This window comes from Rattus rattus, chromosome 7 (genome assembly GCF_011064425.1).
Source record: "Rattus rattus isolate New Zealand chromosome 7, Rrattus_CSIRO_v1, whole genome shotgun sequence".
Taxonomy (NCBI): Eukaryota; Metazoa; Chordata; class Mammalia; order Rodentia; family Muridae; genus Rattus; species Rattus rattus.
This window is the reverse complement of record NC_046160.1, coordinates 122,954,720-123,098,898: the sequence shown is the minus strand read 5'-3', so window position 1 is coordinate 123,098,898 and position 144,179 is coordinate 122,954,720. Positions and strand designations below refer to the sequence as shown.

The window sequence follows — 144,179 nt, the reverse complement described above, 5'->3', positions numbered from 1 at the left end:
TGGTCTGCTCTGGAAGACTGTCTGTGTGCATTGAATTGGGCTGACGGGATGGATGTTCCTCAGGGGCTCGGCCTCCTCAGTGACAGTCACCTTGTGGGAGGAAGGTCCAATATTCTGATGCTGTGATTTGACACAATGTATTGGTTCCATTCACAGCCATCCTGGGATGCACACATGGGTTGGGCACATTTTCTATTTCCTTATTTATTTGTCTTCAGTGTGTCTATTACAAATGGGGAGGAACTTACTTACAAACAGACACATGTAATGTAAAGGGAGAAAAGGTTTATATCCAATCATAGTTCATGGTCACAGTAGCAGGATCTTAAGGGAGCTGGTCACACTATGTCCACAGTCAAGAAGCAGAGAGCTGAATGCTGGTTTGCAGCTCTACTGCTTTGTTTTATGTTGTCCTTCAGACCCCAGCCTAGGGAATGGTGCTGCCCACAGTGGGCACAATCAAGATAACTCCCTACAGGCATGCTTAGGTCATTCTAGACCTCCTCAAGGTAACAGTTAAGATGAATTTTCTTCAGTTGTATCATATGGAAAGCACACAGTTAATATCAAGCTGTAATGTGGCTGTGCTGTTCTGTATTCCCCCTGCAAGAGAACCATAGGGCTTTTTATTCTTACTTGAACTCCCTATTGTTGGGTTTGCTTCTTAAGAAATGTTGTTCAACATCTATGTCATGTAATTTCAAAATGGTTCAGATTTTTCTTTCCCTAGTATTGAAGACATTAACTACCTTTTGGAATGCATAGTTCACATGTAGGTCTCCTCACTGACACAATGTCAATTGAAGTCTTTTGTCTATTTTCATGTTTTTTTAACTGTTCTTTTAGGTTATAAACTAGTTCTTTATGTGACATTTGAGACACAGATACACTTCATGGGTCTTTAGAAGAGCCTGTGTTCCTACAATAATGAGATCTGATTTATACTTTCTCCCACGAGTTGTTTTTTGCTATTATAGCTAAGAAGTCTTTGTTCAGACTGGGGAGATGGTAAAGCATTTGTTTTGCGAGCATGAGGACCCAAGTTCAATCCCTAGTACCCACATAAAAATTCTGGGCATGGTGGGGACAAGTGGATCCTTGGAATTTCTGACCTGCCTAGCCTCGCCTCATTGGTGAATTTTAGGCTGGTGAGAGATGTCTCAACTAAGAAAGGTGGATATCACCTGCTGAATGACAGCTGACAGCCAAGGCTGACCTCTGGCCTCCACATGCATGTGCACAGAAGTGCACATGTACACACACACACACACACACACACACACACACACAAACCTCATAAGAATTTTATCCTGTCTGTTTTCTAACATTACCATGAATTTTTAGTTTATATTATGAACATATATCATAAAGCTTAATATTTATACTAAAATATAAATTTATGAGATGTAAATTGTAAATTTATCATATAGATATATTTATATCTATCATTGGCTTATAGCATGTAAATGTATGATACGTCAGACTTTGATCTATTTGCGTTATTTTCATAGCATGTGGTGTGTGGTTCAGTGCTGATTTATTTATTTTGCGTTATCTATCCAGTTATTTGGTTTGTTGAAAAGACTTTAATTTTTCCATTAAGCTGCTTATCCTGTTTCTCTTTCATCTAGACCTACTGTCCCCTGCATACAACGTATTTGTTCCTGTTGTCAAGACACACACGCTACATGATTTTCACACCGTAAGTGGAAATAAAAGTCTTCTCAAGTGGAAATAAAAGTCTTCTCACTTAAACATTTTTTGAAAATCTCGAAGTTTCTGTAGCAGAGCATCAAGCCAAGCTGAGGGTGCAGTCACAAGACCTGGACAAGGCGCAGGCCATTCTCATGGATTTCATCCCCGCAGTGGCCAGGGATGACGTGGGCTGAGGCTGGATCCCTGTTCTTAGAGATGGCTCCTTCTCAGTGACATTGCCTCCTATAGCTGTAAGTCTGTCTGGTTAGGTGACAACGATGTCTGATATCCTGCACCTTCTGTGCCAACAGGGACGGTTTGCTTTGTTTTGAGCCCTTCCCCAGAGAGCATGGGTTTTCAGTATGTCTGAATGGCGACTCCCTTACATAGCGTTTCCTGGCATGTGTTCTGCCATTCACATAGAGGAAAGGGTCTGGGGAGTGGGGCGGGGGAGGGTCCCTTGGTGGCCGCCTTTCTCCTGGTTCTCTGTCAAAGGCATCCATGGCTCTATCCTCCTCACATCCCCATTTGCAATTTGTCACACATCTCGGCTGAGTTAGCCTGGTGCCACGCGCTCACTTCTCGGAGGTGTCTGACTTTCCTTACAGTTTAGGTTGGCTGGCAGCCCATAACCCAAGCTCTTTCTGATGGACTCAGAGCGTGTACAAAGTCTGGTTGTTTTGTTGTGAGAGGAGAAGTGATGCTCTGGCAAGAATGTTTCCCTCTTAATGAGGCTTGGAAATCTATCGAAAAATCTAAATTTTCATCATGACGAATGTAGAGTAGCAAATTGCTCATCTGGGTCCAAAGGTGAATCCAAGGTCCCCTTTGTTTCATCTATTCTTATGCACAGGAATAAATTCTTTCAGCGTATCCTATGCTCCAGTCAGTGTCAACTGTCATATGTCACTTAACAGTGTGTGTTAAGTCAATAGAGAGATTCAACCACCCAGCCTTCAAATTAGTATCCGAGAGCTTGCTAATGCCTGAGAAAGCCAGGGACTGGACACATCCAAGAGAGACGATCATTTGCATCAGAGGGAGATTGGTAGGGCTCAGGGGGACTATGGGTCATTCTTTTGTGTCATTTAAAAAGTGGGAAAAGGAAGAAATGTGAGAGAAATAAGAGCATACCAATGTCCTCCCCGTCCTCCGTGAATCCCAGCTCCACTGCTGTCTTCTCAGGAGACCTGAGCTTTGAAGCATCAGACCCTGGATTCAAGGAGAAGATGAGAATCTCTTCTGAGATCAGCTGCAGCAGTGGAGTGACAGGCTCTCCCCTGCCTCTGTGCGCGCACGCATGCACACGCGTGCACACACACACACACACACACACACACACACACACACACCATCACTCACCTGTCTCATCTCTGCAATGAAACATCTGACAGAGAGAGCCTAAGGAAAGGGAGTTTATTTGGTTCACAGCCCAAGAGGAAGCAGTCCCAGCATGGTGGAGAAGAGTTGGTTTGGTGGAAGGGACAGCTCGTGACTGGAGCAGCAGGAGAGTATCTGGTCACTTAGCACTGGCAGCCAGGAAGCAGAGCACGCAGGCTGGGGCCCACACCAAGCTCCAGCCCATGAGGGCTATCCTCTCTACCCACAGTGACACTGACCTTTCCCCACCTAGGTTCCATCTCCTAAAGTTTCTATAGCTTCCCTAAACAACTCCACCACCTGAGGACCAAGTGTTAAAACACGTGACTGTGAGCTCTGTGTGTGTGTGTGTGTGTGTGTGTGTGTGTGTGTGTGTGTTGGGTTACTTCATATTCAAACCATACAAAATGCTTGCTCTATACATTCGTTAGCACGCAGTAAGAACTCAGCAAATGTAAGAGTGTCTATTTCCTTGTCTCTACCAGAAGCAGGTTGGGGTGCCTACTCAATGCAGGATAATCAGTCCTTGCACGAGTGAGCCTCTCCTGCCCCTGTGTGGCGTGTTTAGTAATTGCCAGGCTTCCTCATACACAGAAAGCCAAATGATTGTTATTTATTTCACCCTTATGTTGTAGATCACCTTTTACTTCCGGCTCCAAACTCGACTCTACAGTTTCTTATTTAGGTTTCTTAGGTATTTAGGTTAGGTGTTTGGATCTCTCTGTTTCCCTCAGAGGCTGGGAAGCCCCTTTGTGGTCACAGACTCATCTCAGGCCATCTATGATACGTCACATAATGAGAACAACATACGTAACAGTTCTCCTCCAAACACTTCCATGACACTGGCATATGAAGTATGTGCCACCGTCAAGAAGAGTCCCACGCACCAGCAATGTGATGCGTACTCAGGTGTCCATCTTAAGATGTGACTTTGTTCATAGGCCTGGATTTGCAAAAGATTTCCGGTGAAATGAAGCTGGTCAGAATGAAGCTGGTCAGAATGAATTCGGATGGGAATCTGTCATGTTTCTAAGGACACATTTTCAAGTTTATAAGTGTGGAGAAGAACCAGTCTTCGGCTCATAATATACCTGAAAGTTACCCGCTCAGTTAGCTTCTGCATTTGTCCAATGTCTATGACTGATAACACAGCACCACAGCCTGGGTACACTAAAAATAAGAAAGGTCTCTTCTGGCTTATGGTCTTGAGCCAGAGTCAAAGAGCCACAGCTAGTGGTAGCTTCTTTGTTGACGACAGGGTCACAAGGTGTCTCTGGGCAGCACATGCAAGAGACCAGGAATGCACATGCATGGATGGCTCCCATGGTCTCTCTGTCTTCTTAGAGCACCGCTTATCATCATGGGGATCTCTCCTGATACCCTCCCCTAATCAGAATATTCACCCCCTATGCTGCTGTTATGTAGCAATTTTTTCTGAGTGAAAGCATTTCATCCTGGTGAAGACCCTGTAAGGTTCTATTGGAGCTCATTAAGACTCTGGAAGTAACCAACTCAAAAGGCTCAAAAAAGTCCCTAAAACTTAACAGATACACACAGCTCTTCTTTCCTCAGCAGTAAGGATGGCTGAAGAGGGGGGCACTCTCGGACCTGTCAGGCTGCCTGCAAGTCATGTGGAGACCTCCCAGGTTCCAGCTTTCATGAGTTCTCACTGATACTGGGGTGAACCTCGGTGATTCAATCGCCTTCAGCGGTCCATGCTGCTGTGAGTAACCCCAATAAATTCATTGGTTCACCAAATTGGACTTTGGTGGCATGTCTGTACTTAGGTCTCTTAGTGTTTCTTAATCTCTGAGGTGAGCATATGTTTGTTCTTATCTCCTCAGGAATAGCACCTTGTCTAAACCCTACAGTCAGATCAATGTCTCCTCCTTTGAGTAGCTCAGAGCGGGAGTTTAATTCCAGCCTGTATTTGATTTGGGAGACTCACCAAACGTTCAAACCAGAGCAGGTTATTATTCAAACTCATACTTTCAAAAATATTTCAGTAGGATATGTTTAATTATACATAAAATGATTTCCATGACATTTTCACACTAGAAAAGCAAGCAAGGAATTTGAGTGGATGTATTGCAAAATATGGGGCCAGGCAAATGAACCCGTGAGTAAAAGATGACTTCCCAAATTCAAATGATCTTCAATTTTCCACCCACGACACTGGGAAAGACTTAAAAGCATCAACTGTGTTGCCAAGGGTGGGGATCAAGTGGGGACAGCCTGACACTGGCGTGCTGGATGATGTAATGTGCCACCAGATTCCCAGGAAAACGAACAAGTACCCATTGCCCTAGGTCCCAGGGGCGCTGGCTTCTGATGGCTCTTAGCAGAGTCCGTCCCTGTGAACTGTCATTAACTAGAGAAAGTCACCCCAGTATCATTTACTTTTCTTGTCACTGTAACCAAATACCTGACTAGAATTAGCTTAAGGGAGGAAGGGCTTATGTTGGCCCATAGTCTGAGGGGAAGTGTCGCATGCACTTTACAAAGCTTTGACGTAGTCACGTCCGATGTGCATTTGGCTTACTTTCTTCCTCAAAGAGATTAGGTTAGGTCTGTTATTTGTGCACACCGGATCGAGTTAATCATCACAATAGTTGTCACCAGACTGGGCTGTGCTTAAGTATGGCTAAAATAACTCGGCATCAGACTCCCAAAGTTTGAACTGATGCCAGCTACTGAGTCAATGCTGCACCTCTGTCTTCCACAGTCCATCTCTCTGCTGCCCATGAAGGGTCACAGAAATCCCCTCAGGGACTATTGTACAGTCCAATCGAAAGTTCTTCCAAGCTGTCATATCCAATGGCTGTCGCACGTGGTAGCAGAAAGGTCCAAACCCTTGACCTTACCTCTGACCAGCCGAAGGAGCCAACCTCAGCCCTCCTCCAGGCCCATTGCATGCTTCTGTGAACTGAAGTCCCCACTGGGGCGGGGTGGGACCTCGCTTGTCTTAGAGATTTGGTGAAGCCAAGTGATGAATTTCAGAACTATGGAGAGTTAACGCTACAGACCAGAAGCCAAAATATCATGGGCCATTTTCCGCCCCCAGGGCAAGTCATTTACTCACAGCAAGCCTGCTGTGCCATCTGTCTGACCTAACACAGTAAGACTACTTGAAAAGAAAAACTCAAAACTTTAAAGCCACTTGCCTTCACCAATGCACAGGCTCCAACTGTCAGCCGGTGGTAGCTGAGGCTATCACGAGACTTCGCTCCCCGTTTGCTTACCCAATGTCTCCAACCAGGCATCTATCAAACGAGTGATTCATGACTTCGTTTGCTCCTTTACCCTAAAAACCCACATCAGACCATGGTGTCTGAGTTATCCGAATCTGTGTTCTCAAGACCATAGCCATTCACTGTTGGCTCCAGAGTAAGGGATCCCTTATTCCTGTGGAGGCGAGAGCCATGTTTTTGTATTGATGCTACGTTTGCTCACTCTCCCATGTCACCCCAAGAGCCCATCCCTATATATCACACACACATTGCCCTGCTTCCCTGATCCAGTGTGACAGTCATGAAGGAGGGTGGGGAATCTTCCCTCTTGTTGAATCTACATGTATGTTTCAATGTGAAGTCTCCACGTTCCACAGTGTATCACGTTTAAACGGTAGCATCTCCGTGACTCTCTTATACCCAGTTGCTGGACTCCACGGGAACACAAAGATCCCCTGACCCTAACTCCTTTCTCAGGACTGAGCTACAGTGCAGCTACGGCTGATTTTCTCTTGCTTTTTTCAACGTTCTGTGTTTCCATGTAACTCTCGGGCTCTCTTGCGATTTGTGTCTGATAAAGCAGGATTCTAATTAACCAGTTCCCTTCACCTTTATGACCAAATGGCTTTAGCTAGGAGCGCCATAGCATTTTTTTTCTTTTTTTCGGACTGGGGACCGAACCCAGGGCCTTGTGCTTGCTAGGCAAGTGCTCTACCGCTGAGCTAAATCCCCAACCCCGCCTGGCTTTAGAAATGGCATGTGCTTTGAGGTAGAAGTGCCTTATGCTGGAGTGTCCCATTTCCTGAGTGTCTGGCTTTTTGACTCTGTGACACAAGACTGTCACATGCTAGGAATGTACAACTGAGTCGCTCCCCAAATATCTCATCAGGTCGTAAAGGATGCTGATGACTTTGTATCGGGCTGCATTGGTAGCCTTCCTTGGTTGCATGGCCAGGGTTGGACAAGCAAGAACGGATCCCTTCTGTAAGCTTGGCGAGACTTTATTTATCCAGCAGGGGGCTCTAGAGCCTAACAGATAACTCTCGCTGGTTGGCTGAGTTCCCCAGTTTGAAGGAGCTGAGCTTTGTGGTTGGAAGAGCTCCAGGCTGCCTGGGGAGGGGTGGTAGTGTGTGAGCAGGGTGAGGAGGGTGTCCTTTTGCTGAGGACAGTGGAGAGAGACTTAGGTTGTCTACAGGGTCCGCTCTGAGAGGAGATGGAATTTCACCCCAGGGCAAACCCAAACTAAATAAATGTTAAGAAATGATGAGTTTCCTGCCCCAGATGAAGCCCCAGAATGTTCCTATTAGTTTTCTATAGACACAACCGTCTGGGCAGCAGGGCCACCCAAGGTCTCTTTCTAGAAGCTACTGTGGTTGAAAACCCTTTTTAAATTAGTAGTTACTTAGTGCTTGCACTATTGTGATGGCCCCAGCCTCATGATAGAGGTATTCTTCGGTGCTACGATTTGAGACTCGTGTGTGTGTGTGTGTGTGTGTGTGTGTGTGTGTGTGTGTGTGTGTGTGTGTGGTCTTAGCTGTCCCCAGCTCTCTCTGGCCACAGGGACTGCATTGCCATGCCTACAGATTCGTCCCACTGCCTCCCAAGAGTGCTTTATCCGCTGGAGGTGCTCTATCAGCTAGAAGATGTTGGTCCTGACAGCCCCAAGTGACAGTCCTGTGGGGGCGACAAGAGGAAGAGCCAGGCAGTGAGCTCTCCCCATGACGGCCCTGCCTGTGAAAGGAGACAGGGTGCGGGCTGAGTTCTTGATTTCCCAGGAGCCCTGACTCATGGTGCCGGAGACGAGATGATGGTGGCCAGGTCTTCACTGAGCACAACTTGCTTCTGTCTTATGAGCCAGCGTGGGTTGAGTCACACGCAGCATCTGCCTCTGCAGAACCTACTGTGCCGGGAGCTCTGTGAGGACTCAACCTGACTCAGGTCACAGAGCCCAGGGAGTCTAATGCCTAGCTCCTCTCCAGAGCTTCTCATGAGTCTAAGCACAATGTGCCCTCCCTGACACCTCCTGATGGACCCCTTTCTCTGACAGTGCTGCCAGCATTGAAAACAAACATCACCAGTATTACCACCACCTCCATCACATCATCACCACTACCACCATCATCATCATCACCACCATCACCATCATCACCACCACCATTATCACCACCACCACCATCATCACCACCACCACCATCATTATCATGATCACTACCACCACCACCATCATCATGATCACCACCACCACCACCATCACCATCATCACCATCGTAGTACTCAGTGATATTTGACTGCACAGCTTCAGCATATAGTGGTTTGGGCTCTGTGGAGGGGCACCTGGAGCAGCCTTGCTTTTACAATCAAAGCATGAACCAGAGCCAAGGAGTTGCTTGGCTGGTCTGTGTGAACTCTCCCTCTTTGTGGACCACCTGGTTAGGAAGGACAAAACACGGATCCAGTTCTCATCTGGCTATGAGTTCAGTTTCCCTCTAAGGCCTGAGTGAGGTCTGAGTTTGGCTAGATGAGGGCCCTGGATGTCGTATCTCCATCTGCCTGTGGATGCCTGATTAGTGAAGGCTGGACCATTGCCTGCCTTGGAGTGCTCACATGGTGCCTCCTCTTGCCGGGCCTCTGCCTGTGTGCCTTCCTTCTCCCAAGTGCTGTTTGCCGCACCGGACACAACCAACCTTCTCTTCAGAAAACCCAGGACTTCCCGCTTTGTGTTGAATTTGAGCTGTCGCCTTCTCCTGGAAGCCTCTCTGGGCTTAGCTGTCTTCAGGATACACTGAAGGTCCTTTGCTCCAAGTGTAGCCTTCAACCACATCATCCACTGCTCACAGGGGTCTTTTGTGCCTAGGCCTTTCAGCCTGCGGTTCTGAAAGTACCACTGTTGTGTTTGCAAGCGTGTCCTTAGGGTGTAACCCAGGGAGAACAGGACTTTTCAAGGGCTTTCTAGATGAAGCTGTTGTCTGCAGAGTTCCTGAGAAGAAATGGCATGGCATACAGCAACAGAAGCAGGAGAACAGGCGACGGACGGCTAGTTCTGATGGGGATGAAAGACGTTCTTCCTGGATGCTGGCAGATCCTGCAGGACATCTCGGGAATCCTGGTGTTAGAGGCTAGGTCAGGGAAGACCACACGGCAGGAGAATGAGAAGAAAAAGCAGGGGTGGGACCTGGCCATCGGATGTTTGTATGCCTTACGTTTGCCAGGGTTGAGCCATGGCCATTCGGATGGTGCCATACTTCGTGCCATTCGCTTGTTTGATCCCTAGAGCCCAGATGAAAGTTCTGCTCATGGTGGGGTGCATCTGTATTCCCAGTGCTAGGGAAGCAGAGACAGGAGGCTCTCTGGAGCTTGCTGGCTCCCCAGTCTAGATGAATTGGTGAGTTCTAGGTCAATGAGAGACCCTAGTCAACAAACAGACAAAAGCAGTGGATAATGTCTCATGAATGTCACCAGAATTTGTCTTCTGGCCTACACACATACATAAACACAAACACATACACACACTCACACACACATACACACACCCACACATGCACACATACACACATATACATAAACACACACACATACACACATACACGCACACATACACACATACACACATACACACATACACACATACACACATACACACATACACACACACACACATATACACACACACATACACACACGCACATATACGCACACATGCACACATACACACACATACATAAACACATACACACATACACACATACACACATATATGCATGCACATATACTCACATACATACACACATATACACACACTCAAACACATATACACACATGCACACATATACACATATACGTACACACATACATACACACACATACACACACGCACACATGCACACATACACACACATACATAAACACATACACACATACACACATACACACATATATGCATCACATATACTCACATACATACACACATTCACACACACACACACGTGCACACACACACATACACACACTCACGCACACATATACACATGCACACATACTCACACACATACACACATACTTACATACCCACACACTCACACACATATACATACACATACACACACATACATACACATACACACATATACACACATATACCCATGCACACATACTCACACACATACACAGACATACACATTCACACACACACACACACATAGACACACACACACATACACATATACACATACACACATAGACATACACATACACACATATACACACATATACCCATGCACACATACTCACACACATACACAGACATACACATTCACACACACATACACACTCACGCACACTCTCTATCTCACTCACACACATACACACATACATACACATATACACATACACACATACATACACATATACACATACACACATACATACACACAAACACACATACACATACACATTCACACATACATACACATACACACATATACACATATATAAACATGCACACATATTCACACACATACACACATACTCACACACACTCACACATACACACATAGACACACATACACACATACATACACATACACACATATACACACACATATACCCATGCACACATACTCACACATACATAATACAAGTACACGCACACACTCACACATATACATACACACGCTCACGCACATGTACATACATATACACATATACACACATGAATGCACACAGACACATATATATACATATACATACATGCACGCACGCACACACTTGCACACACACACACACACGAGTGACACTCAACACCAATAGGTTTCCAAGTCCTACCCTAGACCTGCTGTTTCCACAAGAATGCAGTCCATCTCCTGAGTAGTCATGACAACAGTTACACCACGTGCTGCCGGTTCACGACAACATGGACTGACATATCTCTATCTGAAGTTATAACGTCTCTCAATGCTTTCCACCTGGCCACAAGGAGAGCATCGCGTATTTTATGTTTATGGCTCCACCACGAGTCAGGTTGTCTGTTTCAGTAAGATAATTAGTACATGCTGTCACAACAAACTCAGCCTGGAAATGTGTGGTTCGTGTGACTTATGTGCAGGCGCGCACAGCCGAGATTTGTGCTTGATTGAGTTCAGTGGAGGCACGCGGGGAAGGATGGATGGCTGTACACGGAAGCCTTATTGAAGACTGCGTGGAGGAGACACCTGTAAGGAATTGAGGGGGAAGGCGTGGTCACTTGAGCATTCGATGCTTGGTCTCCCGTTAGTGACACCGTTTGGGTAAATTCAGGAAGTGTGGCTTACTGGTGGAAGTATGTCACGTGGGGGCGGGACGTGTTGAGGTTTCATGCATCTTTTCCAGTGTGGGCTCTCTACTTCCTGTTTGTGCTCTGAGGAGTGAACGTTCCGCTGCTTCACCAGTCCCCATCTGTCTGCCATCCCTGCTCCGCCATCATGGCCCATTATCCCTCTGGGACCGACCATCAGCCTTTCTCGTCTAAGTTGACTTAATCATGGAATCTTATCATGGTAACTGAAGAGTAAGGAAGACAGCGGCAGGCAGGGGAGAGGCCAACTTCAGCGTGTTTGCTGTGAGGTGAGTTACTCAATCCATGAGCCAAGCAGTCACTGGCTTCATGTTACTATCTAAACAGAAGGTGACCAAGTATGAGGCCATTCCTTGCCTGAAGGACAGGCCTAGTGAGGGTACAGATTTGAGCCATCCGCAGCCAGGAGGTGAGGTTATCCCTTCTGCAGATGGTGTCCACCCTGTGGAGGACCAAAGTTCAGGCGCTGTAGCGAAGGCTTTGTCAGGGACTAAGGCAACAAGAAGGCTCCAGTGGGTGGTGGGAAGCAAAGAGTACCCAGAACTCAGCACTCCTGCCTGCCCACAGCACGGACTTCCCCTCTTTCCCTTTCCGTGTCTCAAAAAGGATTTCCTCATCTGCACATAAAACAGGGCCAGTGTTATAGAAGGACATTCTGGGAAAGGTGCTGATAGCTGTTTCCCCGGGATGTTGCAGAGAATAGAGAGTGGGCGGGGTGTCACCAATCTGAAAACGGACAGCCCAACAGTGGGAGGAGGTTCTCCATAAACAGTTCAAGATATTAATGGTTCAAAAGCTGGGAAAACTCATGTGCTAGGGTTTGAATATGTCCCTCTAAAGTTCACGTCCCCAGCACGTTGGTTTATGGCATCTGGGGGTGGACCACTGGCATGTTACTTGGATTAAATGGTGATGAGGGTGAGTTCCTCAGCTTGGCTTTATGACAAGAGAGCAGAAGTAGGCTGTTGTGTTTGTCATGTTTCCCAGGTGCAGGAGCCCTGTCCTTCAGGCAAGGAATGGCTGCATATAAGGTCTCCTTCTATGTAGGGTAGTAACCTGAAGCCAGTGACCGCACTTTGTGAAACTTGTGTTGTGTTCTGAGGTGGCTGGAAGGCCCTCGCCAGGTTATGGTGTGTTCATGCTGCAAGCTGAATAAGCCTCTCTCTCTCTCTCTCTCTCTCTCTCTCTCTCTCTCTCTCTCTCTCTCTCTCTCTCTCTCTCTCTCTCTCTCTCTCTCTCTCTCTCTCTCTCTCTCTCTCTCCCTATTACCCTACTCCTCACTTCTATTAACAGAAAACCAACCAAGGAAGATGTTATCCCTAGAATCGCTCACCAAGCGGGAAAGGTGAATGAACCCTGAACAGCTGTTAACTAGGAATCCTTGAGTAAGTGCCAGCATGCAACGTACAGCCAGGCTAGAACTCAGAAGGCAAGATCGACCCAGTACAGGCCCAGTTCTGCCCCTGATGATGTGACAGTTGAATGGTACATTCAAACATGACATAGAGCCCATAAGGCTAGACGTACAAGTGGACCTCTAAATTCCAGATCAGTCTATAATGTGTAGTTTGCATGAGGGTGAGCCAAGGCAGGAGAAGTTAGGAGACATGCCAAGTGCGTAGAACCAGGCTGGGGCAATGCCTTTGCAAGCTGGGGGCTCTGCCCTGAGGAGTGGTTGGAGGTGGCCTCTTGGAGTGAGATGAGGCTGGGGAGCGGCCGGGAGCAGAGCCTCAACCCAGGTCAGTACCCTCCCAACCCAAGCTCCTCCAAGGCAGTTTATCTCAGGAGGGACCATGACTGATGTGAATGCATGCACCTGTCTTCTGCATGGATCCCAAAGCAACTGTCTCAGTGAGTCACGAGGCTCCTTTCCTGTTCTGTTTTCTGTGCCTAAGTTCCTGTTAGCGACCTAACAGATGTGCCAGCCAGGCGGGAGTTAACAGAGAGGATTTCTTGGCTCCTGGGTAGTTCAGACTCAGGAAGTTCAAGCTTCTAAGCAGTGGTCTGAGGTGGACGTTCACATCCCGTTTCACGTGCTCACGTTCTCTTCCCTGTACATCGCAGCTCTGTCCCACCTAGACTGGGTGCTGCTGGGTGACATCTGTGGGCCACTCATGTGACAAGCTCGACATGGTGATGAGTCATGGCAAGCAAACTATCTGCACGGCAGAGTCTATGCGTTAAGACACTGGGGGGGGTGGTTAGCTGTCAGCCAACTGGTAGACCTGTGCCCTTGTGGAGTCAAGGAGGGAGGGGCAGCAAACACAGCAAGTGGAATAAGGCAGCAGCAACCTAAAGGGATAGAGGACCATGGAAGGTCTGTTGGGGACAGCCAGGAAAGTAGCATCCCCAGATGGTACTCATATGATATCTAGTGAACTAGAGCAGGGGGAACATTCTCAGGAACAGGGAAGGGACTAGGGCAGCAGTGCTGATGGGTTAGAGCAGATGCTCCTGACCATAGAGGCTTCAGGAAGGGGTGGGAATACAAGCTTGATAGAGTTTGACTACAGGAGAGAAACATAAGGCTCAACATCGAGCTGTTTCTGAATGTTTGCCCCTGCTAAGCCTCCTGCCAGTGTTACTTCCTTTAACTCTCTCTAGTCACGGAGGTGAATAACCCCGGATGTCTGCATTGACAGGCAAGGACACTGTCAGCACTAAGAGTCAGTGCATGGGAGTTGGGCTCTCTGCTCTAAAGCATGACTTGGAATACAAGAAGGGGAGTTTCCTGTCACGTGTTTCATTGGGGATGGGTCATTGCTGCTTCCCTGGTATTGCTAGGGAATAATATGCCCCTGACACGGAAAGCTTTCAGAGACCTCCCAGGTCACCAGGGATGGTGTGGTTAGTTCTAGATGTCAGCTTGGCAGGGCCCCAGGTCTCCGTTACTTGGTCCACTCTGATCTAGGTGTCGGCTGTTCCGGGTGTACCTCATACAGTGTTCTATCTATTTTTAATGGATGACTTAGCCGGCAGCATTCAGTTCCATGAATAGAGGATGCATCAGGGCAGATGTTAACCTTGGAATTACTTGCAAAATGGGAGTGTGAACGAACCCCAAACACCTGGTAACTGGGAATCCTTGAGTTAAGTCCAGGCGTGAAGCCACAAGGTCAGGCTCCAGCTACTTGGAGCCAAGACAGACCTGGTATGGTCTAAATCCATCCCAAAGGTGTAACGGATGATGTAACAGGCTGCACTGAAGCATTCCATAGAGGCCATGATGTCAAGTGTGGAATTGGAGATCAAGCTGATGCAGCTCAGGTTGGGGAGTGCATGAAGCCCTGGGTTCTGTTTCCTGCACAACATAACTGGAGTGCGGCTCTCTCAGCGCTAGGGAAGTAGAGTGGGAGGCTCAGGAGGCCCAGGGCTGCTCCAGGCCCAGGTCAGGTGTGAGGTCAGCTCGAAAACAAAAGTTCAAGATCCCAGCTTGGGCAAAGGCCACAGTCAGTGACTCCAAATGGAGGCAACCACCCTCCCCAACAGGGCTCAATCACTTCCTGACAGCCAAGGGCCCCAAGGCACAGAACTGAAGTCCTGACTCAAGGCATCTTGAACTCTTGGAGCGTTCAGTCTGCAGCTCATCTTAGAGGCTTCATACTCGTCGGCCCTCACAACCGTGACAGCCAGATGTCAGACCCTTAAAATAAACTTCTCTCCTCTCTCTTCCTCCTGTATCATTTCTTCTCTCCTCTCTGCCTCTCTCAGCACACACACAGGATACATATGTATATATGTGTATATGGCAGGGGAGGAGAGAGAAAGAGGGAGCAGAGAGAGAGAGAGAAAGAGAGAGAGAGAGAGGAGAGAATACACCCAAAATATACACATCTAAAAAATACAGCCAACCCTATATAGCTAAACATTCAAAGATGCAATCAGTCATGAGTAAAAAAAAATTTAGAAAACTTACTGTAGCTGTATTGAATGGGTGCAAACATTTTCTTGTCCCCGTTCCCAAACACTGTCTGGTGCCTGGGATTTACACTGCATTGTGTACTCTGAATAATCCAGAGATGGACTGAAGGATGTGTGAGGATGTGTGCAGGTTACATGGAACCACCGTGCAAGGGTTTTAACATGGGAAGATGTGAGTAGCTGCCCGGGTCCTGGAACCAAGAATCCAGAGAACCTGGGGAGGGGGGCTGGTTGTACAGAGACTTCTGCATCTCAGTGTCTCTGTGGATGTAAAGCACTACTGAAGGACCGTAGTTCTCACTGAAGTGTAAGAGCTATTAAGAGGCTTGGCTTGGTAGAAGGTAGGTAGTTATGAAGTTCCTCGAAGGACCCTAGGGGCTGTCACCAGCCTTATACCCACTGCCTCAGGTCAAGAATAGGTCAAGTACCAGCTTCCTGCCTTGGGTCAAGGCTAGGCCAAGTTCCATTCTCCACCACACTTCTCAAGAGGAACAGGGACATTCTTGAAAAACCACAGAATGTGCTGACAGTCACTTGACCCTCCGGTCCCAGATAGAGTTCAAATGCATGTCATATGCTTGCTAGCCAATAGATTCAAAGGTCAATATGCTTAGCCAATAAGTTTAAACTCTAACCTTGCTAATGTAGTCTGTACCCCTAAAAAGTATAAAAACTGCTTGTTATAGCCATGTGGGGTCGCCTTCTAGTCACTCACCATGAGGGGCTGATTGAGGGTCGATCCTGACGCGCCGGAAAATAAACCTCTTGCGTTTGCATCAAACTCCATTCTCATGTCTCACTTGGGGGGTCTCCCAGTAGTTAAGACTCATTTCGAGCCTTACACCTCCAGGTGTGTATGGCTAGATGTGTTGCACAGATATGAGGGGTGAGCATGCAGTAGCTCCCATTAGCTTGGTTGCCCTGAAGAATCCTGGTTGAGGCACACACAAACTAACATTTTCATCAGATCCATGCAGAGAGATTAAGAGCAGGAAGGATGGGCCCAAGGTCACTTCGAGCCAGGACTCTTTCCTGTCCCTCTAAATGCTGCCTCCTGTCAGAGTGTGCCACAGAGCTGCGTCGATTCTTGGTCATGAGGAGGGGCTCCTGTGTGGACATGGCTCCGAGTCCATACCTCAGAACTCCAGCCCCTCAGGGAAGGGATTGCAGGAACTCGCCCCTGATTCCCCCTAACTTAAAATGTTGCCTAATTTTGGTCATTAGCTTTAAGGTACATTCTTAGACCTCGCTCCCCTGTGGGCAGTAAGGCTTCTGTGGTGCGTGAAATGCATTCCAGGTAGAAAACGCCAGAGAAAGAGGGTTCTCGGTTAGGAAGCTGACCCAGTTTCTCAAAGCTCACAAAGAGGATTTTCTGAGTTCCCAAACCCTGTGTTTTCATGGCCACTTGCCATGGAAATCCTATGTCTCTCTCTGCAACATGGTGGTCTTTGTTGTCCTTGCTCTGAAGGGCATATCCTATCTCAGGATCCCCCACAGTCTCCCAGGGTGCCCTGGAGCTCAGGTTAGCTCCCTACCCCCGTTGATACAGCCATAACAAGCAATAGACAGTGGGTCTGGGAACACAGGGCCAGGCTCACCTCTCTCCTGACTTAGCTGGGAATTTTGCTGGAGTCACCTTTCCTCCCTGGGTCTCCATGACTTTCCAGCCATCTTGGAATTCACATAATTCATACTTCATTCAGCATAGCAGCTGACATGTGTTTGGACAAGTCACTTCTGCAATAAATGCAGGGAGGCCTGGGGAGATGCCTCAGTTGGTGAAGAGTTTGTATCTCCATTTGCTGACTAGTTCTATGTCAATGTGACATACTCTAAAGTCACCTGAGAGGAAGGAGCATTGATTGAGACAATGACTCCATAAGATCAGGCTGTAGGCATGAGAGACCTTGTCTTAAATGAAAAAGGCAGAAGGTGTCAGAGGAACAACACCTGAGGTCATCTTCTGACTTCTATGTACCTGTGCACACAGGTACACACACATGTTCACACATACATATTCACACACACATATACACAGGCATGCATATACACATACTTATACATATACACAGACATGCACACACACCTATGCATGTACACAGATGTACACAGTACAACATATATATAGACATGCATACACACACATACACAGACATGCATATACATTCACCCACACATATACACAGACATGCATACACACATACCCACGCATATACACAGACATGAATATACACATACTCATACATATACACAGATGTGCATATACATACATATATATAGACATGAATACACACATATATACAGACATGCATACACATACACCCACACATATATTCAAACATGCATACACACACACCCACACATATACACAGACATGCATACACACATACCCACACAAATACAGTCATGCATGCACATACCCACACATATACACAGACATGAATATACACATACCCATACATATACACAGATGTGCATATACATACATATATATAGACATGAATACACACATATATACAGACATACATACACATTCACCCACACATATACAGAGATATGCATAGACACACATATACACAGACATGCTTACACACACACATATGCACAGACATGCACACTCATGCACCTAGTTACATCCACACCTCCCACAAAGGAAAGAAGTCCAAAGAGAGCAGAGGTTGGGTTGATTCCAGCATGGCTGGGTTGTTACCCATCCTCGCCTGTACAACAGCTGGTCCACAGGAATACCTCCACGGGCTTTAGTGGGAGCTGAATGGGATCACGTCAATCATGTCTTGGGATCTGACTAATCTGAACTGTACTCACTATGGTCACTGTATATCTTTTTTCTACCAAACCATGCTTCTAAAAATCAGGATTTGCTTCCTATTTCTACCTTGGGCATCTAGTCTAGCATGTAAGACTCTGAGAAAGGTATCCAGTAAGTGAATAGACAGATGAGCATGCCCACTTTTATTTTTTTTTTCAGAGCTGAGGATCGAACCCAGGGCCTTGTGCTTGCTAGGCAAGTGCTCTACCACTGAGCTAAATCCCCAACCCTGCATGCCCACTTTTGAATGGAAGTGGGCATCATCAGACAGATAAAGGCTGGGCTGGTGTAATTTAGGGTAATTCAGGCAGTCTCGTGTGGGTTTGGTCATGCCATGAGGGCCTAGAGGCTGGCCGGCCTCTCTTTAAGTAGACTGTACGAGATCAGTTTCTCCAGGGTCCCACAAAGATCAGGTTTCCAAAACCCAACCTCTTCAAGCATCCCAAGACTGGTTTGCGAGGCCTAAGGAGACACTGTCCAAACAGAAGCTGCCCGCTCACGGTCGTGTTGGCTCAGCTCTGTCTGAGGGACAAGCACTTGCACACAGCAGCAGCGGGGACACTCCCACAGTCAACTAGGAGCCTGACACAGGTCTAGGGAATATCTTTGCTGCTGGGGAGCAGATCTGAACTTGGGGGATGCCTGTCATCTGTGTGGGAGGCAGGGAGGGGGAAGTTAGCCGGAGCAGGTGGGGCTCTGAGCCAGGGTTTCCCTGTCTTTTCCACTATTGCCGCCATGAAGCCACCCGTGCAAAGCGGAAAGCCGTCAGTGACAGAAGCTGTGGCTTTTAAACCCGAGACCTGTGACTTGGAAGTCTGTGGCGTTTCCCCTATGCTAATACTGTTTTACAAGTTTCAGTTTACATTCCAAATGGAGAAGGCATTAAACTCTATCACGTGTCCCTTGTGTGTTGCGTATCTCTGTGTACATGCGTGTAGCATGTATGTGGGCTATATGTACATGTGCATTTCTGAATGTTGTATGTGGTTGAGTGCATAGTGCATATGTAATATATGTTGTATATCCGTATTTGAACATATTGCATACATGTATTTGTGTGTGTTGTGTGTACATGTGATGTATATAAATGTATGCAGAGCATGTCTGATGTGTGTATGTTTTGTGCGTGATTGGCATATTTGTGCATGTGTGTGGATACTGCAGTGTGTGAGTTTGTGCTGTGTGTGTAGTGTGTGTTTGTGTATGACTATATATAATGTGCATTGTGGTGTATGTTCATGTATGTGCCTATGTGTTGCATGTGTGTGCTGAGTGTGGTATGTGTGTATGATATGCATCTGGTGTATTTTCATATGTAATATGTATTTTGTATATGTTGAACATATGAATGTATATTGTGGTATGCATGTGTGATGTGTGCCCAGTGTGTGTCATGCATTCATGTATGTGTCTATGTGTTTGTGTATGTATATATTATACGTGTATGTGTGTTTGGTCTATTGTGTATCTGCTGTGTTTTATATGTATGTGTATGTATATATACATATACACACACATATGTGTATGTGGAGCATATATGCTCATGTGTGAGCCTACATGTTATATGTATGTGTGTGATACAGGTCTGATATATAGGCATGCTTATTTATGTGGCATGTGTGATTCATGAGTTGTGTATGGTGGTGTTTTGTATGTGGTGGGCATGTGCATGAAAACTGTAGTATGAGCTGAGATGTGGTATATGTATAGTGCCTGTTTGTATATGGTATATGTATGCATTCTGTGTGTGTGTAGCACATGTTCATGTGTGCATCTATGTGTCTATGTGTGTAGTATTTTTAGTGTAGAGTGTGTCTGTGAATAGTATGTATGCCTATTTTGTGTCCATGTGTGTTATGTAAAGTGTGTATATAGGTATGCTTATATGTGATAGGAATTTGTGTACATGTGTGCATATGATGGCATGTGTTGTATGTGATTGAGTGTGGTGTATGTGTGCATGTGTATGGTGTGTGGATACATGAGTATGTGTGTGCATGTATGCATCTCATTTCCCTGGGAAGCAAACCCAGCGCTCCTCAGGCCTGCCTGCATGGCAGCCACAGCTCTTTCTTTGTCTCCCCCCAAGCCACGATCCATTAGCCAAGGTGATGCTTCGCCAGGCTGGTGCTCTGGGCTTGGAGCGTTATTAAATACACAGATCGTCCCCGGCCTATTCTTAGTTCTGGCAGCTTCTAGGGGAGGAAAATGAATTCTGCCCCGGCTCAGGAACAGCACGTTCACTCCAAGCAGTCACCACAGGGAGGTGCGAATGTCATCAAGTCTTATAAAACGGCCAAGCGCTCCACACGGAGCTTCTTTCTACCATTCACTGGTCTGAGAGAGAGAGAGAGAGAGAGAGAGAGAGAGAGAGAGAGAGAGAGAGAGAGAGAGAGAGAGAGCTCAGTATAGCATAAACGCCATGACCTTGGAACAGGGAGGCCCAGATTTCAATCTCATCCTGGCTGCTTCTAGCTGTTGGTTGTGGAGGATGGGCTCAATCCGCCTAAGTGAGCCCCTCAGTCCTGCCTTCTTATCTGTGACTTGGATAAAGTCATTCCCTCTCGGAGTTAGCTAGAGATGCTGAGAAGCGGTGGTGTCTGCCAGGCACACAGGAGATGCTCAGTAAAGATTCATCCCCAGTCCCCGAGCGTCCTGACAACTCTTCTCCCAGGACTGTCTGTCCTTGTAGTTAACACTGAGAACATGCGGCTGGCTGGCCATCCCCCTCTTCACAGTCTGCCCGGTCCAACTGTGGAGCTAGTGACCCGGGGCACTAACAGGTATGAGACATTTTCCCCTGGGGAGCCGAGCAAGGACCTGGACAGAGGTCACCGCCGGGGTTAGATAAGCAGTAACGGTTGCTGGGAACGGATGCTCTCTCACCAGCTTAGCCTCCTGAAGGTCCTGCAGGGAGCTCCGTGCGTGCAGCTTTCGTGAGTGGCCACCCATGCTGTGGAGTTGGACTTTTGGTAATAAATCTGCTTTGCAGTCATTCACGCTCTGTAGCAGCCCCTTCCCATGCGCCCGTAAAGAACTCTAATAAACCTGCTCATTCACCAAGATACACACGGGTGGAATCGCTCCTCCGGCCAGCTGCTGCTGCACTGCCTGAGCTGAATAGATATCGGCTCTGCTCACGTCTCCCATGCCTCACACAGCAGCGCCTGTCTCTAGAGACGTGGGGGGAAATATGTAGTGTACATCTTGATGGTTACCAGCTAGATTGGAAAAAAAAAAAAAACAAACCAAACACCAGACAGTGGAGCAGAAACCACATGGCCTGAATTATTCCCCATACTGTGAGTGATGCATACACAGCCCACAAATAGAATACTAGCTATATACAGGCCCGTCTGTCCCCCAAATGACACATTTTCCCCACACACGAATACATTGATGTCTGGAACAGTGTAGCACAGATGAGGACGGAAGCGTCTGGAAAGACAGGACCATGGGAAGTAAACAGAGTAAAGACCAGGAGTCCCCGGGGAACTCTGCTTCCAGTGGTTTCTAGAACCTTCCTGGGTAGGCTCAGAGGATGTCTGCAGAGAGCGGACTCGTCTCACTGGACTAGGTGCTAAGGAGTCCATGGACAATATGGTGTCTCGGACTCTGCCCTTTCCACTGCTCTCTTTGAGAGTCTTCTAAAAGTGTCGCCTCAAATCTTCTGGTGCTTGCTTCTGGGTCACTCTCCTCGGTATCCCCACCCACATTCAGTTTACCATGCTTGGGTATTTCCACCAAATAGTGCCTTGCAGAGGCTGGAGGGCCAGTCTGTGACTCACGGGAGCTCAGCAGATCCAATCCTTCCTGTTGAGGCTTTACTTAGCAGTGCGTTCCCCCACCCCCGGGCCAGTGACAGCCAGTGATTAATGTGTGGATACAAAGGTTTTGCCCAGAGCACGCACTGGGGGCGGGGGTGGGGAATTAATACAACCGATGCCGGTCCTGTGCTTCGGGTTTGAAGATGGAGGGGCTGAGTCCTAGTCAGCAATGAATCATAACGTTTTCTTCCCTCCCTTAGACTAAATTGAAATGCACCGTGAGCAGCGGGACCTCCATGCTCAGAGGGATCCCCTTGCCTTATGGAGCGAGCGTTGGGCAATTGTAGTAACTCAGGAGTGTCGTTTTCTTTCCTCTTCTTCTGAAGGGCTCTGCCCCTCTAGTTCTCTTCCTGTTTCCCTCTTTCTTGAGGCAGTGTTTCGCATAGAGGCCTTACAAATGCCTCATAGACTGTGGGCTCATAATTCCGCCTTATCGAGGGGACAAATTATACAGCTGAGAAAAAGACTCTGCTAGTATAAGTGGCGGTGGGCTCTCTCAACTGCAGGCACCACAGGGAGGCATTCTTCCCAGGAGAGGTGGGAAGTCTCTCACAGTCTAGGCAGGACAGTAGCATCCAGAAGCAGCATGCAGAATAAGCCACCAGATCTTTCTCGTCCTGAAGTGTTTGGTTTGGTTTGATGTTGGGCAGTTCCTTCTAACCTCTGGACCCCAGAGTCTGGGCCTTTAAGGGAACAGAGTGGGATTTCTGCCTTCAGTTTTCAGGCACCATAAACGAGGTTGTTGTCTACGGTGCTGACTGGTAACTACTGCCATTAGGACAGGAGTTAGGCCTCTGGGAATTATTTTAGATGCCCCTCGATGCTACTTACCCCATAGAAGAATTGTCTCCTTTAGCAACCAATGACTGAGTTAGGCCAGCAGTAGAGACAGCAGGGTCACAGAGAGGCCATGGAAGCAGGTTCTATTTGAGCTCAGAAGCCCGTAGTCTATCAACTGTGTGATATGGGGTGCAGTGATTTGAATATATTTGGAGCCATGGAGTGGGTGTGTCACTGTGGGCGTGGGCTTTAAGACCCCTTTCCTATCTGACTAGAAGCCAGTCTTTCCCTGTTTGCCTTTGGATGAAGATGTAGAACTCTCAGCTCCTCCTGTACCATACCTGCCTGGATGCTGCCATGTTCCTACCTTGATCATAACGGACTGGCCCTCTGAACCTGTAAGCCAGTGCCCATTAAATGTTGTTTTCATGAGCTGCCTTGGTCACGGTGTCTGTTCACAGTAGTAAAGCCCTAAGACATGGGGTTTTGTCCTAGTTAGGTTTCAATTGCTGTGATAAAACACCATGAGCAAAAAAATTTGGGGGAGGAAAGGGTTTATTTCAGGCTACAGTGGTAGCTTATCATGGGCAGGAAGTCAAGGCAGGAAGCCAGAGGCAGGAACTAAAGCATCGGCCATGAAGAAACATCACTTAATGGATTGGTCTCCATGACTTGTAAGATGTGCTTTCTTATACCAGGATCGCCTGCTAGGGGTGGCGCCCCCCACAGTGGGCTGGACGCTCTCATATCAGTCATTAAACAAGAAATCGGTCCGCAGACTTACTTGCCTATGGGCCCATCTGATGGAGGCATTTTCTCAGTTGAAATTCCCTCTCTCCAGATGACCCTAGGTTTTGTAAGACTGACCAACACAGAGATGGATAAGGGCAGCTAGCTTAGGAATCCCACAGTGTTTTAGTCTGACTCTTCCTCAAGTTCCCCCGCTGGCCCGAATCCAACATTCCAATGCCAAGTGGAGAACTGTGTCTCCTGTGGCAGTCCCAGTGGTCCCAGCCTCATCCTAATACCACACGCCCACATCTTAAGCTGGGAATTAACCCTCTAAAGTGTTGTACCGTGAAACAGCTCTGCTCCAAAGCCCTGTGTGAGCCACTGTCCAGGCAGATCTACAGAATACGGCAATACACAAAACCACAGCTTTGGACGGGTGAGTCACATGCGGGATGTCTTTCTTCTACAACGTACTGGAGTGCCTTCCACCAACACTGTTCGTGCTTTAGGAATTAAGTTCCATGCCCATGTTATGTGAATCTTTTTATTTTTTTCATCTTTATTAACTTGAGTATTTCTTATTTACATTTTGATTGTTATTCCCCTTCCCGGTTTCCGGGCCAACATCCCCCTAACCCCTCTCCCTCCTCTTCTATATAGGAGTTCCCCTCCCGATCCTCCCCCATTACTACTCTCCCCCCCAACAATCACGTTCACTGGGGGCTCAGTCTTGGCAGGACCAAGGGCTTCCTCTTCCACTGGTGCTCTTACTAGGCTATTCATTGCTACCTATGAGGTCAGAGTCCAGGGTCAGTCCATGTATAGTCTTTGGGTAGTGGCTTAGTCCCTGGAAGCTCTGGTTGCTTGGCATTGTTGTTCATATGGGGTCTCAAGCCCCTTCAAGCTCTTTCAGTCCTTTCTAAGATTCCTTCAACAGGGGTCCCGTTCTCAGATCAGTGGTTTGCTGCTGGCATTCGCCTATGTATTTGCTGTATTCTGGCTGTGTCTCTCAGGAGAGATCTATATCTGGTTCCTGCACTTCTTTGCTTCATCCATCTTATCTAATTGGGTGGCTGTATATGTATGGGCCACATGTGGGGCAGGCTCTGAATGGGTGTTCCTTCTGTCTCTGTTCTAAACTTTGCCTCCCTATTCCCTCCCAAGGGTATTCTTGTTCGCCTTTTAAAGAAGGAGTGAAGCATTCGCATTTTGGTCATCCTTCTTGAGAATCTTATCTGTGGGGCATTGAGATGTTGAGATGATGACAAGACATTCAGCAGACAACCAGGACCCCCAGAGCAAAATGGACCACTGTTTTCTAAAGCCCTCTTTAATCACTGAACTTCCACAGAACCCAGGGCAAACATTAAGATAATTAATCACAGCAAACCTGTCAGTCATAAGGACTTTATCTCCAATTAATTATATGACGTTGCTGATTGGTCCAGAAGCAGACTGACTTATTCAACTCAGTCTTGGAGTCCTGGACTCCTTCTCTGTAGGGAACGACTCAGGTAAGTGCTGGAATTACCATCTCTGGTCAGGTCAGGCTGTCTCCACTCTGTTCATAGCAGCTTTATTTGTAGTAGCCAGAAGCTGGAAACAACCCAGATGTCCCTCAACTGAAGAGTGGATACAGAAAATGTGGTTCGTTTACACAATGGAATACCATTAAGCTGTTAAAAACAAGGACATCATGAATTTCTCAGGCAAATGGATGGAACTAGAAAATATCGTCCTGAGTGAGGTAACCCAGACCCAAAAGGACATGCATGGTATGTACTCACTGACAAGTGGATGTTAGTCATAAAGTACAAGCTACCCATGCTACACTCCACAGACCCTAAGAAGTTAAACAAGAAGAAAGGCCCGGAATCACACTTAGAATTGGAAACAAAGTAGTCATAGGAGGCACACAGGGAAAGAGGGAAGTGGGTAAGAGAGGGGAGGAGGAGGGAAACGGGGGGGGGGCAGGATCAGGTGTAGGGAGAGACAGGAGATAAACCCAGAGGGCCAGGAGAATGAACGTCTGCAGTTACTGGGCGGTCAGAGCCTGGGGCGGATCTCTAGGAGGTCCCTGAGACCTGGGATGAGGGAGATTCCCAGGAGTCAGTGCGGGTGGTCTTCTCTGAGATGCCTAACAGTGGGAACATGGAAGAGGCTACCCCCTGTAGCCAGGCAGGACTCCAGTAGAGGGATAAGGACACCAACCCATCCACAAAACTTTTGACCCAAAGATTTGTTCTGTCTAAAAAAATATGCAGGGACAAAGATGGAGCATAGATGGGAGGAATGGCCATTCATAGCAACTTGAGACCCACCGTGGGCAAGCACCAATCCCTGACACTATTAATGATACTTTGTAATGCTTGCAAACAGGGGATTAGCATAACTGCCCTCTGAGAGGCTCTGCCAAGAAGCTGACTGAAACAGATGCAGATACCTACAGTCAAACTTTGGACAAAGGGCAGGGACTCTTATGGAAGAGTTGGGGGAAGGACTGAAGGCCCTGAAGCAGATGAGAACCCCAGAGGAAGGCCAACAGAGTCAACTAACCAGGACCTCTGGGAGCTCTCGGAAATCCTGTCACCAACCAAAGAGAGCACATCGGCTGGATGGAGGCCCTGCCTCATATGCAGTCCAGTCTCCACGGCTGTCTTGTCTGGCCTCGGTGGGAGAGGATGTGCCAATTGGCAGAGATTTGATGGGCCAGAGTAGGGGGATACCCAGGGGGGACCCACCCTCTCAGAGGAGAAGGGGAGGGATGATGGGAAGAGTGACTATGTGATAGGGGGAAGGGGAGCAGCTTTTGGGACGTAGATAAATAAATAGAATGTGTCTTTCCCAATCCCACTACTTCATCAGAATATATTCCACGTGGCTTCCATGTAGCCTGGAAGGATTGTCTGATGCTTTTACAGAAGTCAGACAGAGGGAGTTTTGCTACACCCCACTGCTGGAATCGTGAGTAGGAAGGGAATTCATGAGTATTGGCAGCAGGTGGAGTGATTCCAGATATCAGAAAGCATATGGCTTCTGGGTTGGTCAGTTTTTGAGAGCTCAGAGCAGAAGAGGAGACCCCAGGCCTAGCTTGAGAGCCACAAGCGTTCACATGGGGGAGCCACTCAATGGTGGGCAGTAGCAGAAGCCAACAGTTACGTCTCCATTCTCAGCACGGAACAGCGCGAGGACAGTCAGACTCCTACACCCGCCTTCATGGCTTGGTCCCGTGTTATCTTTCACTATGTCGAGGGGCTCAGCCCAGAAGCCATATTGCCATTTCCACCGCCATCCCTCTCAGAACCTCATCTTTAACCAAGAAGTTTAAATCTGTGAATAAAAACTATTAGGATTTAGAAGGGAGAGGTGCTTGGCCACATGTTTTCCTTTGCTCCCTCCAGGAAGCCCAACAAGAACAAGAATGGTGGTTTGTTTTGTTTTGTTGTTTTGTTTTAGAATATTTAGATCCTTAAGGCCAGAGACAGAAGGGAAGAAGCCAGCCACAGATTTGGGGTCCAACTGCAGGCTGGAAAGCAGGCAAGATGACAGATAGGAACAGGTAAGAGACTCTAAACCCTGGGCCAAAGTGGGCTTAAGACACAACGGACACCTGTCACAGGGCCCTCAGGGCTCTGGAAGATGACAGTGTCCTTCAGAATACGAGGGATGGGGCAGTGGTTATGGTGACTCCCCACACATCAAACAGACTCTCATATAGATTATGGTCATTGCAATTCTGGATGTGCACCCAAAGACCCAGAACACAGAGCTTTAAAGGAGACATTTGCATACCCGTGGCTACACCAGCCCCACTGGCTGAGCCGTAGTGCCATCCCCAGGAACTCACTTTCAAGAGCACCGTAGTGAGAGCCCCAGGTCCAGTTAGACCATGTCGGTTGCCCCTGATATCTGAGTGCCACCACTGCACCTTCAGGGACATTTTGTCACGATGGTCATTGTGGTTCACAGGCAGCACAGCTTCTGTCCCTTGGCAGCTTGCATGGCCCCCTCTGGTTCTATAAATCCTAGGTCACGGGAAGGAGGCTTTCTGGTTATTTCCTGTTTGAGTTGTCCACTCGACAGGAGGGAAATAGAGCCTGGGACTAGAAATCTAGCCAACTCCCTAGGGCTTGTGAGGTCACGAATCCTAGAGAAGAACTTACTATTGCCACTTTATCAGACCGGTGTGATTCCTAACTGCACTGTGAAACGTGTCCTTCTATCAATAGATAAGTATAGCTCTCACCCCTCATCAAAGACTTCTTTTTGCTGCAGACCATCACAGAAACCCACAGCCGGCCATACTGCAGAGGTCAAGTGACCTTGGGGTGGTACCCAGCCCCAGTGGATGCATCTGCAACATAACGTCTGTGCATAAGGTTCCGGGAACGCCAAGGAAGAGGAGGCAGAAAGATTGCAAGAGCCAGGGTGAGCGAGACTGTGTCTCCTAGAAACGACAGGGTGCCACACCCATGACACCACAACAACACCATTGCCTAAACAAGACCTGAACCAATAGGCGTGATAATGTGAAATGTCATGCACGCTCGCTCCTCGACAAAGAACTATGGGCAACCAGCAACCATCAAGTGAGGGGGAATTAGTCTCACTGGTTATCCAACACGAAGTGCGCAGTCCCGAAGCCATATACACACAAGCAGGTTCGGCATGCTGTATATATATATTATGCATTTATACATATATGTAGCAGTAACAAAGAAAAAGGCCATCGATTTGAGAGGGAGTGATGGGGTGGCACCAGGGGTCAGAGCGAGGAAAGGAAAGAGGGAAGTGGAATAATTATATATAATTTTTAAAGATTTTATTTATTTATTATATGTAAGTACACTGTAGCTGTTTTCAGACACACCAGAAGAGGGCATCAGACCTCATTACAGATGGTTGGGAGCCACCATGGTGTTGCTGGGATTTGAACTCAGGACCTCTGGAAGAGCAGACAGTGCTCTTAACTGCACTGGCTGAACTGAGGCAGGGAGAGACAGGAAAGTGAAGAGCGTGGGCTTCAGTTCGTCTTTCAAACAGGAGCAGCTGTGTGCCTCAGGAACTATCCAACCAAAGATGCCCAGGCAAGAGCTCCTTCCACATCTTGCAGGGCTAGGCCTGTGTTCAGTCATGGGCGGAGGAATGTGGCCTTGCAGTGAACATGGAGCAGACCTGAGGGCCAGCAGCTGAAGCTCCCAGGTAGTTACCCCCTCCCTGCAGCAGAACCTCTGAGTGGAAAGCGTTTGTGGCTGTCCCATCAAGGCAAAGAAGCACATGCATACTGCAATGCTCTCCCAGATGTGGCCTTGCAACGTAGCCATGGCTCCAACTCAAAGCTCTCACAGCCAAGATGGGAATGTGAAGATGGGGTGTGTGTAGGTATTGGACACAGGGACTGGGACAAGAGACTTAAACCCCACAGCAAAATGCACAAAAGCTTCCAAGCCAGGCACTACAAATACCTTTTCTCTAAACTTGGGGTGGCTCCAAACAGAGCCAGCCCCACCAAGAACTGAAAGGAATAGCCCCTAAGGAACAGGACTCGAGTTAGCTCTTGGTGGGGGCTGAGGTGGTGGCTCAGTCGGAGACTGCTTGCTGGGTCAGTATGAGGACCCGAGTTTGAAGCCCAGAACCCACGTGGAAAAGCTAGCCGTGCAAATGCTTACACTCTCAGCACTAGAGAGGCAGAGACGGGAGGATCCCAGACTCACTAACCAGCCAGTGCAGCCCTACTCACTCGCTGATATCAGTGAACCAATAAGAAAGCCCAGGGGAAAGCGGACAGCCCAAAGACTGATGCATGAGCTTGCTTCACACACGAGAGCACACATGTGCAACCCCCACGCGTATTCAAGAAGCAGAATAAATGGACGGTTGGATGAACGAATGAATGGATGAATTAATGAATTAATTAATTAATGAGTGAAAAGAGAACACCAGAAATGGATGGATGAATGAATGAGTGAATGAATGAATGAATGAATGAATGAATGAATGAATGAATGAAAGAGAACACCGGAATACAGCTAGTGAGTCTGGTCCAAATGCCTGGCATGAAGTAAGTGTGGGCTCACTCTGTGTCTGTGACGGCACTGGGGGAGTCCACTGGGCAGTGTTCGCCCACAGCCTAGCATTCACCCCATCCTTTAACAGTATCACTGCGTGATCATCGTTAAGAGCCCTTGCTTGCACAATGAGAGTCTTTCAGGATCCATCTGCCTTGGACACTGGTCCGGTGCTCCCCTGCCCATCATTTCCACAGTGCGCTAACCCCTTTCCTCCCTCTCTCTCTTGCCTCCCTCTCTCTCTTGCCTAAGCAGGTGGAGTCCGGCTGCTGAGCAAACCTCTTAATGCAGAGGAGGATGTGCGTGAATTTTAATGAGCTGAGAAGCCACGGGGGAAGAACAGAAGCTTAGATGTGACATCAGCTCAAGGATGAAGCTGGCAGGTAAGCCGGAACAGAGGTGGCTGCAGCTGTGCCAGTGGGCGGGAGGCAGTTGGGTGGAGGAGTGGGGCGTTCCACGCATGCCCGGAAGTCTGCTGCAGTGGAAGGGGTCGCTAGGGAAAACACGCCAGCTTTGCTTACTCCAGAGGCTCTGAAGATCTGTGGGTTTTGTAGAAGGAAATCTAGAGGCTGTGTGTGGCCGGGAGTGGGGCTGGGGAGGTGGGTGGATGTGGGTGGATGTGTAAGGGGGAGGGAGACTAAGGCTGAGAGACGGAGACAAGTGACAGCAGACTTAGCTCTCGCCTAGACAGGTGATGCCCCAGCATCGCCAGGATAGAGATGCTAAAGTGGCCTTTGCTGCCTCTTGCAGAGCCCGGACAGTGTCTTTCCTACTCTGGCCTCGGTTTGAGGCCTCTTCATCCGTTATGGCGGGCCGCTGACAATTCTCACACACAGTAGGGCTGCCACGAAGACTGCAAGAGAGCAGCTGCTGAAAAAAGTCATGTTTGCCTTTTTAGAACGGAGGCAGCTGGGAAGTCTAAAAGCAAGCGGAGGAAGCCCAAACACGGCTTTCTTAGAGCCCGGGGAAGCCAACCACACAGGCCTGGGGTAGGAGGAGAAGGCATAGCTGAGAGAGGAAGGCAAATGGTTTTGGGTTACCATGGAAACGCGAGCTGATAGAAAAGGGACAAAGAAGGTGCCAAGGGTGGCATTTTTTTCTCCTTCTTTTTTTAGACTGGTTATCTCACAGGGAACGAGAAGGAGAGAGTGGAAAGGAAGGGCTGAACAGAGGACTCAGCCTTAAAGCTACCGGGGAATTTTCCCTCCATAAGTAAACTCGTTGATCCTGCGGTGGGGTTGCCAGGCCCAAATGAGTTTCACCACCATAGTGGGTCTCTGCACAGCTCCCTCCATAGTGCTGGGGTTAATCCTGCCCACAGCTGCCATCCAGAGAGGGGTTCCTTTTGCAGACAGGGATACAAAGTCACACAGGTGAGTACCTGCAGTCAAAGCTGCACTGTGACAGCGAGGATGAACAACGCCACGGCCTGGGCAGGAAACGCTCTGCCAGATAGCCTAGGGGATGGTCATATGGATAGGAGGGCAGCCCCTAAACCTGTGCCATGAGAACATGGTGACTTCCTGGGCTGGAATGAGTGCCATGTCCTCCGTCTTCAGAGCTCACCAAGTTCTCTGTGGTGGGTGGAGGTAGATGACAAACGGGGAGTCCAAAGCATGGGGTCCATTCCTGCGCAGCTGCTATGCACCCTGGGACTGCACCTCAGTTCACTCCCCTGGAAATGGCAATGACTGGGAGGCCTTTTTACTAGGCTGTAGCAACAACTGGACAGGCTATTGTAGCATCTGCCCATGAGGCTGATCCACAAAGCACACACAACAAACAGTCTATTGTGGGGAGAAAGGAAGGCCGAGAGGAATGAGGGCCCTGGACTTTGGGCAAAGTTAGGACGGCTATGGCTTGAGCCAGGCTCCAGGTCTCAGGATGGGTGGAATGCACATTCTACAAAGGGACTGTTGGGCCCCATGCCAAATCCCTCACCCACCGTGAGGGCACAGCTTCATTGCACAGCTCACCAAGGGCTCAGAGAACGTGGGACTTCCCACCAGCTCTGGGCACTTCTAGTCATGGTGTGTGTGTGTGTGTGTGTGTGTGTGTGTGCACGCACGCGTATTATGTTATGTGTATTGAGCAAGTGCCCATTTTTGTGCTTGTGTCAACATGTGTGCGTATGTGTGTGTATGTGTATGTGTTTGCTTGTATGTGTATATGTGTATAAATTTATGTGTGTATGTGTATGAATAATTGGCATCACAGGCTCCATGAATACCTTTGGTGGGGACCCAGATCCCCACTGCTCTTGATCTAAGATTTTATCACTAAATCTTACCGTGATTCATCATTGACATAATCCGTTCTGCTTAACTCAGCCACTGACTGCCTTGACCGTCTGCTTAACTCATTTAGATGGGCTGCTGCTGTGAGGATAGGTAGGCAGACACTCCCTGTGAGGGTAGTCTAGTGGGAAACTGGAGGACTCTAGGAAACAGTTCTGAAGAGAGGGCCACCCACAAAGAGTACCATTCGGAAATAGAAGGTGCCCAGGTAACAAGGGGGAGCTGGAACAATGACATTTACAGAGCACCTACAGACCCCAGCACCTACCTGAGGCATCCGGATACCTTTACCAATTCTCTGCAATTGGTACTTTTAGCTCTGTTTTGTAAGAAGGGGAAACTGAGGCCCAGAAAAGGAGACAGAAGCTGGCCTGCAGCCAATCAGGCCACTTGATAGATGTGAGAGGGTCTCGATGGCTATGCTGTCCTCCCAACTTTGGATCACAGGAGTTAGCCTTTGTGACAAGCTCCTGCAGGGCAGGGGTTGGAATTTCCTAAGCCACAGGTTGCCATGCTTATGGTGAAACATTTCCCAGGCAAGCAGACCTGAGGAAGCCCCTCACCTCCTTAGAAGCCAGGGTGGAGGATGCCAGGGTGGTAGCTCCTCCAGGCAGCATTGTCCTCTTCTGAGGGTGCATGAATCAGCGGGCAGCTAACTGCCACAGGTTGGTAGCAGGTCTTTGGGGAGAGGTGGTATTATTAGAAGGTGTTGGCGTGGTGCTGTGCTTGCAAAACCCTCCCCAGTAGCTGTTAAGTTGGGAAACATCAGGTGCACGTTTACCGAAGCTGGACCATTGGATTTCTTGGGGGAGGCTACTTTTTTTGGTGACTCCTGCAGAAGGACTAAGAGCAAATGGGGAAGATTTCTGTAGGAACCAGATGTACTCTGAGCTGTCAGGTGAGGCGGTACCGTTCTTGGGATGAAGCAGAACGATGCTCAGACGCCATCTGGTCCTAGCTACCGCTTGAAAAGTTTGGAGAGTTAGTCCCAAGGCACTCTCATCACACACTGAAGGTCATCATCAAGCCAGTTGGTCCACAGAAAAGAATTGTGCTCAACCTCCTTGCCTCTGAACCCAGGCATGCCGGTCTGGGACTCCAGATGACCAAGGCTGGCTCAAGAACACCCACAGTCATATACCATAGCTAAGAAGTACATGGACCCAGCTGGTAAGAAGTGGAGTCAGGTGAATCTGGGTGAGAGGGGAGGGGAGAGAAAGGGACTGGGAGGAGTGGAGGTAGGAGGGACTGAGGGAAGAATGTAATATATGAGATAGGAGTAGTAACAGTAGTAGTAACAGCAACAGCAACAACAACAACAACAATAATAATAGTAATAATAATAAAGTGGGGTCAGAATGTGGACTTTTGTCTTTATCGGTCTCAACTGACCAAATCACTTCCCATCTAAATGTTACCTTACAAGCCCCTTGCCCAAAATGTCACCTTTGCAAAAGAACATCCCAGCTAAATAAAGCTGAGTGCTTGACAACATAGGTTCATGTCACGCCCTTTAACACTTCTGACCCTTTTCTTTATTAAAAGCAAATCCCAAGAGCTCAGAAGTCAATTCCCAGCTTCCCTTGGAGCTAAGAATGTGGCTTAGACTTGGTCATCAAAGGCACCCTCGGAAATGCTGGGCCCAGTAGCTCACGCTTGCAGCCCCTGTACTTGGGAGGGAGGCTGAGGTAGAAAGAGCAAAGAGTTCAAGTCTAGCCTGGGCTATGCAACACCCTGTCTCAAAGCAGAAAAAAACAACAACAATAATAGCAACAACAAAAAGAGAGAAAAAGAGGATGCGGGTTTGAAAGAAACACAAAGTAGCAGTGCATCAGAGAATGTATTCCCAGGAGGAAGACCACATCTGAGCAAGGAAACAGTTTCTAGACCTCAAAACCCAAGGATGTAGGAGCCGTGTCCTGGGCTCAGCATCTGCAGGGCCCGTGCCCCAAGGACAGAGAACCCAAAGGGCTGTGAACAGGGCTGGGAGATGAGCTGGCTACCATTCATAAGCACTGGCCTTTAGGACAGACCATTGGCCCCGAGGGAGATTCTCGAGGCTCCAGATAATCTTAACACACTCTGTCCCTTCCATTAAGGCAGAAGGCACAGTTCTGCCAGCTGTCTGGCTGTCACTAGAAGGCACGGTCCTGCTGGCTCTGGGCATCAATAGCACGTGGTCATGCTGTCGTTGTTACCATCACGGCCGTGCCATACACCTTAGATTTCAAATTTCACTTACTCTTTACGACACTGCGTATCCTCCTGACCTAGAGCCGATTGCATCAGAGGTGTTCAATGAAAATTTACTGATTTCTAGCCAGCTAATTAGAGGGACAGATGAAATCCCCATGCCTAAACATGTCGAGAGGAGGGCGTTCCTATCAAGTCTCTGTCCCTCCACTAAAAATGTCTCACCCGCAGAAGGCCATTAATAACGTTCCTTGTCAGAAATTCCAGTGGATCAAGAAACGTGGTGGCTAACGGAAAGGTTTGTCTGTCATGTTAAGCTCCCAGATTCTTTCCATCTTGTTGCTCATTAAAACATCGTGAGAGAGCGTCTGTTCTTGGGGCCCATCCCTTCCTGGTGACAGAGGGCTGCAATACAGAGAGAGAGATACCGCTTCAGGCTTGTTTCCTGTTGCTGGGGAAGCACCCTGACAAAAGCAACTTTGGGGAGAAAGGGTTTGTTTGGTTCACAGTCCAAGGATGATAGTTCATCGAGGTAGGAAAGAAGGAGGCAAGAGTGAAGCCAGTTACTATCACACCCAGAGGCAGGGGTGCAAAGCTGGTCACATCACACCTACATTCAGGAACACAGAGGGATGATTTCTAGCTGTGTGATTTCTAGCTTAGGTTCTCTTTCCCATTTTATATACTCCAGGATATAGAGTCTGACCAGGGAACAGTCCCACGCACAGGTAAGGCTGATATTCTCACAATTTGCCGAAAGAAAATAGTCCCATTACAGGTATGCGCAGAGTCCCAATTCACCTAGATCCCATCCAGGTGACAGTTACCATCGACTGCCAGAGATAATCAAGAGTGTAAATTACCTACTGCACTCTCAAGGTGTCTCCTGGAAATAACGAATCATCTTCTCCCTAGCAGATGTGTTCACCATGAGCATTCAGTCTTGCAGAATATTCTTTCTTAGCTCGGCCATGGATGGGGGCTAGTTTTGCCATGGTGACATATATAGCAATAAGAATCCATGTTCCACCACTGGGCAGGCTGTACCTCCTGCTATCCAGGATGCCCAGAGCCTGAGCAACACACGGACTATTGTGGAGAATGGAAGGGAAGCCTTCGGTCCCAGCATCGGTTTGTGGTTGCCCTTGGCTCTCACATAAGCATCCCTGTGCTTGACAGGAAGGTGCTGCTATGCCAGTCTGTTGACCTTGAAGTTCAGAGAGCAGAGAATGTCTCACAGTCAGCTGGCAAGTCCCTGAATAGATTGAGATCAGGATCCAATTGACTCCATGTTGGGAACTCCCAGGGTTCCCCCGCAAACAGTGTTTTGCCTAACAGTGTGCACAGAGACTTCAGCACTGCACTGACTGGTTAATTGCAGGCAGAAGTAGGAACCGTCGCCCCTCGCCAGGTTTAACTCTGTATTTTAATAAACAGTTTAGAAGGAAGAAAAATGGCTTCCTGTTGGCTGTTGAGAAGCCCCCTCTGGGCTGCTGAAATATTTAGCCTTTTGTAATTGCTGGCCATCCCTCAGGCTCAGGCAAACTGCTGTGAGGGGAGGAGATTTGAGCTGTGAGTCAACCCAGTCTTTGCAGGGAGAACCTCCTGCCTGGGGGTAACCACAGTTGCTAATGGTCTCCCGGGCAAGTACATTGGGGATTTATTCCTGGGCGGAATTAATTTCTCCTTAGGGTGAGCAGTCTCAGCTGCCTCTTCTGGAAGAAGAAAGGGGGGAGGGCGAGGGGGGAGGGGAGGGGAGGGGGAAGGGGAGAGAGGAGGGGGAGGGGAGTGGGGGAAAGAGAGAGAATATTGCTCATTTCTTTCTGTGTAGCTGCTTTGGTGTCTTTGAGCAGGAAGGCAGTTTTGTTCCTAATTTAGAACCGTAAGCAATATGCTTGTCTCTGTGCAGGACCTGGGGACACCAGAGGCCTGGGATGTCCTGCCACAGTCTTCTGTCAGGAGAGAGAGAGGAGTGAGCAAGCCCAGAGGTAGAACACATGATATGTGCACGTAATTCCCAACTGTAAAATCCTCAACCGGGCTGGCTTGAACATCTAAAGTCTGGAGACCACGCCCTTCGGTTAGCAGTTTCTCTGGAGGGAAATGGCTCACAGGAGGGCTGTTTGGAGAAAGCCAACCGAGGAGAGCACATGTTCTATAGCAGTGGCATGTGAGGAGGGGTGGGGGATGGGAGAAGCCTTTGTTGGTTGATGGATCTCAGTAGACTCAGCAATGGGCCTTCTGATGACCACTTGTTCCTCTAGGCTCTGAGAGAACTACATCAACTACAAGAGAACTTTACAGTTTATCAAATCACATCACATGGCTCCTTGGTCTCTCAGTACCTCCACGCAGAGGCTGTAAGGATCAAACTCATAGCCACCGAGATAATGAAGAGGAAGCAAGGCTCAGAGACTGTGGGATAGTCAGTCTGAGCTGCTAACTTAATGGGTCTTAGCATCACTGTGGAAACAAGCCTCTGCGCATATATGTATATGTATATGTATATGTATATGTATATGTATATGTATATGTATATGTATATGTATATGTATATGTATATGTATATGTATATGTATATGTATATGTATATATGTGTGTGTGTGTGTGTGTCTGGGAGATTTTCTAGATGAGATTAGGCAAGGTGGAAGACTTACTGTAGAAGTAGGAAGAGCCATGCCATGGGGTGCAGTTCTGGGCTAAACAGAGAGAGAAAGCAAGTTGAGCATCAGAGGTCACTGCTCTCTGCTTCCTGCCTGTGATGCTGGGGCGCCAGCCACCAAAAGTTCCCATAGCCTTGAACTGTGAGCACGTCTAAACTCTCCTTACTTCAATTTCATTTATTTTTAATGTATGTGTATCAGTGTGTGCATATGTGTATATGTGTGGTATATGTGTACATGTATTTGTGTACATGCATGTGTGCATGTATGTATGTGTTCATGGATGCATGTATATATGTAGGTGTGTGTATATGCAGGTCACGTGTGCATGTGTGTATGTGTACACGTGTATGCATATATGCATGTGTGCGGATGCACATGCATGTACATGCACATGTATGAGTGCACATGTATGCGTGTGTACATATAGGTGTAAATGAATGCATGTGTACATGGATGTATGTACACATGTATGTGGTCCGTGTGAAGGTCAGATGAAAATGTCAGATGTTCTTTCCACATGTCATGTTACATACATGTCAAGTATTACTCTCCACTTTATTCTCTTGAGAAATGAGCTCATTTAATGTGAGGGTGTCTGTGTGTGTGTGTGTAGGCTGGTGGCCAGCAAGCCCCGGACATCTTCCTGTTTTCAGTCATCCCAACAATTCTGGGGTCACAGGCATGTGACCACACCTGAATTTTTTATGTGGCTTATGGGGGGGTCTAAATTCAGGTCCCCATGCTCTACAGCAGGCTCTCCTACCCACAAAGCCAGCAGTTTCAATCTTCCCAAGACTGTGACCCTTTAATATAGTTCCTCATGTTGTGGTAACCCCAACCACAAAATTATTTCGTCTCTACTTCATAACTGTCATTTTGCAGCTGTTATGAATCACAATGTAAATACCTGATGTGTGGGAGAGCTGTTATTCGACCCCCCGGGAAAGGGTTGCTGGGCCCCTCTCAAAGGGGTCATTACCCACAGACTGAGAACCACTAAGCCATCTGCCCAGATCATACTTTAACTACAGAATTTATAGCAGAATGTCAAGTGCCTGGCACTGGTTGGGAATTAAGGCACTGCATCTCACACACCAGAAACTCGAAGACTCACCCCAGTAAGCAGGAATGTAAGGGATGCTCTGGATGGGGGTGTTAGGTACCAACGGAGGCTGGTGATTCCAGATCAGAGGTATATATATACCCGTGCCTCTCCTAGTGTTTGTCATTACAGTGACAGTTGATCTTATAATCCCAACATTAGGAGGCAGGTAAACTGTGCCTCTGTTTAAGGCTGAAGAAGCCTGAAGAATTTGAGTATCTCGCCCAAGGTCTACACAGCTGGCGTTGACGTCAAACACGCTGCTGCCCCTAGAAAGTGCACAGTACACCACAGTAGCACCAAGCCCCTGATTGTTTAATACCAGCTGGGTCACCCGCTGATCTGCCTTTCTATTCTTAGCCTCACTGTGAGGCTTCCCATTATAGTAATGAGCTTCCCATAGTCTCCATAGAACTGAGGTTTTTCCATGGTTCCCTTCTTGGTATATTTCTGCCATGTGAGGGTGGAGGTGGGGGGCATGATGGGGACATGATGGGGACATGATGGGGACATGATGGGGACATGACGGTAGAGACTGTTACTGGAAGCCCTCAGTCTCTGTCGTGTTTAACAGATATCGAGTGAAAATGCTAATCCTCCAAGAGTGAGATTAAAATCTACAGATGTGTGACACTTCCTCCATTTAACAAACTTTTGATAAGGCAAAACCAAATTCTAATTTAGTAAATAAATTAATGAGTAAAATAAATAAATAAAAGCAGGAGTGACTGTCCCCACTTTGCTCACACAGAGACTGAATTTCAGGAGTGAACAAAGCTGCATTTTGTCACACGATGAGCAGGGAGGTCAAGACTAAGCATAGCCTTTCAACCACAAGTTCATAATGCTTCAAGTTGCTCCGGGAAGATAACTGTAGTGTTTACCCACAGCCACCCCTAGTTGGAGTCAAAGAGATTCCAGAGTCTGAATCTGGCTACCATGGTTATTCCTCTGAATTTGTCTTCCCAGACATGGCCTTCCATGAGAATAACTGTTCATTTATTCTGTCCTCTGGTGTAGCCCTGGCCAGGTGCCAGCATACAGCAGTCACTCAGCTATTTGCTGATGGAATAAATTAATGAATGGATAAACAAATGAATTGTCATTGTTGGCTCTTCCTCAGAGGCTTGGCTCTTAGCCTCTTTCGTTGTCTTGCTTCCTGAGCACAAGAGATCTTGCCTCCGTGTCCTATATTCTGACATAGACAAGGACAGGATGGGATCACCCAGGGATGCATGGCTGTGTCTTTCCTTGAGGTACCAAGTCTGTAGGGAAGGTTGGAGAACAGTCTACTGTGTGAATAGTGTTTTGTGTTTGCCCATGGGCAACTTGTGGAGCATTTTCTTGATTGATGATTGATGTGGGAGGGTCCGGCCCACTATGGGCGGTGCCATCCCCTAGGTAGAATTCCAGGATGGTATAAGAAAGCAGGCTGAGCAAGTGTTGAAGAGCAAACCAATAAGTAGCCTTCCTCTGCCTCCAGGTTCCTGCCACGAGTTTCCTACCCTTGTTCTAGTATAATTAAAAAAGTGGCAGAAATGTTCCCACTCTGCGAGGATCGGAACACTCTAGCTGTTTCTCTGTCAGCCACTTTCACACACTGTCCCCTTGGCAGATTGTTAGCATGCCTGACACACACATAATGTTCTGAGGGCCGTGCAAGTGTGGCCCCATGCCACTCTAGCTCCAAGCATTCTATAGCCTAGCATGGCGTGTCATGGAGAAGCTCACTCTCCCAACAACCCAGTGAAATCATGACTCAACAAACTGTAGCCCAACATCCAGATTTCTACGTTAAATACTCTATGTACAATACAGTCACACAATTAACTTACATCAATTGATAAGGATATAAACCACCCACCTAGATAAGATAAATTTGCCTATAGAAATCTATCCCTTAAGAAATAATCATAACAACCTGTATCTATGTAGAGATGCACGGTGAGGATCGTTTACATCTGCCTCCATGTTGCCTCTCCCTTTCTGCTCCTCCTTCCCTTGTAAAACCTCTGTTCCTGCCTCCCTTTATTCTTGTCCAATGACAGGCCTCGTTTTATTCTGTGTCTGCCTTCTCCTGCATAAGGACATCCACCTACATACCCCGACTTCCCTCAGTGATGGAGTTTGAGCCATGAGATGAAATAAACTCTTTCCTCAAGTTGCTTTTGGGCAGTGGTTTTTACCACATCTGTAGAAGGCAAACTAAGAAAATGGGCTTTTCACTGTAGAAGCTAGAGATGCTGTGTGCCCGTCCCTTCAGATCACATGATTCAGCCTGTCAATGAAGGAGTAGAGGGGGCAGCACAGAGAATGGCCCCAGAGGCAAGGAGAAGGCACGGGCCCAGTGAGGAGCGAGACCGGCTTCAGAGCCCATCTTGGAACCAGGACCTTTCCTTTTTGCTTGGTACAAAGAGCTCACTTATAGAATCTCTGGTGCACCAAAATACCCCCGGGGATTTCCTCCGAGCTCCTCGGCACACACGGTGAATTATTCACCCTCTGCATTAATATTTGATTCTTAACAAAAGGGTAGGTTTTAAAATGATCTCAACAGAGAAGGAAGCCAGGGTCAGCCCAGCTCTGCGGCCTCTTGCTCAGCCTGGTTTAGCTTCGGCAGCTAAACGTTTCAGGGAGTTGATAAGCACCAGTGCTGTTTTTCATAAGCAAGTAGTTCAGAAGTTGAGGCAGGATGTCAAGACTAAGGCACATTGAAGAACAGGCAACTAAAGTCAACCTATTCTTCCCCAAGCTGGGAAGACTCTGGCGAGCCTGGCATCTACACAGGTGAGCCTGCTCTCCCTGCGAGAGTGGAGAGGTCCTGTGGAGATGCAATCCATACCATGAGAAAATGATGGAGTTAAAAATCTGCAGGCCTGTGGCAGTTTCCTGAGAGGTTCTACCAGCACCTGACCAATACAGATGCAGATACTCACAGCCATCAGACTGAGCCCGAGGACACCAAAGGGAAGAGTTATGGGAAAGTCTGAAGAAGCTGAAGGGGATTGTAACCCCATAGGAAGAACAACAATATCAACTAACTGGACTACCCAGAGCTCCCTGGGACTAAACCGCCAACCAAGATATATACATGGAGGGAGCAGGACACCATATACTGATATAGCAGAGGATGGCCTTGTCTAGCATCAATAGGAGGGAGGCTTGATGCCCCAGCCCAGGGGGATGCTAGAGGGGTGAGGTGGGAGTAGAGGCAAAGGGGAGGGGAGAGAGGGGGTATGTGGTGGGGGTTGGTGGAGGGGTAACCAAGAAGGGGGTACCATTTGAAATGTAAATGAATAAACTGATTAAAAAAAACTTGAAGACATTGGATTTGGAGACAACTTAGTGTCACCTGACAACAGAAAGTTATGAGAGTTTGGGTCTGGGCTTGTACACCTATTCCCTCTTCTCTCTCCCTGACCCTGCCTCTGCCACCCACATCTTTCTCCTAGAGTCTCATGACCAAAGCCTACACGTCCTTCGAAAAAAGCCTCTTCTAAGAAGGCTTCCATTCTATTCCATCGTATTCTAGATACAGTGAGGCATCATGGGTAATAGGATACTTCTGTCTTCCCACTACACACTGGTTTCTCGTGGTGAGCTGGTACATCACGGATGTCTTAGAAGTCTCCAGCCGTACATGGTGCCTGGGGTGGAGTAGCTGCTTCACGCATGGTCCATCGATGGATGGAAAAATGAGTCAATGAGTCCTGTGGTCTCAGTGGAGGGTTCACGATGGGGAAAGTCTGTGGAAATTTGATGAAAACTGCTGCGTTTCTGTGGGTGCGGCAGGGGCATGGACAAGAATTTTGAGCATCTTCAGAGACAGTAAAAGTTGACATGCGAGGCACGATGGTGTATACTCTGTTCAGGCTCCTAAGACAAACAGAGAGCTATTGAGATAGGCTTCGTGATTCTGCAGGTCAGGAAGCCGAATGCAGCCACTGAAGAATTAAGTGTCTAGTGACACTTAAGTGTCTTCCTCAAGTGTCATCACATGGCAGAAGGAGCCAGTTTTACTGTTTTCCTCAAGGAAGCTAATCCCCTTACATGACTCCTTTACCTGAACCAAGACCCTTACATGCAAAGTCTCCATACTGCTATTGTTTAGATAACGGGCAGAGAGCTCCTGAGTAGACCTCAGAGTGCTGTCTCCATGTTTTCCACAAGGTTTTCCACACTTGCGAGTCTCGTTCCAGGGATTCTCATCTCCTTCTGATCCCCAGATGAGCCTGCTTCCATGGGCGTGGCTTCGGCTATTTCTGTGTGTCTTGCACACTTCAGCTGGCCCTATGTCCTAAGATCACAGGCGTGGTCAAACACTCTCTCTGCACCCCCTTTCCAGCTGAGCAGAGCAGGTTTATCGCTGATGCCCAGGGATCACTTCCTGTGGCCCTGCTCTCTTCACCCTTCAGACAGTCACTCTGTGGGTTTCTCCGTTCTGTCCCTGTGCATATCCCCCTTCGGTGTCAGGGGAGGCTGCACTTCATCTCATCCTCACACCATGTCACGAGTCAGCTCCATCGGTAATCTTCCTCTCTCGGAGTCTCAGAAGAGGTCCTATGGCACTGATGCACACACTGGGCGATTTACACCAAGGGAACTGGAAAGTGCTGTAGAGTCCCTGTCAGATCTTAAAACTAGTTGATAGGTTACTCTCTATGAACCATCAGTGTGAGCATCACCACCATCACCATCACCACCACCATCACCACACTACACCACCATCACCATCACCACCACCATCACCACCATCACCACCACCCTCCACCACCACCACCACCACCACCACCATCACCACCACCCATCACCATCACCACCATCACCACCACCATCACCATCATTCACCATCACCATCACCACCATCACCACCACCATCACCACCATCACCATCACCACCATCATCACCACCACCACCACCACCACCACCACCACCACCACCACCACCACCATCACCACCATCACCACCACCATCACCACCATCACCACCACCACCACCCACCACAACCCACCACCCCCACCACCACCATCACCACCCTCCACCACCACCACCACCACCACCACCACCATCACCACCATCTCCATCACCATTACCACCATCATCATCACGACCATCACTATAACCCCATAGCCTGTTCTCTGTTTTCCCTGCGAGAGTGGAGAGGTACTATGGAGATGCAGTATCAGCATGGACCCCAGTCACTTCCCTCCGAAGCATTTCAGGGGGTGAGAAGAACACACCCCACATCTAATTATGATCTCACACATTTTGAGCATGAGTTTACTAAACGGAGTGATGTTCCATTGGGAAGGAAACCATGTTGAACTCCGAGTGGACCCTCAGTGCTGGACTGTGTGCGGCTTTGAACCTGTGCGACTGAGCTCTTGCCTCTTCTCCTTCCTCCGAAGGTTGATAACTCGTAAGAGGAGACAAGTGATGTATGTTTGATGGCAGCAGCTCTCTGTGGAGCACAGTTCCAGACCCATCCAACTCAGTAAGTACTTACTGTGCACCTACTATGTGTCACACCTACTGTGTGATGGCTCCGGTCTGGGCAATGGAACATCAGAGTGGGCTTGGGTGGATTTGTCCAGAGAGATGGAGTAACTGGTGGAGGATCTCTGGCTCATAAGTAATAAAGATATTGTTTGAATGTAGAGAGCTTAACTCATGGCTCTAGCTCTTATTCAGAACTCCTGTCAAGTTCTTTCTGCCCTGGCTTTTCCCCAGACCTCCACCCCCACCCCGTTCCTCACACTCTCCCCAGCTCCCTCCTTACCGTATCTGGCAGGTTCCACAATCCCATGGGGCAGGCAGCGCTCCATTTGGAGTCAGGGCTCACGAGCAGACATTTGGAGGAGTTTATACAAAGCTGGGTTTGGGAACAGAAATGCTTATTTATAACCTGACAGCCCACATGGCAGCCTTGCAAAGCCAATAAAAACTCTCCATTTGGACAAGATTCCAAGGGCAGAAAACGCAGTGGCCAGCTGTTGAGGAAGAAGCTCTGCAGGGTGCTCCCTGGCAGGCAAGGGGGCCGCTCTTCCCAGGGAGGTCAGGAGAATGGGCCTTCCTCCTCGCTGGCAGCCCTGTCCCCTGCAGACTTGACTGTACCAGAGACAGCACTAGGAGCCGAGGCATTGGTGAAGCAGGTGGCCATGGGATGGACCTCTGGGCTTACGCCTTCCTGGATGTAAAAGGCCGGGGATGGACTGGGGGATGCTGAGGAGGTCCCTGCAGGAATGGCCGTTAACCCGCAGACTCGGGCATTTGATACGAGCAGTAAGGTTGCCGATGGATGCTAAATCCTTTGTGTCAGGTGACGCTGACATGTCTGTGATTCTTTCTCGTGGTTTCTGCCTGAAGGGATATTGAGTTAGGAACACATTCATTTACCTTGAGGTTTGTGAAACACATTTATGTCGTTCACAGTTACCTTCATATATAGTTTAGCTGTTTCTAGCAGGAAAAGCTGCCAGGAATATTGTCTCACTTAACCGAGTGAAGCACATGATGGACCAAAAGTTCTAAGGCAGAAATGGATTCTCTCTCTCTCTCTCTCTCTCTCTCTCTCTCTCTCTCTCTGTATGTCTGTGTGTCTGGTGTGTATGTCTGTATGTCTATGTGTCTCTGTGTGTGTGTGTGTATGTCTGTGGGTGTGTCTCTCTGTGTGTTTGTGTCTGTATGTCTCTGTCTCTTTGTCTCTGTCTCTGTCTCTGTGTGTATGTCTGTATGTCTGTGTGTCTGGTGTGTATGTCTGTATGTCTATGTGTCTCTCTGTGTGTGTGTCTGAATGTCTGTGGGTATGTCTCTCTATGTGTTTGTGTCTGTATGTCTCTGTCTCTTTGTCTCTGTCTCTGTCTCTCTGTGTGTGTGTGTGTGTGTCTCTGTTGTATGTCTGTGTGTCTGTGTCTCTCAGTGTGTGTCTGTATGTCTGTGTGTCTCTCTCTGTGTGTGTCTGTATGTCTGTGTGTCTCTGTGTGTGTGTGTGTTTATATGTCTGTGTCTGGTGTGTATGTCTGTATGTCTATGTGTCTCTGTGTGTGTGTCTGTATGTCTGTGGGTGTGTCTCTCTGTGTGTTTGTGTCTGTATGTCTCTGTCTCTCTGTCTCTGTCTCTGTGTGTCTCTGTGTCTCTCTGTCTCTCTGTCTCCCTCTCTTTCTGTGCTATGTACATGATTTGTGATATGTGCACATGCGTATGTGGAGATCATCGGCTGATAATCTGGTGTATTTCTTAATGGCTCTCTAACTTGCTCTTTTGAGACAGGGTCTCTCACTGAACTCGGAACTCACCAATTCAGCTGGATCATCTGTCCAGTAGGCTCCAGGGACCTTCCCTTCTCTGTCTTCATTGGTGATGGGATTACCTATGTGTTGCCGTGTATCGCTTTTGCATGGGTACAGGGAATCCAAATTCAGGCCCTCACGGTTGTATAGCAAGCCATTTTCTCAACCACTGCAGATGTGTCCTTAGTAGGAGCTTTGTCTGTGACACCCAGCTGCCACAGAACATGGGGGACAAACAAGTTTGAGATGTGGAAGAAGGAGCCTGGTTTGGGAAGCCCCTATTCCTTTAGGTTTCCAGAGTTTCACTGTTGGATGCTTTTAAACATGTGCGAGACTCTGGGTTTTTCTTTGTGGTTACAGGGCAGAGAAGATACGAATGCTGCGTTATGAAGGTGTTCAGCCTTGTTCTCTCGGGGATGCAGCTAAGATTCCGAACGGCTTTGGAAGTCACAGCAAGATGCAAGCGTCTTCATTCAGGGCACGGGTGTGCAGCCGGCATGACTGTGAGAGTTGCTCGCATCTGATCGTTTGTCATTCATGTGTCTCCCTTTGTTTATAGCCCTATATTCATGTCTTTCGCTGATGAAATATAAAGGGCCAGGGTTGTTTTTTTTAATTGCTGAGCTGTAATAATCCTTATATATTCTGATTATAGGTCCTTGTTAGATTAATTATTGCAGTTTTTCTTTCAGCTCAGGACTTGATTTTTCAGTTTTAAAATGGTGGTTTTGATAAGTAAAAGAATTATTTCTCCTCTCCTCCCTCTTTCCTGCTCATCCCCTCTCTTCTTTCTCCTCCTCCCTTGCTCCTCCTCCTCCTTGCTCCTCCTCCTCTCTTCCCATCTTCCTCCCCCTCCCCCCTCCTTCTTAGCTCCAAGAGTCAAATCCAGGGTCACCAGTGTGCCAGGCAACTGCACTACCTCTAAGCTATGTCTCCAGCCTTAGTGCACAGAGGCTCTGAGTTTAATGACGTCTGGAATATCAACTGGTGGTCTACAGTGAGCGTTTCTGTGTCTTATGTAGGAATTCTTTTCCTACCCCATGGTTGGGTGGATGCTTCCTTGTGTTTTCTTACAGCTTTACCTTTGACCTGGTCTTTGTATTAATGCCGTGCCCGGCGTGAGGAAGGGGATGGGGTTCATACACACTCACTGCCTTCAATTGTTTCCACTTTGTTGAAAGGATTCTCATTTCCCCATCATCTAGTATTGGTGCCTTTTATTAGAAGGAAAACAGTTAGAAATCAATTGTTCTATTAGATATGAGTCTATTTCTAGATGTTTGTATTCTATTCCATTGGTGTCTCTCTGTCTCTGTCTCTCTGTCTCTGTCTCTCTGTCTCTCTCCCTCTCATTCTCTGTCTCTCTCTTTCTCTCTCTGTGTCTCTGTGTCTCTGTCTCTGTCTGTCTCTGTCTGTCTCTCTGTCTCTCTCTCTCTCTCTCTCTGTGTCTCTGTCTCTGTCTCTGTCTCTGTCTCTGTCTCTGTCTCTGTCTCTGTCTCTCTCTCTCTCTGTCTCTCTCTCTCTCTCTCTCTCTCTCTCTCCACAAGGCCCCAAACACCTTGTTTGTTGTGGTTTTAAAGTGAGTTAATAGGAATTAAATAAGGAAGTCTTAGCCCTTGTTTTTTTCTGAACACTTCCCAGCTGGGTTGAAATTCCCACATACATTTCAGAATCATCTTGTCAATTTCAATTTCAACCCAGAAAGGCAACTGAGATTTGAAGTGGATTTTGCTGAATGCAAGTTTCAAATGTAGGGAAAATGAATGCTAACAGTAACAGGTCATTTCCCCTGCAGATCTAGAAAGCCGTTCCTTGCCTGGATCTTTCAGAGTTTCAGCAAAGGCCCCTCATTTTTATGCACAGGACTTATCTATATTTTAAAAGGTTATTCTTAGTCAATTCATAATTTTATATTGCCATTCTGCTTCCAGCTTTAGGAGGGAAAAGATTTAAATTTTTATAGTTAAGAAAATGTTTAAGTATACTTTCTGCTTGTAGATATGCCTCGGGTGTCTAAATTGTCCGATTATGAGGAAGTTTGACACAATTTCTTGGAAACCGAGAGTGAATGCCAGACACTGCCAATCACTTTTCTGCACCCCTTGTGTGGCCTTTATGTTCTCTCCCTTTCCTTCTGTGGCCGTGGTAGGCTTCAAGGACCTTTCTTCCGTTGCTAAATCAACTTTGCATTTCCAAGAGGGACCTCATTTTGTCAAAAATAGATTACACTGTAGATCACGACTTGCTAATTTTAAAGTGACTTTTGTGTCTATGCCCATGGTAGCCATTGGCGTAGTTGGGGGAAAATCATTATTTGTTTTTGTATCGGGATAATATTGGCCTTGTGCAATGAGTTCATAATTGCTCCCAATTACTTTGTTATCTTGGAGCCTTGATGCCCTGTTGGAGTTATTTCTGCTGCACCGGAGACCCAGTGTGTGCTGTGAGTTCTTCTGGTGGCTGTCACTCCGCCTCTGTCTCTGGACTAGGTAAGACATGAAGATAGCCCAGCTGGTGGCAATGCCCCCCATGCCTGATGACCTGAGGTGGACCCCAGAAACCATGAGGTGGAAAGAGACAACAGACACCCACAAGTTAGTTTCTTACCTCCTCACAGGGGCCGCAGCACATGCATACATGCAGGTGTGTGTGTGTGTGTGTGTGTGTGTGTGTACATAGATAAACAAACAAACAAGTGTTATTTATTTTAAAGGTGCCAGGCAGTGGGGGATCGGAACCCTGCCACAGAACTCCAGAAGTATGTCTCCGTTTTCTCAGTCCACTTCCCTAAGTGGCTTCTGACACTCACCTTGAACAAGATGGTGAGCCCCCCTGCAGTGGCCATCTCTACAGATGATTACCAGTGCCTCCACCCTGCGGTGGGATTCTGGAGACCTGCACCTCTGTCATCCCCACAACAGTTCTTCTATTTGTGTCCTTTGTGAGCGGGAAGAAGATAAGGAATAAACCCCAAGCCTGCTGGAGAGCTCACTTCCCTCAGGCTCCAATGGGGGAAGTTACCTCCGCTGTCCTCGGACTCAATGACCTGGACACCATCTCGGGTACAGTTCTTCTCGGCTTTCACGGGAAGAAGATTTGTTAACCTTACTGACTGATCATCCCTCACTGTGAGTGAAGCCTGCTCATCTCTCATCTCCAACCTTTACTGAACTAGGCTAAAGCCCACACCCCAAGTAATTTCATGCTGAGATGTAATTCACCAGACATCGAAGAAAGGAATGTTCAGAAGGATTGAAGATTTGGTCAAAGGTCAATAGCCAATAAATGAGTCCCAACTTGAATTTAGAGATTTTTCTTTCCATATTTTATTTCTACTTCTTGTTTTTTTTTTTAAAGTATATATTCAGGGGGGAAAGTATGCATCCTGGGGAAGGAGGGGCTAGATGGGGTCTCTGCTGATTTACTGCTTAGACACCCACAGGTCATACAATTATCTCCCAACTTTTCTGTAGACAAAGGCAACAGGTGAGAGTGTGGGACCTGGGCCACCATCACACCACCACTGGCCTCAAAGCTTCGCTCACAGGACTCCCCAACACTGAGGCAACCTCAGAATCTCAGAGCTCAAAGTCCTACAGTGGAGCCTTTAGAACCTGAAACACTGAAGCCAACTCTTCAGAACCAGAACTCAAATGAGAGAACGAGTCTGGCATGGTCATGTGATTACCTCAGCGACTGGGAGGATGAGTCTTTGATGCCGGCAAAAGGGAGTGGGTGGTAACTCTCTGGAGAAGGATGAACAGCCAAGAACGGGAGTGCACATCTCTCAGGAGACCACCTGTGGAGTCAGGCAGGTTGACCACATGTGGACTCCAGAAGGCAGCACACCCATGGCAGCCTACCCCTGAATACACGGCTGTGGGTGGGTGCCTGCTGTCACCTCCCAATCGGAAGTCACAGGGTCTAAGTGAAGACAGGTAGTTCTGTAGATTTCATTCACGACTAGTCCTCAGGACTATCCTGGCTTTTTGCGAGGTGGCAATCCCCCATTTTCAATGAGGGAGATGAAGAGCAAATAAAGAACGTTAGCTCTTCTCAGAATACAGCTGACTCCACTTTGTGCCTGGCCAGTCTTGATTTCCTTACTCCTGAACAGATGGATGCTACTCAGCCCCACTGACGGTCATCACTGTTGTTATTATTGATCTATAATGTTTAAGGCTATCCTGTCGTTGGCTCTCTGTTTCCTGAACTTGGCTAGGCAGGGCATAGAATACTGCTGGCCACCAGGGTGGCAGGACCAATGACAAGCTGACTACTCCGGAGTGAGGCTATCCCTCAGCATGCCTGGGTGGGAGGTCTACTTGCCTGTATGAAGGGTCTGCTCATTGAGAGGCCCCTTCTTGACTCTCTCCCGCTGCTCTCGCAGGGATGCAGGGAAAAGGAGTGTGTGCCTTTCAACAGTTTTGAGAGAATCTACAGAGAATCTTGATTCTATTTCTTAGAGCAAAACAGCCACCTGCTGGGAGAGCATGTGTAGGCTTGTGTCAAATGTTTATGAACATAAAGTATGAGTAATCTGCTCCTTCCATCTGCTTTTCCTGAGAGGCGAGGTTCCTTATGTACTGGTGGGAGCGTCTTCCCGACCACACGGTGCTCTTCAGGAGGAATGGCATGGCAGAGGCCCATGTGTAGTGAGGCTCTGGCACAGGGTATGGGTGGAGGACTGTTTGGACAGGAGTTGGGAACTTGGTCCCTCGGTCTTTCTCTTCTTAGGGTGAGGTAGGATCGTTACCAGTCTGGGGATCGATGCAGCTGTTGGGGAAGCACTCGCGATGGGTTGTTTCCATGGAGAACAATCAGAGGGGGATGTGGTAGGCTTTCTCCTGCTTGGAGGCAGAAGGTAAAGGAAGCCCTAAGCTAAGCCGAGGTGTTGGCTATTTCTAACCTCTATCCTGGGTTGTAGAGGCAAGGCCGAGGGGAGGAGGATGTTGGAGAGAGAACAGGAGGAGAGTGTGAGAGCCACACGCATGTACTCACACACACATGCACTCACACTCACACATATACATTCACACATGGATGCACTCACACAGAGATGTACTCACACACACTCACACATGCATGCACTCACACTCACAGGTACTCACACACAGATGCACCCACACATACACTCACACTTGAATGCACTCACACACACATGCACTCAAGTGCATTTACTCACATACACATGCACTCACACTCACACATATGCATTCACACATGGGTGCACTCACTCCACAGATGTACTCACACACACATACACACACACATGGATGCACTCACACTTGCATGTACTCACACTCCCATGCACTCACACACGCATGCACTCACACACATGAACTCACACACATGTACACACACACACTCACACTCGCATGCACTCACACATACATGCACTGCTTTTGAGATCGCCTATGCTCCACAGTGGACAGACGGTGCTGGAGTCAGAGGGTGGGTGTTAGCTGAGGCTGGGCTAGGCTCACCTACCTCATTGGTTAATGGGAAGGCTGTGCTGCTCCCCTGGGTCCAATATTTCCCCCCACCCAAAAACGCCCTGCAAGTCAGGTGACGGCTATGATCCTGCCAGTGTGTTTTTAATTTCTGCTAAGGAGCCAGAGTGGACACAGGGACTGAAGCTATGAATGAAAGGTCCCCATCAAGTGTCAGCCACGGAAAGGGCAGTTTTATTTCCAGCCAAGAGATTAGGGCCAGGTAAAGAATGGTCAGGGATGATTTTCTCTGCTCCTCTGTAAATTTCTTTTTAACAGTCTACAAAGTCACTGTACTTGTCTAGTCCAAACCAACCAGACAGAATTCTGTTTAACAGAGTGACATTCAGTTGGGCTGGGGCGGCCCATACCTGTGATTCCAGGACTTGGGAGGTGGAAGCACAAAGATCACATCTTTAAGGTCATTCTTGGCTACATAACAAATTCAAGACCAGCCCGTGCTGCATGAGACGCTGTCTCAAAGTCAACGAATTAGATAAAATGCATACACAGCCACGGTCAAGTTTTATTAAATCAAACAATTATACACGGGCTCACAAGGAAGTTGACGACACCGACAGGTTTTCCCCACTGTACCTTTATTGTTTGTTTAGTCCACTGTCCAGAATTACAGTTTTTCCAGAATCGCACAGCCTGATAGGTAGCGCTCACCCCCGGATGTCTCCCACGTTCCTAACCAGCCTCTTTTCGGTCTATTTGTGTCATATTCTGCGTCCTGTGTGTCCAGGGAGTTCTCAGGTTGTTTTCTGTTATGAGGGGGTGTGTGTGTGTGTGTGTGTGTGTGTGTGTGTGTGTGTGTGTGTGTGTGTGTTGACCCTCAGCAAAGTGACAGGCTTTCCAGCCACAGTCACCTTCCTTCTTAGCATCCAGGTCCTCGCCGGGATAAGGAACTAGACAGACTGAGGCTAGAATCTGACTTCACTGGGTGCCAAGTAACCTCAGGGAAGATTCCTGGTCTGAGCTGCCCTTCCTTCTACTAGGACACAGGTGAGAGACTCTCCCTCTCATGGGCTACAAAGAGGGCCTGGCGGCTTGTGTACAAAGTATCCGTCCTTCTGGTGGGGAACAGGAGACACTTCCGGGCAGAGCCAGGTGCTCATGGGTAGTTGATTTATAAAAGACACTGGTATCTTAGTGGAGCCCAGGAAATGACTCCGTCATGGTGCCATTTAAGGAAGGGGGCAAGCAGAGCCCCTCCCCCATTAGCGTCATCTGTATGCCAAGGGGCAGGCTGCTGCCATTTCTGCCCTTGGCAGAATGAACACTGACCCTCTGCTCTGCTCAAGGCTGTGCACTGCAGCCAGGTTGGGGCTACGTTAGGGAGCCAGGGAGCAGGGCAAATTTGTATTTATTCAACCATCCCCCCTCAGAGAAAAGTGAGCTTAGTGTGGGTGGAAAACAGCTTTAAAATGTACAGGGTTTCTTAACTGAGATCGGCCAGTCCCCTCCCAATGCCCTTGAAGGGTCACTTGTCACATCAGTGCCGTTATAGCAGGAACTGTGTGTGCACTCTCACAGTGGGGAGGTCTCACTTCCTCACATCCCACTGACTTCTGAAAAGACCCCCCTCCCCAGGCATCTCACCGAGGAAGGGATGGCGCACTGAGCATTGAGCTCTCCCCGTTCCCATCTCTCATGGTCACAAAATAAATAAATAATAAATAAATAAAAAATCTGATAATCGAATGGTTACAGGAGCAAATGAGCAATACTGCACTTGTGCTGGTGACTGCTCCGTCCCAAGGGTGACCCGCAGGCAGGGCCGGTCCTCTTCCTCCGTGGTAGTCCTTTAAAACGTGGAAAGCTGATCCGTCACTCAGCCCTTGTTCATGCATAATTCTCAGTAAAGACAGGGTGCATCTAAGGTCTGCATGCCCACAATCGTTTTATATCTCTGACAGAACAACAAAAAGCCACTTGACAATCTCGAAGCACACACCAGCCAAGACCACGGCTGGCATTATGGGAAAATGTCCTCTAGATAAGAGATGAGGAGAGGGGCGAGCAGATGTGGGTGGATAGGAGGGAGGGATAGGAGAATCAGAGATGGAAGGGAGAGGCAGTGGGGAGAGAGAAGAGAGAATGGGTGCGGGGGCACAGAGAGGGTGAGAAAAGCCTGAGGGGCAAGGCTTGAGATGAGCTGAGACAACCGGATGACTACAGACAAAGATGTCCTGCAGCTGACGGAGCAAAAGCGTTTAAAACCAAGAAGAGCTATGGATCCAGAAGCGCCTCTCCAAATATTTGGTTCATGCTAAAAAATAGAGCACATTTATTAAAAATATAGATTTATAAACCTCGATATGAACAGATACACACATCAAGCCAATGAAAAAGGAAAAATAAGTTCTCTCCCGTATCAAACAGCTGGAAACATTTGATGAACAGAACGCCTGTCGGCGAACCGCACCTAGCGCTTATCCTGCTGGTCCTGGGAGGAGGACAGCAGAGCTGTGACCGCCCCATGCATCCTCTTTCCAGTGTGGGATGCGGTCAGCCTTCCAAGGTGAAGCATTTCCTCACCCATATGCTCACCGCTGGTGCAGAAGGCTGGCCTTTCTGGCATCCTGCCTGGTCCCCTGCCAGAGACGCTGAGTTCCTCGTGGCCTGAATGAGTTCCGCTGGATCCATTGTGCTTCAGAGTGTGTGCTCCTCAGAGCAGGACGGGTTCATCTGGTGACCCGTCAGGAAGTTCGAAGGCGCATTGATGGAGCAGTGTGTGGTCTTCGAACCTGCCAGCCCCCGACAGTGTGTGGTCACCGATACGCGGACGCACGGGAGCCTTGTCTCGTGGCCATCCCGAGGCCACCAAGGCTTCGCGGGGCCTTTCATAGAGTGGTATATATGTATACGAAGATGATGACGATCAGGTTCAGGATGGTCCCGATGATGCCCAGCATGGCCAACACGCTCTCTTCTTTGCTCTCTTTCTCTTGGCCTCCCCGGTCTTCGTCATTTCCGCTCGTGATTACCATCTTGGTGGCAAATGTCTTTATCTTCCTCGACAGGTTATCCTGTGTGAAGAGAGACAGAGCGAAAGACAATCATTTCCCAGCATCCTCGATGAGGCCAGGTGGGAGGGTGAAGTGACTATAGGCTTCAGGACTAGATCATGGCTAGGAGTGACACCCGGAGCCTCTAACACAATCGTGGGAAACATTCCTCTCGGTCACTGAGAGACGGCAGAACACGGGGGCTGGGGAGATCGCTCAGCCAGTCAAGTGCTTGGTCTGCAAGCTCAAGGACCTGAGGTAGATTCCCCAGCACCTACAAAGCATACATGTGTGGAATCCCAGTCTGGGGTTCTATAAGAAAGCAAGCTGAGCAAGCCACGGGGAGCAAGCCAGTAAGCAGCACCCCTCCATGGCCTCTGCATCAGCTCCTGCTTCCTGACCTGCTTGAGTTCCAGTCCTGACTTCCTTTGGTGATGAACAGCAACATGGAAGTGTAAGCTGAATAAATCCTTTCCTCCCCAACTTGGTTCTTGGTCACGATGTTTGTGCAGGAACAGAAACCTTGACTAAGACAGAGAGGTAGACACAGGAGAATCCCTAGGCTTACTGGCCAGTCTAGGCTTGTCTAGCTGCTTAGCTTCAGGAAATTAAGACATATGGTCTCAAAGGATGTGAAAAGCCTGCCTAAGGATGACAGCCTGAGGTTGGTTGACCTTTGGCCTCAACATATGGGCATGCATTTGCATGTGCACACATGCACGCGTGTGCGTGCGCGCACACACACACACACACACACACACACACACACACACACACACACACACGAAAGAACACAAGGTAAGGACTCCAGGGTGAGATATTAATAACATAAACGCATGCACCCTGACGTCAACCGTTGGGTCGTCCACTCAGTGTAGCTTGCTCTCCCCTTTCCCAGGAAGGAGGAATGGGTGGCTATTGCAGTCACACTAAAACTAGTAGGTCCAACCCAGCAGATGAGTCCTCCTGTTTTCAGGAAGGCACAGGGGACATCCCAGTTAGTCACACCTGTTCTGAAGGTAGGGACAGGGGTAGGCAGGCCTGAGGGAAGGCGATTCTGTACCCAGAGAGGCTGTAAGCAATCTTTGTGAGGTGTGAAGGAGGTGGCCCCTCAAGAGACTCTCATGGTCGCTGGCAGGGATACGCGTTGGCACAATTGTTCTGGAACACCGTTTGGCACTAGTTAGGAAAGCCAAGAGACACAGCCTACAGCTGGGCACCCGCTCTCCCAGCTGGGCACCCGCTCTCCCAGCTGGGCACCTGGGGGTGTGAGCTCTGTTTTGTGTACCTGGAGACTGAGGCCGCATCACTTCTCCAGCTGCAGAAGCAGCTGTCACAGCGAAGGGCCAAAGGCTGCCCAGGTGTGCGTCAGTGCCCGTGTGGTAACGCAGCCACATGACTGGAATATTCCAGTAAGATGGCAGAGCTGCAGCAGCTGTCCCTGACAGCATGGAGCAAGCCCAGACACTGGAGGGAGAAAGCACAGCCTACCTCTGTCTGTGAGGGTTCCAAACAGCACACTGTTGGGCGATGTGTGTTCTGAGTTCTGTTACCCCTCAGGAGTGACGGCCATGAAATTCAGGAGCCTGCCTTCCTCACGCCACAGCAGTAAGGAATACCCTGGGGACGCAGTGGCCTTTGGAGATGCTGATCGCTCTCTGCATGGGCTGGGGAGTGGACACTGGGAGTTTGTTATTTTCGCTGTGGACGACAGGTGTATGTTGCTGCCATTCTTTTGTATGCCTTGTGTGTTTTTAATCGGCAAGACTAACATTTATACATTAAGGTAGTTAACTCAGTCACCCAGAGGTAGGGTCAGAGATTGAAGCCTCTACCCCAATTATACTTAAAATAAGCTCACCCGTGGGGACTTTAATGGGATGAGATTGGGGGACAGACCAGACTGGACTTCTTCCACGAGGAAACTGCATCTCGTCAGCAAAAGGCTTTCTGATACTTAGGGGTGGCACGGCTAATGCATGTGCTGGCTGGTGTTTGTCAACTCGACCCAAACATAGACGTATCTGGGAAGAGAAACCTCGACGGAGAAAATACTCCCATCCAATGGTCTGTAGGTAAATCTAAGGACCGTTTTCTTGACTAATGACTGATGCGGGAGGGGCGGAGTTACCCTGGGCAGCGGACTCTGAGTTGTCTGCTGTGGAGACCAAGCCAGTGTCCTCCCAGAGCCTCTGTTTCAGTCCCTGCCTCCAGGTTCCTGCCTCGCCTTTCCACACTGGTGGACCATCCGCTGAAAGATGAAATAGACCCGTTACTCCCCAGGTTGCTCTTGGTGTTGTATTTATCACAGCAATGTACATAGACACATGTGTGTTGCTATGGGTACAGAAGTGCACATGTACGCCCACACAGCTCACCACCTCCACACATGCTCACTCTAACATGCTTCCTCACAAATTCTTGATTCTGTTTCCATGGAGACTCTTGACTAAGGTCAAATGATGTCCCAGGCAGGATATCCCAGGGGGGATCACCACTGGAAATCCAGGATCAACGGCAAATGCCTTTCCACCTCTTTATTGTACATGTGATCCCCTGCAAAGCCTGGGCCACACCTCCACAGAGCAGTTCACTATACTGAATACAGTATATTGTCTTGGTGAAGGACAGAGCCCATCAGTGACACCTGGAGAGACAGACACCACATGGGTGTGTGTATAAGTGAATGACGTATTCCAAGGGAATACATTCTATTTTCTTCACAACTGTGGCTTGTGACACTGGCTCTGAGTGGCCTCTGACCTCTAGACCTGTCAGGGAAAGTTTGTTTGGTCTTTTCTTTCTTCCTTCTATTTTCAATGCTGTATAAAGGGACATCTGTGTCTGTGTGCATGTGCGTGTTTGTGTGCATGTGTGTGTGCATGCATGTGTGCATGTGTGTAGCTTGATATACTCTTTAGTGCTCAGATTACAAAAGAGCCTTCTGTGAGCCTAGGGCCCACCCTTGGTGACCCATTAAGTCACTGTCCCTTACTTCCTCCTCTTGACAACTCTTAAGCAACTCCTAACTCTGTCGGCAGCGTTGCCCAGTTTGCAATTTTTTACAAATGGAATCACACCACATTCTCCCTTAGGAGTTTTGTAAGACTTATCCATGTGGCCAGGAGTAGCTCTGGCTCACCCAGTCCCACCTAGGAACAGAGGTCTTTCGGATCTACGTACCACACACCACATCGGTGGGTGACGGATGGCTCTATTCTACTGTTGACAGGGATTTGAGGGGCTCTGGGTTTGGCACAATTGTGACTAGCGTTGCCGTGTGGCCATCCTTTTTGTCCTCGTTGTCTCCTGTGCCCAGCATGCACACTTCAGAGGTCACTCTACTCAGTTGAGTAGAGCTGAGGAGGCTCTTACAGTCAGGGGCCACACGCTCGCCTGCTCTACCATTCCCCGTGCCCTGGGATGTGTTTGCTTCAACACGCGTCTACCCGCTTTCTGTTTCAGAACATTTCAAAGCACACTGCAGATCTGAAGCTTCTCCTGTTAAGCGCTGCTGCATAAACATTTTAATTATAGCCTCAAGTCCATTTATATTTTGTTCTGATGTAAAACACACACATATGTAGTTTCTTCGTAGCTACATATATTTGGCAGAGGAAAACAGGCATGGGGTATGTGTGTGTGGGGGTTGGTAGTATTGTTGAACAGATTTTCAACGCGGTGATGTATGTTTGCTCATTGACAAGTGAGGACGGACTTCCTTCCCCTTGATTTTTGCCACTCTCTGGAGCAGTCATTGCAAACGCATTAAGAAAGTTACTCAGAAGCCACTCCTCATTCTGCTCTGGGTGGAGGGGGTCTCTAATCACCAGTCCCTTCTTTACTGGGGTCTCTTGTTTCTTGTCTATTTTCTTCTATAGGCTGAGAATCCTAGGACAGGAGCGTCTGACCTGCTACTTCACAGCACAGCGCCCAGTCATGCTGAGCAGCCAGGCTGGTCCTGCGAGGGACCTGGCATCTCCCTGTCTCTGCAGGGCAGAAGCTGGACAGCCAGGCTGCTCTCAGGAGATGCGATTAGTGCTACCCTCATAACCAGACTCCCATCATCCCAGTCACTCAAGCACAACAGAGTGCCTGTCATCGAAGCTGCTTCATTTCAAAGCTTAATTTAGCTCCTTCCCTGAGTTAACCCCAGATGGTTCTGACTCAGGAGGAATTGGAGGGCATAATCAGGTTGGCCCTGTTTACACCTCGAGGGTTCTGCAGCTAACCAGAGAGGTCCCTCTGACCTACAGGAGAGCTGCAGCCTCCAAGTCCCCAGGGTTGCTAACATGTCAGCCCATCTTTGCCCACAGAAACCACCTCGGGAGGGTGGCTGGATTCCCAGGAGTGTAACGGAGGGCCTCACCAGAGGGAAGCGTGGAGAGCATTGTTTCCTTAGGTAATAACTGGATCCAGGCCAGGAGGTGAACAATATGGCTTGGAGAGAACAAGGGGCTGGGAGCTCAGCCTGGAAACAGGGGCAGCGACAGGAATGCAGTCAAGATAAATGCTTGCTGCTTCAGGCTGCTTCATGCCGGTTGTCTGGTCGTCCTGAAGAGGTAACTGATTACAGCAGATCAAGACTAGGTGAAGTCAGACCAGTCAATTCCAGATGGAAGACGGGTGAGGGGAGAGCGCGGAAACTGGAATCAGGAGAAAGGAGTGTGTTTGCGGCCACGGGGTAGTGACAGCTGCCTTAAGACAGAAACGCTCAGAGAGAGGTGCGGGGGAGACAGAGAGAGAGAGAGAGAGAGAGAGAGAGAGAGAGAGAGAGAGAGAGAGAGAGAGAGAGAGAGAGAGAGAGGGGGAGAGATGGATAAACTCCTACCCAGGAACTTCTCAAAAGCATAGCCACAGAGACGCCGAACAGTTATCAGAGGAATTCAAACAGCTCCTGTTCTAGAAGCACCAGACTGGCAAGAAAGAAAACTCCAGCCGAGGCATCAAACCCAGGGCTGCAGGAATACCAGAGAGTGGCTTCAGGGCCTGTCAGGGCTGCCACCTTGGAAACCTGTATGGCACCTGGTAAAGCTGAGCACACTGGCCCCTGAGGGGCAGCCATTCACCTCTGGGGACAAACCCTGAGTACACGCGCCAGTGCGCACACCAGGGCGCATGGACAAGATCTTTATCGGCAGTAGATTTCCTCTTACAGGACGTTGGACACTGCAGATGGTCTTTTCGATCCCTTACAGTGTGAGTAGAGAGAAGGCTGGCGATGTAGGGCTACCACAGGCACAATGATGAGAAATAGAGCGTCTTACAGATAGAAGGTCACAGTTTCTATGGGAAAGTATAAACCCAATGAATCTGCAAAGGAAAGCAATGGAGTGAACTTGCCAACACCAGGGGGCGGGGCAGGGTGATGGAGGAGGATGCTCTGAGGCTCTGGTACTGTTTCTTAAGCCACCGGCCGGCACACAGGCCTTGTGTGTTGTAACATCATTTCCTAAATGCATTCCTTTTACCTACCCATTGACTAGTAAGAAAAATCAATGACTAGTAAATTGACCAGTTGAACTGGTCAACTAATGAACAATGCTAAAGAGAGAAACAAGAAATTAGAAACAACTTGGTGGATGCATTTGCAAGTGGATATTCGTGAATGGGCAGATGTAGGCATGGGGGTGTGTACCTGTGTGCATACGGAAGTGGGGGGGCTGGAGGTCAACCTTAGGCGTCAATCTTCAGGAGTCATGTACCTCGTTTCTGGTGGCACAGTATGTAACTTAAATCCAGGGCTTGCCCATTCGGCTAGGTTGGCTGGCCAGGGAGCCCCAGGGATTCCTTACCCCTATCTCCTCACCTCTGAGATAATGCACACACTACTATGCTTAGCTTTTTGCACGAATACTAGGGACCGAGTCCAGCTCCTCATGGTTACATGGCGAGCACTTGGCTGACAGAGTCAGCTCCCCAAGAGAAACAACATTTAAAACAACAATAAGATTTTAAGGTCTGTCCATATCTAGTGTCATGTTAACTGTCAAAGGAAGCCCTTCCTCGCCACCAGAAAGAAGGTCATGATTCTGCAGAGACAGAACAGTGTTCACAGCCCAGCATCCCTAAGGTGCTGGACCCTAAGTGGGTCCCTCACTTTGAGCAGACTCAGCAGGCTTGGTCTTCTGCTGGGCTACTCCTGCTAAACACACTGGAGAGTTTTAATTGCTTGTCTAACTGGGATGCCCATCTTGGGAAATAAGCCATGAGTACACAGTGATACAGTGTTGCAGGGATCTGCACCGTGGACACAGCAGGGGAGCTGGGAGAGTAGAAGCGAGGGAGGGCGGGCTCCGTGTGCTTGCTGGAGTCACAGCAGGGCAGAGGCAGCGAGGATACTCACGGCTGCTCACAGCACTGTCCAGCACCCGTGCATTCCTCTCTGTTCCAGCCTCTCGGGTTTCCTCTGGAAAATTATCCTCCATGTGGGTGCTGTCAGTCAAGGCACTGAAGGGATGGCCTGCATCCGGATAAGCTTACCAAACAGATGGGCCTCTTTCTACACTCGACCTTAGGAAGAGAGAAGGTGGGGCCACCTCAAACTCTCAGACATCCAACACTGATAGCCAATGGAGAGGCGTCCCAGCCACAGTGCCCAGAAGAGAACCCACTGGCACTGCCTCTTGGAATCAGCCCTCTGCAGAGCTTAGCCCATTGTCTCCTTGTGCCCCCAAGAGCATCCCCCAAATTCCTGCCATGAAAGTACTGTTTTAGCTTAAGCCAGTCAGAATCTGTTGTGATTGGTAACTATTCCAGGTAACCAGAGAACATTTCCCCTTCCAGAATGGGTATTCTGTTTTGAATTCCTCATTTGATACCTAAAATTTCCTAAGATGTGCAAAATCTACTTTTTAAGTAAGTTTATGTCTTTGTGTTAGACTGCCGTCAGCCATATGCAGCTGTACACAGCCCCACGAGCTGTAGACTGAACATGCCTGCTAGAAATCTATGGAGTGTTAACAGGATTCCCCTCATCATTCTGGAATTTACCACCTCTCAACCCAGCTGATTCCACTCCCCTGGCAGCTTATTCAGAAAGTCTTATTTGTCTGAAAATAAAACCTCCTCACTACATTTTGTCCCCACTGGGGCCATTTCAAAAACTAGCCGCTAAGCCAAGGTAAGTCCTTATCATCCTCAGTAACATTTCTGTTTTGGAAAAATTAGCATCCAGAGCTCCGGCTTCGGGGACGGCAGGGATCCTAGCTTGTCTCCATGGCTGAGCAGCTGTGTGATCTGCTCAGGATGCTGGCTCCCTCAGAGCCACGGTTTCCTCATTTTTAACATGGTGGAAGGTTAGCACGCAGCTTGTAGGGTGAAAGACAAAAGATGCACCTGCCCATCTGAGTGATTGACAGCTGCCGTGCTCAAGGGTAACAATGATGGAGGCTCTTCAGGACACTCCCTTTCCCCTAAGCACCTTCCTGCTCCTTACTCAACCAGAGAACCCACTCATCACAGCCCTTCTCTTAGGGAAGCTCACACTAAAACATGACATTACGCTAGGGTAGGGTTCCCACTCTACATAGTTTCTCTTCTTTCTGACAGACACGGCCAACCTTCTCTCCTACTGGGTGAGCCTCCCACTTCTCTCCAGAGTGAGAGGGATAGTGGAACTTAGATTCACTCTGTTACTGATTTTGCAGGAGAGGCAATGATGGGGGGAAGGGGTTGGGCAATTTCAGTAGTCTATTGTGGTTTGTTCTAGATACTTTCTGCTGCTGTGAGAAAACTCTGTAACCAAAAGCAACCTGGGGAAGGAACGGTTTGTTTCATTTCCAGGTCACATCACTGAGAGAAATCAAGGCAGGACCTCAGGCAGGAACTGAAGCTGAAACCATGGAAGATCGTTGCTTTCTTATAAAGCTCTGACTCACTTACGTAGGGCACCACCCATAGTGGACTGTATCCTCCCATATCATCTACAGTCAAGGCAGTCTCTCATGCTTCACAGGCCAATCTGGGCAGGACAACTCCTCAACTGAGGGTCCTCCTACCCAAAGGACTCTAGGTTTTGCTAAGCTGACAATGTTTGAGCGTAAAATGCTTCACAACTTAGGCTCCTGTATTTGAACACTTGGCGGTAGGGTAGTGGTGCTGTTTGGGAAGGTGATAGAGTGTTTAGGAAGCTTAGCCTTCCTGGAGGAAGCAGATGGAAGTGGACTGGCCTAGGGATTCTATAGCTTGGTTCCACTTCCTGTTTACTTTCTGCTTCTTTGCTGCTGATACAGTGTAACCAATCAGTCTCCCTTCTCCCTGCCACTTCCTGTTCACCTTCTACTTCCTTACTGCTGATATAATGTAACCAACCAGTTCCTCAGTTCTCCCTGCCATTGAGAAGGACCGTACCACCTGGAACTGAAAGCCAACCTCTCCCCCTCCCCCTTCTTTGAGTTGTTTTTGTTGGGCTCCAAGAAACATAACTAATACAGTGCCTGCACCGCTCCTGGCAAGTATGCAGGGGCGGAGCTCCTTCTTCGTGAGTCCTCTGCACTCATTTCTCAGAGAAGCGTACGGGGAATCGGAGATCAACCCTGGCAGAGCCAGTCACCGATCTGCAGTAGCTGGGGACCCACAGAATGCAAAGAGCAATGGGGGCAAAGACCGTGTGGCAATGAGGAAGTTATACATAGGAAGGAAGACAAAGGGTATTAAAATTCAGGTCCCCTTTCCAAATAATAACTTTAATAAGCTTTACTTGACTAGGAAAAAAATGCCTGAGGGGAAATTCAGAAATTTTCTGCTGCACAGTTGGTTGTTTTGTTTGTGTCCGGTTCTAAGCAATCGATATGTAAGTGGCTAAACCTACGAAGACCCTGAGTACTTCTGTTCTATCTCAATCTTAGAAGAACAGCAGCACCCAGGTGCCAAGAGGAAGGCACTCATTGCTGGTGTGTGAGGAGTGGCCTTCATACCTGTCTGTTTTTGCTGGAGAGGCAAGAGAGAGTCAGAGACGGGTTGGAGCTTGGTGTCAAAACCGTAAAAGATGAAGGTTCTAAGGCTAGGGAGAAAGTTGAGCTGGCAAAGCATTTGTCTTGCAAGTACAGGACCAGGGTGTTCAACTCAGAATCCACACTAATAAAAAACAAAGGTCAGAGACAAGCAGATGGCTTAGTGGGTAAGGGGGCTTGCTGCAAAAGCATGCGGGCCGAGGTTCAGATCCCCTGCTCTGTGTACCCGAAACACTAGCACGGAACAGAGGGGAAATGGGGTCAAGTGGGGCTGACGGGCTGTGAGTCTAGGAAGATAGAGTGATCTTCGTGTCCAGCAAGAGACCCTGTCCCAAAGGAATAAAGGAGCAAGGCAGAGAGCCGTGGAGAACATCTGGCATGCTACCCAGCCTCTGCATGTACACATGGGTGTGTGCATCTGAACAGACACGTGCACACGCACACATTGCATGTGTATACACACACACACACACACACACACACACACACACACACACACACACACACACCAAGCACGGTGGTATATACTTATTAATCCTAGCATTGGGACATGGAGACAGATAGATCTCTGGGTCTCACTGGCTAGCCAGAATGTTCCAGGCCAAAATGAGACATTATACTAAGAAACAAAGTATATGGCTTCTGAGGTGCTGCCTTCAAGTCTGTGTATACACACACACACGCACACACGCATATGTACACACATGTACACACACATACAAGTGCACACACGCATATGTACACACACATACACACATATAAGCACACACATGTACATACACATACACACACGTATACACTTACACACATGTAATCTCTCTCTCTCTCTCTCTCTCTCTCTCTCTCTCTGGATAAGCAGAGCTATTTACCTGGAGTGGGAGATGGCATCAATGTCTTTTACCCTAGCTTCTTTTCAAAGCAACACCCATCGAAGAAATCCTCCTCTGCTCCCTGGTGTGTGAAAGGTACCACATGCTCCAGAAGGGGAGGGGAGAAAGCCTTGTGTCCATCCACACCCTTTCCTCCCTGCATCCTCGCTTTGCAGCCAGTCACCCGGTTCGATTGTCATTCCGAGCACTTCCTTCTCTAGAACATTTCCATAAGCTGGGACAAGGAAGGTTCCTTCTGGCCCTGTTTACAAGGATGAGCTACTGTCTTTAAATTCAGACCGTCTGTGGGTGGTTGCTGGATGGTTGGGGCAGCATTAGCTTTTCCCTCAAGAGAAGACTCTGGTGGTCTCCAAAATCATTCCTTGAACATCCTCTGAGCACAACAATGGGTGGTGGAGTTACGAATCAGACAAGGCCTAGGCTTTCAGGTCTAAAGGCAAGCAGACCACAGAGGACATGTGAGTCCAGGGCATTGAGAAAACCCAGGATGGGGCCGGGGTCTAACTGCAGAATGAGATGAGCTTAGTGAGTGCAGGAGAGAGCACTTGGGTGGGAGGCTGACAGGCATCAGGGAAAGGGGAACAGAAACACACATGGTGGCATTGCAAGGCTAGGCTACAAAGAAGTGAGGTAGGAAGGGGCTGGACTGGAAGGTGAAGCAGGGATCATAGCCGGAGCCCCGTAAGCTTCGGAAAGCAATTCTGGGATTTATTCAGTAGATACAGTGGGGACACAGATGCTCATGTCACATTTATTTTCTCAGCCACACACACTCGCTATTGACACGCCTTGTATGCACAAGATATTTCGTAATAAAATTTTAAAGCTCAATTAGCTCCCCAAATCAAGCCACAGTAAGCAAACACCGCTGGCTTGCTCGGTGGCTAAAACGGCGCACCTTGCCGCCAGCTCTGCTGGTGCTGCACCCACGGATCTGACTTCCGTCTTCTAGCTCTCAGGACAGGAGCTGAGAGCTCTGTGCAAGTGGCCAACTTCCTGTGCTCACATAAGGTCCTCAGAAGGGGTAGGGCAAGAGTTTCTCCAGAGACCTGGGTCTGAGCATCTCAGGTGGCCACAGAAAGGCCTGGTGTTGTAACACAGTTACCTGAAGAGGGTGGAAGCCGGGTCATTCTGCCATCGGAATCCCACCCTGTTCAGCAGCTCCTGAGAGCCACTGAAGACAGGAAACATTTGTAAGACATTTAGCCTGTTCAACAGAGCGTCGCAGTTATGACTATTAATTAGAGCTCTTCCTCTCTAATTGCTGCAAAGCCCCGTACTGGGTACTTCTCACAATGTACCCAGTTAGTGTTTTCCAGTTGCATAAGGGGACAACCGTCCAGGCTATTTAGTAAGCCAGGGTGTGGACCAGGCTCTGTATGGACTTCCGTCTGTCTTCCCAGAAAAGGACGTCAGAATTACAAATCAAAACGAGGGACCAGCTACAGCCACTGTGAGAATTTTTTTTTAAATTTAATAACGGTAGCATATATAGCTGTATGCCAAGAATCTTTAAATATTTATTTAGCATCTATTATATGCCAGGACCTGTTCTAGTACGTTAGGATGCACCATGAGAAGTGACAAATATTATTCTTATTTTGGAGACAAGGTCTTCAGTCAAAAGTTATTTTTGTGAACACCTACACTGTGCCAGGCACAGTAGTACCAGGAAGATCGATGGGACTAAACAAAGAACTCAGAGAAACTGAGGCAGGAGTTGCACGGATGTCTCTCCCAGCACTCCTGCCTGGCCAATGCTTCAAATGCCACATTCTCACCCCAGTGTGTCTGCTCATACACTCTTCTGACTTACATAACCGCTGGTCACCCTGGAGGCGCAGGCTCCACAGCGTGTCTAGGGCCCTTTATTCTGGCTGCATCTGAACGTCCTTCATCCTGGCCACGGTCATCCTTTTCCCTGGTCCTTCTGCACTAACCTGTGTGGGATGCATGACACATCTCCACAGCCTCCAACCCTAATTCCACCATGAAGGCTCCATGGTGCTCCAAAAATAAACAAGCTAATGGGTGGATGACGGATAGACTGACGGTGAGTGGATGGATGATGGAAGACCGAGAAGTGAATGGATAACTGTGTAGATAAACGATGGGTGAGTTTATGAATGGCTGATGGATAGATGGATGACGGATGATGGATGACGGATGGATGATGGATGGATGATGGAAGGCTGATGGATGGATGGATTGATGGATGACAGATGGATGATGGATGGATGACAGATGGATGGATGGATGGATGACAGATGGATAGATAAATGCATGGATGTGTATATGGATGGATGATTGATGGATGAATGGATGGGATGCATAGATGTATACATGCATAGATGATGAAGGAATGGATGTGTATATATATATGGCTGGATGATGTATGTATGTATGTGTATATGCATGGATGTTGGATGGATGGATGTATATATGCATGGATGATGGATGGATGGATGCGTATATACATGGATGATGGATGGATGTGTATATGCATGGATGTTGGATGGATGGATGTATATATGCATGGATGATGGATGGATGGATGCATGGATGTTGGAATGGATGGATGTATATATGCATGGATGGATGGATGGATGTATATATGCATGGATGATGGATGGATGGATGCATGGATGTTGGAATGGATGGATGTGTATATGCATGGATGATGGATGGATGTGTATATGCATGGATGTTGGATGGATGGATGTATATATGCATGGATGATGGATGGATGGATGCATGGATACATGGAATGGATGGATGTGTATATGCATGGATGATGGATGGATGTATATGCATGGATGTTGGATGGATGGATGTATATATGCATGGGATGATGGATGGATGGATGCATGGATGTTGGAATGGATGGATGTGTATATGCATGGGATGGATGTGTATATGCATGGATGTTGGATGGATGGATGTATATATGGATGGATGATGGATGGATGGATGCATGGATGTTGGAATGGATGGATGTATATATGCATGGATGATGGATGGATGGATGCGTATATACATGGATGATGGATGGATGGATGGATGGATGTGTATATGAATGGGTGATGGATGAATGGAGGGAGGGATGGATGGATGGATGGACGGATGGAAAGAAGTACTAAGAGCCTGGAGAGGTCAGTCCAGGTTATAGAAAAGCACAGGAACCAGATGATCTGTGTGGCGAGAACAATCCAGACTCCCAACAGGATGCCACTAAATAGCACGCGCTATTCCCTGGACCCCCAAGCAGGGTCCGCCAGGTAGTGTTCATGTTCCAGAATGGGGGAGGGGGACTCAGGGGAGACAACGGGAGTCCTTCGCCTCAAGAAGTTCCTTCTGCCTCAGCACCTTGCGTCTCTCAGTTCTCACCACCTAAAAGTGGCGACACCTGTGTCAGTCTGAAAGCACGACACTAGGAGTTCCCAGATAAGATTCCACTTCCCGCCCTGCTTGCTCCCGGGGAGAGAGTCTGATCGGTTCCTCCTGGATGAGTCTGCCCACGTGCGTAGGGGGACAGTGGGGGCTGACAGTGGTCACGAGACCTTGGTGGTCTGGCTTAGTTTCTTTCTCACCTTGAAGTCTGATGACAAGAAAGGTCGCTTTACTGTGCGATGTGTTAAAAGAGAAACAAAACCCCAAAAAGCCTTGAACAGCAGTCTATGGAGAGGAGCGAGCTCCCCATACTCACACTTAAGACTAAATTAATCAACATTTCCCTTACTCAGCGAAAGAACATATTTTTAGGTGTGGAAAAATTAATTATATCAGACTAAACTTCCCTGAGGAGTGCAAGTCACCAGGTAGTCCTGAGCCAAGGGCACAGAAGCTAAGCAGGGGACACGAGGCCCAGGCTTGAGGGACTGTTGTCCATGAGCCCTGCTACCCTGCATGCTCGCCACCTCCTCTGGGCTACCGACCCTACTGGGAAGTCAGCGGATTCCACCCCACCAGAGGACAAGCAAGATGCACAGGCAAGGGTGGGGATTTGCATTCATACCTGGCTCCAAGGAGCTGTGCCGTAGGAGCTCACACAAGCCAAGGTGGCGATGGCATCAGCAGGTGGCAGGATCCCATGTGGTCACCTTCATTTTCACATACATCTCATTGATGGTTAAGATGCTAAGACCCTTCTGAGGAAAACTGCAGTTTTCACATCTGACCAGAGACGCACAGGAGCAGCAAGAGGAGCTTAGCAGCCGTGTGCATGCCTGGTACCCAGGTCTTGGTTGGGGCACGCCATTCTCCAACAGAAGGAATTGGCGCTCCTCAGAGAAAAGCCCAACTCTGGAATTGAGGAAGGGCAAATTCGAGGTGGGCTTTGGACACCTACAGTGCCACACAGTAACAAAGAGCTGGAGAAAAGATCCGTGGGAGGGCTGGCAGAAGATGCTAGCACAAATCTGGACAGCCCTCAGTGCCCAAACAAGGGAAAAAGCCTGGCATCCAATGGGAGCTCATAAAGTAAAATCCACACCTGCGAGTCTTTATTGACCACATAAAGGGATAAATGTGTGGGTGGGTCAGTTGTTTCTGCGGATGATACGTGCAGAAGAAAATAGAGATGAATGATTGCCACAGGCAACAGAGCTACGCCACAATCATGGACCAGATCCGCTGAGGGATGCTAAAACTGGTGAGGAACGTTTGACAGAAAGATTCACACGGATTCACATGCTCTTAAGGATCTCTTCCAGGAGAGCAATAGAGAGAGGAAAGAGGGCTGCGCTACTGGTCTGGTGGAAGAACCTTAACCAAGCGACCAAGGTCAACACCGCCATGAAGATCCTGACATCTCATACCCTGATGTGAGGGACCAAACCCCAGGGGAATTTGTCCTGAAGAGTTCAACCTTATCCAGGGCTAAGCTGAGACTGAACATCGCTAAGTGCTCTTCTGAAAGGCCAAGGTCGTGGGAGATGAGACACAGTCACAGGTTGGAGGCTACGGAACAATGCTGCCCGCCACTTGCACATACGAAGGTACTGGCGTCATCTGAGAGTGAGCTTGGTAAAACGGCTGAATGTTTTCGCTATGTCTAAAGTCCCCCCAAAAGAAGGAGTTCAAGAGATGGCGATGTCTACTTCCTGTGCAGTCGGTCCATCCCAGACAGACACCAGACACCAGACAGGAGCCTTTGTTGCTCCAACTCCAGTACCATCTGACTCCAGGACATGGGAGACTCATGGGGAATGACCACGGGGTCCAGTCAACTCAAGCCACAGAGTCAAGAGAGCAGGAAACAATATTTGTTTCCCGGCACCTTTGGGTGGCTACTTAGCAGTGGACACTGAAAGGCAGCCTCGGGGAGGCTCCGTTTATCATCCTAAGGGAAAAGGTGTTTTCTTCAGGCAGGAGTAAGAGATTCTGGTGACATCTGAGAGACAGACAGGTTGGAGTCTTCTGAAGAGACTCAAAGAATAGGAACCCCAGTTTTCTCAACTGCGGAGTAGGGAGAAAAATTCTCTGGGCAGTCCGGCAAGAACTGCGAGTCAAACGGGCTCGCTAAGTCTGTCACTGTGTGTGTAGGGGAGCTGGGGGAGGTGCTTATTCTAGAATCCTTGTGACCTCATGTCTTCATTGTCACAAACGAGATGGCCGTAGAGCACTTCCGGGTAAGGGGTTTGGTTTTCTCTAACGAGAACTTTCACTATATGCTCCATGCTAGCTAAGCCAGGGGGTAGTTGGGGACATTATTCCAAGCACTTTATATCTGCTGATGCAAGCAGGGGCTACAAGCGTGTGCACGTGTGTGAGGCCAACCTCAGACGTCATTCCTTAGAATACTGGCTGGCCTGTGTGTGAGTCTTGAGCCGTTTGCCTGTTTCCACCTTCCTAATGCTGGGACTGTAAGGACACAGCACACAGCACCAAGTCCAGATGTCTTCACCCCACTTCTGCTGCTCAAACTCAGATCCCAGCAAGCACTTTTCTCACCTAAGCTGTCTCCCCAGCCCTCTGAGCATTCCCACTTGCACAATGGGGAAGGGGAAACACCGTCATCACATTTCATAGATGAAGGACGGCACTGTGCAGGAGGAAGATGGAGGGAGATTGCTCCCGGCAGGTCTCACAGACGGACCCACAGCTGGCAGGGCACAAAGCAAGACAGATCCAGACCCACACAGTCTGGACAAGCCCACGATCTAAGCGTGTCACTAAAGCGCATCTGTGCCCTAGTCTCTTGGCCACAAGATGAGATCATACTCCTTAGCTGAAAACTGCCGCCCACATTAAATGAGGAACATTCCAGAAACTGTTACAGCTTTCTCCCTCTCTTTCCTGACCTGCTTTATGGCTCAAAGCCACAAAACAAATGCTATCTACCTCGGAAAGTAGACATTGTAACACCTTAAATCCCCCCAAGGAAAAGGTAAAGCTTTGAAAAAAAATTTACTTGTGGACCCTGTTCAGATCACAAATCAAAGACATCTATCTGGAGCCCGGTACCCAGGCGACTTCACGGAATTCCTGCCAGCTATGGGAGGAATACAGTTATGAGAGACATGAGTACAGGCGTAGAGGGTGTGCAAGGATGTGAAGACCTCAGCTCTTGGCAAAGTGGACTGGCACTGTCTGGACTCCTTGCCCCTAGGTTCAAGCTGAGAGGTGCCAACAGGAGATGGGCAGGGATGTGGCCAGACAGTGCACTTAGGAAACCGGCTTCCCACACCACCTCACCGAACAAGCATTTGAGGGTCCTTGCTTCCCAACACCCTGGAGAGATCTGGGGTCTGCGCAGAACAGATTTATAATGGAGATTTCTTGATGAGCAAATGGTTGGACTGTGCTAGCTTTGGATAAACAGCCTGCGCTTTATGAATCTTCTCTGGCAGGCTGCTACCCATCCGAATTTCACTTACTTGGGAGCATTTACATTTTAATGTGATTTTTTCCGACAGGACCAGACAGCTGGGTGGGTTTTACCAGCTCCTGAGATGCGAAAAATCTCATCTCTGCATACGGAGTCTTTGCAGTCATTTTTTGTGGGTGTCCAGGCTGCAAATGGCCCCTTCTGAACTTTCTGGATGACAACTTTCTGAAGAAACAGCTATTGACAGGCAGAGGAAAGCCAGGCGGACGGTTCTGAGCCAACGCTCGTCCAGAACTAATAGGGAGAAGAAGGATTTTTCCCAAGTGCTACCCTCACTAAAAAAATGTACACCACGGCATCCCTGCCTACCCACCTCAATTCCTCCCACGCTCTCCCTCAGTCAGCCCCACATCAACGGCACTGGCGTCCTTGGTCTTTTGTGAATGTACATCTCAGGGCCCCTGCACTCTGTTTCCTCCAGTGTAACACTTTGTTTAGACCGTCAAACTGGCGTTTTGTACCCTACCGCACAGAGGTCACCTTCGGAGCACAGGTCCCCCATTTCTCTCATTCACCCCCCCCCCATCGCAGTAATGGTTAGTGTTAATGGCCAGTCTGGCAGGAGTTAGAATCACCGGGGAGAAGGGACTCTGAGCATCCCTCTGAGGATTTGAATCGAGGTGGAAAGACACATCCCACTGTGGGCAGCAACATTCCCTAGACTATGGAACTGGGGAATGGGAACTGAACAGCAATAGACTCTGCTTCCTGCTCATGGGCGCGATGTGACCAGCCGCTTCGAGCTCCTGCCACCTTGAGTCCCGCTCCACGACAGACTGTACCTGGAACTTGACCTGTGAGACAAAATACACACCTCGGGAATCTGATTGTCACCACCTCCCCAGCACTGAGACTCCAAGGACATACCACCACACCCAACGTGTTTTGAATATGCCTTCTGGGGGACATTTTGCGGCCTCATACTTGCACGGGAAGTGCTTTATCTACTGATTGGAGACCTTTATCACCTGGTATCTATCTGGAGCCCCGTATCCAGGCGACTTCACAGAATCTCTGCCAGCTACGGGAGGAATAGTCATGAGAGACAAGAGTACAGGTGTAGAGGCCCCTGCCCCCACCCCCAACACCAGGAAAGTTGCAAATATCAAAGCTTTGTGATCTAATCCCTACAGAACCCTCCCTCCTCTCTAAGAACTTCACCCCGTGGCCACCCAGCCATCTCCGGGAGCTTTGTAGAGCATGTGGTTCCATGGGTGGAGACTTCTCAAAGCAGCACATAAGCCACTGCTCCCGACAACTCCGGTGGGCAGAGTTCTCACAGGGGGCCACATTCCTTTCTCTCTCTCTACAGCCCATTCCCTGCCTGCCCCCACTAAGGCTGTGTCCTACATCATTTCTTACCCATCACGAGTATGAGGTCTGAAAAACAAAAGGGGGGGGGATCAGCAAACAATGACAGGAAATAAAAAGTGGACAAAATGCACCTTCATAATATAAGTAGAGAAAGAAAGGGGGAGGGGCCGGCCTTCCTCAGCCAGGACTTGCTACGTAAATGAGCCACACTCTCCGACTCCGCTGGCCTGACCAGTGGATGAGGGCTCAGCTTAGGTGGTCTCATCCTGTTTGGAGGTGTGAACTGTTTGTTAAGTCCGAGAGTGTCACAAAATCCACCGTAACTCTCCCTCCACGTGCGTCCCTCTCTGACTACCTGCCTTGTGCGCAGTGCTAGGCGCTGCCCTGGATTGTGGCTTACCCATCAGGGCCAATACAATCTGTCACAGTCCTGTGCCCGAGGTGGATACTGTGTCCTCGTCTGCCGAGAGACCCACATATCCAGCACAGCCCCAGTGTACTCTGCTCATGGTGCCTCAATTCCCTGAAGCCATTCTGCTCTCGTCAGCCTGGCCACTGCCTTCTGGGAGCCTTGTCACGCAGACCTCAAGCTTCTTGTATTGAAAGAGCAGTTTTGTGCTTACAGAGAGACTCCACATAGAGCCGCTGCATATATGGGAACATAAAGAAAGAGAGAAAGACCCCAGGAAGTGGCTCCTTCTGAGGCACTTGCCCAAGCTGGAGGCTCTGAGATTCTTTAAAAAAAACAAAACAAAACAAACGTTTACTGCTTCCTCTCTTCCTGTCAGAAGATTCTACGGGAAAAAAAAGTTCTTAGCAGCGGCAGACAGTGAAGGTAACATGAGCTGAAGTGACTGCTTAACGTTTACGTAACCTTCTCCCAGTTCTGCGCTGTGCGGTCCAGATTCTGTGTCCTCACCAAATCTGCATGTTGGAATTTCAACTGCCAAGATGAGAGTGTCAGAAATGAAGTTCTTTGAGGGAGGTGATGGCGTCAGGAAGACAAGGCTCTCGGCGATGGACCGATGCCCTCTGGAGAGAGCCCTTCCTATCTCTGTACCACAAAAAAACACAGTAAAGACAAAAACAAACGGAAAACCGGGTTGACTTGAAATCCCCCTCTGAGACTTTGGCCCTGACTACTTGCAGCCTGACACCCAGTGACTTACGATGTCTTATATAGACGTCTGGAGCCCAACTCTTAACAGCGCCCAACCCAAATGGCCAGTCTCAAGAGAAAACAATCTGTGCTGTAAAATTTACTACTTAATGAGGTGGCAAAGATGTCTGCTCGTTGATCTGGTACGGACTGCCCACAAATGACCCACAGGATAAGCCCAGGGAACGTGTCACTAACTGTTGTAAGGAAGACGCCCACTCCTTCTCAGGGGTGTGGTCCCTTCTGTGGGAAGTCATAGTTCCCTACCATCTCACACTGAATTTCAACAAACTCTCTCTCTCTCCTCGTATTTTGGGAAATACCTTTACCGCCGATATCACGTGTAGCCAAGGTGTCATTTATGAACTGGGAAGTGGGTCTTCACCAGATACTGAAGCTGGACCTTAGACTTCCTGGTACCCATGAGGACTAAGTCATCAATCTGTGTGGAGTCAGAACCCTCATCGAATATATTCTGCTGTGGTGGAGTTGTCTGTCTAAGTGATCGCTGGGTCCCAGGAGTCCTTTCAGTGAGTGTTACCCCAAAGCAGCCGGCGGGCACACTGGGTTCCCCGTGTGGGACCCACAGGAGTGTCTGTTGACCTGAAAGGGAGGAGCTCGAGTGTTTAGTGGTGCTTCTTAAACACCTGGTATGGAATCGGAGGTCTAGCCTTTGGCAAAGGGTATTGGCTTGGCACAAAGAAACTAGTATGGTAGAATGGGGCCACCCAGCTCCTGAAGGCTGGGAACACCTTAGAACTTGGGACAAGGGGGACACAAATGCCACACTTTCCCAGAAGCCTGTTAGTGGGAAAGAGCAGCCTTCACAGTCCTCAAAGATAAGAGCCCCTTGACCCTAAAATCTACTTGAAATCTATCAAGTGCTTTGAAAGACAAGCAGAGTGGAGACTGGAAAGTCTTCCAATCAGCAGATGCCCGTTTCTACCTCTGTGACTCAGGCCAATCATGTGCTCTTTCTGAGCTTGCCGTCAGGTGGTTGGTGTCAGGATTCCCACGGATACCAAATTCCACGAGTGTGCAAGTCTCACATAAAAATACACAGTATTTTCTTACAACCCACAATCCTTCTATATGCTTCAAACTGTCTCTAAGTTACTTATAACCCTTAACATCATGTGAACGTCATACAAGTCACTATTACTCTGTGGTGTTCAGCAAATGATGGTTTGAAAAAAATCTTAGTGCACATCTGGCGTAGGCGTAGGCTGCATTACGGCAGGCCTGCCTGACCACAAGTACCCAACCTGCAGATGGACTCCACAGATACAGAGGTGGACCCTAATCACTAATCAGACTGCTCTCAACCCTGGGTGAGCAGGCACGTAAGGAACCAGAGGAGTATGTAGAGGAGGATGGAAACAAACACATAAACTGACCTCCGGGGAGAGAAAAATAATTCCCAGTCTGCCACAAAGGCATGGGCATTCTAATGCATCTGCAAGCATCATCTTAAAAAAAAACGTGTTTCAAGAAAAGGTGATGGGGTTGGGGATTTAGCTCAGTGGTAGAGCTTGACTAGCAAACGCAAGGGCCCTGGGTTGGGTCCCCAGTTCAAAAAAAAAGAAAAAAAAAGAAAAGTTGATCAGAGAATAAAAGCTCAGAAAAAATCAGCACTAATGATGATGATGATGGTGGTGGTGGTGATGATGATGATGATGAAGCGTGTGTGTGTGTGTGTGTGTGTGTGCGCGCGCGCGTGCGTGTAAAATGACTAGAAAACAAAGACAATAAAATGCACAAAACATAAAATAAGGAAAGAATAGGAGAAACACAGAGGAGGGTACACGGAGAGATAAAGATATCCAATGGCAAGTGCATTCAGAAATGAAAAACGAAACCCAGGACTGCTTTAGTTTTAAACCACATGCACTAGAATCCTTAAAGCAAACGGGACCTCGGTGTATCCAAAACAATGCACTACTCCCAAGTAACGTATGCAGACCCGGGATGAAGAATTCTTTAAGCCTTCTAGGAAAAGAACACGGAGAACAGATTTTCAACTGCTGTGAGGTTTTCAAAAATCTGGAGGGAAATTGTTGAGAACTGGGAATCCACCTTTGGTGTGAGTGTAAAATACAGGCAAATTCAGGCAGCTCGAAGCAGCCAAAGCTCTCATGGGAAACAATGAGAGAGCTGTGAGAGCGCATGGCCTGTGGGAGGCACCCAAGAACACTATGTAAAGGGAACAGAAAACGCCCCAGGAAGGAAGGTGTTCTCTAGGATGAAAAGCACAGGGTAGGACTTAGCAGAACGGGTAGAGAGCCCTGGGATGGAGCTCAGTGGGTGGAGTGTTGGCCTAGCATGTTCAGAGCCCTGGGTTTTGCCCCTAGCATCACATAAACCAAGGGTTCTATAATCACGACGTGATAGTAATCACAGCACCAGGAGGTGAAAGCAAGAGGGTCAGAGGTTGAAGAGGTCATCCACGATTAGAGTGAGTTTGAGGCCGGTCTAGGATAAGTGCAAACATGACTGAAGAAAAGAAAAGAAAAATGAACAAAAGACACTAGAATCCCAGGAGACAACGATCCTGGCTGATCAAGTCCCAGTCTGCACTGGTTACTTTGTGTTGCTGTGATTGCAACATCTTGACCAAAAGTGACTCTCGGAAGAGTATTTCTGCTCACGGTTCCAGGGAGAGAGTCCAAGACCGCAGGGAGGGCAGGTGTGGCAATAGGTGACTGGAGCAGGAAGCTCAGAGATCGCTTTTCAACCACACTCAGAAAGCAGAATGAGATTGGGGGAGGGGACAAGATCCAGAAGTGGGTGGTGCTACAAACCCCCAAAGCCCTCCTTCAGTGATGTTCTTCCTCCAGCAAACTCCACCTCCTAAAGCTTCCATGACCTCTCCAAACAGCACCTACAGAGACCAAGTGTTCAAAGATGGGAGCCTCTTGGGGACATTGTCTGGAACCACATGATCCAAGCAAAATATGGCTAAGACACTGATGGAGAGAGCAAAAGCAGAGAGAATGTTCCAGGCCTTTCTGTTTCACCTGGTCCAAGGCTTCAGGTGTCTCAGCACATGGCCAGCAGTTGTCACTTCTGTCACAGTACAAACAATGCCAGTGACACCTTCTGCTTCCAAGTCCTTTGCCAAGCTAGGGGCAATAGCTATGGCGAGAACACGGGACAAGACATGTATGTGAAGGACTCTGATGACAGTAGGTAACGCTGAGGCAGAGAAGAGAGTCTGGAGAAAGAGCAGGACACCAATGGCCTTGTCTTACAACACAAGATGACATCAGCACCGCAGAAGGAGAATGGCAGATTTAAAGATTAAAAAGCAACTGACAGAAGGGGCCGGGCGGTGGCTCAGTGGTTAAGAGCACTCACCGCTCTCACAGAGGAGCCAGGTTCCGTTCCCAGCATTCACATGGCCGCTCACAGTCATCTGTAACTCTGCTTCCCAGGGGATCTGATGCTCTTTCCTGGCCTGTAGATGTACCAGGTATGCAAGTGGTACATAGACTTGCATGCAAGCAAACACATACATACACACACACACACACACACACACACACACACACACACACACACACACAAAATAATAAAACTAGACTTAAAAAACAAAGTAACAAACTTTCCACAGAAAAAGTGCCTAAGAAAACACAGATGTGTCTGGACAGCTAGAACAGGGCCAAGGCTTCCCTTTTTCCATTCGGATGCCTGTGGCAGGCACACGGGGGCTCCCTTAATCATGTGGACAAGACTCTTAGTGTCTGCAGAAGGCGACTGGATTGCAGAGGGTAGAAAATGAGTTTATCTGGAAAACGTCTCAGGACAGCGTAAGCATTCAATATGTAACAGGCGTTCATTGTATGCCTGTCTGCACAATTTTATTTATCATGTGAATGTGTTAATTAAAAAGTAATTTTAATACAAAGTAGAAAAATATGCCGGGCAGAGCTATCTGAAGGAGCAAATGGAGTGGATTATGTGAGGTTCCAGCGACCCAGGAAACTGAGAGAGGGGATCTCTTAAGTCCAGGGGTTCAAGACTCCATCAGGCAGCATAGTGAGACCTGGTCTCAAAATAACAAAAGCAGTGGGGGCAGACAATACGGCTTAGCAGGTAAAGGTGCTTGCCACAGTACGGATGACCAGAGTTCAATCCCTGGGGTCCACATAACGAAGGATGAAACTGACTCCTCCCAGTTCTACGCTGACCACTATACCCTCCACCCAGTGAATACATAAAATCTAATTTAAAAACAACAGTGAGCTTGTACTGAGTCAGGAAGTGCACGTTATGGTTTTGGAGGCTGCTGAGGAGAATGAGGTTGCAGTTGGGGGTGGATGGATGGGAAGGCGGAAAGAGACCGGAAGAGGGCTGAGGAGAGGAGGCTTCTCAGGGAGGCCTGGGGAAGATGCTGCCTCTTGTACCGTAGAAAGCAAACTGTGGGGTGCTCTGCACAGTGTATCAGTGTATTATTTTGGCTGTTTCGCAAACAGGAAATAAGAGAAATCACCTTCAGGGGAGCCTTGTGCATTTCTGCAAACTGTATCAAGGGGGATCCACACTTCTACCGCAGTGCCAGAAGGCGGGCATGGCGGGACCTTCTACCATGGTTGGTGACGTGAGGCTGTGGAGGACAAAGGTCTAGAGAGCCTGCTCCACCTCCCAGCCTGTGCCCAAACCCTCCACGGAACCTCCATACGTCCCCTCCCCAGAGGAGAGGCTGAGGCCTCCTGTGGCACAGGACAACGACTGTCCACACACTTTACTTAGCTGCCTCCAGTCAGCCTCTGTTTCTGGGCTTTTGTCTCAGTCTCCCCAGACAGCCTGACCAACAAGGCCCTGACGTGATGCCTGGTTTAACCCAACACTCTCTTGCTGTAAGCAGTTTCTGGGATGTTTTTCGTGTTGCCAGTTAGAGTTCTCACAGCTCGAGAAGAAAAACTGGTATTGAATGGAGAGTCACAACCGTGAAGTCTGCCACTCACTCAAAGTATGATCAAGCGCCAACCTGGGGCCAGGTACCATGCTTAAGGCAGGGGCTTCAAGAGGGGCATGAGGAGGCACTGCCGTCTCTCACAGCCCAGAGACGTTAGCTTTCCGCGAGTGTCATAGGATGGGGAGAAGCTGACAGGTGAGCTGAAGGAGGAGACCGCGCATGCTGGGGAAGGAAACACCCAACCCAAGAGGAATTCTGAGATCCAGGATTCTCTGAGTTGAGGAAGTTTCCAGAAAGACATATGGGGGAGACCAGAGGCACGACAGGCTCCTGGCGGCACTGGGAAGAACCCGAGACACGGGGAAAATTCCAACTCTACAGAAAAGTTGGGAAGTTTAGGAATCCGTGATAGCAGAGGGGCTCCCCAGGTGACCTGGGAGTGTCCTGGGTCGGGAATCATCTTGTAAGGCACAGGTTGATTTGTCTGTGCCACTGCCTGAGTTCTGGCTAACTCCACTCGACAGCTCTTCATATTCTCTACCTTCTTCTCATGCCACAACACATATGTAAAGTATGTGTGTACACCCCAACAGACTCTGACACACACACGAACACAACACATAGACACACATACACATACACAGACACATAGAGAAACACACAGGACACACATAGACAAAGGAGACACAGAGACAGAAAGACATCTCTCTCTCTCTCTCTCTCTCTCTCTCTCCCTCTCCCTCCCTCCCTCCCTCCCTCCCCTCCCTCCCTCCTCCTCCCTTCCCCCTCCTCCCTCTCTGCTAGGGCTAAGCTCTTTGGATGCCCGAATGAGGCATTGGGACCTCTACTACTAAATCCACTCTGCATACAAGTCTGTGTGTCTCCCTGCTGTCCTGAGCTCCAGCCCTCCCTACCAGCCTGTGCCAAGCCTAAACAGGCCTGACCTAGCAGTGTCCTCCTAGGTTTGGTCACAGACCTGTTCTCACCACGGAGAAAGCCCTCGCTCATGGCAGCTCCCCTCTTCAGGAGCAGCTCAGAGTCACCTGCTTGGGATGCAGGTGGTTTATGTGTGACTCGAGGTTCCCTTTGTTATTCTCCCGGTGCTAGCTCTCTAGTCTGACTCCGCTGTCTGGATCTCTGTGCCCTGGGCTACACCCAGCACCAGCAGAGAGACATGCTTAGCAGATACGGGTAGCAGGGTGGGCATTTTATTCAAAACAGCTGTCCTAACACGCCTACGTTGACAAAGTGCATTCGAAGGTCTGCTATGGTGGAGCGCCCCGCCCGCCCCCCTCCGAGTCTCTGTTGCTTCCCTCTGTGTCTACTCTACTCTCCCCAACGCCTCCACAGCCATCTAGGTTACTGCGAGGCTGGCAGACTCACGATCCAAAAAGCCTCAGTGTGCTCAGAGAAGCAGGTCAACCCGTGGGGCGGCTTGTTCTCTCCAGGTCAGCCCTGGGGACTTTCTGTTTTATGTAAAAACCTAACAATCCATCGACCCACCGCTAGGTACCTGCAGAAGGTCCCAGGCCTGGTTCCAAATCCCCTTTCTCAGCTGACTGTGAATGGCTTATACCAAAAGAAGAAAAAATACTTTGATGAGTGTGAAGGCTGCCCCGGGCCTGGAGGCCTGGCCAGGGGTGAATCCTGCCCTTCCTGCCTCTCCCCCTACAAACCTGCTCCTGAGGGCTAAACGAAGGGGGACCTCAAACATGCTGGGCTCTAATGGGGCATGGCTCTGCCTAATTTGTCGACTCCATTTAGGGTCCCCAAGCTGCACTATGTAGCACGCGTTCAATTCGAGTTTGTTACCCACAGAACTGCCTCCTCCCCAAGGAGAGGGATTTCCTGCAAAAAAGGATACGACATTTTATTTATTTATTTATTTATTTATTTATTTATTTATTTATTTATTTATTTTTTACCAGAGTTTGGCCTCACCGCTCAGCTCCTTCAAACGGGGCTGCGTCAGCAAGAAGCCATAGTCATCGCAGGGACACAGCACTTAAAAGCAACTGGAGAAAGGAGGTGTTCATTTTGGGTCACATTTTGAGGGTTGACAACGCCTATCATAGTGGGGAAGGGCGGTAACAGAGCGTCCATCTTCAGAAGAGGACAGCAGCAGAGAGAGATGGATTCTGGGGCTGGGTGCACTTTCTCCTCTTTTATTCAGTCTAGGGCGCAACCCACGGGATGGTGGTGCTGCCCACATTCAGAATGAGAGCTCCCACTATGATCAACGCAGCCTAAAACTTCCCTCGAAGCCATGCCCAGAGGCTTGTTTTCACGGTGACTCTGAATCCCATCAAAGACTGAATCGAAACCAATGACAGCACTGACCCTGTTGGGACAGCAGCAGCATGGAGCCAAGGGTTCCAGTGTGCCTAGAATCATTGGGCTTTCTATACTCCACTCTGCCAGGTTGGGCCTCAGGGCATTTGCCAATAAAGAAACAGGCCCACAGAGACAGGGCTAGTCCCCACACAGTGCACTCATGTTCTAGACCTGCTGGTGACATTTAATTTTAGATATAGCGCCCATGGGAACTTTGAGAATAACTGGTCCCCAGACCCTACCTCAGACCCACTAGGCCTTCTTCAGGCAATGTGAGAGAGCCTCTTCAATGTCATCAGCCCTTTGCAATGGCCGCCTGTTAGAATGTTCTGGAATGCCTATGAGTTGAGACTCGCAGTGACTGCGCAGGATGCCTCCAGTACTGGGGACTCCTTTTTTCTTCAGAACCAGCCGCTGTCCTCAGCAGGCACACAAGCGGCTTGGGAAAGCAAGAGGGAGCCTCATTCCCAGGACTCGAGACGCTACCAAGGGCAGCCACCTTTCCAGTGAGCACAGGGCCACCATGAGGTCTGCTGTGCAGGAGTACTTTAAAGACTCAGGACATCTGTGGTTTCAATGAGACTGCCCCAGGCCCCTGTCTCCTAAAGGCCTGAAGTGCCACCGTCACCTCCAACTGTCCCAGATAGCTTCCTGCCATCCCTACAAATCTCTTCCCCAAGTTCCTACTTTTCCTCCCACCCCTTCCCTCATCTTATCTACAACCTCTCCTTGATTTTCCTGAAGTCCCTGGGAGAAGACCCCTTAAAATCTAGAGGATCCCTGTTCCCTCTCTCTCTCTCTCTGGTGCCCTCAAGTGAGAAAACCTCAGGAAGGGACAATCCCTGCAGGCTGACTGGCTGGAGAACACAGACCCCACCACCACCATCACCCCCACATTCACCTGCCACTGTGACAAGTTTTTTTCATAGGGTCACCACTTCCACACTCAAGCTTAGGAGTGGTTAGACTAGGGCCACATTACCACCCATGCCTCCGGCAGACATACGGGGACATCGTCTTCCGGTGTTCCTCAGCTAAGCATATCCCAGGCTCTATGGTGAGTGGCAGCATTCTCAAGGACGAGCTTTCGATATGAATCCTTTCAAGCTGTAACAACCCCACACAGAGTGAGGAATCCGCCAGGGTCCCCCAGGAGGTGAGATAAGTTGATGGCACACAGCAGTCCCCCCACATGTGAAACTGAGGAGAGGGAACACACTCTCTTGTCCCTTGGTGAAACTGAGGTGAAGGGAACCAGATCAATCCACAGCTCCCAGCTTCGTCCCCAAGCACAGCTGCCCCTCAGCCACACTGGGGTCGATGATACCCTGACCAGTCAGGGGCTGCCAAGAGGCCCAAGGAAAATGACAAACACAGCTGGGGAAGGGGGAGAGCCTTGCAGACACACACTGTGCCCAAGCTGCCACCCACTCACTGTGCCAGGAGTTGGCAGGGGCTCCAAACAGATGCCAAAGCAGCAAACTGTCCAGGGCTCCGAGAAGGCAGCAGCAGGAGCTACGGCCATCCTGACAGAGGGATCAGGGGGTGCAGGACATCACTGGGACACTCACCACGCTGACCTAGGCAGGAGACAGTGAGGCGCCAGGGTGGGGCAGCACTGACCACTCATAGAACATTCTAGCTGACAGTATGATCCCCTAGAGGACCTTAGGCAGACACCTTGCTATAACATTTAGCTCCATCCCTCTATTAGTTATGTCTGAGTCCTAGCTAGATCATGCTGGATCAGAGTGGGCCCTAGACCTGAATCATGTCATTATAAAAGAACGAAATGGAGAAGCGGCCAGAGACATGCAGGGAGAAGGTGAGGACAGTGGGATAGAACAGAATGGTTCTACACATCAAGGTCAGCAAAAACTGCTGGCCACCACCACGGACTGGAGGAGGCAAGGAGTGGAGGGGTCGCCCTCCCCTGAGACCAGCAAAGACATCACCCTGGCCAATTTTACCTTTGGTTTCCGATCTCCACACTAGGAGGCGATATATTATTGCTCTGTTTTTCAGCTTGGTTAGTAGGACTGTGTAGAGCACTTCTAGGGTGGGCTGGGGAGATAAACCTGGCTCTGTGTGCGAAGGTGTAAGCAGCCAAGTCCTGGTCCCCAGAACTCAGGTAAAGTTGGACACAACACTGCCCATCAGTAATGCCAGTGTTCCTACGGTGAGATGGGAGGTGGAGACAGGAGACGCTCTCCAAGTGGAGGGTCAGCTAGCTTGGCACACAGAATGGAGAACAATGAGGGGCCCCTTTTCAAGCAAGGAGAAAGGTGAGGATTGAAATCGGAGCTACAAACACATGCACAAGAGTTAAGAAGGAAAAATCCTTCCACAGCTGGGAACAAGGGACTGCCACCAGAGTCCCCGGGCAAGCACCGTCCCCACAATACAGGAGCTGGTGCCCATAAGAAGATGACAGGCTTCTTACGATGCTGTCACGGGGAACTTGACAAGAGGCAGCTCTGATCCGCACTCCTGCCCCACTTCTTAGAAGCCGAGTGACCCAGAACAAACTCCCCATGTGGTCCCAGCCTGTTTCCTCCTTTATCATCAGGGGCCATCATGAGTGGGTTGTACAAACAAGGTTCATGACAGCAATCAAACAAAGAGAGGGCCAGAATTTCTCCTGAAAAACCAGGGTCTTTCTCCCAGAAAGATGTGAGAAAGTCAAGATCATTCTCACATCTCTGTAGCCTGCTTCTGTTGCGTGTTTGCTGGTGACGATGTTTTGCTATACAGCCTAGGCTGGCCTCAAACGTGCAAAGATCATCTTGATTCAGCCTTTTGAGGGCTTGGATTACGGGCATGCACCACCACGCCTGGACATGAGTGGGTGCTGGACAGAGTGTTCCAGATACAGGTCTCTCAAGCTGCCAGAGCCTCTCTTTCTTTCTAAGCCACGGGAGGGAGGAGGCTGCTTCCCTGTAAGCCAGCCTTGGCCAGTTCTGAACATGAGCCAATTCTTGTGGCTGCCAGTGTCCAGATTTTAAGTTGAGTGACCTCCAGGACTCCTAATGCTTTTAGTCTCCAGTGAAAGTCCACAGACACAACTCACTTGAGTCTACAACCTTAGCCAGGGTGGAAAAACCAAACCAAACCCGAACAAGAGCAGCACCTGTTGACTGATCAACTTTATTAACTAATTCAAAAGAATTACTCTGGACAAATCCAAATATCGTCTCCTTAGTACTTGAGTTATTTAACACATGATAATATTAAAACCATAGGCTGGTTTCTCAAGGATGCTTACCAACAGCCTAGAAACTGCCGCCCCAAACCAGAAAACAGTCCTGAGACAGAGGGCCTGCCACCTCCGATTTCCCATCCTGTGCACCCTTCCTGAGGGAACATATCACACTCACAGCCCCATGAGGTAGCCCTCCTCACCATGAGATCCACGAGTAGCCACAGCTTCCTGGACCAAACATGCTCGCCCCAGCAGGCCACTTAGCTTCTTGTATAGGAGCCAGTGTGTCCAGGGAGCCTGAAGGAGTCAGGTCATTCGGATGCAGCACTAAGGCTGCCATGATGGGGTGACTGTCATTTGACTATCTATTCAGAGGAGAGAGGGAAAGTCAAAGCCCAGAGAGATGGGGGATAGAGGAGACAGCAGGACCCAGTGCTGGGGACAGAGGGCACACTGATCTTCCTCAGATGAGTGTCTGGTTGCCATCCCCTCCTCTCTCGTGCGAGCAGACCGAACTCATTGCTCTGGATTCTGCACAACGCCAGTCCCTATATCAAAACTCCACTCTGTTGCTTGCAGCCATTTGTCTGTTGTTTTTCCTTGTTTGCCTTTTTGACACTGAGTCTCTGAGGGCGGAGCTCAGGCGGCCCCGGTGAAAGGCTGGACACGGAGAGCAGCTATGCAGTACCAAGTTGGTGGAGGCAGCATGAGGATCGGAACCTGGCTTGGAGGATTTGTCACTCAAAACAGGGAGACCCAGACGAAGCTCCGCTTTCCAGGGAAATAAGAGGGAGGGCCCGCCAGAGCTCTGCTCTCAGAGACCAGCCAGGAGCCAGGGGACACAGCTCTTAGCTAAACGAAGGCCTGAAGAGAGCCTGAGGAGAGGAGGCTCCCAGTGGCAGGAGTGGACTGGGGCTTGGTCAGTGATGCAGAGAAGGGCTTCGAAGATTCAGGCTGGGAGAGGACATGGCCTGAAAGGGGACCAGGAAGGCAGAGGGAAGTGGGAGGACACGGAATGTAGGTGGGAGAGACGGCAATCTCAGCTCCTCTCTCCATGAGATGTGGTAGGCACGGTGCCTAGTGTCCACAGAAATGCACCTTTTATATTAAATCAAAAGGAAAAAAATCTAACACTCTATGCAAGCATACACACACACACACACACACACACACACACACACACACACACACACAGAGATAGTAGAGATAGATGGGGGGGAGGAGGAAGAAGAGGAAGAGGAGGAAGAGGAGAGAAATTTTGTTTTGCTTTGTTTAGACAATATCTCTGTGTAGGTCCTGGTTAACTTTAACCAGGCTGACCTCAAACTCAGAAATCCACCTGCCTCTGTCTCCCAAATGCTGGGATTAAAGAAGTCTGCCACCACTCTCCCTCAAAGAAAATGTTTTCATACAGCACAATAGGAAATTCCTCTTTATATTGACTCATTTGTCACAAGACACATGCGATAGATATATAATATGGATGTGTGACATACACATCCACTCTGAAGGTACCCACGAAGGCTTTTAGGACCCCCCAAAAGTCCAGATGTGACTGTAGGCTGAGGGAAAAGAGGTGAAGAGATGGGATGGGAAGGGTGGTGTGTACCATAGCTGGACCAAGAGCTCTTTAACCGAAAAGGACGCACCCTGGCAACAACGTAGATGTGCGTAGAGCTCTGTTGGCATGGCCTGCCACATGCATCACAAAAACAATCCACTTTAGCCAAAAGTTACACTTCAATTCCTTCGACACTACTCTAGGCAAAAGATGGAGTCCTGCTTTTCTTTCTTCCTCCAAGGACTAGAGACTTGTTTGTAACTATAGTCAGCGGCGATGCCACATGATTCCCAAGGCTGCCATAAAAGATTCAGAGCTTCGGTAGACGTCTTTACCGTGCCCCCCCAGCATGTCAGCTGTACTCGGGAAGCAGAGATCTCCTGCCTGACTCTAAGCCAACCAACCTGGAGTGGCCACAAAGTGACAGAGGAAGGACCATCCCCCATTCATACCTCGTAGCCCTCACCTTGGGCTGTGCACCTCTCCTAAGTCTAGGTGCCAGGCCAGGAAGATGATGTCTTCCAGATGGTTCCAGCCCCAGCCTCATATGAGTGAAGTCTCTCACAGGGCCCTAGCGAGAACTACCTATCTGAACAAAATGGACAATTACTAGAGGCAAAGACCACTGTTTGGAGATGTTTTGCAGACAGAATCAAATACTCCCTAAACACTAGTTCTTCATCTGTGAAATGAGAGGCTAACACAAGCAGCTAAGTAGTCTGTCTGTAGCGTCTCCTTCTAGTTTCATTTCTGTTGCTGCAACAAATACCCCAAGAACAAGAAATTTTGAAGAGAAAGAGTTTGAGTTATAATTTCACATCAGAGCTCATCATTTCAAAGAAATCAAGGCAGGAAATCAAGCAGCTGGTCACATCACAGCCAGTGAATGGCAAAGAGAGATTAAGCTAGCCTTCCCCATCTCACACTGTTCTGGACTCCATGCCTAGGGAATAGTGCCACCCACGGTGGGCTGCCTATGTCAATTAACAATTAAGACAATTCTCCAAAGACATACTCATAGACCAATTCCATCTAGGTAATTCCTCATGAAGATTCACTTCTCCAGTGATGATTCTAGATTGTGTGAGGTTGACAGTTCAATCAGCACAGATCTGTACTCGTGGTAAGTAGTTAAAATAGAAAGCCTACACCTCTCAGTAACTGCTGGATTGTAGGAAACAGTATTTGTAACAGCTAGAGAGAACTGTCTAAGAACCAGAGAAGCAGAGACAGAGAGAGAGAGAGAGAGAGAGAGAGAGAGAGAGAGAGAGAGAGAGAGAGAGCGCTGGACTTAAATCCAGATCTGTGTAAGGCTCCAGTTTTCTCCCTGAGAACAGCTTCAGGCAACAGGTGCGGAGCCCTGGAAGTAGCTGTCACAGCGTGAAGAATCTTGCTGGGGAACTGTCACTCCAAATGTGGGATTTCAGGCAGAGGAGCCATCAGCCAAGTGGAAGGGAATCTATAAGTGGCCAGGTCCTTGCCCAGAAAAACAAGCTTGAGAAAGATATTCAGAATGTCCTCTCCCTCTCCCTCTCCCTCTCCCTCTCCCTCTCCGTCTCCCTCTCCCTCTCCCTCTCCCTCTCCGTCTCCCTCTTTCTTTCATTTTTTATTTTTGAGCCAGGGACTCATGTATCCCAGACTGCCTTTAAACTTACTCTGTAGCCATGCATGACATCGAACTCCTCATCCTCCTGCCTCCACCCTCCAAGTGCTGAGATTACAGTCATGTTCCACCATGTCCAGCTAAAATAATCTTAACCATGACCACCCTAAAAGCTTGCCCAGCACTCACACTGTTTTTACTGTCACCTCACTTACTACCTCGAATTCTCTTTGGGTTTTAACAACGCTGCTCTCCTTTCTTTAAAACGGTAATCAATTACGATGGTGAACTGGTGCCATTCAGAACCAGGTAGATCACATCTACACAGAACTGCAGTAAACAATGGGCCCATTAACATAATTCATCCAAAACACGGATTGGCCAAGTTTGGGGATAACGGCTTGGGAACGCTTACAAACTATTCCTTCATGTTGGTAGCACTGGGACAGATGACACTCGATGGGCAGGAGCTGTGGGCACGGAGATTTCCAGCAAGGCTTTGACTGTAGTCAGTTGGCAGAAGGGACATCCACTGCTCACACACGGGAGGATGTATCTGAGAAGGTGCAGGGCAGCCCAGAGAGCCAGGTCACTGAGAAAGCTACGCTGAGATACCCATGAAACCCAGCACCCCTCACTCAGCCATACTTGGAAAGCAGCAATTGCTAAGTGTGAATCATTTTGTCCCAGGTACTGGGGACCCAGAGCACAGAGCCAAGGGAAAGAGGGTAGCCTCTGAGGGTGATGCCCAGAGATAATTCAGGCAGACCTCAAGGTAGGTATGGGGGCTCTGACACCCCAGAACCCAGTGGTACAAGCTGAGACCCCACTCAAACCCCCGGAGCTCCAACACAGACTACAAACCCATCTCTTCCCGAACACAGGGATTTTGGCAACGGACTCTGCTTTAATAACCAGAGGCCAAATTCCCCTCTTTGCTAGCACTGAAGACCCTCACAAGCTTTGGAAACCAAGGAGCAAATAAAGGGCCAGAGAGTCTGAACGCTGGGGAGTAAGTCCCACAAGGAAGGAGTGGGAGTTACAGGCCCAGGGCCTGTGGCCAGCATGGCCGTGTGAGCACGCCTGCCTGTTTTCAAATGGACGTAAGCCAGCTGTGAGTCCCAGCCAACCTCAATAACCACGGTGGCTGTAGAATTACTGGGTCCCCCGCATATTCATGATCCCTAGGTAACCTTAGGCTGGTTCCTTCCCACCTCTGGTCTTTAATTTTTTGACCTAAAGGGCGTCTGTTGGTGACTATGGCTGTTTCTTTCTCTAGGTCCACGGAAGGGGCGGGAACCTTTTGGAGGGCATCGCTTCACATGCCTCTTCTTGGCCTGGCATGCTCACCAGCCTGACTTGAAGAAGTCTCTCTGCTAGGGACACAGCTCCCGGAAAATCCCAAGTAACTTGTCTACTGGCTAGTAAGAGAGGTTTTGCATGGGTCAGTGAGGGTAGTGGAGGGAACATGCGTGTAACCACCTGTGATCCAGGGACACGCTTCCTCTCCAGGCCACTTGGAACAAGCCGCCCACCCTACAGAGCGTGTGCACTTTAAATCAAGTCTCAGTGGCTGGGAACAATGACCTTCTCTTCCCACCTGTCATGGTCACTACCAGGGCTGGGAGGCTGGTGTCCTGGATTCTCTCAGCTGTAGATGTGGGTCTGGGAAGCTGTTTTCAGGCCAGAAGCATCCTGAGTGCATTTGCAGAGACACGGGGAGCCCCACGGCTCAATGAATTGGGCTGGGACACTGCCCACTCCATTTCCTGTTGGCCACTGTCCACAGGAGCTGGGCAGCCAGGGCTGCAGCCAGCGTCTACCTGGCTTCCCGTGCAAGGCCTGGCAAGGTCAAGGGAGATAGGGTCTGTGCACAGGGCCTTCCTGGAAAGTCAGCCAGTGGGAGCAAATGGTGCTAAAAGAGTCACAGTGCTGCTGGCCATACCTGAGAGTCAAGCTCATTCCCATGCAATGGTTCTTCAACATTCCACACATTGTCTTTACTGCCCTATGCTTAGGCGGCAGGATACCAAGGATCAGGAATGCCACACATTGTTTTAAAACCCACACTCTCGCTCAAATACCTCCCATGGTTCCCTGCCACCTATAAGATAGGGAACGCCCCTTAACCTGGCATTCAAGGCCCCACCCCCATTTTGTAGGACTGGCCCCACCTTCTGCCTGTGTAACCTTGGCCCCTGCAGCCCCCGGGGTCTCATTGCTTTCATTCATTCCTTCCTACCAACCAGACATGCTTTTCCCTCTTCCTCTCTGCTTGACAAAGTTGAGCTCGTCTCCATCCTCCATAGACAATATACACCCTCCATCTCTGCCCTCTCTGGGCACGCCAGCCGTTCTAATCAGCTATATCAGGCTTCTCCAAACTGTCCTTGAGTTTGTTGAAAAGAGACATCATCACCTCACTTACCTCCACCCTCCATAGCATCCTGCCCCTGGCCTCTCGGCACAAACAGGGACAATGTGACTCCCCAGTTGCTAACGCAGAGAAAAACCAGTGCTAAGAAAGGCCTGTGTTCCGGTGCAGCTCTGCCCATCCCGGGTGCACCCATAGAGAACGCTGATTTGACATACCAGAGAGACACCCAGCCACCCCTGCTTCCTACGGCACCACACACAGCAGCTGAGCTATAGAACCAGCCACAGTGCCCCTGGAGGGCAAAGAAAACAGAGTTCTGTTTGATCGCAAAAGTGAAATTGTGTCATCTGCAAGGAAATAGATGGAACTGGAGATCACTAGATTAAGTCAAATGAGGCAGACTCAGAAAGGCAAATACTACGTGTTTTCTTTCCTTCCTACGTGGAGTCTAGATTTCAAGGCACGAGCAGCAATGGATGCGCGTGCATGCACACGTGCACGAGTGGGCATCAGGTGAGGGTGGAAACTCGAGACGTCTCTGTGGCCTTGATACCACACTGCTGGGTGGGGAGACGGCTTCCAGGTGCTAAACCAAGCCCCGTGTGACATCCACGCATTCCGCCCCAACGACCCCATTTTCCCAATCACAAGCTAAGAGCGTCCTTGAGTTCCATCCCCGAGGCAGTCGAAAAGTGGGTAAGGCCAAACGTGTCTTGCTCAACGGAGGTACCAGAAGGGCCTGGTGATGAATGGGGAGAGCTTGTTTCTGGTTAGAAAGGTTAAAATAAGCCGGAGAGGGACGTTGCTGACCTGCGTGAGAGCAAGAGATCCGGTGCCTTAAAGCTTCAGACTAGTATCCAGGATCCTCCATGGTGCCTAGAGGTAGCAAGGGACCTGTGAGTCAGGAAGGGAGAGCAAAGATGGGGCCTCGAGGGTCTAAGGCAGCTGACGAGATAGTCTAGCCCAAGAGAGACACGGTCTATTTCTAGAAACTCCTTCTGAAAGACACTTCTAAAGCCACATTGGCAATCTAGCCCTGGTAATGATGAGTCATCCTGTAACACCGTGCCGGAAATTAGAGAAGCTACTTCGAAGTCAGCTTCTGCGGGGATGGTAAGCCGGAAGCTGAGGCTCGTCCCAAAGGAGCAAGAGAAAAGGTTCTGCGGATTCTCAAACAATGGGGCTGAGGATGGCAGTTCCTGCCAGATGACCTCGCCCAGCATCTCAGAGGGCACACCTGGGCAAACAGGTGGACTGAAGTCTGGCCAGGAGGCCAGTGTGGCTGGAGGGCGGTGGGAGAAGAGCAGGCGAGACTCAGGACCAGATGACGCAGAGACTCACAGGGACACAGCAGGCACTGGCATTCCCTGAGCTAGCCGAGGGGGACACGAGTCCATTGCACGTCCCACAGAAACAAGATGTAGAGGGCAGTGAGGGAGCAGGAAGAGTGGTTGGGAGGGGCTGGTGTGAGGATAGATGGCAGAGGTGTGGTGGGCACGGGAGTGAGGACAATCCCAGGCCTGGGAAGGGTTCCAGAAGAGCGTCCAGAGCAGGGATGACCACCAGCGGTCACACCCACCGCCATGATCACGCCCATGGTGGGCGGCAACCTGGAATCGCACAGTGCCCGAGATGGCAATGACCTGGAAGGTGTCTCAGAAACACAGACGTGGGACTCGGTCCCTGAGAGTTTCCGATTCCTCAGATGAGCGACAAATTTAGCAAGCTCTCCAGAGCCTGCACAGCCAGGGTACCTGGTCATATTTGGAAAATGACACTAGGCAGCCTCCCGGCCTAGATGAATACAGAAGCCTGTGAAGGGCACGAGTGGGATGTTGGCTTCTCCCTAGGCACCTAGGGGACACAAGAGGGAAGTGGGTGAGGACCCAGGCTGCTTCTAGCTCCTTCGGTGACAGCTAAGCCCTCCGCTCTGGATGGCTTCTCGGACAAAGGGCACTGGTAATGCACCAGGCCGACGAGGGCAGTAGGATTGCACACGCACTGAAGCTGTTTACATCTACCACGGAGCAGAGGCTGTGCGTGCTAAGTTAGCGAGAAGGTGCTGACCACGGGCGTGTGTCCGAAAGGAGGAAGGTGGTGTGATCTGCTCATCAGGCAGTACCAGAGTGGGGCATGCTGCTAGTGGAGGAGACGGTGGGGCCAGGACTGCACAGGTGGACACGGTAGCTCCAGGAGGTGCCACCAGGGTGTCCTCCAGCAGGCCTGAGCGTAGAGGCTGCACCCACCCGCAGGGACTTTCTGGACTGAGGCGATGCTGATCTTGTCAGTAAGAGTGACAGAGGAGCAGCCTTCTGCTCTCCCTTTCAGAAAGCGGGTGGATTTTTCCACTCCCGCTTTTCTAACCGGAAGCCCAAGATGCCAGCTCTTGCCTTGCTTAAACAGAGCAGGGCTTACTGTTTTAGAAGTGTCTGACAGAGCAAGCGGAAGGGACGCCCCCCACACCCCCAAATCATCCCACGCTCACTCGCGGCACGTGGCTTAAAATAAAGCGCGTTCCCCTCATTTAAAAATTCTGAGAGCTGATGCTATCATTAAAAGACAGTGATCGTCGTCGTCATCGCCCACTTTCAGAATCAAAGAGTCCCCGCTCAGGTGTAGACGTGGCAAGGCCAATCTGAACTCTACCCGTCCCTCTTCCGCTGGACGAGTCCCCTGATTGCATTAGCAGATCCAGGCTGAGACTCGGGGCTGATGGGAAAACGCCCTGGGCATTCCCTGTTTGCTTCTTAGCTTCCTGATGCTAAACGAGGTGCACAGGGCAGCTCAGCGGCCGATCAGATTAGTAAGAAACAAAACCCATTAGGAATCGTGTGGATTACACCCTCAGAGATAACCACATTCTGACTTTGAGACTCAGGTTTCCATCATCCAAGTGCGTCAAGTGTCAACGCATAACTCTCTAACAGGAAAGGCAGACCAAGGGGAGGTTTAGATGCAGAAAACCACTGACATCTGTCTGAAGCATACGCAGGCCACGTGAACACCTACAATGGCTTAGCCGAATGAATCCTGCGCTCACATTAGACGTGAACATTATATCTAATCAACTTAACGGGTCCTGGGCAAGTCCCAACGTTCACACGCTCCGATGCGTCAGGAACTTCCTACTTTTCAGTAACCACACACGCTAAAATCTCGCTACGACTACCAGGCACCCATCTGCTCTCTCAGAGTTTGAACTCTCTCGTTCTCACTGGGATCAAGTCCCAGGAATCCTCACTTAGCGAATAAAATCTCCAGGCTGATCGCCAGGAGGCTGCTGGTATTTTACGGATCACAACTGAATCACCAACAAGTTTTCTACCTCATTCTATTGCCCCCCTCCCCCCATGAATCACCTCTCATGAAACTTCAGGCTTCTTGGCACCACAGCAGTTTGGCAGAGTGGGGGTGGGGAGGGTTCTTTTGTTAAGACATCACTAGGAAAACACAGGTAAAACTGACAGCAGAACTGGGGATGTTCAGCTGCTGGAGAAAAATAACCGGGCTGAGATTTTACTCTCCGACTGTAAAGCCACGTAGCCAGTGACCATGTATCCTAGCGACCTCCCTTCAGTCTCCATCAATTGCGGGCTGCAGGTGGGACCTGGCAGTCTTGCATCCTGGGGAGGGCTGCTCTGAAGAAGTTCTGCAAACCCAACAGCAAACAGCAAAGAACGGAGGAGACAGCTCGGCTCCTAAGGCCATCTCAGACATCTGCCACCACCACCATGCTCACACTCTGAGCTCTTCGGAACCCACGCTCCCTAAGTCCTGAGCTTCCTCCACACTGAGGGTGGACTTTTATCCCTTGCCTGTGCTGTTTGGAAGGATTAACTCACTGGCATCCGGTAGAGCAGGAGAAACCAACCTTTGAAAGTTTCTGTTATGTAACTTTTATTCTCTGTCCCTCGTCAGCAGGTATGGGCTTGCAGTACCTTCTAAAGGGACTGGGGTGTCATCTGCCTACCACTTCCCACAGAACCCCAGGGGCATGTGGAACCTGGGGAAGTTATTTTCGCTCTTCCCCAAAGATCGGCTAACACCAACCTTTTTAAGGTTACCCTCGGCTTAGCTCTGACTCTCTTTGGGGACACGCGTATTTGACATTATTCAGTTAAAAGAAATCTGACATCCTTTTTTTTTTAAAAAAAAAAAAGTACAATTCAGAGGTCTATCAATAGCTGAATCACTCCATATGGTCTGCACAGCAAATCTTCCACATGCTTTTTTTAGTACAGTGGCATTATTTAAAAATTTTTGGAGGAAGGAGGAAGGACAGTCTTTGGTTAGCAGACACACTGCAGCACCAGAGGACATCAGCTACAGTGTGAGGTGGTTTTAGTCCCTCTCCAGTGTACTCTGAACAGCGGTCCAGGTCATGCCGTTTTGACACTTCTGTAAGTCAAAGATCCATCTGCTCTCGGAGCCCAGCCATGCACTCTAGTTCAGGAGCTGGACAACGTCCGCTGTGTGAGGGTCAAGGTGTTTAAGGTCTGGTGGCTGCTTCCTTCCTCTTACTCTATCCGAAAATGACTTCAACAGGCAGCCTTGACCTCAGCCAACATGCTCCCTACCCACATGACCCAGGAGGGCTGACCACACAAACATAACTGACACTGTGCCTCGCCACTTTGAAGCTTCCACTGAGCTCAGGGCTCTAATTAAGGACTTTCCATTTTCAAAACAAATGCAAGCAGTAATTACCATCTTCCCTCCCTACCTTCCAGGAATAGCCTGGGAACGAGGCAAAATCCCCAAGTCCCTTGACTTTGAGGCTCTGCATCTAGGACTTTGTGTTCTTCCTACCCCACTGACCCAAATTACATAACCCTTCTTGTGTCTCTTGCCACATGGATGCCGGGGAGAGTCACGGCTCGTTCCCGTGTTCTCAGGTATGTTTGAGGGAACCTGGCATGTATCTCTCAGGATGAGAGTTCCATTATCGTGAACCCAGGACACTGGGGCTTCACTTAAGCCAACAAAATGCATCTTTTAAAGTGACCGGGTCCTCATTGTTTGCGTGGATGTCTAATTGAAAGCGTTATGTAACCGGAGTGCACACAGCGTTCCGGATCTATTAATAACCGGCTGTGGCCAAACTCTAAGGATTCTTCGAGTTGAGAGTCAGAGGACATCATCCGTTACTAACCACACACATTTATGCATGAACATGAAGCCCCATCGGGCAGAGTGGAGTCTAGACCCCGAAGGATGGGAATAAACCGTCCCAGGTTACAAAGCCAAGTTCACAAGCGGATGAATGCCAGTTTCCCGGCCTCTTCCTCTGTGCGTGCACCTTGATGTGATCTGTCCACATGGGCACCTCCAGTGACAGTCACTGTGTAGCATGGGAGACCTCAGAGACCTCGAAGGGCCAAGCACCACTCACCAGCACAGAAGCCAGTGGCCACTCCCTGTCAGACAGGTAAGCCCACGAAAGAACTTCTTCATCTTATTTATTCATACACCATACATATCCTCCTGCCCTCCCCCAGAAATCCAAGCACCTAGGACACACTTTAACCAGAGGCCAGCCTAGGGACTGCGTGCTTGGCTTTTGAGAAGTTCTCGGAAGGAAGACTGGAGTCTGCTGTCCACTTCCATGGCGCTGTGCACGTGTGTGGGGAAAAAGCACAGAGTGAGATGGGAGAAAACGATGAATTAAAAATTAAATATCAGAAAAAAAAGGGGATCGATGGAGTACTGTGTGATCCAGTTTTGTGTGCTAGGGGTATGATAGAGGATCTGGAAATCGTTGTTCCATAATTACGCTGTCACTGTCGCGAATGACTTAATGAAAATCATTTCTCTGCGCTCGTTTTTTATCCAAAACCATACCCGTCATTAATCGTGAGGACCTAAAACACACAGCGCTGGGAGATTAATGCCACCACCAAGAAGCACTGTCTTCCCTTCACAGACCCTGCGAGCGCGTCAAAAATAAAGGAAGCTTTTCTCCGGTTTGGTGACTTCCGAATACCCATCAAGCCCTGCTGGGAGCTGAGTTTCTGGGAAAAGGTGACAACGCGTCCATTCGCGTTGGGATTCAGTACTGCTTTAAAGGGTTCATTAATCTACATCTTTAAAAGGGCTGCCGACAACCCATCAATGGCCCCTAGGTCAACTTGATACATTTAGCTCTATTAGCAGCCCCCAAATAAATGAAATTCAGTGAGGGTCTAAGCAGCCTGCCACCCACCCTTCCCCTCACAGCTTCTCTGAAGGCGCTCAGTGGACTCCACCTGTCACTGGCATAATCACCAGAGAGCAGCGGTGAGAGAGCAAGCCACCCCTGTGCTGTCCTCACACCGACGGCTCAGGCTGGGATTCACTTACAAACTGTCACTGTTCCTTTTCAGAGGGCAGCAAGGCCTGCTGGCCACGAGGCTTCCCAGCCCGCTGTACGTCAAGGTGATACTGGATTGTATCAGCTCTTAGGGGCCAATGTCACCATCTCTTCAGACTGAAGTGCCTACGCTATCCCATAACCCCAGTCTGGCCCCTAGGGACATTTTATAGCCATTATGTTTTTACCTAATAGATAACGCACTACCGCTGAGGCACCGCCTCCTTTGGCCGAACCAGACTCTCACCGCTCTTTCGACCCAAGCGTACTCTTCTCGGAAATCAACTATCTATTCAGTCTACCTGGGTGACTGATGCCCCCCCCATACCCTAGCTCAGACCTGTGACTCCCTAGTTCTCATACTCACAGAGTCCTGGAGCTGGGAGGGATCTGAGACATTACCCACCCTAACCCTAACACAGGCACCAAGGCCTCTGTGGCAAAAGATCTTCCCCCTGCTCCAACACCATCACTTTCCACATGGTGTAGACAGACAAGTTAAATACTCAACCTCTCAAACGAGTGCTCAGACAAGGACCAAACGATTCCCTGGTGGTGATCTTGATTAGAATCACCCGCATGCATTTAGGCGAAGAGTCGTGGCTGCACAGGTGAGCAGAGAGCCTCGTGTCTGTATCAGAGCTTAACCCCTCTCCCTCTAGGTTAGGAAGTGTGAAGTTTTGCTGACACACAGACAGATGGCAACTGTGAGTCAGGGCCCAGGTGGCCCTTGCCTTGTGGCCATTTGGAATCAGCCCCCCAGGCCCTGTAAAGCGGCCATCTCTAAGATCTGCACAACCAACCCTGGGGTGGTACTGGTGGGTATTGCCCAGGGGGAAAGGCTGAGAGTGCTATGTGAGGGTGAACTTGCCTGGGCCACACAACATGGGAGTGGGGACATGGGAGCAAGTTAAACTGTTCAACATCCCCTAAGGGCCCTGGAAAACAGAGCCCGCAAAGAAACCACAAGGAAAACGTATTAACAATCCTCCCCGAGCCCCGCAATGAGGCTTCCTGTGATGACTGCCCTCCCTAAAAGGAGAAGTGAATGGCATATACATTCTACTAGTAATTTGTTCCATCTCGGCTGTCATTGGTAGGAGTAGTTTCACACACATGCAGTGTGGCTCTTGAGACAGAAGCAGCTAGTGGAGGAAATGAATCGGGGGCGTTTGTGACCAAAGGATCAGGATAAGATGGTGAGCACTTTGGTTTCCACCTTGTGACCTTGATTAGCACATTCAATATCCCTGGGCCTCAGTTTCCTCAACTGGAATACAGAGAAGGGGAATCCTACTTCCTTGGAGCGGTTTGGAGGTCCACCAACCAGCGATGCCTGGACACCCACCAAACATCCAGTTCCCACTAGTGACTAAGTCCGAATCCAGGTTGCACACATAGATGCTTATCTAGACCAAACAGGTCTCTTGCCTGCCTGCATGTCAATCTCGCTGCCATCTCCCTGATAGCCCAGGAAAACACCGGGTCTTGAAGGCACCTAGGCAGTTCAGAGACCAGGTAGGGTTTGGGGACAGATTCCAAGCACTGGGTTATGGTTGGAGGGGGGGCTCAGAGGCAGCCTCTGAGCCCTGTGAAGGGGCTTTGTTCCCGAGGCGAAGGGCCTGGCTTACCGAGAAGAGCATCCGGAGGCAGGTGGGGGGCGCGCAGGGCACGCAGCAGAGCCACAGCCCGGCCCAGGTCCGGGGCGCGGGAGCCAGAGGAAGGCGAGAAGGAGGAAGGAGAGGTGGCCGTGGGTTCCTGCCTCATTCTCCCAAGCAGCGCAGACCCACTGGCCGTCTCCGGCTGAGGCTGGCCGCCGGACACCGGAACCCAATCATGCTGCTCATGTCTCTGTCAGCGACTGGCGAGGTGTGCGCGAGGCTGGGTTGTCTGCAGGCGACACCCAGGGGCTCCTCATGCCCCGCGCCTGGGCTCGGCGGGAAGATCGCAGAGGGCGGCTGCGCCCGGGAAAGGAGAGAAAGGAAGCGTGAGAGAGCACTGAGCTGCGCCCCGCGGGGCCGGGGGCAGGCAGCACCGCGCGCCCCACCCACCGCGCTCTGCGCCCCGCGCCGCGCACCCGCCGGGCAGCCGAGCCCCAGAAACTTTAGCACATGGCCGGTCCGCCGGCCGCTGTGGCCCGAGCCCCGCTGGTGGCGTAGTACCCGCCCCAGCTTCAGATCGCACCTTACCGGCGGCCACCGCAACCGCGGCGGAGGGTCGCCTACCTGGCCGTGCGGAGAGTGGTGCGGACCAGCGTGGGAGGAGAAGAGGGCGGCGACGTCGGGGTCCCCGCAGGGGAGGGGCAACTCCGCGGCAGCAGTGGCCGCCCTTAAGGCATCCAGGGAGGGGACTGCGAGCCAGCGGAGGGGGTCTGCAGGCCCCTATAGGGGAGGGTCAGTGCGTTCCCCGCCCCGCGGCGCAGATGCTGACGACGCGCGCGGGCTTCCCCGGCCCGGGTCTGCGGAGCCAGCCCTGTTACCTAGCGACTCGCTCCGGGAAGCCCACGCTGACGCGCTAGGAGCTGGGCTGCGGCAGAGGGGAGGGGAGAGGAGGGATAAGAAGGGGAACGAAGGGGGAGCGGAGGGGAGCTCCAATGGAAGGGGGCAGGGGAATCTGGCGTTGCCAGCAAGAGCTCCTCCCTCTACCTACACGTCGCTGCTGGGGAGTGGGCCAGGGAAGACGTAGTCACAGTCTGGTCCCGAGGATCGGGGACCTGCTCCTGCGTGAGGGTGGATGGAGGGAAATGGTGATGCAGGTTCCCCTGTGCTGGGGTTACAGCAGCAGGTGGCGGCGACGTGGCCCATGGAGGCCTGACGCTCATAGGAATGAAGAGATGAGCCAGCGAATGTGGCCGTGGGCGTGTGGGTGTGAGTGAGATGTCCCCCCCCCGACGTGGAGTATTTGGAGACCCAGGGACTTGGGTGAGAGAGGTGCCCCCCCTTTCTTGGCCTTGCCTCCCTCCTTCCTGGACATTTTGCTCTTGCGCTGTTCTCATCATGGAAGCTCCGTGCTATCTCACTGAGCTCCTCCTACCCCTTGGAGAACCAGAGGATGGCTGCTAGGTAGTGACAGCTTTGTCCCCCCAGCCCATGATGCCGGACCAGCGCACCAGGTGTCTAGTTTCAGGAGATCAAAAACCTGCCTCCATGTGCCTTCCTCCTTGTGGATTCCCGTCTGCCTTCCTACGCTGCTTCTCAGGCCAGACTGGGCCTCAGGCTCAGCCAATTCTTCGCAGCTTATAGGACGGATCAGAGTAACTTAACATCCTATCTAAAATAGAGTCCTCATCCCCAAAGTCAAAGCAGGCAGAGACCACAGCCTATGGTGAAGTAAACCTTCAAATGCAGCGGGGCAGAACCCAGACTTAGGCTTTATACAAGGACTCTGCCATGTCTAAAGGACTCTCAAACCTGCCAAGATTCTGCCCCTTCCCTACAACAGGAACAGCTGCCATCTCCCGAGGGCCAGTCCCGTCTCATCCTTCACTCCTTCTAAGGCTGCTGCTGTCCTTTTCCTGGCCCGTGTGAACATGAGGAGGTAGAGGGAGAAGACGGACCTTTCAGAGAATCACAGCCTGCCCAGGACCCACATCCTACATCTTAACCCAGAATCTCTAGAGGGAGGAGCCCCTCCCCCCACGAGGATTTGAGAATGGGGGATGGGGGAGGGGCTGCTGAGGTTTTGATGTCAGTGGTGGCTTTTTCTCTGTTCATTCATTCTTCTACCCCTACTAACCCTTCCAAATAGAAACCAGGGTGCGAGCACACACACACACACACACACACACACACACACACACATGCACGCATGCACGTACACACACCCCATCAGTGCTTTTTCTACAGAAAACTGCTGTCATTCCTGGTCCCTAGGCAGCAGTTACGTTCTGACATTTCACAGCAAGACTGGGTGCAACGTCCCCGACGTTTGCCTCCAGTTTTTAATGTATAACGGCAGCTTTTCAACAGACTTTCGTCAGCGCTAACTTCCCGCTTGCAGGAATAATTTGACATATCATTTGGTCAGGGAGTCCAGGGCTTATAATACCCCAAACCTCAGAGAATCTATTCTATGCCCAGACATTTGCAGCCTCCCCCATAGCAGAAGACTGAGGGGGAGGGGCAGGGGAGGTGAATAGTTGGTTACTATGTCTCAGTCTCTGTCATGGGTTTTAGTATCACAGCCAAAAAACAAAAAACCTAGTTCATTCACAGTATGCATGCATGTGTGAGTGCATGTGTGTGTGGTGTATGGTGTAGATATGTGTTCATGTGCTCTGTGTACATGTGCATGGTGGTGCACTACTTCCCATGCACGTTCGCCCATCATATCTATGTTTGTGTGGCAAACACCTTACCACCTGAGCTGTCTCCCCAGCTCCTGAACTCGGCACACTGATGAGATCCACATGTCCTCTCACCAGTATTTGCAACAACGAGGCTGTGGATTCCACCTAACTGTTCCCCAACAGAGGGACAAACTGTGGAACACATACAGAGAGACTACCGTTCAGTCACTAAAAGATGAAATCTTGTCATTCGAGGCATCCTTGAGGATTCTGGAGGACATTATACTAGTTGGAATGGGCCAGGTACAGTATAGTAATCAGGACTCTCTAGAAGAGCAGAACCAGTAGAATAAGCATGTATTAAAAGGAGATTTGTCAGATTGCCTATGTAATATGGTCTGGGTAGTCAGACGAGGATTATCTTATGCCAGAAAGACTGAGACCCTGGTCATTGCTCAGTACATGAGGCTGGATGTCTCAGCAGACCCAGGCTACTGAGGTCCTGAGGATTTCTGGAGGGCTGGCCTCTAGTCCACATCGGAAACCCAAAGCTGGGTCCTAGAAACAGTGAAAGATGCAGCAGCACCAGCCACAAAGTAGATGAACTTGCCAACAAGAGTGAAGGCAAGCAGGCAAAAAGAAACAGAACAAAACAAAATAAAACAACAACAACAACAGAAGGGGGCTCTAACATCCAGAGTAACTCTCCCCACTTCAAATAATCTGACCAAGAAAATTTCTCACAGGAGCACACAGTGGCCTACCTTTTAGTTGATTCCAAGTTCAATCAACCATCACACATAGGGAGTCAAACACTGTATGGAATCTAGAGATGCTGACCTCACAGGATAGAGTAAAGAATAGTACATAGCCAACAGGGCAGGAGAGGATAGGCTGAGGAAAGCCTACAGGTTCAGAGTTACAGTCGGGAGGAATAGCTGCCAAGGTTCCATCACCCAGTTGCATGGCTACACTTAATAATATCACCATGGATATTTCAAAATACATGGAAGAGAATATGGACCTTCCTTTCTCCTCCCACTCCAACTTCCTTCCTTTTCTTCTCTCTCTATTTCTTCAGACCAGGCCTCTTCTCTATCTATCCCAGGCTGGCTTAGAACCCCTGACCCTCTCACCTTAGCCTGCTGAGCGTGTGTGTCAGAAGAGAGAATTTCAAATACGTTTTACTACAAAAAAAGTTTGATGTGGTGGACGTGCCTGATCAGATAGCAGTGTTGTGCATGCAAACACCAAGAGACACCCTGGGTGCTACACCCGCGTGCAATGATTAACAGTCAATACAGCAAACCTGCATGATCAGGATCTGCCTGTGAGGACGTTCATTCTCCAGGGCTCAGCTCTCCAGGCTTCTGTCTCCCCACTGGCTTACACTGGCTTCTGTCACACATTTAGAGTCGGTGGAGCAATATTTCAGTCTCACAGCCAACCCCAGGGCAGGGAACCCAAACTTGTTTCTGCACTTCTTCCTGGGTGCTGTGGCCCTTTTCAGGCCACCCTCCTGAGTGTCCCTTGTGGTCCCCACAACTCTGGCTTCTGAGGGATAGATGCCATGGGGAGTTGAGCGTAGCACACGGTAGCCAAAAATGCAGAGTGACCAGCAGGGCTCATCTGTAGCCCCTCACCTCATAGAACATGGAGCATTGTGGGAAGAGATGGGGCCTGGCCAGTAGTGGAGATGAAGCAGAAAGATACCAACGTTCTGTAGGAAAGGAAGCATTGGTGTCTATGGCCTTTTTTTTGCAATGCTCACATCAAATGAACTAACCTCCCGGCTTCATCATAGAGATGAGAAAGGTCTGGAATGAAGACACCAGGAACAGCCAAGGCAGCCTGTGACAAGACAAGGCATTCAGAAAGAGGTGTCACTGTCTTGCCGGACCTATGTGGCCCCTACAGGGGAATCCAGGCCACTGGAGACAGGGCCGTACTTCTTTCCAGAACGAGGAAGAATTCTTTTATGCTAGAACAGTGGTGGGAGAATTATACTTCACAGGCCACATTCTGCTCGACAAGGATTTTTGTTAACCATTGTGTGGGTTTGCAGCTCCGTGTTCTTTTACGTGGTATAGCTGGGTACTGAGACTTACTGACATCCAGCCCCAGCTTAGAGAAGCCTGGCACCAGATGGACTGTCCTGGTGGGTAGTGAGTTCCCTGTCACCTGTGATATCCAATAAAAACCCAGAAGATCTGGTAAACTATGACTGGAGGACACGGCCCGAAGAGGCCTTGGAGACTGTGCGAGTCCAGCCTAATAGGAGGTATTCAGGTGTCCGGGCTGTCTGATCGTCATGCCAGTCGCCGCTGCAGATGGGTCGCCTTCCACAGAGCACATTCAGTAGGACCCGTTGCTTCCCAAACCACTCTCTGATGTATGCGTACTGGTTCTCCTTCCCTGCTTCCTAGGCTACCATTATACCCAGAGGACTCATGCGACGTTCCATGTTTTTGCAAGGGGTTAGATTTAGTGTCAGGGAGGTCAGTTTGTTGGTTTCTGTTGGGATTGCCAGGGACATTATTCTGACAACTTGGCCAGCCTGCACGGGACAGAGCACCTGCCCTTAGAGACGTGGTCACCTGAACCCTGGACTGCATGAGCAGATTCAGATGACTTGGGAGGATCAAAGGCAAAGGAAATAACACAGCCAGGCACACCGATCCCAGGCAGCCAAACTCGCAAAGTTATTAGCAGGAAGTCTGCTTCCTTTCCAAGCGGGATGTTGTGATCTCTGAGGAGAACCCAAAGTCCACAGTCACTCTGATGTCCTTTCGAGCTAGTACTGATTACAAAATGGGTTAAGTCTCCATCTGAGTCTGGGGGACCCTGGGTTGATGGAGACAAAAGCAGAATGTCTCACGCCGTCATCTGTGGTAGGTGTAGACTTCTCAACCAGCAAAAGCGCATGTCCCTGAATGAATTCCACTGGCAAAGGCTGACTTGATTGTGGTAGCTTGTGCTGCTTCTCAGGGCGGACCTGCTTTCCAGTCCCCAAGTGACTCTAATCCCACCCACGCCGCACTGAATTCTAGGTACCAATTTTTCTACAGCCCTTGCTGCTTTGAGGATTGATTTTTCCCCCTCCCTCATCAAAAAAACATGGCAGAAAAGGGAATTTAGTCTACTTCTCAACCTGCGTTATTTTTGCCATAGCTATTCCCGGGTGCTGGCAAGATGGCGTGGCCGTACCGACGCCTCTGGGGTGGGGCCTTTCCTCCTGAAACCTGTTCTGACTCTATGGCATCTGCTCTCTGCCAGTTAATCGTACTCAATACCTACTTAAACCAAAGCAGGGCTTGCTCTCTAGCTAGGAGAAATCTTAACGCTACCCAGTGCGTCCTTAGAATGTTATAGATTACACCCAGCCAAGACTTATACCAAATGCCCTCTCAGAGCCCCCCTCAGCCAGGCACGGCAAGGTCTTCTGTTCCCCTTTGTCCGGGGCAGCAATTATCTCATCTCCAACCTCCCCTATGCCTTCCTCCCAGAACACATTCTTTCTGCCTGCTTCCTGCTTACATTTCCCCTGACCAGAGCTTGGACGATGTTAAATTCTTAAACGAGAGTTGCTTCTTACTTTTCTGGGTTTTTCTTCCCCCCTCATGATCATGCGCGGTGTGAGAAATTAAAAACCTCGTTGCCACTGCATTACAAACAAAACCCGTTCGTTCCTGGGTATTTTATTTATGATTGCCCAGAGTCGGCGTGCTGGGTTTGGGTTCTTGAGGTTAGATGGGAAAATATCGTGAAATTAATTGCTATGTTCACACCACACTCATTATTCCCTTCCAAGGATCAATATTAGCATAGTAAATTCAGGTCTGCTGGAGAGATTGTTCCATAAATGAGCATTTCTGTAAAACCTCTAAAGATGTAAATGCTGCCGCGATCCCTCGTCTCTCCCACCAGACATAACTGCCCGTAATGTTAATTGCTCCGAACCCTGACAAGTGTTCTCCGATGATGGGGGAGCCTCGGCAATGGGGAGACAGCACATCATCGAGCTGACATATGATCTGAAGCCACTTAGCAGACCTGGCCATTCCGTCACACATGCCCAGCTGACCATGCCATCTGGGGCCACCGACAGGAGCTCCCAGCTGTCACCTCGGTCACACTTACAGAAGAGATGTCTTGAGTACAGGGGAGACAGAGTTTTTTCACCTTGACTTTCTGCTCACGATCTTTACAAAGGCTTTTCTAAGCAACCAGCCACACCCCAGCTTGTCCTGTTAGAGATCCCAAGGTTAGATTCCTTTAGGATAACCGAGGGAGGGGATCTGGCATCTCCTGAGACTGGGGGAGACTGTTGGGCTGCTCAGGTGACCGTATCAATAACTGGAGAACTTCCAGAGACGCGTCCCCGAGGGACGAAAGCCGGGGCCTGAGATCAGGGTGTGTGCATCTCTCATCGGCCACCATCATCATCACCATTACCGCCATAACCCACATTAATCGCATCCCAGTCCTGCCCTAGCTACTTTCACCTCAACCTACAGTTTATAAGCAATGGCACTTCATTACCTGATTGAGAGACAGAGACACAACGGTCTCCAGAGCCCAGCACTGTCCTTTACCATCCACACTCTAACGTACCAGAGGAGGATAGCAGACACGAGCAGCTATTAACTGAATGCTAACAGCAAAACAGACGTCTATATCTCAAAAGTCATGGGTCTCACCAATAAAACCTACACACCGTCTACCACTCAACAAACATAAATGAAGAGCGTTTAAGAAAGATCTCTCCCTTCACGGAGGGAAAGCAAAACAAAACAAAGAACAAAACCAACTGTGGCTTGTAGATGGCTGTCTGTAAGCCGTGAAAGACAAGGCTAGGGCCTGTGATTGGACAGCAGAAAGGAGGGCGGGCTGAGAGTTTCTGAGAAGCAGGAGAGATACGAGGGAGGGGAGAAGGAAGGAAGATGAAGGAAGAGAAGGACAAACTCGATCCGTGTAGCTTTGAATATCATAGAAGGGATGGACTAGCACAGGACAATTTGTCCAATCTAGGTGGGCAGTTATATTAATACCGATTGGCTCTGAGTTCATTGTATGGACGTTTTGTGGGTTGAGAATTTACTGATATAAATCTGACTGATCATTACACACCTCTAGAGTTTTGATTTTACCGGATTACAGGGGTTTATGACAGCTAACCATGAGATAGGGGGTTGCTACATGGGGCTAGCCTTGGAGGTGGCGAGACCGCTGGGACCAGAGAGTAGCCAGAGCTAGCATGGTGCATTTTCCTTTTTTTTTTCATTTAATGCTCAATGGCTAAAAGGCCAACCTTCTGTCCTGGCCAACGGCTGCCATCTTCAGAGTCTTCCCACTCAGAACGTTGAACCATCACACCTACTTTTGAACAAATAAAAAATCTCTTTCCATTTCTTCTCCATCTTTATTCCCTCAATCATTAACTTTAATTATAAGGAAGCTTGTTTAGCACAGTATCAGGATGTTCTATGTTTTCAGTGATCATTGAAAGTACACACCATGGGGCTGGCAAGATGGCTGTCAGTGCTCACTGCCAAGTCTGACAACATGAACCTGTGTGGAAGCACAGAACAGACTCCTGCAAATTGTCCTATGACCTCAATATGTACTGTGTATGTGTGTCTATGTATGTGTGTGTGCTTGTGTATGAGTGTGTGTATGTGTGTGTGTTTGTGTATGTGTGTGTATGTATATATGTGTGTGTGTTTGAGTGTGTGTATTTGTGTAGGTATGCATGTGTGTTTGTGTATGTGTGTGTATGTATATATGTGTGTGTGTTTGAGTGTGTGTATTTGTGTAGGTATGCATGTGTGTTTGTGTATGTGTGTATGTGTTTATGTATGTATACACATGTACACACATATACACACATGCACACACATACACAAACACACATATACACACACACAAAGATACACACTCAAACAGACACACACACTAAACACACACAAAGAAAGAAAGGAAAGATGGAGAGAAGGAAGGAACCTATCAGAAAGATATGTCATCCTTAGCTGCTTCTTCATGCCAGCCATTCAAAGTCCTTCCCGGAACCCCTTGCCAACCACGTGTCATAGCAGCCTGTATGAGAGTCAACAGCCCGTGAGAACAGAAAAGACAGGTAAAAGTTAAAAGCATGGAAATGAAGTATGTCACAAGCGCTCCACTTTCCATGTCAGTGTCCCTGACTCAGAGGGGGGTATTCTTACAGACGTGTGCATACATGCTCAACCATGCTCAGTCTGATGGCTGGAGAAAGTAAATGGGCAGGGCTGTGAGAGTGAGTACAGGGCACAGGCAGTGTCCCGTGATGACCGAGTTTTACAGACAGCAGAAACAGAAGGGAAAGGCAGCACGAACTCGGCGAAATCTGTTCTACAGGCTGCAGCTCGGTTACTCCAGCCAAGCTTCTGTGGAAATGACTAGAGAATACGTTCACCCTCTTCAGCTTGTCTCACAACCGCGAAGTGACTAGCACCCACGGGCTGTTGTGTTGAAAGCTGAGTAGGACGGGGGTGTAGAAAAGAAAACACAGTGCTCTCAGAATTGTCTGAGCCATGTGTTAACTTGGCAACGCTGACTTGAGAACTAGCTGAGAGCTGCCCTTCTCTTCCGTGATGAAAGATGAATTACCCTTCTGCAAGGACTCTGACAATTCTTGGATGGGCGGGATCAGACTGTGCTGTGTGCACTGTCAGAGCCTATGAGGGGTTAAAGCATGGAGAGTCCCCTCCCCCATCCTGGACTGTGATACCTAGGAGAAGTCCACAGAGCCACAGAGATCCCTCCAATAGATGGAGAAACACACACGACTTGTAAAATATCTGTTGCAATGGTTCTTCCTTTGTTCCAGGTTAGTGGAGACGAAGCTGTGTGACCATGACTCTGCAGAATGCTGGCATCCCACAAGTTGTTTATTAATTTCTTAACCAAACCTGAGAGGTCGGCCACTTGTACACTTAGCTACAGAGAAGAGTGCGCAGTTCGAGGTGATCAGGACATATCTGAAGCCCTGTATTGGTTAGTTATTGCATATAGCCATAACACATAGTGACTTATGACAACATATAATTTGTGTGGGAGTATGTATGTGGGAGTATGGGGGCGTGTGTGTGTGTGTGTGTGTGTGTGTGTGTATGTATGCATGCATGTGTGTCTGTGTGTGTGCATGTGTATGCCTGTGTGTGTGCATGTGTATATGTGTATGTGCATGTGTATAGTGTGTGCATGTGTATGTGTGTGTTCATGCATGTGTGTGTGCCCATGTGTGGCAGTGAGTGTGTGCATATGTGTGTGCATATGTGCATGGGAAAGCCAGAAGTTAATTGAGGTGTCCTCTTCAATCTCTTCACCTCATTTTTGAGTTATGGTCTCTCACTGAACGTGGATGTCACCAGCTAGGCTGACTGGCTGAGGGATCAGAGGGGTCCACCTGACTCCACTTCCCCAGAGATGGGATAATAGAGGTTTTCCTATGGATATTGAGGCTTAAATTTAGGTCCCCAGGCCTGCACAGCAAGTACTTTACCCACTGAGCCATCTTCTGGCCTCAACAACACATTCTACTACCTCACAGTCATCGTGTGTCAGAGGCCCATCTTTGCTGGGTCTTCTCTCAAGCACACTAGCCAGGGCCGGGATCCCATCAGAGAGCTCAGAGAGCTCATAGCCACCCCCAGCCATTGCTCATGGCATCGTTGGCACAGCGGAGCTTCCTTGAGGGAAGCTGGACTTGCCTCAGCATTTCCCAGCTGACTTCTGGCCAGAGGCCACCCTCGGTTCCTTGCCATGTGGGCCTCTCTGTCAGCTTGCAAACTGTGCAAGTTGAGAAGGCAATAAAAAGAGTCTGCTGGGGAGAAGAAACCATCATCTTACATAATCTAATCACCAGCGTGGCATTCTATCACCTTTGCTATGTTTTATTGATTAAGAGCAAATCACAGATCGTGCCTGCAATAAAGAAAAGGAGATTCTACAAAAAAAAAAAAAAAAAAAGTTGAAGACAGAGAATCTAGGACCTTGGAGACATCTCAGGGTCTCCCCAGCATCCACCATCTGGTAAACGACCCTACCACCACCCTACCTTCCAACTTTCTCTTCCCATTTTTCACCTCACCGGACCTTTCTATTCTCAACGGCGCTCAATTCCAGCCACACCTTCCTCCAGGGAGTGCATCCAGCCCCTCTGCCCTTCTTTGTCTGGCCTCTCCTGTGGGCCCTGTAACCTTGACAGGAGACAGGACAATCACGTGGAGCATGCTTTGTGGATTCCCAAGACACACCTCTGTGGACTGCACCTCATGCCATGCACCATGCAGCTCCTGGGCTCTGCATGGATTCTTTAGAGCCCATCTAATAAGTGAAGGAGAGTAGCGTACTGAGCCCAAGGTCACCATACCAACTGGAACACCACTCTTAACAGCTTTACTTTGGAGTTTAATCAACCACACTCAGCAGAAGATCAAACACTATGCCAGAGAACCAATGTTACACACTGCCATAGATTCCTACATCTTTTCCAATAATGTCCTATTTTAGTGGGGAGGGGGAGAGGCATGTATTCAAAATTTTACATTTGACCCTATGGACCAAAGAGAATCCTCAGAAGATGCTAAAATGGGGAGCTGACAGGTCAGGGAAGTAGATTAAACATGTTGCCTTCTTCTGTGGAAGTTTCTTTTGTGTGCCTTTCAGCCTTCACTCAGATGTACCCCTCCCTCCATTCCCATTGCCCCAACCTTATTTCAGCTGCTCAGCCCCTTCCTCATCTGAAAGCTTCAACAGGCTCACATCTGGCTCAACATCTGGGCTCTTGGCCTCCAATCCATTATCCACTCTGTAGGCATAGTGGATCTTTCATTATGCAACAAAGATATCCTAGGGAGATACACACACACACACACACACACACACACACACACACACACACACAAATTCCTAGGCACATGCATCTACTCACTTCACATAGGGAGCCCACAGCAGACTGAAGTATGTATATCACCAAAGTCCAACTTAGTAAAACAATGAATTTTATAGGTGTTTTATTACTTACAGGAACAAAGGTGCAGTGAGTGGTTTGAATAAAAATGTCCCCCACAGTTTTGTTTGGGCCTCTCTAGACAGCTCAGCCAGTCTCAACTTGGCCTGACTGAGATTCTTCTTTGCAACTTGGTTTACCTAAGTGAGTCTCATCAGGCTTTACTCTTTATGTACTCTTGGGGAAGGGAGGACCTAGTGAATCTGGTCAGTTTCAGGGACTTCCTGATGCTACTTTGAGTTGTTTGCTTTCGTTCTAAGTGAGCTTCCCTGGGAGATGGAGTGTTTTCAATCTGGAGGAAACTGCTACACAACAATTTACCAGACCATAAAAGTATCAACATCATTCCTTGCCCTAAGCCAGTGATTCTCAACTTCCCTAAGGCTGCCACCCCTTAATATAGTCCCTCATGCTATGGTGACCCCCCCACCATGAAATTATTTTTGTTGCTACTTCATAGCTGCAACTTTGCTAGTTATTAGTCATATTGTAAATATCTGATATGCAGATGGACTTAGACAACCCCTGTGAAAGGGTCATTTGATCCACAAAGTGATGGTAATCCCCTTAGGGCAGAGAAATGGTGCCCTAATCCCTCCAAGTGGTGTCCCAATGACAGTGGTAAAACCTTTGCTGGTTTATGAGGCTCTTTATAGACAGCAGCCATTCAGCAATGTCTCATACTTTTTAAACAACCTCTCCATACTGACAGTGTCCACATACAATTTCCCACATTCCCTAGGCGTCCGTGGTGGTTAGAATGAATTGGCCTCCATAGGTTCACAGGAATTGGCACTTGAGGAGGTGCGGCCTCATTAGAGGAAGTGTGTCACTGTGGGTGGGCTTTGAGGCTTCAAATATTCAAGCCAGGCTCAATGTTGCTCTCTCTTCCTGCAGCCTGACGATCCAGATGTAGACTAAGTTACTCCTCCAGCGCCATGTCTGCCTGCTTGCTTCCCAATATGACTATTGTGGACTAAACCTATGAACTGCAATCCATCCCTAACTAAACACTTTCCTTTATAAAAGTTGCCATGGTCATGGTATCTCTTCACAGGGGAAAAATAAAAACCTAAGACAATAGGAATGAAAAAGAGCGCTAGTAAAACTTCCCTGCCTCCCATAGGCTGGAAGCAGGTGTGCACTCTGGATCCTTCTAGTAAGATCTCCCCAGCCAAGGGCAGATGGTGAAGCTGGATTTTTTTTTTTAAAAAGAGCCCCAGCATACCTCAGAAGGTAACCCACTCCAACATACATCAGACGGTAACACACCCCAGCATACCTCAGAAGGTGCACACCCCAACATACCTCAGAAGGTACACACCCCAGCATACCTCAGAAGGTAACACACCCCAACATACATCAGAAGGTAACACACCCCAACATACATCAGAAGGTACACACCCCAACATACCTCAGAAGGTAACACACCCCAGCATACCTCAGAAGGTAACACACCCCAGCATACCTCAGAAGGTAACACACCCCAGCATACCTCAGAAGGTATACACCCCAACATACATCAGAAGGTACACACCCCAGCATACCTCAGAAGGTACACTTTCATCAGGTACACAAGGCAGAATATCTGCTTCCCCCTGGTGGCTTCTGGTGTCCAAATCAGGATTGCTGGCCACTGGCCATTTGCTGGTGTGCTGAGATGGGTGTTGGCCATGGCTGCATGGTTTCGGACTGCACGTGTCTGACTTGCAGTGTGGCCTGCAGTCTGTCATCAGGATCCCTGCCTAACAAACACCTTTACCTCTCCTGGACTTCATTGCTCGTTCCATAGTGAGCTCACTTACTACAGACACTCAAAACCCACTAAATATCTCGCTCTTCCTCTTGGGCTTTTCTACACCACGTCTCGTGTGTCTAGACATCTTTAGAGGGCTGCGAGGTCCCGGGCCCTGGGGAGGGCGCCGAATTCCGCCTTCCCCTCATTAAGAAAAACAAGTCCGGTTCCTGCCATCTGCTCATTGAGAAAAACAAGTCCTTGAGAAAAACAAGTCCTTATTTGGCTGTTCCTGCTTGGCCTGGTCGTTTCCACAAAGTACAACCTATCCCACATGGCTTGCTGGGATTGGCTAGTGCTAGCTATTTAAGTGTGGTGCAGGGATTTTCCGGGGTCAGAAGATTGTATCAAGGTTCCTGAGTAAAGCTGTTTGAAGAAGATCTTCGCTGGTTGGTCGTGTCTTCCTTGCCGGTCGAGGTTGGGTGCGACAAGTGGTGGCAGCCGTACGGGGAAGGAGATCAGAACCGTACGGGGAAGGAGATCAGAACCGTACGGGGAAGGAGATCAGAACTTCTTGCAGTCAGGGCAGCGCTGGAAAAGTTCCCAAGGTAAGGTGGGACGATAAGGACCGCGGGAAATTAGCGGCTATAAAGTTTCAGGGTAGTAAGCAAGAAAGTTCGCAGTAATAGCGAACCGAAGGTAAAGTTCGCAGTAGTAGCGAACCGAAGGTAAAAACAGACAGCCTTGTAGTCGATGGATTTTTTCATCTTCTTTATTTTGTGGCTGCTTCTAAACCTCTTTTTTTTTCATTTGGGAATCATTTTTTTATAGCTGTGATAGGGATTTCGCAATCCCACCCGATTTTTCTGGCTCTTCAGGAGCTGTTTGAATCAAGAAAGTTAAAGATAAAAAGGAGCACCATAGAGAGGTTTCTGAGTGAATGTAAAGCCATTGCACCCTGGTTCACAGTCTCGGGTAATCTTTCTGTTGCCTGTTGGGACAAACTAGGCGAAGACTTAGACCTTGCATGGTCCCAAGGAACCTTAAAACCAGGAGTTCGCCAAGTTTGGCGTCTGGTTGAAAGTTGCTTGGAGGATCAGAGGTGCTGTCAGGAAGTGTTAGAAAAGGGACGTGCAGCTCTTGAAATGCTCCAGGAAGAAAGATCGGAAAAGCAAGGAAGTGAGAAAGAAACAGATACGGAAAGATCAGATACAGACAGAGAGACAGAGGGGACGGATACTGAGGATGAGTTACAGGAATTAATAGAACAAGTCAGTCCTTGGTTTATAGCTAGTGGCAGTTTGAATATTCTGGATTGGAAAGGGAGGTTGAGAAATTGGGAGAAAATGGGCCAGGAAAGGCCCCAGTAAGCAGAATTCAGAAGGACTGCAGAAATTGAAAGCAGGTAAAAAAGATAAAGATTTGGGGTAGTGTGAGTAAACCTTGTCAAAAGGGACAGGGTTATAATGGTAAAATTTTTTTTGTATATGTGTTCTCTTAGAGTTATGCTAAAATCTAGAGAAGCAAAGTCAATTCTCATAGATGCTTTTAGTCTTTGGACCCTGACTGGAGACAGTTTACACCCTAGACCAGAGAGAGAATGGGGTTGAGAGAAACAGTCCTCCCGGATTCTCCACAGATGTTTTGGCAAAAGAAGGAAATGAGCTTAAGCCTTTTTGGAGCTCTCCTGGGAACAGAAGGAGGTGGGAGACTCTTGCCTCCTTGCTGGCTCCTCTTGGAGAAGTGCTTATTTCTGGTTCTGGGTCCTTTAGGATGTCTGGGTCCCTTTGGTTGAACACCATCTAATTCTTTTCCTCTATGTCTATTGTTTGTCCTTGGTGCACCAAGTTGTCCATGTATGTCAATTTATGTCTGGGTTTTGCTTCTCCTTGCTTGAATGTTTTGTGTTTCATGTTTAAAAGAAAAAAAAATGGTTAAAACTTTAAATGCTGGTTGATTCACCCATTGATGTAGTTTTAACTCCTTTCAAGAAAGGAACAAATACAAAGTTTCAATTGGCTTTTGGAGCCTGCATCTGTAGCTAGAAGCCTAAGTCCGCTGAGGAAGCTCCCCAGGGGGCTGGCTAAATGTTTACACTGGCCGATCCTAAAGGCACTAGGAGCTTCTATGGTAATGGAACTGAATTTTTCTCTTAGAAAAATTTTTGACTGGGATTATTGGACTCAACAGGTGACAAGGTGTTTCTCTCAAAACTATAACTAGAAAAAGTAAAAATGGTGATTGGTTTAAATATTAAAGATATGTGTAGCCACTTCATTTTTGTTTCTGATTGGTTTTAAGTGTATAATACCTCTACATTGTCTTGGTTAAAGGTTACTGGCTTTTAAGTTAATGAGTATGGTTATAACATTGGTAACATAAAGTTGGCTTAAACCCCATGATAGAGTAATTTTAGACAACACGTGGCATGAGCCAATCCAGGGAAACAGGTCTTAATTGGAATAATATTTTAATATAATTCTTATCCTAGAAACCAGACTTATAAAAATTTAGGACAATGTCTCTTTGTTGAGAAATTAGAGCCTGCACCATCATCCATTCATATGCAAGAATTGGCGGTCAAACTTTAAAGCATGAGGAATGGACTTGGTTTTGGAGAGACTGGATTTTGGAGAACAGATGGTTTGTTGGAGGTTGAAGTTTTGTTTTCCAAAGTTATGGTTGTGCTCTGGTGTAAAAGGGAAGCTTAAAGATTGTGGTTAAAGATTGCCAGTGTTGCACTGGCTACAGTTTACAGTTTGATCACAGACAGGCTCAAGATTCTAACTCGCACATATTTGTAAAAAAAAAAAAATTAATTTAAACAGGTGAAGATTGTTACAAGATTTACAAATGAATAATGATGGCCTTTCTGCCGCTGCCCGACATCAATGTCGGGCAGGCATGTTGAAAGGTTATGTGAAATGGAAAGATGTGATCACTGGCTTATGGCATGGGCCAGATCCCGTTCTGGCGTGGGCGAGAGGGTCTGTTTGTGTGTTTCCTCAGGACCAGCAAGATCCGTTGTGGGTCCCTGAAAGATTGACCAGGAGGTGCAACAAGAATGAAGATCCTGCTGTTGCTGACACTTCTCTCGGGGTGACCCAAGTGCTAGTCCAAACAGAGCCCCGGTGGGGGATACTATCGGTGTTCCCGAGACCCATGCTGATACGTCATGACCGTTAAGCCCACTCCTTTAATTTGTCTAAGCAGTTGTTAAGTTATCTTTTGGGTAATTGGACTGGAGAATTCGATTTCTTAATGGATCAGCTACGTGTAGCCATCGTGACCATGAACTCCACACGTGCGGATGCTGGACTGGCTACGGAATTGTCATCTTGGATTGCTGCTGCTATGAATCATCTGAGGGAGTGGGCGGGTATGGAAGCCCTAGCTGGACTCTTGCTGCTGGTCTCCCTAGTGAGCCTGTGGTGTTTGTGCAGGATGAGGTTCGTACAGAGGCGGCATGCGGCCATGGTCGTGCAGGCATTTGCAGTCATTGAGGCAGGACAGTCCCCCCCAGGCGTTGATAACAGTCATATAAGATATATAGCCACCCTTGCTCTACTGGGCCCCTGTTTCCCCTGGCATATTCCATCGTCCCTGAGCATATCGAGTGACCCTACTCAGTGACGGGCAACCTCCCTTCTCACCTAAGACATGGAGCCTTGAGGACGACAAGGTAATCCTATGACGGGTACACGAAGGGACGATCCTAAGACAGGGGGAGTCACCGCGCTCAGTATGTGCCAGTGTCGTCTGGGTGCCAATAAAACAAAAAGGGGGAACTGTAGAGGGCTGCGAGGTCCCGGGCCCTGGGGAGGGCGCCGAATTCCGCCTTCCCCTCATTAAGAAAAACAAGTCCGGTTCCTGCCATCTGCTCATTGAGAAAAACAAGTCCTTGAGAAAAACAAGTCCTTATTTGGCTGTTCCTGCTTGGCCTGGTCGTTTCCACAAAGTACAACCTATCCCACATGGCTTGCTGGGATTGGCTAGTGCTAGCTATTTAAGTGTGGTGCAGGGATTTTCCGGGGTCAGAAGATTGTATCAAGGTTCCTGAGTAAAGCTGTTTGAAGAAGATCTTCACTGGTTGGTCGTGTCTTCCTTGCCGGTTGAGGTTGGGCGCGACAGACATCCACAGCTTTTCCTTGTTTGTCTGGATTACTCTGGTTCAGTTTCCAGTCTTAAAAAGTTTAAAGCTCCCCCTTTGACACACACGTCCTGCAGCAAACATGATTGCATTTTAATTGGCAATTAACTTATCTACCTCTGTAGGCAAGAAACGTATTGGCTTTTTGACCGTTTACTGCAGGCAGCTCCTGTTTTGCCTGTGTATAAGCTTGCTAGGAAATATCCTATCTGATTCAGTTAACTACCATGAGAGTTGCTATACGGCTGACTCTACTCACCTGCTGTCCCCATGGGTTGGTGAAGGAGAGTGTCTGACACCAGTTGGGCCCATCAGAGCCTCTCATTAGATCCCTAAGCCTAATATGTGGGCCCAAGAACTTTGAGAGTCATACTTATGATGTTACTTACTAGCCATTGACAAGTTAGCAGGAAATGAATTATTTAAGTCAAGTGGCCCTCATTGTTTCTTTGAGTCAGGCATATGGTGTGTCTTTCCTGTCCCCCAAGTATCTTCAGAAAGCTGTAATCAAGAAGTCAGCTGTTGTCCCCACCTCATCTCAAAGCTCAAAATGGGTACAGATGTCCTGCCAAGGCCACATGAACACACCCTGTGACCTCTGTGTGTTGTTTGCTCCTGTTGGCAACGGGACTCCTCAGTTCTTTAGCTGGTTGGTGGCCAGAGGCTGCCCTCAGTTCCTCACCACATAGATACCTAGAATGTGTCCATTGGCTTCATTAAAGCCAACAAATCATGGCATAATCTTTTAAAAAAGAACTACATACAGATATATGCTGTATGCTGAGCTGATGCTTGTCCTTCTGAGATATCTTAATCACTTACTCTTGATTGGACACAGTTGTAAATGGCAATCCCTTCATTAATCTTCATGGGTTTCAAAAACTTCTACTGTGTATATATGCCTTGTTTTATTTACTCATGACTCTGTTGCTGGATACCTAAGCTGGTCCTACAACCTAACTGTTGTGGTTAATGCTACAATAAGCATCAATGTGTGTTGTGGTTTGCCTTGGAGTTCTCTCTGAATTTGTAAAATAAAGGCAAGAGCGCGAGATTTGGGCAGAGGGAGGAGTCGGGAGCGAGAGGGGAGGAGTCAGGAGGGGGGAGGAGTCAGGGGAGGAGAAAGGAAAGAAGTGAGGAGAGAGTCGTTGTGGGAGAAGGAGAAGCTGGAGACCTGGCAAATAAAAGGTGCAAGGGATGAGGGATTTGGGAGCTAGGAATAGGACAGTGTAGGGTGGATCTGCCCAATCTAGACGCTAGATTGTTTTCATATTAATTGAGTTGCGTTTTCTTTGTATGGGCTGATTCGGATTGGAGAGGATACTGCAACAAATGTGCACACAGCTCTGTGATATATCAAGCATGACACAGTCTATGTAACATGCATGCGGAATGGTGCTTCCTCATCTTTGCCTCACCGTGCCCATTAAAGGCCAGTCATGGGATAGCCCTCTCCCTCACTAAATGGAAGATGTTGCTCAAGATTAAGAGTAAGGAAAGGTCGGGGTACTTGGGGTCATCTAAAACTCTTGTCTTCTGCACACATGTCTGGGAGAAGTCATTTTGGAATGAATAAAAAAGAATTAAGAAAGAGGACCCAGGGGGTCACTGCAAGTGTATCTGTCACATTTCTCTTAGAAATTTGCTATTTCAATTAATGACCCACATCGCTTTACCCTTTCCTGCACGCACCAGTATGTTTTGTGGTTGTTTTCACAAGCAAAGTTCCCAGGTCAAAATTCCACTGCATTTTTAGTGCGCCACAGTAATGGAATGTGAGAGGTAGCCTTTCATGATGTTCTGTTGGATCGAATCAAGAGTGTTCAGATAGTTGTCATATGTTCACAGAGCTGGCAGTGTGAAGTCATCCAGTCATCAGATGTTGGAGCTTTGAAATATGCTCACTTTGTGTTCTAAAGGAGTCAAGAACGAAAAGGAAGTGAGTACTCTGTCCTTGGTCTCACAACTAGCAATATAAAGACAGCACTGCCATATAGTTTTAAATTCTAACTGTAGGCTAGCCCAGGTGCCTATGGACCCTGAGGTTAGAAGGGTATGTCAGCCCCACGGACAACTGTACAAGGGCAAACCCACTTCGGAGGGGTTGAGAGAAGGCTGGGGGATGACGGCACCGTGAACAGAGGCACCACACCATCTATATTATCCTTACACCTGATAGGTTAGGGGTGGTAGTTCAGAACCGTGGACAGCAGCCCACTCGTCGCCCTGACTCAGAAGGTTGTTCACTACCATGGATAGAGGCTCTACAGCGTCTCCACCTTCAAGGGGCTGGGAGGAGGTTGGGTCAGCATCACTGACACCTCACCTCCAGTTCCTTCAGGGTCAATGGATAGTTCAGAACCGTGGACAGCAGCCCCACTTGCACCTCTGTGAAGCTGGAGGAGGTGGGTGACCAGCATCACCTCCTGTGATGTTGATAAAAGGTGGGTTAGAACCACTGACAGCAGACAGTGGACAGTGGATAAGGCACTCTTGTTTGGCACTGCGTGTCAGTCCTAGCTGGCCAATGGCTTCTGAGTCCATGAACTAAGAATTGAAACAAAAACATCTGGTCTACCACGGAAAGACTTTGATAGGTGAGGCTACTTTTGAGATGATTTATACTCTTGAGTGTATTCCTCTTGTGGCTTTGAGGGATATCACCTCCCTCAACACTTGTCAGACAAGGAATTTAGTTTAGTTGCTGTTTTTTTAACAGGCATTCAATAATTCTTGAGAATCAGTTTATTTCAGAAAGAAATCAGCATTCTTGCAGCTCAATGATCTAAAAATATGCTGTGGGAAAATTATTTTATAGTCTGATGCAGAATGCCTCCCTCTTTCTTCTTTTTTGCTGAATAATGTTCTTCGTTCCTGCAGAGTCATATGCTTATTCCCCTACTGGCTTGGTTTGCCCAAATAGTTGAGATGTTTTGCTTGCTCTTTTTAGTGCTTGAAGGCTGTCAGCATGCATTTCGGCATACCAGGAAGTGGCCCTCAAGGGGCTTTCTTACTGTATCTGAAAAGGAAATCTTTCAAATTTTTCTCCTTGCAGAAAATTGGGCATAAATACCTCCAGAACAAGTACCCATTAAAATATCCCTGATTCTGGATTTGAAGGCAAGGAGTGAGAAAGTCATCTGTTCACATTAAAGGTTAGTTGTCCCCGCTAGAAGTAACGATATTATTGTTTCAGAGTAGTTTTGGAGGTGTTAAAAGGCACTTTGTACGAGACACATAATTAAAGGAAAGTGTAAAAAGGATTAAACATGGGTTTCAAGAACAAAAGCTGGGAAAATATTGTTACACCCTCACTGGGATTCACACTTGGATTAAAAATGGTTTGGTCCATCTTCCCTGGCCTTCAGGTTTGTTTTCCCATTGCTGTGATGAAACACTCTGACCAAAAGCAACTTGGGGAGGATGGGGTCTATCTAGCTGACACTTCCAGCTCATCACTGAGGGAAGTCGGAGCAAGGACGTGAGACAGAAACTGAGGAGGAACCCTGCTTCCCACCCTCTTCTCTCTGCTCCATGCTCAGCTGGCTTTTCTTTCAACTGAGGATCACATTTCTGGAGCAGGCACCTCCCACCATGTTCTAGACACCCCCTCCCCTCCATCAATCAACAATCAAGACAATTCCCCATAAACATGGCCACAGGCCAATCTTATCTGGTAATCGCTTGAGGTTTCCTCTTCCCGGATGACTCTAGGTTATGTCAAGTTGACAGTAAATACTAACTAGGACAGCCAGCATTTGCTGCGAACTCTATGAAGTCAGGAACTTGACCGTTCATCTTAATGTCAGTCCTGTCCCCATGCCAAGCTCCAGACTCTGGATAAAGTTCGAAAGGAGTAACTACAGTGACGCACCTGTTTCACACAGGACCCCGGCCTGCCTTTCCTACCAAATTACACTGTGGATTTCTCCTCCTTTCCTTTTAGATTTTGTGAAATATCACCAGTTAGGAAACCACTGTAACTCATGGGAGGTTTTGAAAATGGCAGCCGTGGAGAGGAAACACAAATGAGGGAGTGGGTGAAGGGGGGATTATTTAATTATGTCATGTAGCATTTAATTAAAATGATAACACAGGGATTTTGACGTAAGAAATGTATGCCGGGTGCTTCTGAATGGAGTCTCATCTGTCAAAAGCTGAGAGCCATGGTTAGCGTTCTTTGTTGCATCTCGGTGAGGTGACATCACTCACCCACAGCTCTGCTGCTTGAACAGCATTGCCTCACTTTGTCCTGGAGGTGTCTACATGAAGCCAGTACTGCTTTTGTTCTGTCTCTCCCCAACCATGTCAGTTGTGCACACAGAGTCTCAAGAAAAGAGAAGATATCTTCACTCTGCCTTGGGCACAGTTTTACCAGAGTCTCAGCTCTGCTGCATAATATATGCCATAGGCTCATCCCAGGTCAATCCACCCAAGGCCCCTTTGTAATTCTGTAAGGGACTCCTTCCTTCCTCCTTTCCTTTCTTCCTTCCTCTTTTCCTCCCCTCCTTCCTTCCTTCCTCTTTTCCTTCTTCCATTCCTTCCTCCTCCTCCCCTTCCCTTCCCCTCTTCCCTTCCTTCACTCCTTCCTTTCTTCCAGTTTCTTTTTTTCCTCCCTCCCCTTCTTGCAATTACTTTTGTGTCTGAGTAGAACAGCTCTTGTCTTAAGTAGTGAAATTAATAAAAGAAAAGCAAGACCAGAGTGGATCCATGAGCCCCTAGGGCCTCCTGCCTTGCTTCTGTTAGCATCAGTACTGCAGAAGGAAGAACTCTGAGAAGGTGTGTGGGGAAGCTTCACCTGCAGTGTTGAGAAAAAACCCCAAGTTACAGTTCCTGGACCCGCCACCAGTGACACTCTGGAGAAATCACTTCTATTCACACAGCCTCAGCTCCCTTACCTGCACAGTGGGACTGATGACTGGGGCCTCAGGGTATGTGAGGTTGTGGGTGTGAAAGTCTTGTAAAAAAACATAGGGCCCGGGGCTGGAGATATGGCTCATTCATTAAATTCCATTCCCAGCACCCACACAGCACCTTACAACTGTCTGTAACTTTAGTCCCAGGACAACCAACACCCTCACACAGACATACATGCAGCAAAACATCAATGAACATAAAATAAAAATAAATTTAAAAAAAAACATAGAGCTCCACAACAGAATGCCCCAGAAGCACTAGCAGTGCCCCTGTCCCTAATATAGAACTCAAAAACACCACGAACAACTGAACCTGACATCAAAGGGAATATCAGTGGGCATAGTGATGGACACCTGTTCCCAGCACTGGGAGACTAAGGCAGGATGCTGGAGTTGTAAGAAACTAAGAATCCTGGAGGCGGGAAATGAAGCAGAGGCCATGGAGGAACACTGCTTACTGGCTTGCTCCTTGTGATTCACTCAGCTTGCTTTCTGACTACTTGCCTAGAGGTGACACCGCCCACAGTGGGCTGCCCCCCACCCCATATCAATCTTTATTTAAGAAGATGCTCCACAAACACTTCTGCTGACCAGTCTGAGAGAAACAATTTGTCTTCATTAGGGTTTCTGTTGCTGTGAAGAGACATGACGACCAAGGCAACTCTTATACAGGAAAACATTTCACTGGGGCTGGCTTACAGTTTCAGAAGCTTAGTCCATTAGCATCATGGTGGGAAGCATGGTACTATGCAGGCAAGAGGAGTCGAGAGTTCTACATGTTGCTCAGAAGGCAGCCAGTAGGAGACCATCTTCCTCAGGCAGCCAGGAGAAGACCCTTGAATCCCATACCAGGTGGAACTTGAGCATTGAGACCTCAATGAATACCCTCATGGTGACACACTTCCTCCAAGGCCACACCTACTCCAACAAGGCCACACCTCCTCATAGTGCTATTCTCCATGGGCCAAGCATTCAGACATATGAGTCCATGGGAGCCAAACTTATTCAAACCACCACACAATTCTTTAATTGAGGTTCCATCTTCCCTGGTGATTCAAGTTTGTGACCATTGAACAAAAACTTACCAGCTCATAAGGACAAGCCTTTCACTTCAATGTCATATTTCCAGGGCAGTGTCTGAAGGAGTGTTTTACATGCAAGTAGCCAGTATCTGAGAGCAGCCGTAACCGAATCCCATCACTGACAGAAGGGATGGTTAGGAATGGGGGTGCCTCTTCTGCTTCTGCACTGTGTGTTTATTGCACATCTGCCATGGCCTGGAACAGATGCTGGGTCCTTGAGGCAGAGGACGAGCCTCACCCCTAACAGCAACAACCAATTAATGGTGCTTCAGGAGAAGAGATGGGATATGTTGGTGGTGGGGTGGATTGGACAGCTTTTGGAAGCAAATTATATCTACACCAAATCTAGTGTTTTATCTTTCTGGTTATTTTTTTTGTTACATTTGCTGTTAATTACTAGCCAAAGGGAAACCACAAACCAGCCACTCTGCAGATTGCTAGGAAGTTATGGCTTCATCCTCCACCTGGGGCCACTGGTGTCTTTCCAAAGGAAAAGGTAGAAAACAGCTGTGATTTAAGAATGAGGAAGTTGTGCAAAACAAATATATCATGGCTTCCTCATCCTTCAGAAATGTCAACCAAAACCCAGAGAGGCTATTGTGTGACAGAACTTTTCCTGGGGAGATACAACACACGTGTCTGCTCACTCCAGAGAGGAGCAGACCAGAGTACAGATACTAATGTCCAACTTGGTGAATCAGTCTGATTTATTGAGGTTATTTAGAGGAGCAGAAATGACTCAAAGACATCTGCATCACCATGACCCACCCCTGCGTGGGTGACAGCTCACAAAAGCCGGGAACCTGCAGCACACTGCACAGCTTGCAGACAGCTAAACAGGTTGGACAGTGTCCTTTCCAAATGACTGGTCTAAAACCCTCACACTTGTTAAATTTGTGACAGGGTTGGGCAGATAATCCGGGGTTCTGCCTAAACCCATACTGCTCTCAGCTCTGAAATCAGATGGTCTTTCACGCTGTGTTCATCTCTGCCCCAGGACATGCTCCCAAGTCACCTGGGATGCAAGGTTAAATCTGCAGTGCCCTGGCTGTTCCATGAAATACAGGAGATGAGATGCGGTCCAGGCTTGGTTGTTGATTCTTGATGGCTTGATTCTTATTTGTTTTGTGGCATTCCAGAAACCTAGAAAATATCCTAAAACTGAACTATTGAAATGGCACGTCCCGCAATCCCGACCACTTGGGAAGCTGGGACAGAAGGATCACTTGAGCCCAGACATTTGAGGACAGACTGAGAAAGATTTTTTTAAAAAAAAAAATCCTAAAGCCAGTGAAGAGGCAGCTTACTCCTGACACTAGAAAATGTTGGGAAAGGAAAAGAAAACAGAGACCCAGGGGCTGTGCATAGAGATCTTGTTGTTCCTCTTCCCCTGACTCTCCAGGCAGATAACCCTCAAGATGCCTGGAAGTTTCAGTCATCCGTTTGGTTCTTCATCGCATTCAGTTATTCAAGTTGAAGGCTATATGGTAAATTTAATAAACAGGTCTAGCTCTGTCTTTTGGTGGGCAACCTTCCAGCTGCACAGAATACATACATGTTACTGAAGTCAGCAACTCGGTGTATAGACTAAAACCACACCAGGCTGGGGTGACAAAGGGCAACTTTTGTAAGATGCAAAGTAAAAGGAGGTAGATGGATTCCAAAGGTAGAAATGGTATCACACAAGTATTCACCTATCCGGCCATGCGGCTGGCAATCTGACCATCCATCCATCCATCCATCCATCCATCCATCCATCCATCCACCCACCCATTAATCCATCTATCCACCCACCCATCCAACCATCCATTCATCCACCTATCTATCCATCTATCCATCCATCCATCCATCCACCCACCCACCCACTAATCCATCCACCCACCCACCCATCCAACCATCCATTCATCCACCTATCTATCCATCTATCCATCCATCCATCCATCCATCCATCCATCCATCTACTACCTGTCCATCTATCATTTATTAATCTACTCATCATCAATCCATCCACCCATGTACCCATCCACTCATCAACTGTCCATTTATACAGACATATATATACCCATCATCTACCCACCAAACCATCATCCATTCATCCATGCACCCACCTGTTCACCCATCCATCCATCCATCTATCCATCCATCCACCTACCTGTCCACCTACTCATCCACCTTCTCATTGATCTATACACATATACATAAACCCATTCATCTATCCACTCATCCACCCATTCATCGATCTGCCCACCCATCCATCCATTTATCCTTCTACTCATCCATCTTGCTAACAGGTATTTATGGTGACCATAGACTACATAGAGATAAAAAGGTAGGGCTTCTGTTTCCAGGGAGCTACATGAGCTTCAGCAAGAGAGAATGACAGTTTGGGGGACAGCAAAAGTTCCTTTTTGCCTGGTCCCAATGTGAAGAAGCAGTAGGAGGAAGTCTGGAGAAGTAGGGACTCATCTCCAATGGAAACACTTAAGAATAGCCACAGCAATGTGGTAGTTTAGAGGGAAGGGCGACGGCTCTTATGAAGGGCAGGGAGACATTGTTTTCAGCAAGTGTTTGGAAACTAGGTCTGGGAGAAGTGTGAAGGGCAAGTGTGGACTGAATAGGAGGTAACAGAAACAAGAAGATTAATGGAGAGGCTATCACTTCTTCCAGAAGGGCAGAGCAACTGGGCGGGGGGCCATAACCAAAGAGAGAGTTTACAAATCTCATTTTACATGCTGTGGTAGTTTAAATAAGAATGTCCATTGGGGGGAGGGGCAAAAAAAAGAATGTCCATTATAGACTCATAAGTTTGAGCGCTTGGTCCCCTGTTAGCAGAACTATTTGGGAAAGATTAGGTATGTCCATGTTGGAGTAGGTGTGTGTGTCCTTGTTGAGGGAGGTGTGTCCTTGTTGAGGGAGGTGTGTCCTTGTTGAGGGAGGAGTGTCCTTGTTGAGGGAGGAGTGTCCTTGTTGAGGGAGGAGTGTCCTTGTTGAGGGAGGTGTGTCCTTGTTGAGGGAGGTGTGTCCTTGTTGAGGGAGGTGTGTCCTTGTTGAGGGAGGTGTGTCCTTGTTGAGGGAGGTGTGTCCTTGTTGAGGGAGGTGTGTCCTTGTTGAGGGAGGAGTGTCCTTGTTGTGTCCTTGTTGAGGGAGGTGTGTCCTTGTTGAGGGAGGTGTGTCCTTGTTAAGGGAGGTGTGTCCTTGTTGAGGGAGGAGTGTCCTTGTTGAGGGAGGTGTGTCCTTGTTGAGGGAGGTGTGTCCTTGTTGAGGGAGGAGTGTCCTTGTTGAGGGAGGAGTGTCCTTGTTGAGGGAGGTGTGTCCTTGTTGAGGGAGGTGTGTCCTTGTTGAGGGAGGTGTGTCCTTGTTGAGGGAGGTGTGTCCTTGTTGAGGGAGGTGTGTCCTTGTTGAGGGAGGTGTGTCCTTGTTGAGGGAGGTGTGTCCTTGTTGAGGGAGGTGTGTCCTTGTTGAGGGAGGTGTGGGAGGTGTGTCCTTGTTGAGGGAGGTGTGTCCTTGTTGAGGGAGGTGTGTCCTTGTTGAGGGAGGTGTGTCCTTGTTGAGGGAGGTGTGTCCTTGTTGAGGGAGGTGTGTCCTTGTTGAGGGAGGTGTGTCCTTGTTGAGGGAGGAGTGTCCTTGTTGAGGGAGGTGTGTCCTTGTTGAGGGAGGTGTGTCCTTGTTGAGGGAGGAGTGTCCTTGTTGAGGGAGGTGTGTCCTCGTTGAGGGAGGTGTGTCTCTGGGAGTGGGCCTTGATGTTTCAAAAGCCTATGCCAAGCCCAGTCTCTACTGCCTGTGGATCAGAATGTAAAGCTCTCAGCCATTGATCCAGCACCATGCCTGCTAGTTTCCCACCATGATGATTATGGGCTCACCTCTGAAACTGTAAGCAAGCCCTCATTTAAATGCTTTATTTTACGAGTCGAGTCGTGGTGTCTCTTCGCAGTCATAGAATAGTAACTAAGAAACATTCCATTCTTCAAAAGAGAAAGTTGAAAGATAGCCAAGTCTTGCCCATGGCCACGAACCTGCCCAGAATTATCCTACAGGCTGTAAATGTTTGGTGTGGAGAATCTGGCCTCTGTCCCAGCTTTCCAGAGAAACATACATCAGCATCTTTATCAACCACGGCTGGGACTCGGGCTGCCATTCCTCTGGCTTCACTTGTGACGTCTATGTCAACAGCAGGTGTTTGCCACATCTGCTTTCTCTGAGGATGTTTGGGGCCTTGGAACGTGGACAAATTTCATAGCTTGGTCCTCTAGGGAACACAAAGGCTGGAGTGTCAGGGAAGCTGTGAGAGGAGGAGATGGGGCTGGCTTGGGCGAAGATGGAAGGGCGTCACTCTAGCAAGAGGAAAACCACGTGGAGGAGGCAGAACACCGTTTCAGGGTGCCACAGCTGCCCAGTCAGTGACGTCCCGCCGTGAATGGTGACTATGCGGGACACCAGCTATGGGTATAAGTTGTTATGGTGGGGTCCTCTCTTACTAGGAGTCTTTAGCTGGGTGGGAGGACGGGAAGGAGAAGTGGTTAAGATGAGATGGGAGATGTATGAAGTGGAACTTGTGGTTGGAGGGCAAGAAAACTAATGAGCTGCGATCCCAGAAGCCTCTGCTCTTGGGAGCCTTGACAGTGACCATCCTACTATGTGCTTAGAACATTGGTTGGTCTGCAATCCAAGTCTTCCCCAAGCCTTGTCAGCCAAGGGTGAGCCCTGCAGAAATGTTGGAAAGAAAGCCTGCATATAAGTTCTTTGTAGGTGGCTTGTTAAAGGCTGGCTAGGGGGCTGTTTTGGGAGGTCTTGGGATTTCTGGTTCCTCTGAATCCAGAACTTCTCGTCAACACAGATGTCACACTGTCTGCTCACAGCCTTTTCCTCAACCTTATACATTGTGTATGACCTACCTCCTTCCCAGAGTGGATTTACAAAATCAGTGCAGTTTACAGTGACATACTTTCTCCATAACAAGCTGCATCTCCACACACCCTGTGTGGCTGGAGGAAAACGAGCCAGGGCTTCTCGGTGAGTGCGCTGGGCTGTGGAAATCCTTGGGCTATAAATAGCACGTGTGCTTGTGTGTTTTAATATGATGGACTCGTTTTCTCTGATCATAAAAATCTGTGGCTCCTATTTATAGCCACAGTACTGCTCCTAGTACTGACGGATTGTAAAAATAGTTTTCAGGAAATAGATGTGCTTGGCCAACCCTCCCAGCGTGGAGACAGCAGAAGGGGCTGGCAGATGGGGGCCCCAGGATCCAGGCTCTTGGCATTAACCCCATACTGTCTGTAAGCTGTTCTCAGTTCCAGGCCCCTCGGGCCTCCAGCCTTCAGCTCGAATCGCATTTGCTTAGATGAAGGGCTGAGTTCATTCACTCACTGAGAGCCTGCTCCAGGCCAGCCTCGCTGGAAGGCTCCTGGGAGGTAAGAACGTTTGTGTACCATGATGCTAACTGACAAAAGCTGGAGATGGTGGTGCCCAGCACTACAACACAGGTGCAGTGCGAAGGAGAGACCAGGAAGCCTCCAGAAGCTACCTCAATGCTGTCCAGGTAAGCTCCAGACACACCTGGGAGGAAATCCCAGTCCTAAGTCCCGAAACTGTGGCACTTTGTGGCATGTCACCATAGTGTGACAAGACTCAGACCTTCAGATGACCTGGTGTAGCTTTAAGGTGAGGCAAGGTGCCATGAGCAAAGACCATGGTTCTAGAAACCACATTACCCCAGAACTCTCCAGGGGATAGGCTACCTACCCTCCTGATACCACAGTTGCACTTTGGCTTCCAGAGCCATACGATATTGTTTGTTCCTGTGTTCACGCATGCAGAGTAAGCACCGTATTACTGAACTACATCCGGAGTCCCTACTCCCCCATTTAACCTCCAAATTTGATTCGGAGGCAGAGTCTACATTACCCCAGGCGAGTTTTGAACATTTGATCCTCTTGCCTCACCTCCATGAGTACATGATGATGGGTGTGCCACCGTACACAGAAAAGCTGTGTTCCCAGCATGCTCAGTGCATATTCCATGGAGACTGGCTTGTGCTAGGGTACAGGCATTTGCTTTCTTTAACTGGTATCTGTAAGTGTCTTAGTCGGGGTTTCCATTGCTGTGAAGATACACCATGACCAAGGCAACTCTTACAAAGGACAACATTTAATTGGGGCTGGCTCACAGGTTCTGACGCTCAGTCCATTATCATCATGGCTGGAAGCATGGCGGCATGCAGGCAGACACAGTGCTAGAGGGACTGAGGGTTCTACATCTCAATCTGAAGACAACCGGGAGAGACTGTCTCGTTTGCCCTGGGTGGAATTTAAGCAAAGGACCTCAAAGCTCACCTGAGCAGTGATGCACTTCCGCCAACAAGGCCACACGTCCTAATAGCGCCATTTCCCATGGGCCAAGCACATTCAGTGTGGTGGCATTCCACTCCCTGGCCCCCATAGGCTTATTCAAACACATAAGTGTATGGAGGCCATAATTAGACATAACACAATGCAAAAATACATTTAGTTCAACTTGAAAAGCCCTCATAGTCTATCAGTCTCAACAGTGTTTGAAGGTCCAAACTTCAAAGTTTCTTCTCAGATTCATGCTATTTCTTAACTGTAATCCCCCTATAAAATCAAAATAAAAAATCAGATCACATATCTCCAACATCATGAAGGACATACACTTTAGCATTCCAAAATGTCCTGGTGAGGAATTATTGGACCAAAGCAAGACGGAAAAACTGCTGGACAAACTCCAAAGCCTGCGTCTTCATGTCTAAGGTCAAAGCGTTCTTCAGATCTCCAAAGCCTTTCAGTTTTGTTGACGACAACACCATTCTTTCTCTTTGGCTGGTTCCGTTGCCTTTAGTAGCCTTCCTTGGCAGGTATCCCATGGTTCTAACATCTTTAGCATCTTGGGGTGTCCAAGACAACTTCAACTTGACAGCTCCTCATTCCAATGTCTGGGATCCACACATGACCCTCTATGGGGTCACTTCTCCAGCTCTGCCCTCTGTAGTCACTCTAGGCTCTGGTTGACTCCACGCCCCTGCTGTTCTATGCTGGGGTCTTCCACGGCAAATAGGCTTCACCAATAACCTCTCACAGGCTCTCTTCATGATACAGAGCCTCAACTTCTCTGCATGATCCATTCAGTCTGGGGCCATCAACCGCAACAGAGGCTGCAGACTCACCAATAGCTTTTCCTGGACTCTCACAGTGCCCAGCCTCAGTTGTTCTTCGTGACCCCTTCATGCCTTCGAAACCAGTACCACCTGGGTGACTCTTACACATCACCAAGTACAGCTGCAGCATGAGGTACAACCTTGGCTTTCTCTGGAACATAGCTTCTTTGTGCTCTCAGAAAACACTTCCCAGAAGACGCTGGTCTCTTCACCTCAGCGACGCTGGTCTCTTCATCACCACTAATCCCTTAGCTCCAGCTGACCAGCATCATTAGTCTCAGTAACTCATTCTATTCTTGACTCTAGAGCCAAAGCCACATGGCCAAAGCTGCTGAGTTCGGCTGCTTGCTGGGGCTGAACCTGGCTGCCTTGCTCTATTATACCCTTGGCTGCCTAAGTTTGGCTTTCCTGGAACTTGCTCTGTAGACTGACCTTGAACTCAGAGACCTACATGGCTCTCCCTCCTGAATACTGGGATTAAATGTGTGGACCATCGGGGTTGGGGATTTAGCTCAGTGGTAGAGTGCTTGCCTAACAAGCACAAGGCCCTGGGTTCGGTCCCCAGCTCTGAAAAAAAAAAAATAAAGGTGTGGACCATCACACCTGGGCATAAACTTTTCTCTACTTGGAACTTGCTCTGTCTTGGGCTGGCCTTGAACTCAGAGATCTGCTTGCCTGTCTCCTGGGATTAAAGGTTATGTATCACCAGGCCTGGGCCTGAGCTTTTTATGGCCACTGTTCCTCAAGTTCTCAATCAACAGCCTGTGTCTTCCAGCCTCAAGATCTCGGTCACAGGTGTGTCCTCCATTTCTGGATTGTAGTTCACTCCAGATTAAAAGTCCAAATGAGAGAAATAAGAAGGTCAAAATAATGCCTACCTGTAACGATCCCTTCTTCAACTGCAAAGGTGCTGGGGTCCTCCCCGGCATCACAAGTACTGAGGTAGGACACAGAGGGGGATGAAAGCAAAAGACTGATGCTCTATGGCCTTGAAACTGTTACTGTTCTGAGGCCAGGAAGCTGATAGCCTCAGGAAACTTAACTCTTTCTTACTGTTTCATGCTAAGTGCTTGTTTCTTACTCTGTCTTGTTCAAGGAGCTCTTGTTGACCAAGCAAGAGGCCTGGAACTTGTTAACTCTTTGTGAACCAGAGAGGAAAAGAGGGTAGAAAGGGAAAATTCAAGCGCATACATAGACATATGCAGATACACATTCTGGCTGGGCCGGACCACTTGTCTCATCAACTCCACAACTTACATGTACCTATACACACAGAGAGTCAGACAGACTGACACACACACACACAGACAGATACACACTCACAGACAGACAGACAGACACACACAAAAGGGGAGTTACAGAAGAATGCTGATATTAAGTTCAAAGCAGTATAAGCTCATTATAAGTTCAAAGCAACAGTTTCACATGCCTTGCTTTATCACAGTGCACACCTGTGACTCCATCCTTGGACCTGACATAGAATGAATGTTTTTCCTTGATCACAAATTTGTCCCAAGCCTATTTCTCTTTTTGGTGTAATCATAAAAGCTCATTGTATTCCTTATTCTGCAGCCTTTACTTACTATTCTGTGAGGAGTGGGCACATTCTATTCTTGATTCTAACTTTATTATATGTTTCTGTCAAAACAGCTAACGCCATCTCTTAAAACTTCCTTCCTAAAATTATTTGAATCAAATCAGGAATTCTATAGAAGTCATTAATTCATCTAAACATCATTAATTTATGAAAGTTCATCTTTATGTTGATCTGCAGGAAATCTGCCCAATAGTGTGGGCTAATGCCCAGAAATCACCAGACCATGTGATGGTGATAGGAAAAAGGGATGTCAGGCTGCAAAAAGCAATCCTGAGATGAAGTCTCTTGGCATCTTGACTCTCAGAACGTACCCATTGTAAACCACACAAAAGTGGTAGGCCACCGCCAGGAGAGTCACCTACTAGCCTTAGTCTCTCCTAGATGGCTCCAGACACAAAGGCATAAACAAAAATCTTAGCTGGCTGTGATCTTATCTCAAAATCACCACTCCCTTAATTCTGTTTAATATTCTTGAACACAAGATTTAGCTCCATTTCATTTCCTTGTGCCCCTTTATTACTTTAACCATACATTTTCTACCTCTTCTTTCTAAGCTTGCTAAGCTTGACAAAAGCACTCTTTATGAGAGCAAACCAGGGGTTGGGGATTTGGCTCAGTGGTAGAGCACTTGCCTAGCAAGCACAAGGCCCTGGATTTGGTCCCCAGCTCCGGAAAAAAAAAAAGAGAGCAAACCAAAGGACAAAGTCTATGCTGGACTTTTCTGAGACTTCCTCTGTCGGTGCAATTAATTTGAATCTCTTCACCTTAGCCCCAGGAAGACTCTTTAGGCAAGGGCAAAAAGTAGCCACATTCTTCACCAAAACATCCTAAGAATGATTTCTAGGCAACACACTAAATTTCCGCTCCTCTGAAACCTCTAGAGCACCGCTGTCTTTCATACTAGTAGGCTGGTCCATTAAGACCCACCTAAAGCATTCTACTGCTTCAGAAATCCAAAGTTCCAAAATCCACATTCTTCCAAACACATGGTCAGGCATGCCACAGCTATACCACAGTCCCTGGTACCAACTTTTGTCTTAGGATTTCCATTGATGTGAAAAAACACCATGACCAAGGCAACTCTTATAGAAGAATATATTTAATAGCGACTGGCTTACAGTCTCAGAGGTTCAGTCCATTCTCATTGTGGCAGGAAGCATGGGAGCATCCAGGCAGACATGGTGCTGGAGGAGCCAAGGGTTCTACATCTTGATCAGAAGGCAACCAGGAAAGACTGTCTCATTTGCCCAGGGTGGAGCTTAAGCAAAAGACCTTGAAGCCAACCCCACAGTGATATACTTTCCCCAACAAGGCCACACCTACTCCAACACACCACACCTCCTAATAGTGTCACTTCTCTTGGGCCAAACATATTCAAACCACCACAACCAAGAACATGGTCCTTAAATAGTGCCACCCAAGTGGGAGTATACCATGCAACTACAGGAGGCAGAAAGAAGTCCTGGGGTCCTAGAGAGTCTATGACCTAGCAACCTGGAAAAGGAAACAACAATCTGAGCACTAGGGTCAGCTGGGGTCATAGGATACCAGGGTTCAGCCTGTATCTTTGAGGGAGATGTGCCTCATCCAATGTACAGCCTAGGTTGAGGTAAGACTGCAGGTCTCATTGCCATTGAATTTAGGGATCACAGACTGTGCCTCCAGTCAAGTTCAGCCACACACCCTGACTAAGATAACTAAAGGAGTCAATGATGAAAAGCAGAAAGTGAAGACTTGTTCAATGTGGATACATTGATGGGTGTAGGCTGTGCCCTCAAATTCAATAGCGTCGTTGTGTGATGGAGGGGTGGGATGGATTTTGGTAACACATCCTGGAAAGGATTTTTCAGCCACTGACTTGAACATGTTGAACTTTGCATCACATGTGGACATTACTTACTGGAGTACGTACAGCCTTGTTGGAGGAAGTGTGTCACTGTGGGGTGGGCTTTGTGGTCTCATATGCTCAAGCCATGCCTAGTGTGGTACACAGTCTCCTACTGCCTGTAGATCAAGACATAGAACTCTCAGCTCCTTCTCTAGCACCATGTCTGCCTGCATACCACTGTGCTTCTTGCATAACAATAATGACTTAAACCCCTGAAACTGTAAGCCAGCCCCAATTAGATGTTTTCCTTATAAGAATTGCCATGGTCTTGGAGCCTCCCTCCTTCTGGGACTGGCATTGGTGCAGATCTCTGTGAATTGGGCTGTCTCCTGAAGCTCACCATTGATCTTCACCCCTCAGTGCTTGGGATGGCATACCTCAGGGTGTGTCTCCCATGTGGCTAAGCTCAGTGTTTTAGTCTTCCTCACGTCTCTGCTGCCCCACCTGAAAGTCATATGTAGTCTGGCCATAGCCAAAACTCAAACCAGAGTGTCCATCATTAACACAGTCATGCACTTCCTTTAGACAGGGTCCCAATGCTGTGACCCTTTTATACCGTTCCTCATGGTGTGGTGACCCCCAACCATAAAATTATTTTCATTGCTACTTCATAACTAATGTTGCTGCTGTTACGAATCATAATTAATTTTCCCATGGTCTTAGGCAACCCCTGTGAAAGAGCCATTCAACCCCCCAAAGGGGTTGAAACCCACAGGTTGAGAACCACTGCCTTAATATCTAGTGTTCTAGCATGTTCTAACAGTCTGGTCCATCTCTTTTGCCTGCAGTTTGCATCCAGTGTGCATGTCTGACCTGTGCATCCTCAGATGTCTGTTCCAGGACACTCAGCTACCTACCTGACAGGTCCGCCTCCTTGCCCTGTGGGCTGCTGCTGTCAGATGCTCCAAACCACAGTCCCTGTGCCCCCTACAGCTCTGTCACCCCACTGCCTTTAGCGGCTTTTGTTTTTAACATTGCCCCAGAATGGAATCTCTTTGAAGACATTGCAAGTGACAATTAGGGATTCAATTTAAGATAAAATTCAACCCTAGGTGGTACTGCCAAGTCAAATAACTCAAAGGAGGTGACAGCACCTGACAGGCAGAGGCAACACTGGCGCAGGAGACGTGTTCCTTTTAAAAATCAATGTTTGGCCGCTGCAGTGTAGGGCTGTTGACATTGGGAAAGACAGGACCTTATAACTGGAGAAATACAGCGTAATAACTGTCAGGTGCCATTGGCTCAACTTTATTCTTTCCAAACTCTACATTAGATAGGGGTGTGACCCAAACCGCTACCTCTTACGGCCTCTCCCTAGGACTTCTGCTTGCTCTGCTGGCTCTGAGCCAAGATGGTGGGGAAGGTTTGTGAGTCCTCCTCTTCCCAGCACTGTAGCTGCCATGCAAGTAACACTTGACCGACAATTGGATGGCTCCTCTCCTGCTGGATTAGTGATGCCAAGATTCATAGCAAATGGGGGGGTAGGGTTGGAAGGCTGGGGAAGAGACATGTTGATCCCCCAGAACCTACATGAGAAGTAGCAGGCTAGTGTGTCAGAGACCAGTATCTATAACCCCAGCACTGAGGAGGCAAGGACAGATCCCTGGGGCTCACCGGCCAGCTTGTCTAGGTGAGTTAGTCCCCACGTCACCCACCCACCCACACCCCCACTCACAAACGTGAGCATCCCACACAGGCATCCACACATGTGCAACAGTGGGTGACCCTAAGCACACATTTCAGCCTGCCCAGCCTTGAAAGAGGGAGAGGTTGGGTAGTGGAGGGTGGGCAGGGGACTGTAATTTTGGGGTGCTCCAAACAGATACAGCTCAGCTGCCTTAGTCCACCTCTCCCAGTCTCCCCCTCTTAGCCTGAGCCTACTCTGTGTGACTGAACACTGGGACTGGGCTGTGTGCCTAAGGCTGGAGGGTATAATTGAAAACTTCAGGCATCAGGTGGGGCGTTTGGTGCTGGGCTACTCCTAGGGCAGAAGATTGAAGAATGAATGATCAAGCAAAGGGGAACGCAAACTCTCTAGTAAGCAAGCCCGCCCTCTTGACAACTATCCTCCAGCCCCAAGAACCTATCCTCTTTCAATCATGAGAACCAAGCCCAGTGACCTGCCCACCTCTTAAAGGTCCTGGCTTCCAACACTGTCCTTGGGGGAGAGGGGAGTGAACTTCCAACACATGAGCCTAAGAATAGTGAAGTATGTTGGACTGAATCCCCCAAAAGATACATTAAAGTCCCAATTCTTAGTCCCTGTGAAAGTGACCTCATTTCAAAATAGGGATTGTGTTGGCTTGTTGTATGTCAACTAAATACAAGCTGGTGTCAACAGAGAGGAACCTCAATTGAGACAATGCCTCCATTAGGATCCAGCCATAGGGTTTCTATTTCTTAATTAGTGATTGATGGGGGAGAGGGGACCCAGCCCATTGTGGGTATGGCCATCCCTGGGCTGGTTGGTGGTCCTAGGTTCTATAAGAAAGCAGGTTGACCAAGCCATGAGGAGCAACCCAGTCAAGCAGCACCCCTCCATGGCCTCCTCTACATCAGCTCCTGCCTCCAGGTTCCTGCCCTGTTTGAGTTCCTGACCTCACTGCTTTTGATGATGAACTGTTCTATGGAACCGTGAGTGAATAAACCCTCTCCTCCCCAAGTTGATTCTGGTCATAGTGTTTGGTTATAGCGATAGTAACCCTAACCACATAAGAATGGAATTTTTGAGGGTGCAACTGTACTTGGTAGTTAGGGCAGATACTAATCCAATATCTGTTTCCCCTGTTAGAGGAGGGAGTTCTGTAGACAGGAAGTCAGACATGGGAGAGAAAGTCATAGGACTAGGAGGCGGGTGGTAGGAATGCCAGAGGTGCTTGTTAACTGGAAAGGAAGCAGAGATAGGCTCTACCGTGGCCTTAAGGAGGGACCAACCTTACCAACAGCTGGGTCCTGGACGTCTGGCCTCCGGCCCTATGAAAAACACATTTCTGTCACCTCAAGTGTTTGGGTTTGGGTCATAGGAAATTGATTCTGATAGGGGCCCCCTGAGAAAGAGTGGTTCACCCAGTATCCTAGAACCGTGATGCTAATCAGAGGACCCGATGTTCAGATGTCCTGGTCATAAGCCAGACTCAAATGACAGCATTGTTCACCAAGCTCTACAAAGTCCTGTGCTGATAAGAAGACCTAGAGCCAAAGTGAGTGACCAGCCACTAGAGACAGCGGGACATTTCTTTCTCACCTCGCTTGCTGATCTGCACAGGGGTCCTGATCACGGTGGCTCCTGTGAGCTTGGGGTTTTGAGCTACTCCATTGGATCGCTGCCTCTGTTAGCCTCCTACTCCCTTTTATTCCTACACATAAGGAACCCAGACCCTCTGTACCAGGAATGCAAAGTTAGTCCTGTTTACTTTCCAAATAAGAATTGAATGTTGGATACTCCGAGAGTGATCAGCAGAGGCCAGGGGTGGAAAGGCTGGAGAAGGGACATGTTGGTGACACATCTCACAGACAGTAGGGATAAGCTCTGGAGATCTGCACAGGAGTGCTGAGAATGTGTCTCAGCCATAGAGCACCCATCTAAGGGGCTTGAGGCCCTGGGTTCAACCTCCAGGACTGTCCAAAAGTGGCTGTCACTAATGACGATGAACTGTAGGTTTCAAGTTTTCTAAGTAAACGTCAAATATTCTTACTAGCGGCAATACAAGTATGAGGGACTAGGTTAATAAGTTTAGGTCCTAAGGAATGACGCTGGATATTGATCTCTGGCCTCCCATAGATATAAACACTTGTGTGCTCTCCATAAACATGCATGCACACAGCACACAGACCTATCACATTGAACCCCACACATAAGTCGGGTCATCTTCCCTCAGTGTTGGGCATCAAACCCGGGGTCTCAGACACTCAAGACATGCACCTGAGCATCACTCTACCCTTTGTACACTCATTTTGAGACAAGGTTTTGAGCTCAGCTCTGAAGTCCTGGCAGGCCTTGAACTCCCAGTCCTTCTGTCTCAGGCTTCCAAGTGGCTAGGACAACAGGGCTATGCCGCTAGGCCCCAGGGGGAAAATAGATACAAAGACCTCTTGCCAAATCCAACTATACCAGCCATCAGAACCTAGATGGTGAGACTCTGGTAGCTGTGGTGACCAGAATCTAACTTCAGTTTGATGTGGTGAGGCTGGGTCATACTCCTGTCCTGGCCAGCCCTCACTGCAGGATCTCTGTTGTCCCAAGGTCCTGAGGTCAGAGAGTCATTCTCTTGCCACTCCTACCTTTATGGAGGGATTGATCACATAGAGCGAGAGTCTCTCATAGGTAAATTGGGAATAAAAGTATCAGACTTTCTAAGCTTAGAGGAAATTTCGTTCAAAACATTTTTCAATTAATATTTTTCTGCACCTAATTTTACCCAGTATTAAAAGCAGCTTTATAAAAAAATAAACAACTAGAAATAAATGTGTAATTAGTGAGCCCAGAGTAGCTTCGGGAACTTGGAAAATGGTAGAGAGACTCTTTTGAGGCCCTTTGTGTGTGGGAGATGCTGTAATGTGGCTAGGATCAATGTGTGGGAGCCAGGGCCGGACTGGCCCTTGTGTCAGAGGACTTCAGCCCATCACAGCAACAGGCAGGCAGAGCTCGTGGTGGAACGGTGCTGCTTTCCATGCCAAGATGAGAGTCCTAGGCCACAGAATGTCATGGACCTGCCCTTAATCACCAACTTACACCAGCCAGACCCCGCCTCCCAAGCACTTGTCAGCTCCCCAAAAACAGTGCCACAAGCTGAGGACCCAGCACCCCACACCTCACAGGAGCTGGCTGGAGGTGTGTCAAGTTCAGACTGAACTAAAGGGTCTCCTCCTGGGTCTGCTTGGTCTCACGCATGATGGCAGACATCACAGTGGGGGTGTGTAGAGAAGAACCGCTTCACTCCAGGGGAGCAGTCTGGAGACCCCTAATAGCCTTCAAAGGCCTGCCCTGACCTATTTGCTCCTGTGGCTCTGCCTCCCCAAGTCTCCTCAGCGTGACTAAAGGGCATCAAGAGTTGGGTGCCATGAATTCCAAACATGAGCCTATGGGGACAGTTCACCATCAGTGGAGGGTGGAAAAGAAAACCTCTCTGTGTCTCTTTTTACACCAAAGTAATCCCAGATGTAGAAACAAGACTCACAGAACCATTTCACCAAGAAAGAATCAAGGAGACCAAAACCCTGGCTGATCCCTGCCTCAGACAGTCCCTGGCACAAGGGAAGTGTGTAGTATATATTTGTGAAATCCATTCCTGCAGAGAGAGAGAGAGAGAGAGAGAGAGAGAGAGAGAGAGAGAGAGAGAGAGAGAGAGAGTGTGTGTGTGAGAGTGAGAGTGTGTGTGTGTGTGTGTGTGTGTGTGTTATATGTATATATGGTGGAGGGTGTGTGTGTGTTATATGTATATATGGTGCATGGTATGTGTGTGTTATATGTATATATGGTGCATGGTGTGTGTGTGTGTTATATGTATATATGGTGCATGGTGTGTGTGTGTATGTTGTGTGTGTATGGTGTGTATATAATATGTGTATGGAATGTGTATGGTATATGTGTAGTATGTGTGTGTGGTGTGTGTGTATGTTGTGTGTGTGATGTATGTGTATGTACTTTGTGTGTATTTTGTGTGTGTGTGTATGTTGTGTGGTGTATGTGGTGTGTGTGTGTGTGTGTGTGTGTGTGTGTGTGTGATGTAACCAGCTTCTCCATAAAGTGTTTTCCACGTATATGCTCATTTAATCTTTCTGCTGTGACCACGGTAGGAAGCAATACAGACTCACAGATAGAGGCAAGGAGAGGTCTGATGACCCCACGAAGACCCCTCCCAGTAATGTGAGGTGCAGCAACAAAAATGAAAGAAGGGGGAGGATTAGGGATGTTTGTGGACAGTGTCTATTGTGCCCATGGCCTGTCTTAGCCCACACAGCTCCTAGCCCATGGTCGGCACCTAACAGTAGGAACTAAATGAATGGACAGGTTGTTCCTGACTTTGTGTTCAGTCTTGGCCTAACTTCATTTCGGTTGCAATGATAATGTGCCCTGACCCAAAGCAATGTAGGGAAGACCAGGTGGCGGTGCTTATAATTCTTTATCACATCTCTACAGCAAGAACGTGAAGCAGCTAGACACATCCACGGTCAAGAGCAGGGAGAAACCAGTTTGGGCTTACTCACTCGTGCTCAACCTCGACTATCCATACACAACCCCAGAGCCCACACCAAGAAATGGTGCCACCCGAATTCAGGGTGGGCAGATCCCACCTTGACTGACCTGGTTAAGAAAGCCTTCTCTGGCTTGCTTGCCCACAGCGCCAGTCTGATCCTTGCCGACACTCTCTTTCCCGCTGATCCTACCCCGTGCCGAGAGGGTAATTAAAACTAACCGTGCTGGGCCTCTTCTTGAAGCTCCTCTTCCTACATCTGCATCGTGTGCCAATGCAAGGCACACGACCCGGTTTTACAGAGAGTCTGTGCGCTGAGCTTGGACTTGCCTCGGCAGAGCGGGGAAGCACGGCAGCACACGTGGCAGCTGAAGAAACTGGGCCCTCACACCACGAGCTACAAGCAGGAAGCAGGGAGAATGGACTAGAGACTGAAGGAGTCAATGATACACTTCCTCCAGCAAGGCTGTGCTTCCTAAGCCTCCTCCAACAGCACTTGGTACTGAGTACCAAGCATTCGAATGCCTGGCACTACTGTGGGGTGTAGGGGGAGATCACACTCAAGCCACTGTACTTGGTGGGGTGACACATGCCTGTCAAAGAAAGAAAAGGGGAGAGGCCTTCGGGGATGGATGTGACTGAGTCCCTTTGAGCCTAGAGGCCCAACTGTGGCTGTTGATCCAGGGTGACTAACCCGGTTCTTCTGCACATCAGCTGCTGGTCTTGAACAAGTAACCCGCTTCTCACCACCTCTGCTGTTCCTCATCTGCAAACTGAAGACAACGGAAAATGGTTCCCACCCATCCAGCAAAGGTACTAAAAGGAATCTCCGTGTAAACAACCAGGAGGATTCCGAAGGCAGACCGCAGAACAACACGGGGAGTCTGTCATGGCTGCTCACTGCTCCTGTATGAATTAGTAATGTTGGGCAAACAAGCCAATGTGGTGTTTATTCAGGGGTGCTGTTAGAAGGCTCTCTCCAGGGAACAGCTGGATGAGCAAAGCCGTGAGCATATGGATGCCCCGCTGAGTCACAGGGCTTCCGAACCATACTTAATAGCTTTGACCTCTTTCCACACGATGGAAGCGTTGCGCAGGGACTCCCTCCGCCTTAAGGTACCGAGAATGTGTCTCCAGGTGCCACAGCTTCCCAATAGGGTGACTGTTTAGAGCTTGGGGTCGTTAAGGCGTCAGACCCTCCGTGTCTGATCTCAGGCTATTGGTGGCTTAATTCAGGAGGGAATCCCAGCTACGCCCAACCGGGAATGAGGCTTGGAGACAGCCTGTCAGCTGAGCGTTGGCTGGAAGGCAGGCGTGCATCGAATGACGCAGGGAGACAGAAATAGATGGGGAGGCACCACTGTCTGTAGCCTTAGCATTCACAGCCCTGCTGGGAGCGTGGTGGAATTTGTACTATCTCGGGGCGCCAGAGGTGAGCTTTGCCTTGGAAAGGGGGCATTCATTCTATCCAGCAAGTACCTATGTGCCAGGGTCTGTGTCTGAGTTTGGCAACCCAAAGATGACACTGATGTAGAGAAGTCGAAGGAGAGAGAAAATACTGAGGGATAGGGATGGGAGAGGGGGACAGGGGAGGGAAGGTGAATGGGCAAACTCCTCTCCTAGAGCTGCTTCCTCAGGGTGAGGAAGGCTGCATAGGGGAAGAGTCTTTGAACTAAGCCTCGGCAGATGAAGAACTTGCTTAAAGGGAAAGTGGGGACGCCTCTCCAGAAGACCCAACAGAATGTGCAAAGGATGTCTGGGAACCAACTGTAGTCTCTGCAGCAGTGAATACCAGGCAAACATGGGACTGGAGTGAGCAGGGATATGAAGCAACTTACATTCTATTCTGCCGGCCATTGCAAGGTTGTAATAGGAGAGGGCATGGTACGGTCAGCCCCTCGCCTCATTCTCACAGAGGAAAAAATACATGAGTCTCCTGGGAGTAGGAAGTCCATGCTGAACCCAGAACCCAATTCTCCAATGCTCCATTCAGATCCTCTCTATTCTACTGCTCCCTTTAAACATATGAAATGTAAAAATATTCCACAGCACAACTACATCCAGAGAGAGGCCAGATAGGGATAAGGCACTCTGGTTAGGGCCATGGGCGATGAAACTCTGTTCTATCAAAAGTGGAAGGAAGGTAGATAGAGGTTGTGGATACCCTTGGAAGACTATACAAGACAAAGATCATGAAGATAGGGCTCTCAGGATGGCTCAGTAGGTAAGGGCCCTTGTCACTGACAGCCTGAGTTCCATTTGAGTTCGAGCCCTGGATCTCACTTGGCGGAAGGAGATAAGCGATTCCCACAAGTTGTCCTTTGATCTCCACAGTAACCCCTCACACACAATAGACGGATGGATGGATGGATGGATGGATGGATGGATGGATGGATGGATTCAATAGATAAAAATAAATGCAAAGGGGTTGGGGATTTAGCTCAGTGGTAGAATGCTTGCCTAGCAAGCGCAAGGCCCTGGGTTCGGTCCCCAGCTCCGAAAAAAAGAAAAAAAAATGCAAAAGGAAATTAAAATCACAAGGTCACACAGTGTGATGCTTGGAAAGTTGTAAGGGTCATGCTATGATGGCTGTACCTGTTGAGAGGTTGAAATCTTATTGGTAAGATTTGTAGGGGTTGGGGATTTAGCTCAGTGGTAGAGTGCTTACCTAGCAAGCGCAAGGCCCTGGGTTCGGTCCCCAGCTCCGAAAAATAGAAAAGAAAAAAAAAATTGTTGGGTCCCATCTTTACTCAAAATGAATCTGAAGGTAGGGTGTATTTTCTAGAAGGATCCTCAGGGAAACTGCTTAAATCTCTGGATCAGGGGTTACCTGCTTCTACCTCCCAAGTGGGGGAACTGCAGACAGGTACCAACCTGCTCATCTTAAATGTGTCGTTTTTATTTTTAAGTTAGATGGGATTGAGTTTATTATGATGATGGTGGTTGAGACGAGGCCTCATGGATCCCACACTGTCCTCGAACTTGATATGAAACCAAGGATGGCCTTGAGTCTTGATCCTCCTGCCTCCGCCTTCCAACTACAGAGATTATTGGCTAGCACACCTTTCGTTCCTGGGGCTGGGGAATGCATCCACAGGTCCACTGTCTCCATGAGCGGTAAGGCTGCAGGAGGAAGACCCTTCTGTGTGCCTTCCTCAGCACCAGAACTCATCTTTGGGTTTCAGCCTGAGGGCAGAACCACCGCTCATCAGGAGACCTGTGTCTTCCAATGGTAATAAAGCTGGGATTTCATTCTGCTCTCGTTCCATCATGCGAGCCCCTGTGGAGAAGGGACGAAACGGGGGAGTTCTAGCAGTCAGCCACGCTGCACCTGTGCTAGGTGTCCTTGTGTCTCCATGTGGAAGTGAAGTTTGCCACAGCCACAGCCTCACTCGGGGCTGGAGGAGCCTCAGATGCGAGACTCACAAACGTTTGGGGACATCTTTGGGACCGGTGAGTCCTGCTGAGTATCTCACCAGCTTGCCTCACTGCCGGTTGACGGTAATAATGTCCTTACCAAGGGGCACCACAGATCACAGGGTAGGACTTCCGCCCTCTCTGCAGATGCACTTGGCTATGACACACTGTTGCTTTCTGTCCTCAGTGACAAAACAAAGTGGCCTGAATGTTTAACGTGAAGTTAGAGCAGGAACTAACGAGATCAGGCAGCCCTGAAGCCAAAGTGTCCCCAACTGGAGAGCTGCGCTCTTCCTGAACCGGCCAGGAAGGACTAGCCAAGGTTCTGCTAAGGGCCTCAGAGCTGAGGCAAGGGAAGGGCCATCTTGCTTTAGCTTTTGAAGAGGCCACTGGTATTGTGGTCAAACCCAAGGGTTGTGCCTACAAGGCCACAGCTGGGTACACCATTCCGACTCCTTGGAGAAATCTCTGTGTTCGTTTGATTTTCCCCCCTTAGGACAGAGGCGCATGTGGACTTCCCAGGGCTGCATAATGAACCACTCTAAACCGAGTGGCTCATAAAGACAGGCTTTAACTCTCACAGTCCAAAGGATACAAGTCACAGTGGCAGCAGACCCAGTGTTCTTTGGAGCTCTTAGGGACAATTCCTTCTCTTTCCAGCTTTGATGACTACTGATGTTCCAGGACTCCACACGTCTCCACACATGCGTGTACGTGGACCTGTGTACGCATACATGTTTGTGTGCATATGTATGTATATGTGTGCACATGTGTATTTGCCACATGTCTCCACACATGCTTGTACGTGGACCTATGTACGCATACATGTTTGTGTGCATATGCATGTATATGTGTGCACATGTGTATTTGTGAGCACAAATCTTATGCACATATATGTATACACACATGCCTGTGTGTTCGCTCATACATGTACATATGTGATCCCTCTCTACTCTCAGAAAACACTTGAGATCATAAGGATAATCTTGAACATCTCCCTGCCTCACATCTTTAGTGTCACCTCTTCAAAGACCCTTTTTATAAACTTAGAGCACTAGCAATTAGTAGGTTCCAGGGACTAGGGTGCAAACCCTCAGGAAGTCACCATCAGTTCAGACAAAGTATCAGGAGGGGGTGGACAGACCTCAAGTATCAGGTTCAGGACATGGCTGCCTGCACAGAGCAAGAGAGGTGCCTGCTTATAATGTTACTCCTCTTGGTTGATCCCAAGACTCTCAGGGGCTTTGAAGTCTATGGAGGTCAGCATGTACTCACTCACCATTTCTTGAGTTCAGTGAAGTTGTCTCTGTGACACTTCCAAGTGCAGTCCATAGTTATGGGAAACCTCCACCTGGAGGGCCATGCGTGTGGAGAGGTGACTTCAGTCAGGAGGGTAAGTACAGGCTGCACACTGGAGGGGATATTTGAGTTAGGTCTTGAGGGAAGAAGAGGATTCTGGGAAGAAGGGACTGGCCAATGGGAGGCAGGGCCCTAAGAGTTGGTTCTGGAAAGGTCACAAGTCCTTCACAGGCAGAGTAGGCTGACTGGAGGAGAGATATAGCTGCAGCAGTGGTCTGAGTAGCCCTGGAAATGTTCTCCTACTGCGATGCTCAATTTAGGCAACTTGGAGCGTTGGCACGGATGAGCTTCCTGCTTCTTCAAGGGCTGCATCTTTCAGCCTTAAGTATGTCTTCCCCAGAGAGCTGATTTACATCTGTGTTAGTGACACCCACACCATGTTTTCCAACACTCGTCCTGTGTGCACATATGTAAGTGGCAGCCTAGCTCACAGCATAAGCACGGAAATCTGGAAGACCTGCACTTGCCAAATGGGTAATGCTCCAGGCTGCACCACGGCCTGCCTCCCCAGCCCTTCACTCTGATCCAGGCCTGTTTGCAGCATGCATGGAAGAGGTGGGTGAGTGCAGGCCTTCTCGGTGGACAGTGCGAGTTTGACACAATTTTACATAAACAATAGAACATCAGCTCAGAATCTCCTCTCTGTCCTCCTGCTCCTCTGCCATCACTATAAGAAGCAAGGGTGTGGTAGACTTCCTGGTCTCAGAAGAGAAAAAAAGCAGAACCATAAACACAGGGGCGAGAAGACAGAACCACCCAGCCAAGCCCAGGCTCCAGGGCAGCCAGGTTTCAGGAGAAACAATAGTGTAAATGAAGCCATGGCTTTGGGGCTTCTTTCTATGAGGCTGTAGCTAACAGGCAAAGTAGCTTCGGAAAAAAATGTTTCATTTGTTCATGCTTCATTTTCCCATTGTAATAGGGGAGACTACAATGTCTATTTCATATAACATTCAAGACTGTCTTGGCCTGGGACAAGCACATGTAAGTATTTGTCTTAGCCCGTGTTCTACTGCTGTCAATAGACACCATGGCCATGGCAACTCTTATAAAAAACATGTTTAATAGGGGCTGGCTTACAGTTTCAGAGGTTTACCTCATTATCACGACGGTGGGAAACCTGGCGGCACGCAGGCAAACATGGTGCTGAAAGAGTCAAGAGTTCTATAACCAGATCCACAGGCAGTAGGAAGAGACTGACACTGGGCCTGGTTTGAGCATCTGAAACCCCAAAGCCCACCCCCAATGACACACTTCCTCCAACAAGGCCACACCCACTCCAACAAGGCCACATCTCCTAATCCCTCAAGTAGTGACACACCCCGATGACCAAGCATTGGAACATGTAGACCATGTAGTTGAGGTCAATGAAGGGGTCGTTGATGGCAACAATGTCCACTTTGCCAGATGCAGAGCCCTGGTAACCAGGTGTCCAATACGGCCAAATCTGTTCGCACTGACCTTCACCATCTTGTCTATGAGATGAGGCTGCCGGAGAAGCAATATATCATTATTTTTAACTGTTTGTCATTTTCTGTTTTGGAACATTGTTATAAGTTCTTGGAGAACTCCACATAGTGTGTTTTAATTATATTCATGACTCCTCCAACTCTTCCCAGGTTCAGCTCCACTTCCCTAGCATGCAACGCTTTGTCATATATAAATATATCTATACACATAGATATGTACATATGCACATGTATGTACAGACACACACATATATATACAGTATGATATATATATATATATATATATATATATATATATATATATATATATATATCTCCTGTGATTTGGTTGGCTTGGGCTTGCACAGGTCTCCTGCATGCTATCACTACATTTATGAGTTTACATGTGTGGCCGCTCTACTGCATCCAGAAGACGACACTTTCCATGTAGTCGCCCATTGCTTCTGGCTCTGACCCGTCTGCCTTCTG

At 48.7% G+C, this 144,179-nt stretch overlaps 1 long non-coding RNA gene across 1 annotated transcript; it reads right to left on the bottom strand.

Moving 5' to 3' along the window:
• Window positions 1-53,096: 53,096 nt before the first annotated feature.
• Window positions 53,097-97,895, bottom strand: LOC116905438. Its single transcript, XR_004388527.1, has 3 exons — window positions 97,622-97,895; window positions 97,028-97,354; window positions 53,097-53,867 (listed from the first exon to the last, which is right to left on the bottom strand). It is a non-coding gene; the product is annotated as an uncharacterized LOC116905438 (long non-coding RNA).
• Between the last annotated feature and the right edge of the window lie 46,284 nt (window positions 97,896-144,179).